This window comes from Diabrotica virgifera, chromosome 9 (assembly GCF_917563875.1).
Source record: "Diabrotica virgifera virgifera chromosome 9, PGI_DIABVI_V3a".
NCBI lineage: Eukaryota > Metazoa > Arthropoda > Insecta > Coleoptera > Chrysomelidae > Diabrotica > Diabrotica virgifera.
In genome coordinates this window covers 83804255-83948433 of record NC_065451.1, presented here as the reverse complement: position 1 = coordinate 83948433, position 144179 = coordinate 83804255, and positions in this window count along the sequence as shown.

Genomic DNA, 144179 nt, shown 5'->3' with positions numbered 1-144179 from the left:
TTGACCGATCAAATTTTTATGACCAATTTAAGATACTGTGATTTTGTAGTATGGAGCCCAAACTTCATTTATATTGAAAGAATATCACCAAACACTAAATTTTGGAATGAAAGTTTACCTAAAGCTCTAAATTTTCATTTAAAAGTTGTTATTCCACAACTTCTAGGGCGTTATTGTACCTCAAAAGTGCCCGGGGGTAACTACTAAATGGTGCTTTTGCAATAAAATTGACGATAGACAACCAATGATTAAGTGCAGCAATGAAACTTGTATAATTAGATTTTTTCATTGCGCCTGTGTTCATTTAACAGAATATTCCAATATATAATGGACATAAAAGCCTATATCGCTCATTGAATGCAGAACTAAATCCATTTTTATCGAAAATTGATTTTAACGCTATCTCCTTTAATCCAGACTGCCGAATATGCGTGCAGAACTAGCCGATCGGCCTTCACTCGTTCCCCACCTAATCTAACTCTCAGTGCAGAATTAACTTTTAGAGGTGATCTATGACTTTCAGAACTCAGAAGATAATGCTGTCTCTCAACAAAAAAACTAAAGATACTCTAAAGACAGGTAAGAGGAAAAATTATATTCCAAAACGTACTTATAATTGAAGAGTTAATTGGAAGCAGGCAAATATGTAACTTGAACCCTTCTTCGGTAAATCATTCCAATATGTACAGTTTTTTATATAGTTGCATTGTGTCTGACTTTCATTGCTCTACGACTAAAATTAAGGAAAATATCAAGTGCAAGAAGGACACAAGTTGCTAGGTTTACACGTTTTCAGTTGTAAAACAGGGTCTTTAATTTTTGAATCTTCTAAAAGTCAAGTTTAAGGAGGTTATTTTTCAACTATCTGGTGGAAAAAGAATTCATGTCAGTTTGAAACCTTCATACACAAATAAAGAAAAAAATATTAATGAAATAATTTAAACATAAAAGAACTCAAACATGTTAGTAGCCTTCTTCACTTTAAAAATGCCTAAAAGCTGGTCATTGTTTTTCATGGATGAAGGATTCAATATGTTTTATGCCCATTTTTCTGCATTGTTAATATAATTTTTATTTATAGAATGTCGTTTGATGAAAGACACTTACGATATTAACCCATTCCTACAACAAATTTGTTATCCTAAAAGAAATGACCTTCATTCAAAAGGAGTCTTTTTGATTTTTAAACGCAGGTAGTCACAATTTCTCTCTCACTCTGTTCGTGCATTCTGGCGTAAAACGTTGTAGATTTGTGGTTATGTTTTGATGCTAATCGTGTTGTTGATACAAAAGGTGCAGTTTTTGTATTAGAAAGTGGTTTTTTTTTCATTCTTCAGCGAAAATGAGTAAAACTAGAGCAAAAAAAATTCTTGAATTAGTGACTAGAGCAGAATCCAACAGGAATAATGACACTGAATTATTTGAGCAAAAAATTACTAGTTCTGCAGCCAATGATGAATATGGTTAGTATTTTTTTGTTTGTTATTGTAAAAGGTACGGTAATAATACAATACAATGATAGTATATATGTTTAAAGTTAATCTCTCATAAAAATAATCTTTTTCATGTCATGTAAAAAGCTGCTTTTGCTTTTGCAATAATATTCTTCAAAACAAAGTTACCTATCATTGTTATAATATTCGGAATGTACAGGGTGTTACTAAGGTTTTCGTTGGCAAAGTTTTATTTTTTAAATGTAATACCTATCCATAGTAATATCCATAGTAAAATATCTTTATATTTCTCTCAAAAAAAATAGTTTTTATATTGCGACTTACATACTTCTCAATAAGTTCAAACAAAATTTGATCTACTGTATCAAGTACCGATTTATCTAGTTCTCAATCTCACATAAATACAGAAAAACATAAATTTGATGATACTTAACGTAGGGTCAAAGTCATACTTATGTAGAACCACATTTTGTAAAGCTATGAGAACAGGAACCATGTACCAAATATTTTCCTTTCCTTTTCAGATAGTACTTCTTCATCGACAAGTGAACCATTTTCTGCAGGTTCGTCAGATAATTACATCCCAGACAGTAGTGATGACAGTGATGAAAGTCTAATGAATGAAGGAAATGAGCTGCAGACTTTGAGCTCTGTTCAGAACAAAGACTATCCATCAGAAGAAGTATATGCTACTGCTAGTAATATTAATCAACAATTATTATTTAATTCTGATCTGGTTCAAGAATTGGCAATACCAGGTAACATGACAAGTTTGGACCATATTAGCGATGAAAATAATATTAAATATGAATCCGAAATACCTACCAATATCAATCAACAGTCAACTCAACCAACATTAATAGAACCACTGGATACAACACGAAAACGTAAACACGACTATCCTGCTAAAGAAAAATTAACAAGAAAACGACAGTGCCATCCAGAAACGTGGAAACGAAAGATCAATTACATAAATAGAGAAAAAGGTCTTGAGTATAAAAATTACAAAGGACAGTTAGTTCCCGCAAAAAAAAATGTGCGAAACTCCTATATGTTCCTGTAAAAAGAAATGTAACGAAAATTTCACAATAGAAGACAAGATACGTATTATGAATACTTACTACACACTTGATGTAAATAACAAAAATATATACTTGTTTCAAAGTATAAAACGCCAACCATGCAAGTTTGGTAAGAGAAACCCGAAAATAAAGAGAGATTACACATATACCTATTTCATCCAATCAGAATCTGGTACTGTACAAATTTGTAAGAAGGCATTTATGAACCTTCATCAAATTAGTGCCAAGAAACTAAATGTAATTCAAAAAAAATTGTGCGAAGGATTCAGTGCCCCTACTCCTGATAGGAGAGGAAAACATAGCAATAGGCCTCATAAAACTAAAGAAGAAGTACTTGAATATATACGTCAACATATAGGATCCTTTCCAGCAGAGGAATCTCATTATTCGAGAACAAAAAATCCCCACAAAAAGTTTCTATCACCGACTTTATCCCTTCGTAAGATGTATGAGTTGTATAAAAAAACATGTAAAGAGGAATCTAAAGACAACTCATTTTTAATAAAAGAAACTCAATATAGAAAAATATTCTGTACAGAATTCAATTTTTCTTTTGGTCTTCCAAGGAGCGACACTTGTTCAAAATGTGATTTAGTCAATGAAGATACTGAGTTAATAACTCACAAAGAGAACGCTGCTCTCGGTTACAGCCTTATCAGGTCTGATCGGCAAAAATGTGAAGAGAATGAACAAATGTGCTTTCTTACCATGGATCTTCAACAGCTAATGCCCCTGCCAAAACTTTCAGTTTCTCTATCATTCTATCTCAGACAAATTTGGTTTTTTAATTTTGGTATACATTTTGTAACAAAGAATGGAGATGAAGTTAATCACAGCACAGTTATGCTTAACTGGACTGAAGACTTTGGTACTAAAGGGAGTAACGAGATTATGAGTTGTCTGTATTATTTTACAATTATGTGTGAAAATATGATTGCAGGTAAAGATCACCTCATAGTATGGTCTGATTCATGCGGAGGGCAGAATAAAAACAGTAACCTTATACTGCTGTATCAGTACCTTATACTAAAATCAAAGTTTAAAATAATAGATCATAAATTCCCAGAAGTGGGTCACACTTATTTGAATTCAGATCGTGACTTTGGTAGAGTGGAAAAGGTCTTAAGAAAGCACCAAAATATTTATAGTCCTGATGAATATAGGAAAATAATACAAGGAAGCATTAAAAAATCCCAAATAATAGATATGCAGCAACATTTCTACGATTTCGATCAATTGAAAACTGACATGAATTTGGTAATAAGGACTGAAAATACATTGAAACAAAAGGTAAACTACATGGATGAAGTAAGGTGGATAAGGACTGTTGAATTCGGTAGTTATCTATACAAGTCTTCTTTTGACTGCTATACACCTTTTCTAATGGTTGACCTCAAAAGAAAAACTGGTTGGTCTCCACAAGAAAATATTTTCATTAAGAGAAGAAACCAGGAAAATAAAATTTCAGTAGAAAAGATTGCTGATTTAATAGAGTATATTCCCGAGCAACACAAGTGGTTTTACGAAAATATTCTCCAGAAAACTAACGTCTAAAAATTGGGTTGTAAGGCCATTTTTTGTAATGTGCATTTTGTAATGATAAGCTGTTTTATTTTGATTTGTATTTTGAATAATGTTTTAACAAATTACGAAGTTTTTTACTACTTGTATCTAAAATTGAAATTTTTCTAATACAATGAAACAAGTGATTCAAGAATTTCATTTCAAATGCCCTACGAATATCCCTAGGTATATTTTTTCAATGGAAAATAAAAAAAAAAGTAATTAATCTGGCAGGCAAGAAGGGTACATGTACTCTTTAACGCCATTTAATATACAGAAAGTAACACTAACAAATGTACTTGGTGTATGGAAGAAGGGCACAAATATAATTTTTTAATAAAAAACTGTATTTGATATCATCAAAAATCCGAATAGTTATATTTCATATATAATGACTTTAATGCCTACTACTTACCATCAAAATACATTTAAGAAGTAATGTAACTCAAAAGTTATAAGCCACCTCAATTGTGAAACTTTAACTGCGATTATCTCAAAACTAAGATTTTTAACTTGTACCCTTCTTCCAATTAACTCTTCAATTTATATATCGTTTTTATTGTGGACATCCAAAATCTAGATCAAAGAAGTGCGGCTGAAAGATCTAAGTTACAATCGTTTCCTACTTTGATGCGTAATAATAAAAATGAAGAAACTTCCAGAACAGGTAAGGCACATACAACTCTTTTTAATTCAGTCACCCTTCTAATTTGTGGATTTTACTTTAGAATTTCCCCATGAAAAAATAAATGGAAGTGGCACTCAGCTGGTGAATACAAATGTCCTCTATTGGCCGCACATAGAATTCCAGATGAAAACACAGAATTAGTTAATATTTAGAAAATTTAATTTTTGGTAAAATCTATATACAGTGGAACCCCGATAAGTCGGCCCCGATAACCCGGAAGTCCGGCTAACCCGGACCGATTTTCATCAGACAAACATTTCAACAATAAAAATGTACTATCCGTTGCAAGATAATTCGGATGGAATTCCCCAGATTATTTTGTGCTTGATATCGGCCCAGTCTCTTAATCTGAGGAATTTCATCCGAATGATCTTGCAAGGGATAGTATGTAATATAATATTTGAGAGATAATGTGTATTTGTGTAATTTGAACTATGTATACGATAGTAAAAATGACTCATGACACACGGCGGCGGCGGAGTGACGGTCATTGTCTCGGATTTATCGGAAACAACAGGCACGTGTTATTCCTTTATTTATTTCAAACTGTTCTAGCATTGTTTAAAAAAGACTAAAAGACTGTTTAAAAAATTATTTTTTAAACAATGGTCTTAGTTTTCACTGTTCATAACATCGTTCCGATTGTGACTGTTTTGTGTGTAGTACAGTCTTGTATTGTTTGCTTCCGTTTGCTTAGGTATGTGTTTGCGTGTTTTTAATAATTTAGATGTGTAGGTACTGTGCATACCTATATATGTTTCATGTTATTTCAATTATAACGGAGTTTATCTGTAAGTATACCGTATTTTATTAATTTTTACCATATTCTCCGGCCAACCCGGATTTTCGATAACCCGGATCGGCCGCGGTCCCGATTAATCCGAGTTATCGAGGTTCCACTGTACTATACAATATATTGTAGATGTTTAAAAAATGTCTTCAGATGAAGAGGTAGCTCGATTAATGCAAGAAAGTGTTAATTTAAGTCCCGCTACTTTCTTAGTTCCTTGGGAAACATGCAATATACTTTTGCCACAGTAATACTGTTAAGCCAATATATCCGTCTGGTAATATACTGGATAATATTCTTAACCCTTTCAGTTCCACTTATATTAAAAAAAGAACCCTCGTAGTATATTAGTCCCTCCACAGGGACACCTTTTTCTATAATATTAAATGAACGGATTGTGTTTTTTGAACGCTGAAAACACATTTTACCTTGCAACCGACAACCTTTCCAAATCATTTACAAGACTGCGTACGCCTATGGGCGTGGTTCAAACGATTTCCGATTGACATAAGTCAGCGGTTTCAATTATATTTGCTGTGCTGTGAAACTTGTGCATAAATAATTACGTAAAAATCTAGTTTTTTGACAAATAACAACTGTAATATTGTCAAGTTGGTAAGTATAAGAGTTTTTGCTATACCTATCAACAGTTTTGCATTTAAAGATAGTGTGGTGTTTATAGAGGGGGTATTTTTGTTATGTCCCTGTCCAGGGACAAACGGACTTTATGGTTAAATAAATAATGCATCAGTGCTATTCTTTTTATGAAGTTTTTAAAACCTGTATGTAATTTTTATGATTTGGACCTTTTGACTTGGGTACTCGTTACTATACCTACTAAATTTACATTCAAGATGCAGTAGAAATAAACAAACCAAGACACGTTAAATGCTACTAGGAGCACTCCCGAATCATAATTTACAATGTATATACATTGTAAATCCCAAATCATGATTTCCAAAGTTTATACATTGTAAATTATGATTCGAGAGTGCTCCGAGTAGCATTTAATGTGTCTTGGTTTGTTTATTTCTACTGCATTTTGAATGTAAATTTAGACAGTTATGGTATCCTTTTTATTTTAGGAAATGTCGAAAAACAGAAAGCCCCTTACTGAACAGGAACTTTTGTACTATTTAGAAAATGATGACGACTCAGACATTCCGTTGTTGTCTGACGAGAAGTCTGACAATGAAGAAGACATAACTGTCAAAGATAACATGTTTTCAGTCCCGGTTACAGATGATGTAGAAAATAGAGAAGTAAACAAAACGTGCTCAGAAGTACCAAATGAAAATGAAACGGAACTATAAGAAAATGTTGATGATCTAAAACAAGAAATAGAAGACTTTCACAAAACGTGACCTCACTGAAAAATCTAAAATTAAATGGATGAATAATGTTACATATGAAACAAGACATATTATGTGGTATAAACCTATTCCAGACCCTGTTTATGAAATACGTCCTCCTATTGTTTTTTTCATGAGATATATTCCAGAAGAAATAATGCAGCAGATGGTGAACATGACTAATTTGTATATAACTCAAAAGAATATACCACGAATGTGTCCAACCACATTGGAAGAAATAAAAAAGTTTATTGGTGTCCATATCGCAATAGGCAATTTGCAGTTTCCGAGAGTTCGGACGTATTGGAGTCCCCTCTATGGAATTTCTCTAATAAAAGATTCCATTAGCGTACACCGGTTTTTCAAGCTGAGACAAGCATTACATTTAGTGGATATTTCTAACCGTCCCGAAAACACAGATCTAATTTGGAAAGTCCGGGACCTATATGACTGTATTAGAAGATGTCAGGAGCTTCCTCTAGAAACTAATCTCTGTGTTGACGAACAAATAGTTCCATTTAAAGGCCAACTGAACATCAAACAGTACGTCAAAAATAAGCCGAAAAAGTGGGGAATTAAAATTTATGTTTTGGCAGGACAAAGTGGTATAATGTATGACTTTTTAATATATCAAGGTAGCACTACTGAAATAAAGCCGGTCTACAAACATTTTGGCTGTGCCGCTGGGGTTGTCATGCAATTAAAAGAAAGAATAAGTGAAGAAAATCATGGTCTTTACTTTGACAATTATTTCGGAAATTACCATCTCTTCCAATTTTTGCTATAAAAATCAATTTTTAAACCGCTTTTTAAATCCACAACTTCCCACTGATAAAGAATTAAAGAAAAAAGGACGTGGCTCTTCTATTGCACTTAGTAAAGACGGAATTGTAATAACCAAATGGTACGATAACACATCGGTTATCACAGCGTCCAATTTCATTGGAATCGGAAAAGAGGACTACTGTACTAGATGGGACAAAAAAACAAATAGTTACCTCCAAGTCCAAAGACCAAAAGCAATAAAAATGTACAATGAAAATATGGGAGGGGTGGATAAGGTTGACTTTTTGTTAAGCATTTATCGTTCATTCGTCCGATCTAGAAAATGGACGATAAGGATGATATTTCATGCAATTGATCAGGCTTTAGTGAATTCATGGCTGGAATACAAACGTCAAGCTCTTGCTTTAGGAATCAACAAAAACAAGATAATTGATCTTCTGGCATTTCTCGAAAGTGTATCAGAGCATCTAATACTGTTTAAAAATCCTCCTAAGAGAGGAAGGCCAAGTGACACAGATTCGCCAGTTCAAGCGAAAAAAAAGTGTGAAGCAAGACCATTTGTAGAAATGAGATATGACGGCTACAATCATATTCCCAATGTAGACGAAAAAAAAGATAATTCTAGATGCAAATTGGAGGGGTGCAAAAATAAGACTCACATATTTTGTTCCAAATGTCCATCTGTGTCTGATGAAGGGAAGGAACTGTTTTTCAAAATTTCATTCAAAATAATGTTTGTTTTAATATTTTTATGTGAATAAATATTTCTAGCGTAAATAGAATTTTTTATTATTTTAATTCACCAAGACACAATGTCCCTTCAGAGGGACATTACAAAAAACCAACAAAAATTGTAAAAATGGTACTTTTACAAATAATAACCTTAGAACTATGACAAATAAAGCAAGTAAAATAAATAATATAATTTTTTCCTCAAAAAGTAACGGATGTATACTTCAAGGGTACTTATCATTATGTCCCTCTGGAGGGACAAATTCATTGAAAGGGTTAATTCCAATATAAAAGATAGATGAAATTTCCGAACAATTCGAAGTAGCCATATGCCCCGAAATGAATGCAATTATTTTAGAGAATGATTTACTCCTTTCCGAATCTGAAGAAGATCCATTTGCTTCTGATAATGATATTAATGATCCTGATTACAGCCCAATAAAAGACACGTACTATTTTCAAAATCAAGATCTAGTAGATAACGAAAGTTCATTAGATGGTGATAGTCAAGGCCAATCGATGACATATAAGCAGTTAAATACACGCAAAAGACAAAGGAACCCAAATCAATGGAAGAGAAATAAAATTAAAGCATCCCGTAATCGTGGTGAAGAGTATGCCGATTGGAAGGAAAATATATGTGCAAAGAAATAGCAGAAAAATGCTTGCACTAATTGTAGAAATAAATGCAGTGAACAGATTTAGAAGAAAGAAGGCAGATTTTGAAATATATTGGCAACTAGGAGACATTAACAGGCAACGTGACTTCATTGCAAACAACGTAGATGTGACAGGGAAGATGAGAACACGCTTGAAAGAAATTAACGAAAAGAAGGGGAGCGATGAGGAAAAGAAAATTGAAAATGAAGGCAATAAAGAAAAACTAGAGAAAGAGAACCGGTATTTTCTTAAAAATTATTGTTTTATATTCGTGGACAGAAAACTGTTGTGTGTAAATCCATTTTTTTTACACATTAGGAGTAAGTGCCCAAGTTATTAAAACAGTTGTAAAAGAATGGGAAGTACATGTACAGTTTCAGAAGATCGTAGAGGTAAAATATGTAAAAACTCTAAACTAGATGACTCTGTCAAGCAGTCAATAAGAGACCCCATTAATCTATTTGAAACTGTCGAAAGCCACTACTATCGAAAAATAAATCTAAACGTTTTTTCCTTCGGCAATTAACATAGCCAATATGTATGGTCTCTATGTGGAATATTGTGACGAAAAGCATATAAAACTTTCGGCTGAAAGTATGTACAGAATAATATTTAATTATGAATACAATATATCGTTTATCATCCCTAAAAAAGATATGTGTGATATTAGTCTCCAGTTTTACCTGAAATGGAATTGTTTTCTTGGCCGTTCGCACTAATGTATACCACTGATCAGGGGAAAATATGGCAGCATGCTTAGATGCTCTCTATTACACCAACTGCCTTTTCTTCTCGTACTTGGCCAACAAAAGGTTCAGGGTTCGAATAGGTCTATCCTGTCCGAAATTGAAACCATGGTGACTGGAGTACCACAGGGAGCCGTGCTGTCGCCTTATCTGTACACAATTTACACGGCAGACACCCCGAACGAACCTAGAACTATGCTCAGCTTATATGCCAATGACTGCAACTGCTAGCAGCGGCAGTCCCGATTTGGCTACCAGATACTTGCGAACGGCGCTATACTGTCTGCAATCCTGGTGTGTTAAGTGGAAAACTGCCGTAAATCCGGATAAAATACAGGATGTCATGTGCAAACCCTGACATATTCCTCAGCGGCATGGGGGCATACATGTAAAACGAATCGTCTTCTTCTTCTTCTTCTTGTAGTGCCTATCCGTTTCGGATGTTGGCGACCATCATCAAACGAATCGTAAAAACATTCAAACAGTCCAGAACTACATGATTAGGGAAGTTCTTAAAATTCGTAGATATGTGCCTTTAAGGTAAGTATATAGGGATTCGCAGCAAAAGAGAGTCCTGAACATGATGGATGAGCATGCATATCTTTAGTAACCTTAAGATAACATCCTAACCGAACGCTTAGAGAACTGACTGAATACCTAAATGTAAGGACTGTACATAGACAGCGTAAACAACAGCTTTCTGGATATAGGGAGGACACTGAAAGACCACAAAGATGAGATGGCTACATAGCACCCCGACGACACGATAACAGATAGGCCCCAAAAAACACAAAAAAAAAATCAAAAAACTAGCCTAGCTCACCAAAAAAATATATACCCATAAATCCTACCCAACAAGTATTCTTATTTCTTTATTTTAGTTATTTTCATTTTATTTACTAACCGGTTACACTTATTAAAAAACAAAACCTCAAAACATATACACGAGGTGTGTGAGAACTGTATACACTTGGGAATGCACACTCCACCCATTACTTCCTTCCTTCTATTATGATGTGACGGGCAGCTCTTTCAGGACGACAGACTCAGTAAAAAACAGGTTAAACCCAAAATAAATATATTTAGGATATTTATATACAGTCCAAAATAAATAAAATAAAATATAATTCTATCTTCTGCAAAGGAAAATTAACATTATACTTATTACTGTCATCAAAACAATAACAATATTAGAATAATACAATACACAACACAATATATACAACAGCAAACATGCTACAGGGAATCAATCTATCTACACATTCAGACTCGGAGCTTATCACATTTCAATCCAATGCGATAATAATCAATCAGCGACACACAGTCGCCCATCCATCGTTTTCCGATCGGAGATGGCCACTGGCCTCTACCGCTCAATGCGGATACGGTTGCGGCGAAATGACTCTTCAGTACGGAGGCGTTCACCTTGGCAAAGTCCCAATTCAATCCATTGCATCTCTGCCGTTTTGGGTTCTTTTTTATTCAATACGTCAAGAACTAATTTTATGATTCTCCTTGCTCGTCTTAAATACGCTCTCGGTAGTCATCGCCGGAGTGGTGGTACGTAGAGAAGATGCGCCAACATGAAAACTCCTTCGATCCTCTACGGTTGATCTGCTAAACGCCGGCTGTAGCCATAATATCATTACAATGATATTAACTATACCTCATCCTACCGGTTATGGAACAAAGACACCTTAGATGGAATAGATGCTGATATCGGTTACATATCCACACACAATGTGCCCCTCAAGCCAAGGCTCTTCAGGCAAAGTGCCCTTCACGCGCCTCGGACACCCAGCCGGCGAGGAGACCATAACTTGTTTTTGCCAAATCGGCGGCTGAGTGACCGAGCACACATTTTCCGAACAGAGAGACATCGACTCAGGTTGATGGCTCTCTGTTTGGGACACATTTTTTCGGGACACAGATCCCAAAGTAATTGTCCAAAAATTAACTTCAGTCATTCTTAAAGAGAAAAGCTCGTCTAGCTACCCCTAAAATCAGGTGGCCTAACCACAACAAAGATAAACAGGATGTCTCTTTTCCCAAGACATCCAACGTAACTTTCAGTACATAGCCTCCCCATTCGTTATTCATGCGATGGGGAGGGGTGGTGGCATAGCTTGGGGGTCAGATAGGTACCGATCCACAACAGAGTTCTGGACCGAGACCGATTTAATATTCGGACATGTGGGTCCCAAAAGGACATGACTGGTTACTCATTGTCCGAAGCAAAACAACACGCACAGGAGATAAAGAATTGGACAGAAATAGTTAAACAAATTACATGACGCCACTACATCCTTACGAAGGAGAAAAGATACAGGAGGAGGAGAGGAAGTATCGAGATTGTTCTATTAATCTATCAATCTACATTTGTAATTGCAGGATAAATAATTGTCACATATCCACTCTTATTTGAAATTAATATTAAAGGTTTTACATAATCTTTTAGGAAAGTTAGCTGAAGGTGTACCAGTTAAAAGAATTCTACAGGATGTAACAGATTATTCTATTCTGCGTTAGCAGAATAGAACAGGAAGGGTCTAGCTGGTTAGCATATTTAGACATGCTCATATACGGCGGCACCAGGGTGCTGAAATCTATTAGCATTTGATACACACTATTACGCAACAAACGCACACATGAAGGTGGCTGCAAGCAAATTTGGCGGTATTGAGTTAGTGATAGTATAAAAAAAAGTCTGACTAATAGTCTGAGTTTGAGTAATAAGATTTAAAATGAACCAATAAAACCAGGATAAAAAAGGACAACGGAGAAGAGAGCCTACAGCAATTCTACTACGCCGAGGCGTCGTGGGACCGTTGGAAGGCGTTGCACCAGTACTATGAAAAGAAGAAAGAGGAGTTGAAAAAGTTCCATTTAAAAAAACTCCCATCTGCTATCTTTTAAAGATCGTATTTAGCAAAAATAAGTGAGGTTAGAGAATTAACGAATCATTTTTTCAGAATATGAACGAGTTCAGCAGTTTCACAAATGAACTCTCAAGTACTTAGCATACAGTACAGAAACAGACAGATGAACAGTTGACAGATGACAGAAATTCAGCCGTCTTCTGTCGATGAAAACTAATGAGGAAATTGTGAAGTTAAAGAACATTACAAACTCATTAATAAATACGGTTAAGAATAATCTCAGCAAACATAATGGGAAAAATGCTAAGCATATTCAATAAAAAGATGGAGTAACACCTTCAGCATTTTTCGACTTTTGTCGATTGTTGTCAAAAACAAAATATACCTAGTGGGAGGAAAATACATGTACAGCCAACTTCCATTAGTAGAAAAAATAGCCAAAGATTACTAAGTTCCTTGTAGAATTTAGTCTGGGAGACCCTCAAAAGAGGAATTGAATGACAAAAGAATGAAACGATCTAGAAATTTATCCAAAAACATAAGCCTTAATCAACCTAATGCTAAAGGCCATGGTACAAACCACATGAGTGTTTCGCCGCAGGAAGATTTTTTCCATCCATGACGTCCTTATTTGACGTTGACCGTTGACGTACATGACATTAACCCAACTTTCACTTATATCTAACGACTTAGGTTATTGTTGTTTGCATTTGCAACGTATTTGTTTTTGTTAGCCTGTTAACATCGTCAGCTTGTTTTTGTATTTTTATTAATCTTTTTTGGGTATTTCGTACCATTATCACGATTATTTACACATACAGTGGAACCCCGATAAGTCGGCCCCCGATAACCCGGAAGTCCGGCTAAACCGGACCGATTTTTATCAGACAAACATTACAACAATAAAAATGTATGTCCTTTATGCTGGATTTTCCAATTTCTTTTCAACATCTTAAAATATTTTCTTTTATCTTTCCTTATAAACATATTGTTCGAATACTATAATATCTTATATTTTTCAGGCTAATTTTATTTATCATAATAAACTTCGTAAAAATTTGTCGTTTTAGCGAATTCCTATGTAGTTCATTCGTTTCAATTTTCAATGTCAAACACATTATACAATGAGAGATAATGCGTATTTGTGTAATTTGATACATAATATAACTGGCATGACAGACAACGCTCATTCTCGTGTTATCGAAACCAATAGGCATCTGTAGTATCCTTTATTTACTTGAAACTGTCTAGCATTGTTTAGAAAAGACTATTAAAAAATTATTTTTCAAACAATGGCCTTAGTCTTCACTCTTATTAAATAACATAAGTTCGTTCTCGTTGCGAGACGGTATTGTGTGTGTGTAGTAAAGTCTCATTGTTCGTTCCGCGTAAATATATTCAGATTTTGTGTTTGGATTTTTTGTCTACGTAATGGCAATAAAACTTAAAATATTGTTTTTGTTTCAAAATGATAACAAAAGACAGTTTGGACAATCGGTGCAAAGCTAAGAAAGCTAAAAATGAGACTCTCGACGACGCTTTGTATGTGTGGAACGCGAACGTGGTTTACAAGTGTCTGTGTGCCAATTATAACGGAGTTTATCTGTAAGCATACCATATTTTAATAATTTTTACCATTTTCTCCGGCTAACCCGAATTTTCGATAACCCGGATCGGCCGCGGTCCCGATTAATCCGAGTTAACGGGGTTCCACTGTATTGCAGAAGTGTACTAGCATCGTGATGCGTTATTAAAACATATTCGCCAAAAGCATAACATTTCGACTACTAAAAAATGTTGTTTTCACAGTTCTGAGGTATTTCCGTCGAAAACCAAACTGATTAGTAATTTAAAAACTCATAAAAGTGATCTACATACAAGAAAATACCAGCTTAAATGTCTTTTATGTTCAAATGTTAGCAAAAACTACAAGTCTCTACGAAAACATATATATATATATATATATATATATATATATATATATATATATATATATATATATATAAAATAGATGAAATAGAGAATGTGGAAAAATCCCCTTACGAACAATTCACACATCCACCATTTCGGGCTGGGAAAAATTTTTTCGAATAGAATCAAAGATCCAAACACCAGTTCTCAGAAATGTTTTCTTATATTTATTTAATAATATATATATATATATATATATAGGCAAGAAGGGGTTGAAGTTATTGGGTATGCAGCTGATTGAAAGCCAAGTGATACTCTGTTCAACAAATCATTATATTTCGACAATTTTCATTGTCATCATCAGATGAGAGCTACAAATATTTAAACATGGTACATTTTTTTATAATACAATTTCTTTGTTAATTATGTCTTACTTGATTGAGGTTAGTGGCAATGATCTTCAACATCAAGTACTTTGCAGTATGAGACCGTGTGGGTTACAGCTTTAGTTGGTACTATATCCATTGAATTATTATAAATATTGTATAATTTACTATCACAATAATAAAAGGACGAACACCGTGATTTTAAAGTGTATTGTGTTCGTCCTTTTATTATTGTGATAGTAAATTATACAATATTTATAATAATTCAATGGATATAGTACCAACTAAAGCTGTAACCCACACGGTCTCATACTGCAAAGTACTTGATGTTGAAGATCATTGCCACTAACCTCAATCAAGTAAGACATAATTAACAAAGAAATTGTATTATAAAAAAATGTACCATGTTTAAATATTTGTAGCTCTCATCTGATGATGACAATGAAAATTGTCGAAATATAATGATTTGTTGAACAGAGTATCACTTGGCTTTCAATCAGCTGCATACCCAATAACTTCAACCCCTTCTTGCCTACCAGATCAGCTGTTACCTTAGAGGATATATATATATATATATATATATATATATATATTTAGTTTATATCTTGTGGGCCAAAATAGACTGCATCCTCAAGAATCACTGCTTGATATTTGAATATACAGTCAAGAATACCATAATCTTATACCATATATATATATATATATATATATATATATATATAAAAACCATATATATATATATATATATTGTTGTGTTCTTATTTATTTATATGTGATGATATTCTTATATGTAATTTAATTTAATTAATGCATTAATGATAATCTAATTAATCAAACAGATCACATATCAATATGTTTTCAATCTCAGGGCGAATTATAAAATTACTTACTTACTTTCGTGGCTTCTAAATATTTCTCAGTGGTTCCTAATCGGGATAGGAAAAAAATAAAATAATACACACATATGGATTACAATTATAAATCAAATTTTGTTTATTTTATATAAATGGCAATCATTGCTTAATATTTGTTAGATCTTATATTTATTTAACACAAACATTTAAAAATGGGAATCTTATTTCCTTTTGGTTTCCAATTTAAAATTTTTATTAATAATGAACTATTAGGATTTATTAGCAACAAAATGATTTAAGTTTGATGAAAATCTTCTGATATTAGCGATTATGTTCTTCAATTTTTAATGTGGTAGTTAATACAAAAACCCATACATTCATGTCCTGACAAATGAGACTGACCTTTATCTGGTGAGCTGCGAATGTCCTCACACAAGACCCGTTTCCTCCTACCCTTGGCTGCGATAAAAAAACTCGTCCTGGCCTCCAGTAATGATCTCCTTTGAAACTACCTCGTATAGCTCTCGTTCCTGCTTTTCTCGTGATACCGTGTTCTACCTTTTTCGAACCACTTCAATCAGCTACCGGGAAACTCTTTGCTCAAGGAGATTCTTTTCTCTCGACTCGGCCTACCTCTCGTTCCGATGGGCACTCAACACTCACGGAACTACACCGGCTTTTTCACTCTTCGTACACTACCGTCTACCACTGGACTTCACCTCTCGACTTCTCAAAACATTCTGATCTCTCATCCTCATTCATTCCCCTACTTTCTAAATATCCCTTCCAGATTCAAAAATCAACATTCCACCACAAATTTTAATTCGCCGTATTTCTCAATACCAACTTTTAATCTTTCTAAATATGTTTAATGGATTTCAAGAAAAAATAATCATTTCCCAATTTAAACTTACTTTCTACTTTTTACAAAACTTAATGACCTATTTTCTATTTCACTGAGTCTTATTTAGCGTAGGCTAATGATCGAATCTTCCGCGAACACTATAATGGTCCGCGTCACTCAAACTTGTTGATCTTAGGCGCATTGTTACCGAGTTTCGTCCGCTTCTTCGAATCACTTTCTTAAAAACTAAGTATAATAATTTGTTGTATACAGGTTGTTCTAAATTTACATGCCCGTGGTTGAAAAAATTGAAGATCTTTTATATTAATTTGAATTTTGCTTATAATTATAAAATTTTAATTCTCATATCAAATAGGAATATAACAAATCCCCGCCTTTGTATTCGATAAAATTTATCTGCATTTTTACATAAATTTTCTCGAGGCAGAACCAACTCCCTGTATATTTCCTTACTTTAATCTACGTCTTATACCCTAACTTACTATCTACTTTATGTAATTCTGTCTTTTATTCGTGATATTTGTATACATCGTGAATATTATAAATTCCTCGGATCTTTTCCGAGTTCCTATGCCTCAACTCATAACTATTTATCCCATTTTCATTATTCAAGATGTACGGGCCTTCGAAAACAGGCATCAACTTTGCGCAAATGCCCCCAGGAAGATTTGATACTCGTAATGCCCTCACGAGTACTTTTTCGCCCTTTTGGAAAGTCACTGGTCTTCTTTTTCTATTGTGTTCCTGTCTTTGGATATACTTTTCGTTGCTTCGCCGTAATCTTCTCTGTACTGTTTCAATCACCTGTTGATATTCCTTTGGCTCTGGGTCTTCCCATGGCCTTATCGGCAGTACACCCTTCATGATGTATTCTGGGGTCTCTTTTGTTACTGTGCTCGGAATTGTATTTAGATACATTTCTATTTCCGCCATTTTCCTGTCCCAGTGGCGATGTTGACCATCTGTTGCAATGCGAAGAAATTTCGTCACTTCCTGTATGAATCGTTCCGAAGGATTACTCTGTGGATGCCTGATGCTGACAAAATTTGTCTCTATTCCGCGTTCTCGAAGTTGTCCCTTGAAACGATCATTTCGGAAATAACGAGCGATCCACAATTATTGGGATCAAAGCTATCTGTGCAAAAAATTACGTAGGTCTTGCTTTAATCTGAAAATCCGCCGCAGTGTGACGTCACGCCCAACTGCGGCTATCTTCAGTGTTGTTATGGTCTCTTTCCAAACAAATAGTAAAGATTGAAAACACGTTGAAAAGATTCACGCTTTTGTTCATCCGTGAAAACCATATTTATTAATAATAATTTTGTTTATTAAAACTTGAAAAGTCAATGTTGATGTACGTACACTGACAAGTATCTGTCACTGTCAAAGTTGACGTAAACTGGAAAGTATATCTGAATTAATAATAGACATGCACTGTATAGCTATTTCTGTCGTTCAGAGCCACCTATGGTGACAATAATTTTGGATCACACGTTACGTTGCATTGTCCAGTAGAATCTTTTTTGGTGTTCCTACTGTGGCTATAAAATTGTCGATTTTTCTTAATATTTCTTCCCCCTTTGTGGTGCGGCAACTATATAATTTTACGTATTTTGAAAACACATCCACCAACACTAGAATATGTTTGTTCCTTTTAGTGGTCATAATTAGATCGCTTAACATATCTATTGCTACAATGTCTAGTTTGTTTCGGGCTTCAATATTTTTGGCAATATTTTCGTTTTTGAAATTCCTACTCTTATATTTTTGACACACATCGCACTTCTGGGTAATTTCCTTTGCAATGTGGTAATCCTGTCGGCTGATGTAATTTTCCCTAAAAACGAGCCAAACCTTTCTGCTACCGATATGCCCATTGTCCTCATGTAATTTCTTTATTATCTTTTCTGCCAATGTCTGTGTCACTAAATATAGTTCCTTTCCGTCTATTCTCTTAAAATATATGTTATTTTCTACCTCCGCTCTTCTTTTCTTTCTTTCCTCTAGGTCTTCCTGGTTTGTCCTTATCTCATTTAACGAATATATCCCTTCTTCTTGTATTAATCTATTTAGTCCCACCTGTAGAGTAATTGTTTCCTTTTTTCCGGTGTCCTCATCCCGTGTTAGAGCGTCGGCTATTATGTTGTCTTTTCCTTTTATATATCGGAACTCAAATTCATACTCCTGTAATAATAGAATGCCTCTATGTATTCTATTATTTACTAATCGATTCTTCATGATATGTACTAAAGCTGCATGGTCTGTTTCGATTGTGAATTTTTCTCCCAATAAGTAAAACCTCAATTTGTTTACGTAATATAGTACACTGGCAAACTCCAATTCTGTAACACTATATTTTCTCTCATGTGTTTTAGTCACTCGAGATATACAACATATCGGCACTTCTTGGTCGTTTTGTATTTGAGACAGAACTCCTGCAAATTTTTGTATGGACGCATCAGTTCGGAGTATAAAAGGTAAATTGTAAATGGGGTGGTATATTTTCGTTCCTTTTGCGAATTCTCGTTTTAATGTTTCGAAAGCTTCCTCCTGTTCTTCTTTCCAATTCCATTTTATTCCTTTTTTAAGCAATTTTATCAGAGGGATTTCCTTTTGGCTCAAATCGGGAATCAGTTTTTTAAAATAATTAATCGTGCCAAGAAAACCTCTCAATGTTTTCAAATTCGTTGGTCTTGGGTATTCATCTATGAGCTTGACTCTGTCTTCGGCTAATCTGACTGTTTTGGTGTCCAATTGAAAACCCAAATAAATTACTTCTTTTTGAAAAAATTGACATTTTTCAATGTTTAATTTCAATCCCGCTGTGTCCAATTCTTCCAGAATTATTTTTATGTGTTCCAGATGACTCTGAGTATCTTGTGAAAAAATTAATAAATCATCGATATAATGAACTATGAAATCTTCATGGCGATTTAAAATGGTATGTAGAGCTCGGACGAGTGCAGCACAAGCACTCTGCAATCCAAATGGCACTACCTTAAACCGGTAGACAATACCATCAATTGAGAAAGCGGTGTAGTTTCTACACTTTTCAGCTAAAGGTATCAACCAAAAACTGTGTTTAAGTCAATTTTAGAAAATATGTGTGATCCCGTAATTCTTCCAAAAATGGCCTCGATGTTTAGAGGTGATTCATATTGTGATACAGTGTGCTGGTTGATATTCCTGGCATCTAAACATAATCTCAATTCTCCATTGCTTTTCTTTACTATCACAATCGGGTTAACATACGGTGAATCACATCTTTCGATGATTTGATCTTCCAACATTTTATTAATTTCTTCTTTCACCTCTTGTCGATACTTGTATGGAATCGGGTAAGTCTTTGATCGAAAATTTCCCAAGTTTTTCACCTCAAATGAATGTTCGTACTTTTTCGCCACTCTGTTTTCCTCATTTATCAAATTTTCGTAGTTTCTTAACATCAACCGCAATTCTTTTTCTTTCCCTTCTCCGCATATCAATTTTCTGTCTTTTTCCTCAGATTCTTCACATATGTTTACCGTGCATTCTGCATCCTCGTTTGCATATACCTCCTCTTCAAATACCACTGTTTCAATCATATTCCTTTCACTTTCATTTGTTAGCTTTATTTCTTCTTCTCCTGAGCTCGTCTCTTCTTTTGAGGAATCCCAGGTTTCTTTTGCTTTTGATACTCTCAATTTTTCTTCTTCTGGGCTCAACTCTTCTTTTGAGGAGCCACAGGTTTCATTTTCTTTTATCTTTTTCTGACTTTTTCTCCCTTTTCTTCTTTGTCCTTGCTTCGTTGCCAAATTCATTTCCACTGTTTGTTCTTTACCTGATTCGTCCGTATTTTGTTTCTCCTGTTCCTTGTCCTGTTCTTTTTCTTTTTCTTCTGTTAGTTTCATCGTATTATTTTTAAAATCTATTTTTTGATCCACTTTATCCATTTTCTTTGATGTTTCTTCCTGATTTTTATCCAGTTTTTGTTGTGATTCATCCATTTTTCGATCCACTTTATCCATTTTTTTTGACTGAAGTTGCATTAGTTGTAATATCTTTTCTAATTCTGATAATTCTTGCTGTTCTGATGCCATGATTGTCGTGTCTAAAATATCTTCTTGGTCTGAATGTTCTTTTTGTTTTTTGTTGTCTTTGCTTTGGCTTCTTGTCACAGACATTTGTTTTCAAGAAGTACTATCCCCGCCAAATATGAAATTTTACTAGTATGTTACCAAGACGACTTTTTCTCACACAAATATTATAAATTGTCCACAAATATATCAAATGTAAATATCGTAAAAATAAAGTATTAAATCAGTTATGTAAAATTTGTACCTAAAGAGATCTAAATTTTTATGTTATCAACTGTAAGTATCTCACTTTTTACCACAGGCATATAAATTTCCAACTACCGGCTTTTCTCTTTCTATCCTTCAAATTTGCAACTAGAAATACTTTTCAATGCTTACCACGTTGGACGACATTTGTTGTGATCTTATTTATTTATATGTGATGATATTCTTATATGTAATTTAATTTAATTAATGCATTAATGATAATCTAATTAATCAACCAGATCACATATCAATATGTTTTCAATCTCAGGGCGAATTATAAAATTACTTACTTACTTTCGTGGCTTCTAAATATTTCTCAGTGGTTCCTAATCGGGATAGGAAAAAAATAAAATAATACACACATATGGATTACAATTATAAATCAAATTTTGTTTATTTTATATAAATGGCAATCATTGCTTAATATTTGTTAGATCTTATATTTATTTAACACAAACATTTAAAAATGGGAATCTTATTTCCTTTTGGTTCCCAATTTAAAATTTTTATTAATAATGAACTATTAGGATTTATTAGCAACAAATTGATTTAAGTTTGATGAAAATCTTCTGATATTAGCGATTATGTTCTTCAATTTTTAATGTGGTATTTAATACAAAAACCCATACATTCATGTCCTGACAAATTAGACTGACCTTTATCTGGTGAGCTGCGAATGTCCTCACACAAGACCCGTTTCCTCCTACCCTTGGCTGCGATAAAAAAACTCGCCCTGGCCTCCAGTAATGTTCTCCTTTGAAACTACCTCGTATAGCTCTCGTTCCTGCTTTTCTCGTGATGCCGTGTTCTACCTTTTTCGAACCACTTCAATCAGCTACCGGGAAACTCTTTGCTCAAGGAGATTCTTTTCTCTCGACTCGGCCTACCTCTCGTTCCGATGGGTACTCAACACTCACGGAACTACACCGGCTTTTTCACTCTTCGTACACTACCGTCTACCACTGGACTTCACCTCTCGACTTCTCAAAACATTCTGATCTCTCATCCTCATTCATTCCCCTACTTTCTAAATATCCCTTCCAGATTCAAAAATCAACATTCCACCACAAATTTTAATTCGCCGTATTCCTCAATACCAACTTTTAATCTTTCTAAATATGTTTAATGGATTTCAAGAAAAAATAATCATTTCCCAATTTAAGCTTACTTTCTACTTTTTACAAAACTTAATGACCTATTTTCTATTTCACTGAGTCTTATTTAGCGTAGGCTAATGATCGAATCTTCCGCGAACACTATAATGGTCCGCGTCACTCAAACTTGTTTATCTTAGGCGCATTGTTACCGAGTTTCGTCCGCTTCTTCGAATCACTTTCTTAAAAACTAAGTATAATAATTTGTTGTATACAGGTTGTTCTAAATTTACATGCCCGTGGTTGAGAAAATTGAAGATCTTTTCTATTAATTTGAATTTTGCTTATAATTATAAAATTTTAAGTCTCATATCAAATAGGAATATAACAATATATATGCTAGTAAAAGTAAAAGTAAATAACGTAAAAAATAGGTATGCAAAAAGCCACGACCAACGTGGAGGTGTTCGCAACTGCAAGTGCCTGTAACAGAAAGCAGAAAAAGAAACACAAAGGTAATTGGTTGGAGTTCAGTCCAACCGCAAAAATAAGGCTAAAGCCAATTTTACTTTCTTACACTAAAAAGGTAAATCAGGAACAAGGCGAGTTCAGGGCTCTAAGCCTGAACTCCAAAGGCACGAAAAGGAGAATTAGATAAACAAGTTTTCTGGTTGAGTATTGCTCACACCAGAAGGTCTGATCGCTAAGATCTCGGACTCGGTAAGATGCCATCTAGCAAGCAAGCAATTTGATTCAACCCGACCTGTGGGAGATGCCCACCCTATCGAAAAAGTACATTCGGGTGTAACAATTCATTGGGGCGAGGTGTTTTGACCCGAGTAAAAACAGGGATCACCCCATCTCGCTCCAATGCCCCAGGCCATCCCTTCCCCCCCATAGCACGCTGATGCGCGATGGGGGCACAACTATCGTAGCCAAATGCTCTTCACAATGGAATCCTAGGTAATAAGATTCCATGTGGTACCCTAATCGAATGCAAAAAAACTAGGCCAGCGTGAAGCGCTCTATGCCTTTATCTTCTTAATTACTTATCCGCGGAACTAAAATTGCTTGCTTGGGCCCCAAGTCATTGTACCGAGCCCCACTGAGCTCTGTCTAACGACTTGTTGCTCGAGTTTTTATGGGTGTTTTTTTTTGTTTTTTATATTTTTTTGGGGGCTTACGCCTTTTTATATATTTTTTTATGATTGAACTTACCGTGAGGTGATCGTGGTATTGGACCTACGTGTATTACGTTTTCTTCGGCACTTGTTGTTTTCGAGCTACGAACCGTTCACTGTTTACACTATTTTATTTATTTATCCCACTTTACAATATTTGTTGTTTTGGACGTTTGTGTTTCCACCGGTGGAAAGCTTCGTACCTTAGCATCTCTCGCAGTATTGGGCTTGGATGGTGCTCCAGATCTGCAAAATTTACCTTGGCCTTGTCTGTCTTCATCTCCGTGACTCTTACTTGCTGTTTTTCTCTGAAGAGGAATCGTTCGGCTACGTATTTTGGGACTTTAGCTGCTTCTCTTAGGCTGTTGTTGTGGACCGCCTATATCTTCTGTTTTGTTGTATTACACACGTGTCCCCATGCGAGAGATGCGTACGTTAGTATCGAAAGTATTATACTATTTATGAGCCTTATTTTAGTTTTCAGTCTTAGTTTACTTCTCTTTCCTGTTAGTCCTCTTAGTGTTGCTCTTGCCATCTTGGTTTTTTGGACTGTGGCTTCTGCATGTTTCTTGAAGGTTAATCCTTTGTCCATGATGACTCCTAGGTATTTGGCTTCGTCTTTCCACTCGATGGGGGTGTTCTGCACCGTCAGTTGTTTTTCTGGCTGTTGTCTACCTTTCTTGTATAGTACCGCTTGCGTTTGCTCAGAGTTGTTTTCAAAATTATATTTTTGTTTTACCGTTTTTTTATTAAGAATATATCTCTTGTCTTTCTGGGAGTTTCCTTACTTGGAAATTTTCCGTCGCGATTAATCCCAGAAGATTTTTAAGGAACATTGCCATCCTTTCTTCTTCTTTTTGTTGTTGTAGCTTCAACCTGTGGTTGGAAAGTTTCAATTGCTGGTTGGGAGTTGATATTTTTTTTGCGATTAGCTTACCTGTTGGCCACCCGCCTTTGCTGAGCTGGAAGCATAACTCTTTTCCGTTTCCAGAAATTTCAGCACTGGTCTGTTCCACCCTTTTGGTTAGGTTAGAGCCATTTTATAGAACCTAATGTTATGTATGCACCCAAAGCGACTGCAAATTTATTATCAATAAGTTAATTAGCATCTAAAGGTCATATAATTATGTTTAGTCAAAAAGGTTTTGATGTGTATGACCAGGACAAAGTTAGTATTAAGGGTACTGTAAAATTTACAGGTTCTGAATTTGGGGGAATTTATAAGTTGGAACTATTTCTGATACAGAAAAGTCTGAAAATGAGAAATTCCCTAGTACATCTAAAGAAACAGTTAATACTTGTAACAATATTGTTGAAGACAATTTAATGTCTGTTAGTAATAAGAGTAATAATAATGTTTCCCTGTGGCATAAGCGCTTAGGACACTTGTGCACAAAGAGTTTGAATTTGTTAACTAGTATGGCTAGTGGTATTGATTACCAAAATACTAAAATGCTTCCCTGTACTACATGTATAGAAGCAAAGCAGACCAGAAAGAGTTTTCCAAAGGGTCAAGCTAGACATGCTACCTCCAAGCTAGAGTTAGTGCATGGAGACTTGGTAGGTCCCATGTCAGAAAAAAGCTGGGGAAGGGCAAGATTTGCTTTTATGTTGACTGATTATATTCGTAAAACTTTTGGATATTTACTCAAGTCTAAAAGTTAAACTTTTTCCAAGTTTCAAGAATTTAAAAGACTCGTTGAAAATAAAACGGGGCTTAAAATAAAACGCTATAGGAGCGAGAACGGTTTAGAATTTTGTAATGCTCAGTTTAGAGCTCTATTTAAGGATTCAGGAATAATACATGAAACTACAGTGCCATACACTCCTGAACAAAATGGTGTACAGGAGCGTGCCAACGCACGGTCGTAGAAAAAACTAGGGCTTTGCTCACTGATTCTGGTTTACCTAAAGCTTATTGGGGAGAAGCAGTGGCTACTGCAATATATTTGAAAAACCGTAGCCCTACTACAGCTGTTAATGGTACACTTCCTGAAGAATTATGGACTGGTTCCAAGGTTGATTTGAGTCACTTAAGAGTATTTGGATGTAAAGCTTATGCTCATATACCTAAGAATTTTAGAGGTAAATTTGATGTTATATCTAAACCCATGATTATGGTAGGGTATTGCGAACATACTAAAGGCTATAGATTAGCTGACCCCAATTGTAGAAGAAAAGTAGAAAAATGCAGAGATGTTGTATTTTTTGAACACGTAATGTATGGAAAGAATTCTGTTTCAACCAGTGATGTGGGAGGGAGGGGATGTGACATGTGCTGAGGTATATGGGATCGGTTCCGCCATGTTACCTTTCTCATTGACACTATTGACAGGTCGTGTTGTTTGGTGAATTTGTGCATTTAAAGAATTTATTTAATAAATTATTTTGAACTTATTTTTGTTGTGTGTTTCAGTGATTTTATAGTGACAATAATATGCCGTCGTGTGCGTTCCCATTGTGTGATTATAACGGTCGAAATAAGAAAAAACCTCCACCAAAATCACTTTACATGGGTTAGTATGTAAGCGTAAACAGTGTACAGGGCGGTATTACTTCCATTTTAGTGATAATGCATGTAAAAAGAACAGGTAATTTTTTAAACTTGGTTTATATGGTTGTAGTTTTCCTAAAGATGTTAAAAGGAGAGAGGCCTGGATACAGTTCGTAAATAAAGAGAACTGGGCACCAAGAAAAGGTAGCAAATTATGTATAAGACATTTTGCAGAGAGGGATGTAGATAGGACTTCCTTAGCTCATCCTATTAATAGCAACCTGAAAATTTGTTAATAGCTTAAGGGTGTCTAGTCGGACAAACTTTGATATATGGGAACACTGGAACAGACCACGAAAACGCCACATGTATTTTGTCCGACAGGACTTCCAATTGATTTGTTACCCTTTCATTAAGAGGAAACAGTAGCGATCAACAGGTAGCAACAAACGCGTTCCAAGATTACGGCTCTAATTTTGAATATTTTGTCTAGATATTGGGCACACATATTCGTAATATAATAAAGAATGGCGGTACAGAGCCCAATTTCAGAATATGTTAGTATGTGGAAATTACTCTACAACTAAATAAAATATTGAGAAAAGGAGCCTGTACCGCCATTAAGAAAGACAAAAAAATACACTTTCTTCAAATAAAATTTTTTATCCCATGCCTAGATTTTGTGTAATCTTGGAACTACTAAAAATCGATTTTTTTATAAAAAGAAATCGAACGTCACTGACTTGGCAACATTTCGCGCCTGTGTGTATAAAAATTATTGTTTTTGATAGTATAAACGTCACTGTCAGTGTCGAATTACCGACGCACTGTTGCCTCACTTTTGAAAGTTCGCAGAACTTTCGCAATATTGGACCGCGTTTGTTGCCACCTGTTTTTCGCTACTGTATCACCAAACTCTCATGCAAAAATCAGACTGCTATTTATCACCTGTCATAATTCCTGTCATTTGACATCTTCTACGAGTTAAACTCATTATAATTCCCATTTGGTGATAAATAGCAGCCTGATTTTTGCATGAGAGTTTAATGAAAGGGTAACAAATCAATTGGAAGTTCGGATAAAATACATGTGACGTTGTCGTGGTCTGACCGTTCCAAATTTTTAACCCGTTCCAAAATTAAAACTTCCGGTGTTCCTATATATCAAAGTTTGTCCGACTAGACACTCTTAAGCTATTAACAAATTTTCAGCTTGCTATTAATCAACTTTTTTTTCATACGTGGGATCCAGACCTATGTCACTTGCTTTCATTAACAAATAAGGTTGTATAGGTAATAGGTGTGTACGGGCAGATTTTTATAATTTTGTATATTATGTACTAAGTTAATTATAAAATACTAATTAATTAAATTAAGGTCTCCTATCAAGGTTCAAATTTTTATAATATTTTGTACGAATAACTCATTTATGAATTCTTTATTAAGCACTTATACCATCTAAACTTACCTTTAGCCTTTTAGGATGGTGTGGAATACGGAATAATTACTTGCATTCTATAAACATTATTGAGAAGTGGCTAAATAGAATTATTTTTGAGATAAATTTAAGATATTCCAGCAAGCTGTTATATAACGAAACTCAATTTTTAACTGTACGTCAATTGGTCTGTCACAAAGCTCTTATACTCTATATAATATATAGAAAAAAATAATATTATACTTTAGCAATAATGCCCATCAAACCAGGTACACAAGGACTATTGCAATTTTACCTAAATGTAATAAATCCATACTCCAGAGATATGTTGGTTACATAGGGTCCAGAATATAAATATCTAATTGTCTACAGGAGAATTTAAAACAAATTAAAAATTATAAAAAACATAGACATAAATATGAAATTAAACAATGGATTGGAAACAAAATAACACAATTCTATGAAGAACCTATTAATGGACAACCGCAGTAAATAATAAATATCTAAAATATTACCAACTACAAAATTTCTTCAATTTATTGTAATTAATGTCTAAGACACATTTATGTCACATGCTGTATTAAAATTAATGTATTTGTATAAGTGCGCATACAGTCGGAAAAATAAAAGAATAGGGCTTTTCATCGATTGTCATTTGTTTCGAGCTCCTGTCATGTGTCACATAATATTAATATATCTACGTCATACGTCTTTGGTTTGTATCATTGTAAATACCAATAACATAATATGACGTAGATATATTAATATTATGTGACACATGACAGAAGCTCGAAACAAATGACTGTGAATGAAAAGCCCTATACCCATAAACGATCATATCAATCACTTATTTTTTATTTGCTATCTTTTTCTATAACAAACGTTTGTTATTTATAGAAAAAGACAGCAAATACAAAATAAGTGATTGATGTTATCGTTCATGGGTATTCTTTGATTTTTCCGACTGTATGTTACTGTTTATTTATATTTCTTTTATATTTATAATATTATACAGTGAGGATGTTTGAGTTTGCATAAATTCATTATCTCGAGAATGGGCAAATTTGAAGAGAAATCCTCAAACAGGTCGATTTTTATTTTTAAATTAGGACTTTTTGGCTTATATATAATACTAGTGACGTCATCCATCTGGACGTGATGATAGCTAATTTGAAAGGGTATTTAATTCTCTATGCAGTAATATAAACAATAACCTAATTAATTATTCATACATGGTAGCAAAAAAAATGTTTTTTGAATTAAATTAATTGAGACAAAAAGAAGAATGTACCTATGTAATTTATTTAATTCAAAATACATTTTACTGTTGTCCGAAAACAGGAAAACATGTTTATTTAATACATAAATATTGTTTTTCGCTTAAATTGTCTGCCTCTTAGCAGTTTGAACATTTAATTTAAGAGAAAAGCAATGTTTATTTTCGAAATTAACATTTTTTTTTCTGTTTTCTGACAGCAGTAAAATGTATTTTGCATTAAATAAAGTACATACATTCTTCTTTTTGTCTCAATTAATTTAATTCAAATATTTTTTTGGCCCCCTGTATAAATAATTAGGTTATTGTTTATATTACTGAATAGAGAATTAATTAACCTTTCAAATGAGCTGTCACACAACCCCTACTCCCATTTAAAAAATCATTGATTCCGTCATCCAAAATGGATGACGTCACTAGTATATATATGCCAAAAAGTCCTAATTTAAAAATAAAAATCGACCTGTCAAGATTTTTCTTCAAATTTGCCCATTCTCGAGATAATGAATTTATGCAAACTCAAACGTCCTTCACTACATATTCATATATATTGGTTTTATGTTTATTTAATACTTATTCAGTATGCTTTTTTATTGCTTGTAAATCTATATTACATATTTTATTATTATCTCTTTGATATTGTGATATTTAGCGTTTGTTTTTTTCTTTTAGGTGCTACAAATGCAGGAGAATACAAAAGTGAGGATATTATCCAATGTCAGTATAATGTCAGTAAAGAACGTAACTTCCAATGTATCTCAAGATATTCCTAGTACATCATGTGAGTTAACTCCTAGGAAGTGGAAGATATCTAAAGAATTAGGTCGTTCGCAGAAAATTAGTAGTGAACGAAAACGAAGATTAAGGAATGTTCGTCGAAGACTACAAAGAAGTGAGAAACAAGTAGCTAACATGAAGAATGTAATTGAGAAACTCAAGAAAACAAGGTTGATTCAAGAAGAAACATTGAATCTTTTTGAAAAATTAGGAGCACCTAAAGAAGTTCTTCTGCGGCAGTTAAAAAAAGTTGAAAAAAAAAGCGCTACCTAAGCAATATTCAGAGCAATTGCGAACATTTGCTCTGACACTACATTATTACTCACCTGCGGCGTATAAATATGTTAGGCGAACATTTGATACATGTTTATCTCATCCTAGAACTCTAAGTAGATGGTATACAGCCATTGATGGTGAACCTGGTTTTACGAAGGAATCCTTTGAAGCCTTAAGACTGAAAGTCAACTCATGTAATGACAAAGTAATATGTGGTCTAATATTTGATGAAATGTCTATCCGGCAACAGGAAGAATGGGTTCCAGGCAAAAAAATGTTATGGGTATGTTGACATAGGTACTGGTGTACAGGAACTGGTGTTAGCCAAAAACGTCCTTGTATTTATGGTTAATTGTATTAATGGTGCCTGGAAAATGCCTGTAGGATATTTTTTGATAGCTGGCTGCACTGGAGAACAGAAAAAAGGTTTGGTTCTGGAGTGTCTGCGAAAGTGCCATGAAGTAGGTGTAGATGTTGTAAGTGTTACTTTTGATGGGGCTCCTGTTAATCTTACGATGGCTAAGGTATTAGGATGTAATTTAAATCATTCATCCCTACAAACTTATTTTAAACATCCTTGTACAGACAAAGATCCTATAGTTTTAGATCCTAGTCATATGATTAAGTTAGTTCGTAACACTTTAGGTAATAAATCTAGTTTTGTAGATGACAAGAATAGATTTATTGAATGGAGGTATTTTAAGGAGTTGCATCATCTCCAACAGAGTGAATCTTTTCATTTAGCCAATAAATTAAAGGCCCAACATGTTTATTTTCGTAGACAAAAAATGAAAGTGTCACTGGCTACTCAGGTATTAAGCGAAAGTGTTGCAGTAGCTTTAGACTTTTGCAAAAAAGAGTTAGGGTTGTCACAATTTTCTGGAGTTGAAGCAACTGTTAGATTTGTAATAATCATGAACAAATTGTTTGATATACTTAATTCCAGAAGTTTGTTGCAGCATGGCTTTAAAAAGCCTTTAAGTTTAAATAACTATGATAACACTGTCAATTTTTTAAATGAAGCAGACAAATATATTAGTGAGTTAAAAGCAGCTCCAGGTCAGGACCTACTAATGTTAGATACAGATTGTTTTACTGGATTTCTTGGATTAAAAGTATGCATATCCAGTATAAAAGTTCTTTTTAACCAGTTAGTTCTTCCTTCTACTTTAAAGTATTTACCATTTTATAAGGTATCACAAGACCATATAGAATTATTTTTCAGTTCAGTTCGAGCACAAGGCGGTTATAATAATAACCCAAGTGCTAGACATTTTCAGTCAGCTTATAAAAACATTTTGGTACATGTTGAACTAAAAAATAAATTTAGTGGTAACTGCTTTCCTTTGGAAGATTTAACTATTTTAAAATGCAATCCCACCGATCACATTAATATCACTTCCAGAGATTATAGGTTGAGTGGTAGTTGTACTACTGACGTGCCAGTAGATCTTGTTAATAGATAAAATAGCTAAAATCCTAATATAAATAAAATAGTAACAAAGCACTAACACTGTATACTACAACATACACTAGACTCACCCTAACATACACACCAACAATTATAAGTGATCACAGACAAACTTAAATTTTCATTAAAATAAAAATATATATTGTGTGTATATATAATTTATTAGTATAAAACTTTTGAGTAATTTAAAACACAACACAACACAACATATAGTTACATAGAATGACTTAGTTGCACAGCCATCACATATTTTTGATTTTATAAATCTAAAAATTGCCTAAAGTGTTCTGAAATTGCAAACTCATAAAACATAGAGACTGCACAAGGTACCATCTGTCAAATGCCAATTGTCCTTTGTTAATTACTTCTGACTGGAAAAAAGTTTTTCTATAATTTTACAAAATAATTAAAAGGATTTTCCTCCTTACAAATTAACAATTGGCTATTTAGATGTAGTTTTTTACAAGTTAATATATGTGTTGTTTGTCAATTTTTGTTTGTGCAGTCAAGTAACATCGTTGTTTTTTGTCATATATTTTTTGTAAGTTCCAATGAACACTGCACAAATTTAACTACAAGTATCTCATACATACAATAGAATTGAGGGAGATACAATTTAGAACACCTAGGCAACTGGAAAACATATTGAAGACCAAATGAGTTTGAAATCTGAAAAGACACAAGGGCATTTTTGTCACTATTCCAACAACAAATTGTACACTGTATACTTCTTGTACTGATATGTAAGTACCAATAATTGTAATTATTAATACTTTTTATGTATCATATACTGACTACAACAGTTAACATCAGATCAGCACTGGTCTATTCGAACACCTTTGTGACACCTTCAGTGTTTTATTACCTATTGTTAAACCTAACACCTAAAACTTAACCTAGGGCAAACTGTATTCTGACATAGCTTCATTTATTTTTAGCTTTTTTTCTGAGGGCCTGATGATGGCATACAAAATGTAAATGCCGAAACCGGTCGCCCACATACTGTAGTTAATAAAACCTTTAAAAGATTATGAGCATTAGACTCCTTATTTCGTAGCATTTCACAATGTGCTCATACCAGCAGCCATTTCATCATTTATTATGAATTATTTGACTTGCAAAAAACCCATCCTCTTCCCAAACTACCCACTGGTATCGTTTACTACAAGAGGCAATTGAACTTCTATAATTTGGGAATTGCTATAGGAAGTACAGGAAAAGGGATGTTTAATGTATGGTTAGAGCATGAAGCTGGCCGAGGAACCCAGGAAGTCGGGTCTTGTCTCCGTAAGTATATAATTGAAAATGTTAAACCTCCAGTTACTACATTAAATTTGTGGTCAGATTCGTGCGGCGCACAGTGTTCAAAATTGGTCAAAACGTGATCGAATCTAAATTTGTTTAAACTGTAAAAGTTATCTCGCTGAAAACTTAGAATATTTGAGGTATTATACCGTATAACTAGTATAATATATAATAGGGGTCGTTTTTTTTTTAGTTTTCATCCCTTCATTAGGGGGTATTTTACTTAAAAAATATCGTTATACAGGGTATTTCATTAAGAATGTCCAATCTATGAGTTGTAGATTCTAGACCTCAAAATATTAGGATTTAACCCAAATCACTTAAATAAAATATGGCTCCTTACAGAGTTACAGGGTGTTTTATTTAAAAATTTAAAAACTGTTTTTGCTCAGTGGTTTAAAACTTTTCGACGTATACTTTTCATACTTGTTAAAAAGTGTAGGTACTGTACACCCTATAAAATTATGTTAAAAAAACGTTTCTGGCTATTACCAGAGGCGTACGACAGGGGAGAGTGAATGGTTGACCCTTCCCAAATTTTACGCTACTGGCGGAATGCCATTTTAGCGCAATTTTTCGATTCTCCAATACTTTCTATGTAAATAACATGCACTTCATTCGCAACGATAAAGTCATTAGTTTTCGAGATATTTGAAGTTAAACATGTAACGGCACAGATATTTGATTAATGTATTGTGCCGCTTAATTTTAAACTTCAAATATCTCTAAAATCAATGATTTTATCGTTAAGACTGAAGAGGTAATAATTAGGTTATTGTTTATATTACTGAATAGAGAATTAAATAACCTTTCAAATGAGCTGCCACACAACCCCTACTCCCATTTAAAAAATCATTGATTCCGTCATCCAAAATGGATGACGTCACTAGTATATATATGCCAAAAAGTCCTAATTTAAAAATAAAAATCGACCTGTCAAGATTTTTCTTCAAATTTGCCCATTCTCGAGATAATGAATTTATGCAAACTCAAACGTCCTTCACTACATATTCATATATATTGGTTTTATGTTTATTTAATACTTATTCAGTATGCTTTTTTATTGCTTGTAAATCTATATTACATATTTTATTATTATCTCTTTGATATTGTGATATTTAGCGTTTGTTTTTTTCTTTTAGGTGCTACAAATGCAGGAGAATACAAAAGTGAGGATATTATCCAATGTCAGTATAATGTCAGTAAAGAACGTAACTTCCAATGTATCTCAAGATATTCCTAGTACATCATGTGAGTTAACTCCTAGGAAGTGGAAGATATCTAAAGAATTAGGTCGTTCGCAGAAAATTAGTAGTGAACGAAAACGAAGATTAAGGAATGTTCGTCGAAGACTACAAAGAAGTGAGAAACAAGTAGCTAACATGAAGAATGTAATTGAGAAACTCAAGAAAACAAGGTTGATTCAAGAAGAAACATTGAATCTTTTTGAAAAATTAGGAGCACCTAAAGAAGTTCTTCTGCGGCAGTTAAAAAAAGTTGAAAAAAAAAGCGCTACCTAAGCAATATTCAGAGCAATTGCGAACATTTGCTCTGACACTACATTATTACTCACCTGCGGCGTATAAATATGTTAGGCGAACATTTGATACATGTTTATCTCATCCTAGAACTCTAAGTAGATGGTATACAGCCATTGATGGTGAACCTGGTTTTACGAAGGAATCCTTTGAAGCCTTAAGACTGAAAGTCAACTCATGTAATGACAAAGTAATATGTGGTCTAATATTTGATGAAATGTCTATCCGGCAACAGGAAGAATGGGTTCCAGGCAAAAAAATGTTATGGGTATGTTGACATAGGTACTGGTGTACAGGAACTGGTGTTAGCCAAAAACGTCCTTGTATTTATGGTTAATTGTATTAATGGTGCCTGGAAAATGCCTGTAGGATATTTTTTGATAGCTGGCTGCACTGGAGAACAGAAAAAAGGTTTGGTTCTGGAGTGTCTGCGAAAGTGCCATGAAGTAGGTGTAGATGTTGTAAGTGTTACTTTTGATGGGGCTCCTGTTAATCTTACGATGGCTAAGGTATTAGGATGTAATTTAAATCATTCATCCCTACAAACTTATTTTAAACATCCTTGTACAGACAAAGATCCTATAGTTTTAGATCCTAGTCATATGATTAAGTTAGTTCGTAACACTTTAGGTAATAAATCTAGTTTTGTAGATGACAAGAATAGATTTATTGAATGGAGGTATTTTAAGGAGTTGCATCATCTCCAACAGAGTGAATCTTTTCATTTAGCCAATAAATTAAAGGCCCAACATGTTTATTTTCCTAGACAAAAAATGAAAGTGTCACTGGCTACTCAGATATTAAGCGAAAGTGTTGCAGTAGCTTTAGACTTTTGCAATAAAGAGTTAGGGTTGTCACAATTTTCTGGAGTTGAAGCAACTGTTAGATTTGTAATAATCATGAACAAATTGTTTGATATACTTAATTCCAGAAGTTTGTTGCAGCATGGCTTTAAAAAGCCTTTAAGTTTAAATAACTATGATAACACTGTCAATTTTTTAAATGAAGCAGACAAATATATTAGTGAGTTAAAAGCAGCTCCAGGTCAGGACCTACTAATGTTAGATACAGATTGTTTTACTGGATTTCTTGGATTAAAAGTATGCATATCCAGTATAAAAGTTCTTTTTAACCAGTTAGTTCTTCCTTCTACTTTAAAGTATTTACCATTTTATAAGGTATCACAAGACCATATAGAATTATTTTTCAGTTCAGTTCGAGCACAAGGCGGTTATAATAATAACCCAAGTGCTAGACATTTTCAGTCAGCTTATAAAAACATTTTGGTACATGTTGAACTAAAAAATAAATTTAGTGGTAACTGCTTTCCTTTGGAAGATTTAACTATTTTAAAATGCAATCCCACCGATCACATTAATATCACTTCCAGAGATTATAGGTTGAGTGGTAGTTGTACTACTGACGTGCCAGTAGATCTTGTTAATAGATAAAATAGCTAAAATCCTAATATAAATAAAATAGTAACAAAGCACTAACACTGTATACTACAACATACACTAGACTCACCCTAACATACACACCAACAATTATAAGTGATCACAGACAAACTTAAATTTTCATTAAAATAAAAATATATATTGTGTGTATATATAATTTATTAGTATAAAACTTTTGAGTAATTTAAAACACAACACAACACAACATATAGTTACATAGAATGACTTAGTTGCACAGCCATCACATATTTTTGATTTTATAAATCTAAAAATTGCCTAAAGTGTTCTGAAATTGCAAACTCATAAAACATAGAGACTGCACAAGGTACCATCTGTCAAATGCCAATTGTCCTTTGTTAATTACTTCTGACTGGAAAAAAGTTTTCCTATAATTTTACAACATAATTAAAAGGATTTTCCTCCTTACAAATTAACAATTGGCTATTTAGATGTAGTTTTTTACAAGTTAATATATGTGTTGTTTGTCAATTTTTGTTTGTGGAGTCAAGTAACATCGTTGTTTTTTGTCATATATTTTTTGTAAGTTCCAATGAACACTGCACAAATTTAACTACAAGTATCTCATACATACAATAGAATTGAGGGAGATACAATTTAGAACACCTAGGCAACTGGAAAACATATTGAAGACCAAATGAGTTTGAAATCTGAAAAGACACAAGGGCATTTTTGTCACTATTCCAACAACAAATTGTACACTGTATACTTCTTGTACTGATATGTAAGTACCAATAATTGTAATTATTAATACTTTTTATGTATCATATACTGACTACAACAGTTAACATCAGATCAGCACTGGTCTATTCGAACACCTTTGTGACACCTTCAGTGTTTTATTACCTATTGTTAAACCTAACACCTAAAACTTAACCTAGGGCAAACTGTATTCTGACATAGCTTCATTTATTTTTAGCTTTTTTTCTGAGGGCCTGATGATGGCATACAAAATGTAAATGACGAAACCGGTCGCCCACATACTGTAGTTAATAAAACCTTTAAAAGATTATGAGCATTAGACTCCTTATTTCGTAGCATTTCACAATGTGCTCATACCAGCAGCCATTTCATCATTTATTATGAATTATTTGACTTGCAAAAAACCCATCCTCTTCCCAAACTACCCACTGGTATCGTTTACTACAAGAGGCAATTGAACTTCTATAATTTGGGAATTGCTATAGGAAGTACAGGAAAAGGGATGTTTAATGTATGGTTAGAGCATGAAGCTGGCCGAGGAACCCAGGAAGTCGGGTCTTGTCTCCGTAAGTATATAATTGAAAATGTTAAACCTCCAGTTACTACATTAAATTTGTGGTCAGATTCGTGCGGCGCACAGTGTTCAAAATTGGTCAAAACGTGATCGAATCTAAATTTGTTTAAACTGTAAAAGTTATCTCGCTGAAAACTTAGAATATTTGAGGTATTATACCGTATAACTAGTATAATATATAATAGGGGTCGTTTTTTTTTTAGTTTTCATCCCTTCATTAGGGGGTATTTTACTTAAAAAATATCGTTATACAGGGTATTTCATTAAGAATGTCCAATCTATGAGTTGTAGATTCTAGACCTCAAAATATTAGGATTTAACCCAAATCACTTAAATAAAATATGGCTCCTTACAGAGTTACAGGGTGTTTTATTTAAAAATTTAAAAACTGTTTTTGCTCAGTGGTTTAAAACTTTTCGACGTATACTTTTCATACTTGGTAAAAAGTGTAGGTACTGTACACCCTATAAAATTATGTTAAAAAAACGTTTCTGGCTATTACCAGAGGCGTACGACAGGGGAGAGTGAATGGTTGACCCTTCCCAAATTTTACGCTACTGGCGGAATGCCATTTTAGCGCAATTTTTCGATTCTCCAATACTTTCTATGTAAATAACATGCACTTCATTCGCAACGATAAAGTCATTAGTTTTCGAGATATTTGAAGTTAAACATGTAACGGCACAGATATTTGATTAATGTATTGTGCCGCTTAATTTTAAACTTCAAATATCTCTAAAATCAATGATTTTATCGTTAAGACTGAAGAGTATATTTTTCATTCATAATGAGAAAATCATTGGTTTTCAAGATATTTGAAATTAAAGATTAAGCAGCACAATACATTATTCAAAATATCTGTGCCGTTACTTGTTTAAGTTCAAATATTTCGAAAACTAATAATTTTATCGTTAGGAGTGAGGAGTATGTTATGTATATAGAGAGTATATTCTCTATTGAAGAATAACACTACTTCATCAAAACTAAAATCTCTTTTCGTAACCCTAACAAATAACATGCGTTTGACATACTTGTAAATAATACGTATGAGTGCAATTATTAATTCAGACAAATGCGCGCGGCGCTCGATGCAAATTTATGCGCATGTACTTAGTTGCGCATCTTTGCACAGTTTGTCTTATATATTTTTTATTCCTTACATTGTAGTGAAGGATTTAATTTGGCACAAGATGGCACAATAAACGTAATACGCTGTCAAACATTAATTTTATCAAAAATTGGATAGGTTTTTAGACAGACGATTATATCAAAATCACCTTTCAGTGAAGCTAACTATGCTATTTTAATCTTTAAAGTATGTACTTTTATCTCAAATAATTACTTTTATATTAGCTATCCACATAAATGAAGTAATAATTAAAGTAAAAGGCAGCCTCTGAGGATTTAAATTTGATGTATAAAATTATATTGAATTTTGTACTTTTGATCATTAAGACATCTGGCCCTAACAAACATAAAAAACCATTTTTGCTGAGAAGTTGCATCATGAGTAGTACAAACAAACCCCTTAATTTCGGCATTCTCAGATTTATTTTTTTTGTACTTACGATCACGTTTCCTTCCATTTTGAACACTGTGCGGCGGCCAGAACAGAAGTATAAAATTGGTACTAATGTTAATGCAAGTTTTGCAAAATCATCCCTCATTGGAAGTTATTCAATTAAAATTTTTATTGTCGGGTCATTCCTTTTTACCCAATGATTCCCATTTCGGAGACGTTGAATGTGCATTAAAAACCAACGAAAGAATATACACAGATACAGATCAAGACTATATCAACGTTATGAAAGGCTGTAGAAACAGAAATAAATTTATTGTTAATAGAATGACAAAAGAGGATATGGTATCAGCGGTAAACTTAATAAACGCAGTTACAAACAGAAAGGTTGATATCAATAAACAAAATATTAGTTGGTTAAAAACACATGAAATTCTACTAAGAAAAGGTCAACCAAAGACCTTGTTCATGAAATATAATATTAAAGCGGAAGAGTATATTGAAGTTAATATTGAAAAACATGGAAAAGGCCGCAAATTTAATATACGGGAATTACACCTACCATTGTTGTGGCCAAGCGGTAAACCTTTATCTAAAGAAAAAATAAAAGATTTAAAAGATATTTTAAAAGTAATTCCTCAAGATGCCAGAGCATTTTACAACTTTTTAAGATTAACCCCAAGTTCCAACTTTGAACAGGATATAGAACGACTCGGAAGCGAGTTAGATTTTGACATTGACGAAAGTTTTCTTGAGGACTAGATCAAAAAACATATTTAAATTAAATGATGATTAACAAAGTTTAGTGTTTAGATCAGTTTGCTTGTTTTTATTAAGGCATTGAAACGAGTAAGCGATGGACTACCCAGCTAATTGAAACAATATTCGAAAATATTACCTCAACTAATAGTCTAAGATCCGAACCTAAATCGACCTTCACCGGGCTGATAATAGAATGAAATATATTTTATAATCAATTAAGTATATTAGAAAATATATTAAAAATAGGTTCGTTAAAAAAATCCTGGACCGACTATTTTTAATTATTTTTTGAAAAATGATTTTTATTAAAATATTGCAATATCAAGATAATAAGAAAATTTTGTCCTGACTGAAAGTGTGAAACGTATAGAATGTGCAGCTATTGGATTGTCCATTATTTACCTGGCCGAACTACTGGGTTGGCAGGTATAAACAGGTATGTCGATGCCAGTTACTTTCACTTGATTCGATAATAGAAAAAATTTTATATCACCATAAGCGCTGTTTTATTGCGAACACGTTGATATAGGGTTGTCTGCAAAAAATTCGGTCCTACTAGAGGTTTGCGAATTTTAAAGATTTGAATTTTATCACGCGTGTAAATGTATGACAGAGGTAAAGATCCGAGGTAAATATACAATGTAATAATAAAGGACCCAACATCGCAGTCGCCTGTGATGGGACCCTGAATATAAGAAAGTGCGCATGCTCGGTATGTAAACTGTAGAGGGGAGAGGTACCTCGACTACCCTCCATATAGTAAACAGTGCGCATTATTTTGGAGTAACTATAATATTGGATTGCATCGAAAACACGTGTTATTCTGTATTATTGTGATAAAAAATGGCTAAAAAGTGTTTTTTGTGTGGCTCGGACGAGTCTTTAAGTGATTTTACTGATGAAACTTATAAAAATTGTTCGTTAAAGCTAGCTTTTCGTAAAAAAAAAAAAACAATTTAAATATCATGAAGTTGAACTAACCAAAGCAGTACTCGGTTCTGTTGGTTACCACACCACGTGTTACAAAAAAGTTACTGTTTTAGGAAATAAATACAATAAAGAATTTGGAATTTTTTGTACAGAGTATTCAGTAAGTATACAATATATGATTCTTTCAATTATTATCTAGTAGAATTTGAAATAGCAAAAATTGAACGTTCGTTTGAATTTGTTTCTATCAAACAAATTATTTAAACAACTATTTTTGTGAAAGACCTTTCGCCTTTTTTTTAGTTTCTATCTTCTTTCAATTTTTATTTTTTTTTAATTTTCCCGAAGAAAATTAAAGAAAAAAAAATATTATTGATGTAAATGAAGCTTTTCATAAAAATAAAATATCCAACATTAACATTAAATACAAAAAATTGCTTCTAGGAACATGTCGATACTTCTATTGCTGATGACGGTACAGAATGCCTAGATTCTAATGTCCATTCCAATGAAGCAGTTCCTGAGAGTGAAGAAAGTCATGCTGACAGCACATCTCACACTTCTACGGATTTTGATGAGGTAGGGAAATGTTTTGGTATTTTTTAAATAGGGGCGAACAAAAGAAAGGAATATTTAAAAAAAAAGATGATAAATGATTCATGAACAGTTTTTTTTAACATGATAAAAATTAAAGAAATATTTAATAAATTCTTGGTCACTTTATTGTTTACGGTCGAAACCATTTTTTTCAGTGAATTTCTATTTATAAAATGGATTTTATTGTTTCAGGGAGCGTCAACATCAACGGCATCGTCATCCAACAGAAGTACATGCTTGTTTTGCAACTGCGTAAGAAAAACTTCCGGGAAGAAAAAACAGAATCTTACATTCCCTCAGAGTGACCATGTGAATCAACAAATAAAACGAATAGCTACAAAGCTTGACGATTCTGAAATATTGTCAAAGCTTGAAAAGCAAGCTGTTGTTTATCATCACTCGTGCTACGCATTTTATTTGACCAAAGAAAGACGGTCCACCCAAGAACATACAGATTCAAGTAACCAACAATATCGTCATATACATAAATTAGCTTTTGAATCGCTAAAAACCTTTATTGCAGAAGAAGTGATTAACAATAACAAAGTGATGTATTTCGCTCAACTATTCCGAAGATACCAGGCTTTGTTATTGGAGTTCGGCGATTGTGAAATTGATGTTAATGACATCAAAGATTATCGAGCTGAAATGTTGCAGAAAAAAATTTAAAAAGTTTTTGGTGATCGTGTTACAATTGAAGCATCTACTGGGCCGCGTCATCAAAAAATAATATATAAAACCGACATTGACATCTCTATTATGGCAAATAATACAAAATTCTTGGAAAGCAAAGAAGCCAACAAATTTGAAGATGTCGCATACGATTTGAGAAGTTGCATCAAAAGCATTGATTCCCATCCCATCCCTAGATGCTTAACTGCTGATGATATACGAGGAGAATGCGAAATTCCTGAGGAGCTATTCAATTTTATACGGAATCTTGTTCATGGGCCTAACGTTTGCGAAGAAAATGATAGCTTTATTACAACTAAAATAACATCAATATGCAGTGACATAATATACGCTGTTACCAAGGGAAGATGTAAGCCGGCGAAAAACTTAACTCTTGGACTGGCTATGAAGCCTTTAACTCTCGGCAAGTTATTACTATGCTTAATAGATATGGCCATTCAATTGGTTACAATTTAGCTGAAGAACTTGAAACTGAAATGACATACACGTCAATCCAAAATAACGCTGTAATACCAACAGGCATCATAGCAACAAATGGACTCAGTACTCATGTTGCTTTCGATAATTTTGACCGTTTTGTCGACACTACTTCCGGGAAAGATACCATGCACGATACCGTTGGTATTATATATCAATTTACTAGTGCTGACAATTTATATAGTCTTGACGCTACAACTTCATCAGAACCAGACATTAGTGTCAATGAACAAGGTCCGTTACGTAAAAGACGACGTTTTAATGAGATAACACGGGAGATCAGACCATACTATTCAAAACCAAAAACAAATTTACAGCTGCTTCCTGTAGATTCGTTTACAAACGTAATTGATGTATGTCAAGGTGCTACAGAAGTTGCAATGGATAAAGATTTATTATGGATAATGTCGTTATCAAATTTGGATTCTGTTCCTATGTGGTTGGGTTACAATTGCTTGATATCAACTGATCACAGTGAAAAACAGAAGATCGAGTATTTGCCTCCAATTAATTCTTCCCCAACGTCTTATGCGATAGTAAATGAAACACTAATCATGGCCACTGAAAAATGCCAACAAGAGCAAATAATTGTCACATATGATTTAGCCATAGCTAAAATGGCTATGCTGATCCAAGATAAAGAAAAGCCTAAATTTGATAAAGTTTTTATAAATTTAGGAGCATTTCACATGGAGATGGTATTTTTCAGAGCAGTCGGAAAACATATAGATTGTAGTGGATTGGTAGAAATACTGGTTCAAGCCGAAGTTTTAGCCAACGGCTCGATGAACAGCTTTTTAGACAGCAAGCATTTCAATCGTTGCAAACGTTTACACCCACTAATTGCTGCTGCATTGCAAGTATTGCACTTTGAGCAATATTTAAGCACAACAAATATGACTCCAGACATGTTGAATGATTTATTACAAACGCAAATGCAAAATACAACGAATGAAAATTCCCGTGACATCAACGAGGTCATCGAATTACCCGATTCATTAAGTCGTCTTATGAATGGGTACAAAGAATTCAGTCGCCAGACTTTGATGGGTGAAAAAGGCAAAACTGCTCAATTTTACTATCAGTATTGTGAGCTAATTTATTATTTCGGTTTTCAAGGAGCATCCGTAGCAGTAATTTGGAATTATATATGGACTCAATTTATAACATGACTGATTTCTTTTTTTCGCTTAACCAGCCCAACTATGCCCGATGGGCCCTATTCTACTTAAGTAATTTGATCGACTTGTATAATAAAAATTCGTCTTTGGTAGATGAATTTCGTCGAGGCGCCTTTGGAATCAAAAGAACCTCCGCTAAATTTGCTCGATCGCCGGTCGACTTGACACTTGAACAGACCATCAACGCTGATGCTAGCAATCAATTAACGGATAACCTTGCCGTAGACTCAATATCTGCGCGTCAAAGATGGGCGCTCAGCCACAGTATGAGGACGAAAATACTAACAACAATCAAAGAAAATATTAGACTCACAAAAAAAGATGATACCTCACACTCTTTGCAGAGAAGCAAAATAAAAAAAGACAAAGAAAGCTTAGATAGTATAATAAAGGCAATCAAAGAAGCGATGAATCCATTCGACGATGCCATCGATAAAAAATTGTTGTTTAACATTTCGACTGGTAAAGCTACATCGGCAGAAGTTGCTGATTTTCTCCTGAACGTCAAAACTGCCGGCAATCAACAAAAGCTTGATTTTATTTCCGAATGTTCTTCAACTCCCGATAGATTCGAAAAACCAATTAAACGCAACAAAATCATAAATTTTGCTTCTCAATGCTCGACTAAAGTTCTCATGACTAAAGACAAAAATAAGAAAGTTTTGCTAAAAATGGAACGAGACATCGACTCCTGGCTATTAGTTTAAAAAAGAAAATTAATCTAGAACATTGTTTGACTTTTCCACTGGCACCAATGCCACCTGCACTTTTCTCATACACTGATGAAATGTTAAAAACTCCTAAATCAACATTTGCGAACAGTTTAAAATCTCAAATCGAAATGGTTGAGCCCACGAATATTAACGTTGAAATTATAGATGGTTTTTATTATTTGTACTCAATTGGAAACTCACTGCCACAAACATTTGAGAAAGTTGCAGAGTCAATACTCATGAAAATTTGTGCTTCACATGCTACAGAAATCCATTTAATATTCGACCGATATTTGTCACCTTCAATCAAAGATTCCGAACGCCAAAGTCGAAAAGAGTTTGATATCCCATATAAAATTACAGGACCTCAACAAATCAGACCCAAAGATTTTATACAAAGCCTTAAAAATTATCGTTTTAAAGATGCTTTGGTACACTTTTTGTCTGATTATTGGGAAAACAAAAATTTGCTGCCAATAATCCAAAACAAAAAAATATTTTTAACTGTTGACCATCTGTGTTACTCATACCAAGCTCAGGATAATTGTATTAAAAAATTCGAAGAAGTTGATTATACATGCTATCATGAAGAGGAGGATACGAGGATTGTTTTTCACGCTCACAAAGTAACACCAGGCTCCAGAATTCTAATAAAAGCTTTAGATACTGATGTTCTCGTCATTTTACTCGGAAATATGCACAAACTGTCGGAGTCTACAATTTTTCTAGCTACTTCAGCGACTAAGAAGCAATCGAACCACCTCGATTGCATCAACTGCATTGATTTAGCATTAAAGTTAGGACCCAAATTATGTAAAAGTCTACCTGCTTTTCATGCATTCACAGGTTGTGATTACACTGCGGCATTTTATAATAAAGGAAAAATCAGACCATTTAAAATATTTTCTAAAAATGAGAAATTTCAAACTATTTTTACGTCATTAACTGATGAAGCTGATATTTTCATCAATCAAAAAATGAATGCTGTTCAAGAGTTTACTGCAAAAATGTATGGCGTGAATCCCTGCCAGTCAGTTAATGATGCGAGAATTCGAATTTTTATGAAGAAGTATGGCGCAAAAGAAGACAGCGAACAATTTTTAAAGAAAGTAAAAAGTTTTGACTCCAACTTTATACCGCCATGTTAGATTTCCCTACTACAAAAAAATTTAAGAACAATATACGTAAATTCTATGTGGCTTAATGCAACTGACCCAATATGTGCGAAGTCACACCCTGAAAACTATGGTTGGCATGTAGATGATTTTTTAAAACCAACAGGTTTTATCGGAGATCAAACTCCTTTGAAAATCCAGGACATTGTCGAAATGGAAGAAAATGAGGAAGAATCTAATGAATCAGAAGAACTCGAGAGTAACAATGATACTTCTGATGAATCAGATATTGAATAAAAAATATTTATTATAATTTACTTCTCATCAATATTATTTTTGTATTTATGCTGTTCTGTAATAAAATTTTTAAATGTACTACTAGATGTTTTGTCTATTTTATTTGTTATTTTTTAATGTGAATTTTCGGCTGTCTACTTTGTTTCTCTTTAATTTCTTCGAGAAACAGCACAAAAATTTCAAAGTAAGTAATTGATATTTTTATTATTTACGATATCATATTTTGAGTTACAAAAACTCGTCTATTATTGATATACAGTGGAAACTCTAGTGAAATTCAAGAGACCAGATACTTTTTTACGTTATATCGAGTTTTTCGTTATAAAGAGTTTCCACTGTATTATCATGGCAATAAGTTAATATATATATATATATATATATATATATATATATATATATATATATATATATATATATATAAAGAAGGTTGGTATTATTGACTGACAATATGTAGACTTTAGTTTTTTATTGAGGTTGCAGTCATTTATTTCTAAGGGGCAGGGTAAGAGAAACTCTGTGTTATAATCAAGCTTTCGCAAAATTTATTTGCTTCGTCAGGATTAGCTAAAATTATTATATAGTTATAAATAAATACAACGAAATGAAAGAACATTGCATAAAAATTAGTACAAAAACTTACAACGTGAGGTTTGTTCCTTAATTTGACATTTCTACAAAACATAACGGTTAAAGAAAAAATCTTTATCCTAATGGTTTTCAAGTTCCAATGTTTTAATTTTTACAATTCATGATAAAAAATATGATTTAATAATTTAGTTCTAAATTTGACTAATGCCAGAAAGACACTTAAATAATGTCAAAAAGACACTCGTAGGTATTTGTTTATTTGATTTTAAGTTGTTAAGAACTAGATTTTTGATTTACCCCATTCGACAGATCACTGTCAGACGTGTTTTTCAGCTTTTAGCCACCAGGGAGCAGATGTGTCATATTTGAAAAATCAGTCGACCTCGGAGAAACAATGACATAATGTACAGTTGTGCTTCGATAGGTCGAGTGTGTGCTTGTAACTACGGTGCTACATTGACGCAATTGTATTTTGTTATTGAAACCTTGACGTAACTGTATTCTGTGTCATTTTTCATCTGAATTTCTCCTTATTGTGAGGCAACATTGACGTAAGTGCATTTTATGTAAGTACTATTTTTATATTATTACATACATTTAAATGCATGATAAATGTTCCAGTGACGACTATCATCCTTCCACTACTGAGATATCATTATCATCAGAAGAAGAAGAAGCAGACATAAATATACACCAAGATCCCCAAACACCAACACTTGGTAATGCTCTCTTAGTCAAGAAGGAATTCATTAGTAATGCTAAAAAAACAGGAGCTCCTTTAACGGTTAAAGAAATGGATTTCACTTTACGATGTTTACGAGTTTTACGATGTAAAAGCGCTGTACAATGAAATTGACTGAATGTTAACTTAATGATAACTGAAGTAATGTTACTTTTAATCTTAAAAGAGAAAGGTTACTTCCTGTATAAAGAAAGTTATAAACAACCAACGTGGACGTAAGTTGATGTTTGCCAAAAAAGAAGGAGTCGGAGTTCGTCCGAATAGTTTTCACCGAAATGCCAGCTGCGTAGGGCTTACTCTTCAAAAATTCCTTTAGGTGAAAACAAACTAAAAGATGGCTTTCAAAGCATATAATTCCTGGATACTGTAAAGCCTTTTACAATTTTATTTTAAGTTCCTTTTTATTAAAAATGTTTGCGTTTAATACAATTTTTCATTTTTCAATGACTTTTTGTCATTATATCCACGCCACCTTTCACCATGTCTGTGGAAATTATTTAGAATATTATATGAACATTTAGAATTTAGTTTTAAAGATATTATCTTTTAAAACTAAATTCAAAATTTTTCTTTCTAAAACTAACTTCTAAATTCTTAATTTTTCATCCATTTTGATTCCCAATTGCAATTAATTACGTCATTGTTGCCACAAAATAACTGTGGCAACAATAACGTAATTGCAATTGGGGATCAAATTTAGGGATGAAAAATTAAGAATTCATTTCGAATGTGTAGTAGAGTTACAGTATATCACTTGATATTACGGTGGCCAAATATAACTGCAATACTAATCCAGTATCTCCATTATGCTTCATTGCATGAGGTATTAAGTAAAATAATTTTATATTTTTGGCTCTCCTGAAAAGTTACACTTTTGTAGTTGCGTCATTGTTCCACCGGGACAGCGATATGCTGATCGTTACAAAATGTGGACCTATTGCTTTCGATTACACCTTTTTGTCAATACCAACATTTATTTGGAATCACTGCATAAAACAATAAAGCACGAGTATATTGAAGGCAAACAATGTAAATGCCTTGGCAAAACTATTAATGCCTCAATGAATTTGTTAAAGAGATAAAATGTTTCAAAAAATAATAAAAGTGGAAAAGGAAAGACAACAACAAAAGTAACTCGAATTCAGGAAAGTCACATGAAACTGAAGACAATTACATCAATTAAATTTATGTCGGAAGAAAAGTGTTGGCAGGTTTTATCTTCAAGTAAGTTTGAACATACATATTTTGCACAAAATTAAAATAATACTTGTTCTCAAGATAGTTGTGCTTAAAGATGAATGGATTGCAATATTTGTATTCATTCTTACAAGTGTTCATGTATAGATTATGTTATTTATTTTAATGTATGTAATCACATTCATGCAATGCATTCTTCTCAACAAAAGTGGCATTCAGAGCATAAGTACGTTCAATCAGTATATACTGGAAAAGGTATTTCTAGGGATGTTTTAGAAATTGAAATTCCCTTAGTTGCTAGCCAATCAGCTATTAATGAAGATCAAAAAGTGCAGTCAAAATGACAGTTGCTATTAGGCATATCTAAAAAAGTAAAGTTATTACCAGAGGAAGAACAAAAAATAATTAAACATTTGGATGTAGCCATAACCAGTATGAATCAAAATATTCATCATGACAGAAAAAACAGTTTGAATATAAACAAAAATTTCGAAAAACAAGTAAGACATTTTTCTACTAAAAAGAAAAATACTAGTTACATCGGAACAAATCCAGATTTCTAATGATGAAAGCAACAGTATTAAGGAGTACTTAAGATCTTCACAGGTAAAACCTCTTATAATGCATTATGGATTTGATCACACTTATACCTAATTTTTTATATCAATAAAATAGGGTATACCTATTTTTTCAGTATGTCTTCAGCTATAATGGCTTTCATATCTTGGAAACCAATCTACGTATATAATTTAAGAGTTTATCTTTTCCGGTGTAGTTTTTGTTACTGGTGAATTTCTGCTTCAATTTTCAGTAGTACAAGTTGTTTGACCTGAATTCTTGAGCATTTTATTAACTTGAACATTTAAAACGCCCTTCTGTGCTATGGGCCATTCCACGAATATAGGTCTGTTCCAGACCATCGCGACAACGAATATTTTAGTGTGCAACATAAGAAGTACGAAACTAAATTGCAAATTACATTCTTGTTTATTGGAATAATTTTTAGAGCCATTTACTTTCGTACTTCTTTCTAGACGGTTGCAATTCTTTTTATGGTAGGGGAGCCCACGCGGAGATTTTAGCAGTTACTCGAGCGCGTCAGATTATCAGATGGGGAGAAAATTTGTACCCTGTAAATGTACCTCTACCATATATTGACTCTTAATACAGGGGGGTTCTTTAAGGGGGCTTCTTAAAGGGGGGTCCGAAACAAAATATATCCTTAGAAAAACTCTAAATTGTCAGATTAAGATAAAGTAAGTTAAGTACATGCGAAACAGTGTATATTTAAAAAATCTGACGATTTGAGCGGGGCGCAAGGAACTGGGTGAGTCACAAAAGTTTCACAAAAAAGCGAATATTTCGCGAAATGAACGTCAGATCAAAAAACTAAAAAATACTTTTTTAATATTTTTCAAATATCTATCGAATGATAACAAACTCGACCTTCCACGGAGAAGGGTGGGGGGTAAATTTTAAATACGAACCCGTGATATTTCGCGAAATGAACATCAGATCGAAAAATTGCAAAATACACTTATTTAATATTTTTGAAAAATCTATCGAATGGCACCAAACAGAACCCCCTACGGAGATGGGTGGGGGGTTACTTTAAAATCTTTAAAAAATGCAGATGTATTGCGATTATTTAATAGATAATTACATATCTGAGGAGTCACTATTCCCTCCTACAGTTTGGGCTGAAAACTCAGCAGAATTTACAAGGACTACCAATACTTGTGAATCTTTTCATAGACACTTGAACGATTCGTTTTACAAGTCTCATCCAAACATTTTTGTTTTTGTTGATAAACTTTGAGTTTCAGATTGAAACATATGTAAAAATACAGAGTGTACATTTGAATGCAACAATTATTAACAGCAAAGTTAGAAATCGTAAAAAATTTCTTACAAAAATGATCGATTCATATGTTAAAAACGAAATAAGTCGTTTGCATTTCATTAAATGTGTCTCATTTCACTGTGCGGTTTCATTATGATTTGTTTGTGTCTTTTGAGAATGTGGAGATGTTATAGTCTGTTTAGCATGTAGGAATTAAGTAATGTAATAATTTTTATGTACAGATACACTAATTTTAACTTTATGTAATATATCAGAAATTAGTCAATACCTAACAAGATGTTATTATTTACTGAACCCCAATAAAATAATTTACTGGGACCGAATTTACATATGCAGTGTCAGGTAGAAACAAAGTTTGGGACCCAATTTACTCGTTATTTTGGGCGTAATCTTTCTTGGGACCGAGTTTACGTACTCCCATATTTTTTCATAAAACAGTAATTATTTTAGTTTCAAAGTGTAACAATATTCTAGTTGTTACCCTGTTTTCTCATAAATAATGATTTTTTACATTTTGGAACTGGTGTATCGAGTATTTATGTACAAACCAATTATTGCAAGTTAAATGTTTATTTACTTTGTTGAATTTATTTATCTGCACATATTATTTTATTATTATTTTTTAGCTGTCCCAACATTATTTTTACCGTTTTGTGGTAATAATGCAATTTCTGAAAGAGTTCAGCGACGGAGTCTAAAAGAAAAAAAGACATTATAAGAAGATTATATAAAAAACAATAGAAGAAGAATACAGTACCTCCAGTAATGTTTCTGATAATGCTAATGTTGTGGAGATAGATTCTCCAGCTCCACTAGAAATATTAGATTCCAATCAAGATGTAGAACATTACATTAGATAACGAAAATTTGCATTATTAGAGCAAGAAAATAAAGATTTAAAAAAGAAACTGGCATTATATGACAAGAATGAAGAACATTTAAAACTTGAAATATGTAATTTAGAAGGGAAATAATGAAATATAAAAGTCAGCTGGAAGAAGAAATAAAAGTGGCTTTACAAGATGTGTTATCATCAAATCAGCTGGATATTATCTTATAAAAGAAAAAGAAAGCTAGGTGTACACAGGATGAACTTTCTAAAGAGTTTACCTTAAGATATTTTGGTAAAAGGTCATATGTATACTTAAGACCAACCTTGCATTGTCCATTAGCTGGTATCACAAAAATGGACTGCAAATGTTAGTTTAAGGGATGGAAAATATCCCTTGGGTGACATTTTGAAAATCATGGAAATAGTTGGTAAAACTAAATCCAACATTTTTAAAATAACAGCATTATGTTACAATGAACTAAAAGTATCCTCCATATATGAGTATAGCCAGAAAGATGATGAAATTGTTTAACCACATAATTATATGCAAGTAATAATGGCACATGGTTTGTTTGAGAACTAGAAACAACCCATCTATATAGGTTTTTACCAGAAAGTAACTAGAGTTGCTGGAAAATTTAATAATTCGTCTACATGAAATCCAGTAAACGTTGTTGCTTGCATTTCCGACTGTGGTGGTGGAAACCAAGGTTTATGGAAGGACATAGGAATCACAATGGATATTACATGTTCTACCCACCCCATAACAAAAAAGCCAATCTATTTTTTTGCTGATGCTCCCCACCTGTTGAAGCTGCCACGCAATTTGTTCTTGGATACAGGATTTTTATTAAGCAATTGTGCTCAAATTCGAAAGGACTGTATTAAAGAATTATTTGACTACAAAAACTGAAATTAGTTCTTGCCTCAAACTATCATCACTACATATAATTGTTGAGAAAACTCATGAGGCAAAATGTAAAACTGGCTGCACAACTGTTTTCTAACACCACAGCAGCAGCTTTAAAAAGCTACCTACCAGGTGTTAATAAAAAGAATACTGCTATGGTTGCAGAGCTTTTGAAATGGTGAATATGTGGTTTGACATATTAATTTCATACTCACTACTAGCACCAATGCCTTCAAGAGAACCTATGGCCAGGGGGTACATTTAGAAATGGATACAGTTCTGGAAAAGATGGAGTCTACCATTCGAGGAATGACCTGTTGTGATAAGAAGAGTTTCAAATTTTCCAAAAAGGCATTCTAATGACAACAAAATCATTGCAAGGATTCAATGATTCTCTTAAAGATGAATTTGGGATAAAATATCTGTTAGCACACAGATTAAACCAAGACTGTTTGGAAAACTTTTTTTCTCAGGTAATGAGACTATCTATAAAATATCTTATTAAACAATCATAAAGCTTGTCATTCACTTGTATCTCATTTATCACATGGAAAGCTATCATCTACACATATTCAACATAATGGAGTACCACAAGGTTCTGTTATAAGCACAACTTTGTTCAGTTTAGCATTTAATGATGTAGGCAAAAGCATTCATCTCCCTGTTAAATACGCACTATATGCCGATGACCTCTTTTGTAGAGGAAACAATATTGAAACAACCTGTCGACTAATGTAAACAGTCATTGATAATATAGAACGATGGTCCAGACACATCGGGCTTTCCTTTTCAACTCAAAAAACTAAAATTATGAAATTAAGTAGAAAAATGACAAAAGATAACCCAACTGTGACATACAGCGGAATATTACTAGATGTTATTAACCATCATAAAGTCTTAGGACTGACATTCGACTACAGACTTACTTGGAATACACACATACAGGAAACAAAAAGCAACTGCTTAAAGAATATTAATATTTTCAAAAGTCTAGCACATTTTCAATGGGGAGCTGACGAAGAGGTACTGTTAACAGTTTACAGATCCATTATTCGCTCCAAAATATACTATGGTAGTTTTGTCGACCAAATACATTTTTTTTGTATTTGTAGTTGTGATGGATCCAGCATTAAAGCCAAGCGCCTATTTGCAAGATTTGCAGCCGATAGGTATTTGGAGAAATTAATGCCCTATAATGTGCGATCACGACACTCTAAGTAATTTGGATGTAGAGTTTGGAAAAAAATATTGACCTATCACCAATTTGGATATCGTAAACTATCTGGTAATAACACATAGTTATTATTTGGGCTACCAGATGAAAGCATACAAGAGCCTTCTAGCATACAAATACTTTCAGGTAGGATTTGTAGAAAAAGTTGGTGGGCAGAATAATTGCATATGAGAAATCGTTTATAAGCAAAAAATAAATAAAACATAATAATGTCACTTTTAAAAAACAAAATATGGATGCTAACATAATTTGTTAAAGAATATTGTCCTGGCTATAATACTATTTACCTATGGCAGTAAAGATTTGACTAGACTGTAATAGCTATTTATATAACAAGGGAGGAAAGTGCTACTTTTCCTCCCGAGAATGAAGTTTACTGCCCGACGCGTAGCGGAGGGCAGTAATGATTCAAGGGAGGAAATGGCACTTTACTCCCATGTTATACATATGGTTTTTCCATCTTCCTCAAATAACACGTCATTTTTTCATTTTTACTTAATTTATTGTAACTAATCTGTTGTAACTTATATGTATGTAACTAACCAACAAAATTTATTAAAACTAAAACTAAGAAGTAGGTAGAATATAACTGTCAACTGTCAAATATAAGTCAAATTATTAATGTAAACATTGTTAAATCAAAATAACAATTTACTGTTTTTTACCATTCTGCAAAATACAGAGTGTTTTATAAATAAACGTTAATATGTATAGATACTTACGTAAAAATGTAAGATATTGTACAGGGCGTCAATAAGTTATATTTCATGAATGAAATACCATGACGTCACTATTACTTTTCCTCCCTAGGGAGGAAAAGTACAACTTTGCTCCCTACAATCTGGACCGGAAAAGTATACTTTCGGTAGAGGTAGGTGCAAAAATATTTTATTTGAATTAAATTATCTTCTAGAATATCTAGAGAGTGGCAATTGCTTGTAAATGAATAAAATTTTACTATCTAAAGATTTGTAACCAATCAGTAGATGTTAATAGTTTCTCTAATCTACGAGGTATGAGAAATATATTTTTATACAGTACCTAGTCCACACATTAACTCTTAGAAACTGGGTTTTAATTAAGCTTTAGTGTATTTAATCAATATCAGGTTGTGGCATTTGTGAAAGGTACAAAGAAACATTAGCAACGCCCTAGGATAAATAAATCAATATAGTGTATTTCGTTGTTTTAGGTACAACATTCAAAGAAAGCAAGGGAACCAACACTGAAAGTGTGGACCATTACAGAAAAAGATGGTCCAATGTGTACTTCTCATTATACTTGTATGGCAGGGCTTGGTGAAGTATGTAGTCATATCGCTGCTATTCTGTGTGCTGCTGAGTATGCCTCAACTACAACGACCAATCTTGCATGCACATACATTAAAGCTGCTTGGCCAGTACCTTCTCAGAGTAGTTTGCCACCAACACCTATTGCGTCAATGGATTGGGGGCAAATACCTCAAAGAAAAACCTCTAGTGCAATCGAAACCATGGAAAATAAAGAAATGATCGATTTTTTAAATGAAATTAGCAATACAAATTGTGAATCTGTGCTAATGCGAATTTTGGAGCCTTTTGTATCAATATACAACCCACAAAGAGCTCCGTTACCTTCTTTATTTGATTTGTACAAAAAAGAGCATCAAAAAAGACCCTGGGGAAGCTTACGTCTCTAAGATATGCAATGCAATTTCAAGTTTCAAATGAAGAAGCCCTAGAGATAGAAACACTTATACAAGAGCAGAGCGCAAGTCTTGAGTGGTATAACCAAAGAAGAGGAAGAGTAACTGCTTCAATTTTTAAAGATGTTTGTCGAACATCTATTCATAATCCTTCCCTATCAATTGTAAAATCTATTTGTTATCCTCAGAAAGTATCATTTTTGACAGCTGCAATTAAGTGGGAAATGGTACATGAAGATGTAACGGTTGAGGCATACAAGTCAAAAATGATAGTTGAACATCAACAATTTATTGTGAGTCAGGTTGGATTGGTTGTCGGTCTTGGCCCCAGTTTGGAGCTTCACCTGATCGGCTTACATATTGTGATTGTTGTGCCGGAGGATGTTTAAAGGTAAAGTGCCCATACAATGCTCGCTTCATTACCTTGCAGGAGTTTGCCAAAATGAAAGATTCTTAAAAATAGTAGCTAATACAGACATTCAATTGGATCTAAACCATAAGTATTACTATCAAGCGCAGGCTCAAATTTTTATATTAAGAGGACGTAAGTTTTCACTCATTTTTTTTATATGGAAAAAATCTTATCTTAAATATGTCCTTTTAGGAAGCTCTGATGATGGCACGTTATGTGTTGAAAGTACTTAGCTGATATAAAATATATTTTTTACACACTATCAAAAGTTTTTTGAAAACATACACCTGTTTGCCGTTTTGACCGATCAAATTTTTATGACCAATTTAAGATACTGTGATTTTGTAGTATGGAGCCCAAACTTCATTTATATTGAAAGAATATCACCAAACACTAAATTTTGGAATGAAAGTTTACCTAAAGCTCTAAATTTTCATTTAAAAGTTGTTATTCCAGAACTTCTAGGGCGTTATTGTACCTCAAAAGTGCCCGGGGGTAACTACTAAATGGTGCTTTTGCAATAAAATTGACGATAGACAACCAATGATTAAGTGCAGCAATGAAACTTGTATAATTAGATTTTTTCATTGCGCCTGTGTTCATTTAACAGAATATTCCAATATACAATGGACATAAAAGCCTATATCGCTCATTGAATGCAGAACTAAACTAAATCCATTTTTATCGAAAATTGATTTTAACGCTATCTCCTTTAATCCAGACTGCCGAATATGCGTGCAGAACTAGCCGATCGCCCTCCACTCGTTCCCCACCTAACCTAACTCTCAGTGCAGAATTAACTTTTAGAGGTGATCTATGACTTTCAGAACTCAGAAGATAATGCTGTCTCTCAACAAAAAAACTAAAGATACTCTAAAGACAGGTAAGAGGAAAAATTATATTCCAAAACGTACTTATAATTTATATATCGTTTTTATTGTGGACATCCAAAATCTAGATCAAAGAAGTGCGGCTGAAAGATCTAAGTTACAATCGTTTCCTACTTTGATGCGTAATAAGAAAAATGAAGAAACTTCCAGAACAGGTAAGGCACATACAACTCTTTGTAATTCAGTCACCCTTCTAATTTGTGGATTTTACTTTAGAATTTCCCCATGAAAAAATAAATGGAAGTGGCACTCAGCTGGTGAATACAAATGTCCTCTATTGGCCGCACATAGAATTCCAGATGAAAACACAGAATTAGTTAATATTTAGAAAATTTAATTTTTGGTAAAATCTATATACTATACAATATATTGTAGATGTTTAAAAAATGTCTTCAGATGAAGAGGTAGCTCGATTAATGCAAGAAAGTGTTAATTTAAGTCCCGCTACTTTCTTAGTTCCTTGGGAAACATGCAATATACTTTTGCCACAGTAATACTGTTAAGCCAATATATCCGTCTGGTAATATACTGGATAATATTCTTAACCCTTTCAGTTCCACTTATATTAAAAAAAGAACCCTCGTAGTATATTTGTCCCTCCACAGGGACACCTTTTTCTATAATATTAAATGAACGGATTGTGTTTTTTGAACGCTGAAAACACATTTTACCTTGCAACCGACAACCTTTCCAAATCATTTAAAAGACTGCGTACGCCTATGGGCGTGGTTCAAACGATTTCCGATTGACATAAGTCAGCGGTTTCAATTATATTTGCTGTGCTGTGAAACTTGTGCATAAATAATTACGTAAAAATCTAGTTTTTTGACAAATAACAACTGTAATATTGTCAAGTTGGTAAGTATAAGAGTTTTTGCTATACCTATCAACAGTTTTGCATTTAAAGATAGTGTGGTGTTTATAGAGGGGGTATTTTTGTTATGTCCCTGTCCAGGGAAAACGGACTTTATGGTTAAATAAATAATGCATCAGTGCTATTCTTTTTATGCAGTTTTTAAAACCTGTATGTAATTTTTATGATTTGGACCTTTTGACTTGGGTACTCGTTACTATACCTACTAAATTTACATTCAAGAGCAGTAGAAATAAACAAACCAAGACACGTTAAATGCTACTAGGAGCACTCCCGAATCATAATTTACAATGTATATACATTGTAAATCCCAAATCATGATTTCCAAAGTTTATACATTGTAAATTATGATTCGGGAGTGCTCCGAGTAGCATTTAATGTGTCTTGGTTTGTTTATTTCTACTGCATTTTTAATGTAAATTTAGACAGTTATGGTATCCTTTTTATTTTAGGAAATGTCGAAAAACAGAAAGCCCCTTACTGAACAGGAACTTTTGTACTATTTAGAAAATGATGACGACTCAGACATTCCGTTGTTGTCTGACGAGGAGTCTGACAATGAAGAAGACATAACTGTCAAAGATAACATGTTTTCAGTCCCGGTTACAGATGATGTAGAAAATAGAGAAGTAAACAAAACGTGCTCAGAAGTACCAAATGAAAATGAAACGGAACTATAAGAAAATGTTGATGATCTAAAACAAGAAATAGAAGACTTTCACAAAACATGACCTCACTGAAAAATCTAAAATTAAATGGATGAATAATGTTACATATGAAACAAGACATATTAAGTGGTATAAACCTATTCCAGACCCTGTTTATGAAATACCTCCTCCTATTGTTTTTTTCATGAGATATATTCCAGAAGAAATAATGCAGCAGATGGTGAACATGACTAATTTGTATATAACTCAAAAGAATATACCACGAATGTGTCCAACCACATTGGAAGATATAAAAAAGTTTATTGGTGTCCATATCGCAATAGGCAATTTGCAGTTTCCGAGAGTTCGGACGTATTGGAGTCCCCTCTATGGAATTTCTCTAATAAAAGATTCCATTAGCCTACACCGGTTTTTCAAGCTGAGACAAGCATTACATTTAGTGGATATTTCTAGCCGTCCCGAAAACACAGATCTAATTTGGAAAGTCCGGGACCTATATGACTGTATTAGAAGATGTCAGGAGCTTCCTCTAGAAACTAATCTCTGTGTTGACGAACAAATAGTTCCATTTAAAGGCCAACTGAACATCAAACAGTACGTCAAAAATAAGCCGAAAAAGTGGGGAATTAAAATTTATGTTTTGGCAGGACAAAGTGGTATAATGTATGACTTTTTAATATATCAAGGTAGCACTACTGAAATAAAGCCGGTCTACAAACATTTTGGCTGTGCCGCTGGGGTTGTCATGCAATTAACAGAAAGAATAAGTGAAGAAAATCATGGTCTTTACTTTGACAATTATTTCGGAAATTACCATCTCTTCCAATTTTTGCTATCAAAATCAATTTTTAAACCGCTTTTTAAATCCACAACTTCCCACTGATAAAGAATTAAAGAAAAAAGGACGTGGCTCTTCTATTGCACTTAGTAAAGACGGAATTGTAATAACCAAATGGTACGATAACACATCGGTTATCACAGCGTCCAATTTCATTGGAATCGGAAAAGAGGACTATTGTACTAGATGGGACAAAAAAACAAATAGTTACCTCCAAGTCCAAAGACCAAAAGCAATAAAAATGTACAATGAAAATATGGGAGGGGTGGATAAGGTTGACTTTTTGTTAAGCATTTATCGTTCATCCGTCCGATCTAGAAAATGGACGATAAGGATGATATTTCATGCAATTGATCAGGCTTTAGTGAATTCATGGCTGGAATACAAACGTCAAGCTCTTGCTTTAGGAATCAACAAAAACAAGATAATTGATCTTCTGGCATTTCTCGAAAGTGTATCAGAGCATCTAATACTGTTTAAAAATCCTCCTAAGAGAGGAAGGCCAAGTGACAGATTCGCCAGTTCAAGCGAAAAAAAAGTGTGAAGCAAGACCATTTGTAGAAATGAGATATGACGGCTACAATCATATTCCCAATGTAGACGAAAAAAAAGATAATTCTAGATGCAAATTGGAGGGGTGCAAAAATAAGACTCACATATTTTGTTCCAAATGTGAAGTCCATCTGTGTCTGATGAAGGGAAGGAACTGTTTTTCAAAATTTCATTCAAAATAATGTTTGTTTTAATATTTTTATGTGAATAAATATTTCTAGCGTAAATAGAATTTTTTATTATTTTAATTCACCAAGACACAATGTCCCTTCAGAGGGACATTACAAAAAACCAACAAAAATTGTAAAAATGGTACTTTTACAAATAATAACCTTAGAACTATGACAAATAAAGCAAGTAAAATAAATAATATAATTTTTTCCTCAAAAAATAACGGATGTATACTTCAAGGGTACTTATCATTATGTCCCTCTGGAGGGACAAATTCATTGAAAGGGTTAATTCCAATGTAAAAGATAGATGAAATTTCCGAACAATTCGAAGTAGCCATATGCCCCGAAATGAATGCAATTATTTTAGAGAATGATTTACTCCTTTCCGAATCTGAAGAAGATCCATTTGCTTCTGATAATGATATTAATGATCCTGATTACGGCCCAATAAAAGACACGTACTATTTTCAAAATCAAGATCTAGTAGATAACGAAAGTTCATTAGATGGTGATAGTCAAGGCCAATCGATGACATATAAGCAGTTAAATACACGCAAAAGACAAAGGAACCCAAATCAATGGAAGAGAAATAAAATTAAAGCATCCCGTAATCGTGGTGAAGAGTATGCCGATTGGAAGGAAAATATATGTGCAAAGAAATAGCAGAAAAATGCTTGCACTAATTGTAGAAATAAATGCAGTGAAAAGATTTAGAAGAAAGAAGGCAGATTTTTGAAATATATTGGCAACTAGGAGACATTAACAGGCAACGTGACTTCATTGCAAACAACGTAGATGTGACAGGGAAGATGAGAACACGCTTGAAAGAAATTAACGAAAAGAAGGAGAGCGATGAGGAAAAGAAAATTGAAAATGAAGGCAATAAAGAAAAACTAGAGAAAGAGAACCGGTATTTTCTTAAAAATTATTGTTTTATATTCGTGGACAGAAAACTGTTGTGTGTAAATCCATTTTTTTTACACATTAGGAGTAAGTGCCCAAGTTATTAAAACAGTTATAAAAGAATGGGAAGTACATGTACAGTTTCAGAAGATCGTAGAGGTAAAATATGTAAAAACTCTAAACTAGATGACTCTGTCAAGCAGTCAATAAGAGACCCCATTAATCTATTTGAAACTGTCGAAAGCCACTACTATCGAAAAATAAATCTAAACGTTTTTTCCTTCGGCAATTAACATAGCCAATATGTATGGTCTCTATGTGGAATATTGTGACGAAAAGCATATAAAACTTTCGGCTGAAAGTATGTACAGAATAATATTTAATTCTGAATACAATATATCGTTTATCATCCCTAAAAAAGATATGTGTGATATTAGTCTCCAGTTTTACCTGAAATAGAATTGTTTTCTTGGCCGTTCGCACTAATGTATACCACTGATCAGGGGAAAATATGGCAGCATGCTTAGATGCTCTCTATTACACCAACTGCCTTTTCTTCTCGTACTTGGCCAACAAAACGTTCAGGGTTCGAATAGGTCTATCCTGTCCGAAATTGAAACCATGGTGACTGGAGTACCACAAGGAGCAGTGCTGTCGCCTTATCTGTACACAATTTACACGGCAGACACCCCGAACGAACCTAGAACTATGCTCAGCTTATATGCCAATGACTGCAACTGCTAGCAGCGGCAGTCCCGATTTGGCTACCAGATACTTGCGAACGGCGCTATACTGTCTGCAATCCTGGTGTGTTAAGTGGAAAACTGCCGTAAATCCGGACAAAACACAGGATGTCATGTGCAAACCCTGACATATGTCTCAGCGGCATGGGGGCATACATGTAAAACGAATCGTCTTCTTCTTCTTCTTGTAGTGCCTATCCGTTTCGGATGTTGGCGACCATCATCAAACGAATCGTAAAAACATTCAAACAGTCCAGAACTACATGATTAGGGAAGTTCTTAAAATTCGTAGATATGTGCCTTTAAGGTAAGTATATAGGGATTCGCAGCAAAAGAGAGTCCTGAACATGATGGATGAGCATGCATATCTTTAGTAACCTTAAGATAACATCCTAACCGAACGCTTAGAGAACTGACTGAATACCTAAATGTAAGGACTGTACATAGACAGCGTAAACAACAGCTTTCTGGATATAGGGAGGACACTGAAAGACCACAAAGATGAGATGGCTACATAGCACCCCGACGACACGATAACAGATAGGCCCCAAAAAACACAAAAAAAAAAATCAAAAAACTAGCCTAGCTCACCAAAAAAATATATACCCATAAATCCTACCCAACAAGTATTCTTATTTCTTTATTTTAGTTATTTTCATTTTAATTACTAACCGGTTACACTTATTAAAAAACAAAACCTCAAAACATATACACGAGATGTGTGAGAACTGTATACACTTGGGAATGCACACTCCACCCATTACTTCCTTCCTTCTATTATGATGTGACGGGCAGCTCTTTCAGGACGACAGACTCAGTAAAAAACAGGTTAAACCCAAAATAAATATATTTAGGATATTTATATACAGTCCAAAATAAATAAAATAAAATATAATTCTACCTTCTGCAAAGGAAAAATAACATTATACTTATTACTGTCATCAAAACAATAACAATATCAGAATAATACAATACACAACACAATATATACAACAGCAAACATGCTACACGGAATCAACATATCTACATATTCAGACTCGGAGCTTATCACATTTCAATCCAATGCGATAATAATCAAACAGCGACACACAGCCGCCCATCCATCGTTTTCCGATCGGAGATGGCCACTGGCCTCTACCGCTCACTGCGGATACGGTTGCGGCGAAACGACTCTTCAGTACGGAGGCGTCCACCTCGGCAAAGTCCCAATTCAATCCATTGCATCTCTGCCGTTTTGGGTTCTTTTTTATTCAATACGTCAAGAACTAATTTTATGATTCTCCTTGCTCGTCTTAAATACGCTCTCGGTAGTCATCGCCGGAGTAATGGTACGTAGAGAAGATGCGCCAACATGAAAACTCCTTCGATCCTCTACGGTTGATCTGCTAAACGCCGGCTGTAGCCATAATATCATTACAATGATATTAACTATACCTCATCCTACCGGTTATGGAACAAATACACCTTAGATCGAATAGATGCTGATATCGGTTACATATCCACACACAATGTGCCCCGTGCCCCTCAAGCCAAGGCCCTTCAGGCAAAGTGCCCTTCACGCGCCTCGGACACCCAGCCGGCGAGGAGACCATAACTTGTTTTTGCCAAACCGGCGGCTGAGTGGCCGAGCACACATTTTCCGAACAGAGAGACATCGACTCAGGTTGATGGCTCTCTGTTTGGGACACATTTTTTCGGGACACAGATCCCAAAGTAATTGTCCAAAAATTAACTTCAGTCATTCTTAAAGAGAAAAGCTCGTCTAGCTACCCCTAAAATCAGGTGGCCTAACCACAACAAAGATAAACAGGATGTCTCTTTTCCCAAGACATCCAACGTAACTTTCAGTACATAGCCTCCCCATTCGTTATTCATGCGATGGGGAGGGGTGGTGGCATAGCTTGGGGGTCAGATAGGTACCGATCCACAACAGAGTTCTGGACCGAGACCGATTTAATATTCGGACATGTGGGTCCCAAAAGGACATGACTGGTTACTCATTGTCCGAAGCAAAACAACACGCACAGGAGATAAAGAATTGGACAGAAATAGTTAAACAAATTACATGACGCCACTACATCCTTACGAAGGAGAAAAGATACAGGAGGAGGAGAGGAAGTATCGAGATTGTTCTATTAATCTATCAATCTACATTTGTAATTGCAGGATAAATAATTGTCACATATCCACTCTTATTTGAAATTAATATTAAAGGTTTTACATAATCTTTTAGGAAAGTTAGCTGAAGGTGTACCAGTTAAAAGAATTCTACAGGATGTAACAGATTATTCTATTCTGCGTTAGCAGAATAGAACAGGAAGGGTCTAGCTGGTTAGCATATTTAGACATGCTCATATACGGCGGCACCAGGGTGCTGAAATCTATTAGCATTTGATACACACTATTACGCAACAAACGCAGACATGAAGGTGGCTGCAAGCAAATTTGGCGGTATTGAGTTAGTGATAGTATAACAAAAAGTCTGACTAATAGTCTGAGTTTGAGTAATAAGATTTAAAATGAACCAATAAAACCAGGATAAAAAAGGACAACGGAGAAGAGAACCTACAGCAATTCTACTACGCCGAGGCGTCGTGGGACCGTTGGAAGGCGTTGCACCAGTACTATGAAAAGAAGAAAGAGGAGTTGAAAAAGTTCCATTTAAAAAAACTCCCATCTGCTATCTTTTAAAGATCGTATTTAGCAAAAATAAGTGAGGTTAGAGAATTAACGAATCATTTTTTCAGAATATGAACGAGTTCAGCAGTTTCACAAATGAACTCTCAAGTACTTAGCATACAGTACAGAAACAGACAGATGAACAGTTGACAGATGACAGAAATTCAGCCGTCTTCTGTCGATGAAAACTAATGAGGAAATTGTGAAGTTAAAGAACATTACAAACTCATTAATAAATACGGTTAAGAATAATCTCAGCAAACATAATGGGAAAAATGCTAAGCATATTCAATAAAAAGATGGAGTAACACCTTCAGCATTTTTCGACTTTTGTCGATTGTTGTCAAAAACAAAATATACCTAGTGGGAGGAAAATACATGTACAGCCAACTTCCATTAGTAGAAAAAATAGCCAAAGATTACTAAGTTCCTTGTAGAATTTAGTCTGGGAGACCCTCAAAAGAGGAATTGAATGACAAAAGAATGAAACGATCTCGAAATTTATCCAAAAACATAAGCCTTAATCAACCTAATGCTAAAGGCCATGGTACAAACCACATGAGTGTTTCGCCGCAGGAAGATTTTTTCCATCCATGACGTCCTTATTTGACGTTGACCGTTGACGTACATGACATTAACCCAACTTTCACTTATATCTAACGACTTAGGTTATTGTTGTTTGCATTTGCAACGTATTTGTTTTTGTTAGCCTGTTAACATCGTCAGCTTGTTTTTGTATTTTTGTTAATCTTTTTTGGGTATTTCGTACCATTATCACGATTATTTACACATATTGCAGAAGTGTACCAGCATCGTGATGCGTTATTAAAACATATTCGCCAAAAGCATAACATTTCGACTACTAAAAAATGTTGTTTTCACAGTTCTGAGGTATTTCCGTCGAAAACCAAACTGATTAGTCATTTAAAAACTCATAAAAGTGATCTACATACAAGAAAATACCCGCTTAAATGTCTTTTATGTTCAAATGTTAGCAAAAACTACAAGTCTCTACGAAAACATTTGGAAGATATCCATCAAGAATCAATTGAATGCCAAGCGCTCCAATTTGATAATAGCGTACATTGTAAGTACCTTAATTAAATCTAATTTACAAAGTACAGTAAATAGAAATTTGCATGAGTGTTTTAGTTTTAAGGGTATGTGTAATTTGCTGGTCAACCAATTATATTTCAGTTTTATTTTGATTTTATAATTTGAACATTCGAAAACACAAATTGAAAATGAACAGCAGTCAATGTATGTACAAAATTCTTCTGAAAAAGCTTTAAAAGATGGTAAAAGGGTTTACTATACGTGTTACAGGACATATATTCACCTAAGTTGGTAGATAAATCTAAGAGAAATTCTAAAACCCCCGATACCAATAAAATTAATAGTGCATGTCCTTCAACACTTACAATTACCAAAAGAGAAATGGGTGTATTTGCAACATTTTATCCTGAGCATCTTGGACATGTTTGTGAAATAGGGCGTAAGAGGTTACATTGACAAGACATAAGTATTTTAATATATAATTATAGCAGGTAACTCATGTTTATAAAAGCAACTGGCGACCATTCAAAAATGAATCAATACAGTTTGTTAAAATTTGGGATTTCAGCACAGGCAAAGTAAAAAAATATATATTTTTGATTCCCTTAAAAACTTGAAAATACTGCACTTTTAGAAGTAGTTTTTAAATGTTTTCCTTAACACATTGCGTGCGGATGTATGATGCTAAGACTAATACTCTGAACGAACAAAAAAACACATTAAAATATGTATAAGCAACAGCATACATGTGCAGCTTACGCACATTGGTGAGGGCATCATGTGGCTCACATGTATGCCATCCGCACTCCGCACGGAAAGTGTTAATTTTTTCTGTTTTTCTTCAGTTTCTAGCTAAAGTGACTGGATATTTTTTATGACTAATGCTCGATCGTTAATATTGACAAGTATCCAATGTAATATGTAAACCTAGCTAGCAAACGTTTGCTACATTTGTAATTGCAGGATAAATAATTGTCACATATCCACCCTTATTTGAAATTAATATTAAAGGTTTTACATAATCTTTTAGGAAAGTTAGCTGAAGGTGTACCAGTTAAAAGAATTCTACAGGATGTAACAGATTCAGCTTCAATATTTAACTTTAATAGGATTCATCTTCTGGAGCTGAAATATCTTCATAATATAAAAAGAGATTTTTCCATTGGATATCCTATGAGAACACGAAAATGATGCCGTAAGTGTAAAACTTTGGGTAAACGAAATGAAAAAGAACACTGTTGAGAATCTAGTGCTATATTTTAAACAGCAACGGTAAAAACATGTCTGATTAAATAAAGAAGATTTATTACTTATAATAATGACTAAGTTCCAGAAAACAGAATTATTAAAATTTGGTCATGAGAAAGTATGTATTGATGGAACACATGGATTAAATCAATATGACTTTCAACTTTTTACTCTTATCATTGTTGATGAATTTGGTTCAGGTGTTCCTGTTTAATTTTGTTTTTCCAATAGAGGTGATACAGAGATTTTTTAAATATTATTTGAGTGCATCAAAAGTAAAGTATATATATATATATATATATATATATATATATATATATATATATATATATATATATATATATATATATATATATATATACATATAGTGGTTTGAAGTTTCAGCAATTCGGTCATGTGAAATAAAAGTCGAAAATATTTGTACAAATATATACATATATATATATATATATATATATATATATATATATATATATATATATATATATATATATATATATATTTTTTGTAAATATATATATTTATATAACATTCTAAATAATAAATAACCTTTAAAATATTTTCAAAAATTGTAAAAATTCAAACAAATTACTCAATTATTCACCTAATAATTAATCCATCTTAATTTTTATTTAATTTCGAAAAATATCAGCCTTATACTAACTCACTATGTACCATCACTTACATTTTATAGATCAATTTAATATACTCTAGTCCCTTTCTAAAATTTTTCTACTATTAATCATACCTTTCCACCTTAAAATTCCGTTAATATTTTCTTTGGTTTACTTTGACCTATTTATTATTAAAAAAAGAATTTTAAATATCAGACAATATTCTATGAATATAAAATTTATTGCAGTTACCATAACTCCGAAATAATAAATGTCAAAATCAAAATTAAGTCAATGTCCCTTACGATATGTTAAAAAAATCTAAATTAATACTCTTATAGTTGTAAGTAATTAAATATTTAGCTTTTGTTAATTTCTAATCTTAATAAATTTACAGTTTTCTCCTGAAGAAGTCACAAAAGTGTGACGAAATATTGAGAAATAACAAATAGACTTTTATTTCACATGACCGAATTGCTGAAACTTCAAACCACTATATATATATATATATATATATATATATATATATATATATATATATATATATATATATATATAAAGAAGGTTGGTATTATTGACTGACAATATGTAGACTTTAGTTTTTTATTGAGGTTGCAGTCATTTATTTCTAAGGGGCAGGGTAAGAGAAACTCTGTGTTATAATCAAGCTTTCGCAAAATTTATTTGCTTCGTCAGGATTAGCTAAAATTATTATATAGTTATAAATAAATACAACGAAATGAAAGAACATTGCATAAAAATTAGTACAAAAACTTACAACGTGAGGTTTGTTCCTTAATTTGACATTTCTACAAAACATAAAATATCTAAAAAATCTTTATCCTAATGGTTTTCAAGTTCCAATGTTTTAATTTTTACAATTCATGATAAAAAATATGATTTAATAATTTAGTTCTAAATTTGACTAATGCCAGAAAGACACTTAAATAATGTCAAAAAGACACTCGTAGGTATTTGTTTATTTGATTTTAAGTTGTTAAGAACTAGATTTTTGATTTACCCCATTCGACAGATCACTGTCAGACGTGTTTTTCAGCTTTTAGCCACCAGGGAGCAGATGTGTCATATTTGAAAAATCAGTCGACCTCGGAGAAACAATGACATAATGTACAGTTGTGCTTCGATAGGTCGAGTGTGTGCTTGTAACTACGGTGCTACATTGACGCAATTGTATTTTGTTATTGAAACCTTGACGTAACTGTATTCTGTGTCATTTTTCATCTGAATTTCTCCTTATTGTGAGGCAACATTGACGTAAGTGCATTTTATGTAAGTACTATTTTTATATTATTACATACATTTAAATGCATGATAAATGTTCCAGTGACGACTATCATCCTTCCACTACTGAGATATCATTATCATCAGAAGAAGAAGAAGCAGACATAAATATACACCAAGATCCCCAAACACCAACACTTGGTAATGCTCTCTTAGTCAAGAAGGAATTCATTAGTAATGCTAAAAAAACAGGAGCTCCTTTAACGGTTAAAGAAATGGATTTCACTTTACGATGTTTACGAGTTTTACGATGTAAAAGCGCTGTACAATGAAATTGACTGAATGTTAACTTAATGATAACTGAAGTAATGTTACTTTTAATCTTAAAAGAGAAAGGTTACTTCCTGTATAAAGAAAGTTATAAACAACCAACGTGGACGTAAGTTGATGTTTGCCAAGAAAGAAGGAGTCGGAGTTCGTCCGAATAGTTTTCACCGAAATGCCAGCTGCATAGGGCTTACTATTCAAAAATTCCTTTAGGTGAAAACAAACTAAAAGATGGCTTTCAAAGCATATAATTCCTGGATACTGTAAAGCCTTTTACAATTTTATTTTAAGTTCCTTTTTATTAAAAATGTTTGCGTTTAATATAATTTTTCATCTTTCAATGACTTTTTGTCATTATATCCACGCCACCTTTCACCATGTCTGTGGAAATTATTTAGAATATTACATGAACATTTAGAATTTAGTTTTAAAGATATTATCTTTTAAAACTAAATTCAAAATTTTTCTTTCTAAAACTAAATTCTAAATTCTTAATTTTTCATCCATTTTGATTCCCAATTGCAATTAATTACGTCATTGTTGCCACAAAATAACTGTGGCAACAATAACGTAATTGCAATTGGGGATCAAATTTAGGGATGAAAAATTAAGAATTCATTTCGAATGTGTAGTAGAGTTACAGTATATCACTTGATATTACGGTGGCCAAATATAACTGCAATACTAATCCAGTATCTCCATTATGCTTCATTGCATGAGGTATTAAGTAAAATAATTTTATATTTTTGGCTCTCCTGAAAAGTTACACTTTTGTAGTTGCGTCATTGTTCCACCGGGACAGCGATATGCTGATCGTTACAAAATGTGGACCTATTGCTTTCGATTACACCTTTTTGTCAATACCAACATTTATTTGGAATCACTGCATAAAACAATAAAGCACGAGTATATTGAAGGCAAACAATGTAAATGCCTTGGCAAAACTATTAATGCCTCAATGAATTTGTTAAAGAGATAAAATGTTTCAAAAAATAATAAAAGTGGAAAAGGAAAGACAACAAAGTAACTCGAATTCAGGAAAGTCACATGAAACTGAAGACAATTACATCAATTAAATTTATGTCGGAAGAAAAGTGTTGGCAGGTTTTATCTTCAAGTAAGTTTGAACATACATATTTTGCACAAAATTAAAATAACACTTGTTCTCAAGATAGTTGTGCTTAAAGATGAATGGATTGCAATATTTGTATTCATTCTTACAAGTGTTCATGTATAGATTATGTTATTTATTTTAATGTATGTAATCACATTCATGCAATGCATTCTTCTCAACAAAAGTGGCATTCAGAGCATAAGTACGTTCAATCAGTATATACTGGAAAAGGTATTTCTAGGGATGTTTTAGAAATTGAAATTCCCTTAGTTGCTAGCCAATCAGCTATTAATGAAGATCAAAAAGTGCAGTCAAAATGACAGTTGCTATTAGGCATATCTAAAAAAGTAAAGTTATTACCAGAGGAAGAACAAAAAATAATTAAACATTTGGATGTAGCCATAACCAGTATGAATCAAAATATTCATCATGACAGAAAAAACAGTTTGAATATAAACAAAAATTTCGAAAAACAAGTAAGACATTTTTCTACTAAAAAGAAAAATACTAGTTACATCGGAACAAATCCAGATTTCTAATGATGAAAGCAACAGTATTAAGGAGTACTTAAGATCTTCACAGGTAAAACCTCTTACAATGCATTATGGATTTGATCACACTTGTACCTAATTTTTTATATCAATAAAATAGGGTATACCTATTTTTTCAGTATGTCTTCAGCTATAATGGCTTTCATATCTTGGAAACCAATCTATGTATATAATTTAAGAGTTTATCTTTTCCGGTGTAGTTTTTGTTACTGGTGAATTTCTGCTTCAATTTTCAGTAGTACAAGTTGTTTGACCTGAATTCTTGAGCATTTTATTAACTTGAACATTTAAAACGCCCTTCTGTGCTATGGGCCATTCCACGAATATAGGTCTGTTCCAGACCATCGCGACAACGAATATTTTAGTGTGCAACATAAGAAGTACGAAACTAAATTGCAAATTACATTCTTGTTTATTGGAATAATTTTTAGAGCCATTTACTTTCGTACTTCTTTCTAGACGGTTGCAATTCTTTTTATGGTAGGGGAGCCCACGCGGAGATTTTAGCAGTTACTCGAGCGCGTCAGATTATCAGATGGGGAGAAAATTTGTACCCTGTAAATGTACCTCTACCATATATTGACTCTTAATACAGGGGGGTTCTTTAAGGGGGCTTCTTAAAGGGGGGTCCGAAACAAAATATATCCTTAGAAAAACTCTAAATTGTCAGATTAAGATAAAGTAAGTTAAGTACATGCGAAACAGTGTATATTTAAAAAATCTGACGATTTGAGCGGGGCGCAAGGAACTGGGTGAGTCACAAAAGTTTCACAAAAAAGCGAATATTTCGCGAAATGAACGTCAGATCAAAAAACTAAAAAATACTTTTTTAATATTTTTCAAATATCTATCGAATGATAACAAACTCGACCTTCCACGGAGAAGGGTGGGGGGTAAATTTTAAATACGAACCCGTGATATTTCGCGAAATGAACATCAGATCGAAAAATTGCAAAATACACTTATTTAATATTTTTGAAAAATCTATCGAATGGCACCAAACAGAACCCCCTACGGAGATGGGTGGGGGGTTACTTTAAAATCTTAAATAGGAGCCCCCAATTTTTATTGCAGATTTGGATTCTTTACGTAAAAATAAGCAACTTTTATTTGAGACATTTTTTAGAATTATGGATAGATGGCGCTATAATCGGAAAACACGATTGTTGGAAATGAAAAATTAAATTAAAAAATGGAAAGTCCCACTAAAATGAAAAGCTTTACTTAACTTTTTTGAGTCTTATAGCCCGGCTACACGCACCGTCTTGCCTAAAAGCATGCCTGCACAGTCTGGTTTGTGCAGGTAAGAGCGTGCGTATGGTCGGCAAGACTGTATCGCGCACAGGCCTCCAAGCGCGGACTGTATCCTCCTCGACATGCTGAAGATTTTACCTGTGTAGTTTTTGGTTCTACAGTTTTACTTGTACGTGTGGACGGTAGTTCAGTCCGTTCTTCAGTCCCGCAAAAGTTTTCGAGGTGGATAGACCAAGATGAGAGACATAAGAAGTGTTACGAAACAGTTTTTAACTGAATTTATCGAGTTATACAAATCTTTGCCAGCATTATGGAAGGTGAAGAGTAGAGAATATTCCGACAGGAATAAGAAAAATGAAGCATACGCTTTTATTTAATACGTAATATTTTATTTTTTTATTTTTAATTGATTCCATAAATAGGGAATTCTTTAAAATCATATAATTTTTTTACCTTTTTTTAAAGATTAACTTTTTTTTTCAATATTGGTATACTACCGCTGAAAAAAGTTTATATACTTATATAATATACTGAAACTGTTCTCTTGTTTCATGTTTAACGTAGTATTATCATTGTTTAACTGTTTAGTTATACAATGGTATTATGTTTGTATGGGATTGGGCCATAATAATAATTGTAGGTGTAATGAAAATTACATTTCTTAATTAACTACTGTTTGACGTTTCGATTTCCACTCTGGAAATCGTCCTCAGAAAAAATTAAAAGAAAATTAAATATGAGAAATTTTCCTAGAATTTTCAAACCTAATTTTCTTTTAATTTTTTCTGCGGACAATTTCCAGAGTGCAAATCGACACGTCAAACAGTAGTTAATTAAGAAATTCTCCGCAGGAGCCACTTTTTACTCCACTTAATTCTACAGCGTCGTTGCTTGTTTGTTTGTTGCTTTTTTATTAATAAACAATACAATAACGCTTCCATTAAAAAACCTCTTCCGTGCTGCTCATCGTGTCGCATTCTCTGAAAGACTGAATTTTGCGCAGTCCAATTTTTTACGTGGCCTGCACGTGTGGACAACGTACGGTGTACAGTTATTTTGTTCCGTCATGCCTGCACAGTTTTGGACTACACAGGTAAGACGGTGCTTGTAACCGGGCTATTAGGACCTACTCTTCACAAGCCAATAGGTCCCCCAAAGCGCCCGAGTAACTGCAAACTCAGTATACTTTCCTCCCCTACTATTAGATCACCAATGGATACATTGTCACAAATACAGACAGGAGAGTTAAGTGTTCCAATTTTATATAAGTGAGATGAAAAGCGACCATGGTTCAACTTTAAACGAGTCAATACTGACAGTTGTGCTCTGTTATTAATTAAAGGTGAAATAATCAATGCTTTTTGGAAGTGTAGAGTGAATACTGAAATAATGTTTTATAGATTTATTTGCAATTCTTTTGTAATCAGTTTCCCATCACCATCTGATATTAGGTTTGACAGCATTATTCAAATCTTTTAAATTAAATACTTTGTCAATAAGGTGGCAACTATGAGTACCTTTTGCGGCTATATCCACACTTTCCTTACCTTTCACACCGCAATGTCCTTTCGTCCAAATAAAAGAAACCGTTACATAATATTGCTTAAGATCAATAATTAATTTTTTTATATTCAAAATGAAGGCATTTCGGAACTGGTTTATTGGGTGATGTCTATTAAGCTAGAATGACCATTTCATAAGTGAGACACACCCCATATTTTTTTGCTATTTTATTGCTAATTTATTAAGCAAATTAAAATTTTATTGCTTCATCCCCTTCAGAGAAACAGGTGGCCATTCCAGCTTAATAATGTATTAAGCTAGAATGGCCAACATTCATATATCCGGAACGAAAGTAGATAGAGAGCTGCTTCCGGTGGCCTATTTTATTGCTAATTAATTGCTAATTTATTACGCAAAACAAAAATTTATTGCTTCATCCCCTTCAGAGAAAGAGGTGGCCATTCCAGCTTAATATTAAGCTAGAATGGCCAACACTCATATATCCGGAACGAAAGTAGATAGAGAGTTGCTTCCGGTGGCCTATTTTATTGCTAATTAATTGCTAATTTATTACGCAAAAGAAAAATTTATTGCTTCCTGCCCTTCAGAGAAACAGGTGGCCATTCCAGCTTAATATTAAGCTAGAATATCCAACATTCATATATCCGGAACGAAAGTAGATAGAGAGTTGCTTCCGGTGGCCTATTTTATTGCTAATTTATTATGCAAAACAAAAATTAATTGTTTTAACCCCTTCAGAGAAACAGGTGGCCATTCCAGCTTAATATTAAGCTAGAATAGCCAACATTCTTATTTCCGGAACGAAAGTAGATATAGGGTAGCTTCCGGCGGCATATTTTATTGCAAATTAATCGCTAAAAGATTGAGTATACAAGAATTTACAAACTCACCCCCTCCAACACCTACCGTTATCATCGTTCCACGGATTTCACAAAGAGTGAAAATAATCAGTTTACAAACTTAAAACCAAGTGGGTATTTTTTTCTAATTAACTGCTGCAGGTCTACGTCAAAAACCAATTTTTTGCTTCATCCCCTAACGAGAAACAATGGCTACTGCGGTTTAATTCTTAAGCTACAATACCCAACACTCCTATTTCAGGAACAAAAGCAGATAGAGGGTCGTTTCCAGAGGCATATTTTATTACTAATTAATTTCTGAAAGATATGGTACATAACAATTTACAAACTCACCCCCTCCAACCCCCACCGTTGTCATAATTCCCCGGATTTCATAGAAAGTCAAAATTACTAGTTTAAAAACCTATGACCAAGTGGGTATTTTTTTCCTAAGCAACTGCTGCAGGTCTACGCAAAAAACGATTGTATTGCTTCATCCCCTAACGAGCAACAATGGCTACTGCGGTTGAATACTTAAACTACAACACTCAATTCTACTGATTCAGTAACGAAAGCAGATAGAGGGTCGCTTCCGGCGGCCTATTTTATTGTTAATTAATTGCTTATTTATTACGCAAATTACAAATTTATAGCTTCAACCCCTTCAGAGAAACAGGTAGCTATTCCATCTTAATATTAAGCTAGAAGAGCTAACATTCATATTTCTGGAACGAAAGTAGATAGAGAGTAGCTTCCGGCGGTATATTTTATTGCTAATTAATGGCTGAAAGATTGGGTATACCAGAATTTACAAACTCACCCCTTCCAACCCCTACCATTATCATCGCTCAACGGATTACACAGAAAGTGAAAATTACCAGTTTAAAAACCTAAGACCAAGTGGGTATTTTTTTCCTAAGCAACTGTTGCAGGTCTAGGCCAAAATCGATTTTATCGCTTCATCCCCTAACCAGCAACAATGGCTACTGCGGTTGAATACTTAAGCTACAACAATCAATTCTCCTATTTCAGCAACGAAAGCAGATAAAGGGTCGCTTCCAGCGGCCTATTTTATTGCTAATTAATTGCTAATTTATTATGCAAATTACAAATTTATAGCTTCAACCCCTTCAGAGAAACATTTGGCTATGCCAGCTTAATATTAAGCTAGAATAGCCAACATTCTTATTTCCGGAACGAAAGTAGATATAGGGTAGCTTCCGGCGGCATATTTTATTGCAAATTAATCGCTAAAAGATTGAGTATACAAGAATTTACAAACTCACCCCCTCCAACACCTACCGTTATCATCGTTCCACGGATTTCACAAAGAGTGAAAATAATCAGTTTACAAACTTAAAACCAAGTGGGTATTTTTTTCTAATTAACTGCTGCAGGTCTACGTCAAAAACCAATTTTTTGCTTCATCCCCTAACGAGAAACAATGGCTACTGCGGTTTAATTCTTAAGCTACAATACCCAACACTCCTATTTCAGGAACAAAAGCAGATAGAGGGTCGTTTCCAGAGGCATATTTTATTACTAATTAATTTCTGAAAGATATGGTACATAACAATTTACAAACTCACCCCCTCCAACCCCCACCGTTGTCATAATTCCCCGGATTTCATAGAAAGTCAAAATTACTAGTTTAAAAACCTATGACCAAGTGGGTATTTTTTTCCTAAGCAACTGCTGCAGGTCTACGCAAAAAACGATTGTATTGCTTCATCCCCTAACGAGCAACAATGGCTACTGCGGTTGAATACTTAAACTACAACACTCAATTCTACTGATTCAGTAACGAAAGCAGATAGAGGGTCGCTTCCGGCGGCCTATTTTATTGTTAATTGCTTATTTATTACGCAAATTACAAATTTATAGCTTCAACCCCTTCAGAGAAACAGGTAGCTATTCCATCTTAATATTAAGCTAGAAGAGCTAACATTCATATTTCTGGAACGAAAGTAGATAGAGAGTAGCTTCCGGCGGTATATTTTATTGCTAATTAATGGCTGAAAGATTGGGTATACCAGAATTTACAAACTCACCCCTTCCAACCCCTACCATTATCATCGCTCAACGGATTTCACAGAAAGTGAAAATTACCAGTTTAAAAACCTAAGACCAAGTGGGTATTTTTTTCCTAAGCAACTGTTGCAGATCTACGCCAAAATCGATTTTATCGCTTCATCCCCTAACCAGCAACAATGGCTACTGCGGTTGAATACTTAAGCTACAACAATCAATTCTCCTATTTCAGCAACGAAAGCAGATAAAGGGTCGCTTCCAGCGGCCTATTTTATTGCTAATTAATTGCTAATTTATTATGCAAATTACAAATTTATAGCTTCAACCCCTTCAGAGAAACATTTGGCTATGCCAGCTTAATATTAAGCTAGAATAGCCAACATTCACACTTCCGGAACCAAAGTAGATAGAGGGTAGCTTCGGGTGGTATATTTTATTGCTAGTTAATTGCTAAAAGATTGGGTATATTAAAAGATGCTTGTCATTAGTTGTCAACTTGACATTACGTTACGGTTAAAATCTTTGTCATTATGGTTCTTTCTACCGAAGAAACTTTTTTTAGTAGAACATTATTTCCGCTCATACGGAATTGATCGAAATAAGGAATAATGGCATATGTTTCAAATAAATGTCGGTAAGATATCAACAACAATTTAACAAGGCGGTACAGACATAAAATTGTGATACTTCTTGTTAGATATTTAAAGACCTTTTTTTGTGCGCGTAATTTAAGAATCTGTAGGCCATGGTTTCAACAAGATAGCGCAACAAGCCATACAGCTGAACGCTTCATAAATTTGCTTCGTGAACATTTTTGTAACAGAATAATATTTCTTGTCGCACAGATCTCGAGTATCCACCTCATATATCAGACTTAACACCACCTGATGCCTACACTTGGGGTATGATGAAGAATTTCATATTTCGCTCAGAAAATCCTCCAGAAACTGTTGGAGAACTATGGAAAAGAATAATAACTTATTTTTAACATTTGCAGGAACCATTTTTCTCAAATACGTTTGATGATCTTCGGGAACGTTATAAAGCTTATTTGCAACGCCATAATACACATTTTGAACGCCATGATGCAACATGTATTAGAAAATTCTTGTATACCCAATCTTTCAGAAATTAATTAGCAATAAAATATGCCGCCGGAAGCTACCCTCTATCTACTTTCGTTCCGGAAATATGAATGTTGGCTGTTCTAGCTGAATATTAATCTGGAATAGCCACCTATTTCTCTGAAGGGGTTGAAGCAATAAATTTTTATTTTGCGTAATAAATTATCAATAAAATATGCCGCCAGAAGCGACCCTCTATCTGCTTTCATCCCTGAAATAAGAATGTTGAGTGTTGTGGCTTAAATATTCAACCGCAGTAGCCATTGCTGCTCTTCAGCAGTTACTTAGGAAAAAATACCCACTTGGTCTTAGGTTTTTAAACTGGTAATTTTCACTTTATGTGGAATTCGGGGAATAGTAACGGTAGGGGCGGGGAGTGAGTTTGTGAATTGTTGTATACCATATCTTTCAGCAATTAGCTAGCAATATAATATGCCGCTGGAAGCGAATCTCTATCTGCTTTCGTTCCTGAAATAGGTGTAGGGTATTGTAGCTTAAGTATTAAACCGCAGTAGCCATTGTTGCTCGTTAGGGGATGAAGTAAAAAGTTCGTTTTTGGCGTAGACCTGCAAAAGTTAAATAGAAAAAAATATTCACTTGGTTTTAAGTCTTTAAACTGGTTATTTTCACAATTTGTGAAATCCGGGGAACGATGATAACGGTAGGGGTTGGAGGGGGTGAGTTTGTAAATTCTGGTATACCCCATCTTTCAGCAATTAATTAGAAATAAAATATGCCGCCAGAAGCGACCCTCTATCTGCTTGCTTTCCTGAAATAATACTGTTGGGTATTATAACCTTAAGTCTTAAACCGCAGTAGCCATTGTGGCTCGTTAGGGGATGAAGCAAAACATTCATTTTTGGCTTAGACCTGTAACAATTAAAGCAAAAAATACCCACTTGGTTTTAGGTCCTTAAACTGGTTATTTTCACTTTTTGTGGATTCCGGGGAATGATGATAACGGTAGGGGTTGAAGGGGTTGAGTTTGTAAATTATTGTATACCCAATTTTTAGCAATTAACTAGCAATAAAATATACCGCCGGAAGCTACCCTCTATCTATTTTCGTTCCGGAAATGTGAATTTTGGCTATTCTAGCTTAATTTTAAGCTGGAATAGCCACCTATTTCTCTGAAAGGGTTGAAGCTATAAATTTGTAATTTGCATAATAAATTAACAATTAATTAGCAATAAAATAGGCCGTTGGAAGCGACCCTCTATCTGCTTTCGTTACTGAAATAGAAGAATTGATTGTTGTAGCTTAAGTATTCAACCGCAGTAGCCATTGTTGCTGGTTAGGGGATGAAGCGATAAAATCGATTTTGGCGTAGACCTGCAGCAGTTGCTTAGGAAAAAAATACCCACTTGGTCTTAGGTTTTTAAACTGGTAATTTTCACTTTCTGTGAAATCCGTTGAGCGATGATAATGGTAGGGGTTGGAGGGGGTGAGTTTGTAAATTCTTGTATACTCAATCTTTCAGCAATTAATTAGCAATAAAATATGCCGCCGGAAGCTACCCTATATCTACTTTCGTTCCGGAAATATGAATGTTGGCTATTCTAGCTTAATATTAAGCTGGAATGGCCACCTGTTTCTCTGGAGGGGTTGAAGCAATAAATTTTTGTTTTGCGTAATAAATTAGCAATTAATTATCAAATAAAATAGGCCACCGGAAGCAACTCTCTATCTGCTTTCGTTCCGGATATATGAATGTTGGCCATTCTAGCTTAATATTAAGCTGGAATGGCCACCTGTTTCTCTGAAGGGGATGAAGCAATAAATTTTTAATTTGCGTAATAAATTAGCAATAAAATAGCAAAAAAAAATATGGGGTGTGTCTCATGGCTCCCTTATGAAATGGTAATTCTAGCTTAATAGACATTATTGGGTGACCACTAATAGCTTGTAATGTTGATTTTAAGTCTGAAATTATTGCCACATCCGTGCATGTTTGAGTTGCACACCATGTTAATGCCCTTTCTATGGCAAAGGACTCGGCAGTAAAAATGGACCAATAATTTTGGATTCTGTACTCTTCAATATAATTTATGTTTGAAACAAAAAATGCCGAACCTGTATTTAGCTCCGTTTTTGACCCATCTGTATATATTTTAATTAAGGTGATACAGTAGCGATCAACAGGTAGCCAAAACGCGTTCCAAGATTGCGGCTGTAATTTTGAATATTTTTCGAGATTTTTGGCACACGTATTCGTAATAATGGCGGTACAGAGCCCAATTTGAAAAATATATTAATATGTGGAAATTACTCTGTAATTAAATACAATAGTAAAAAAACGAGCCTGTACCGCCATTAAGAAGAACAAAAAAAATCACTTTCTTCAAATAAACTTTTTTATCCGATGCCTAGATTTTGTGTCATTTTGGAACTACTAATGAAATAAAAACATTTAGTAGTTCCAAAATGACACAAAATCTAGGCATCGGATAAAAAAGTTTATTTGAAGAAAGTGTATTTTTTTGTTCTTCTTAATGGCGGTAGAGGCTCGTTTTTTTAATATTGTATTTAATTACAGAGTAATTTCTACATATTAATATATTTTTCAAATTGGGCTCTGTACCGCCATTCTTTATTATATTACGAATACGTGTGCCAAATATCTCGAAAAAATATTCAAAATTACAGCCTCAATCTTGGAACGCGTTTTCGCTACCTGTTGATCGCTACTATTTCCTCTTAAGCTCGACCCGTTAAGCCATTCAGAGATTGCCGAGGAATCACACTATTCAACATAGCCTATAAAATGCTAAAATCGTTAATTTATAAACGATTAACAAAGGTTACAAGAGAAATAGTCGGGCAATATCAGCGTGAAACACTGATATTGTGTTGTGATATAACACAAAATAGAACTAGAAATGTTTTTTTATCGATTTTCAACAGGCGTTTGACTCAATTGGCACTAAAAAACCCGGAAAACGTATAAGGCTTATAATAATTATGAAGCGAACTACGGTTAGTATAAGAACACAAAAAGGCGAAACAGAAGAAATAATTGTAAATAAAGGACTAAAACAAAGAGACGCGTTATCAACTACATTATTTAACTTAGCATTAGAGAACTTTTTACTATGAGAAAAGTAAATAGTATAGGAAATCTAAGGACAGGTGGTGGTCAAGTTATTGTATACGCGGATGACAGTACTAATTAAAAACAAGAAAAATAACGGAAAACATTGTAGCGCCATTGATGATGATGATGGGGAAAGACAGGAGATAGAAAGAAATGGAGAAGCATAGTCAATGGTATCGAGTATCACCTAGGGTATTTCGCCATTTCATCAGATTTGGCCATACGGCTCACACTCCCTCTAAGGGGAAAATTAACTCATCCCAGATACCTACGGTATCAAAAGGATTGAGCTCTCGTGGGACTCTTTCCGTGTTATCGAGCCCTAGGTGACTTGGTATGCAGGTGTATCTCCCAAAAATTTTCGTACACATCTGGCCGTTGCGAGTAGTACAGCTTTCTGCATAGTCTTGTAAATATGTTCATTTAGACCCAGCCTTTTTATGCTTTCGATGAGGTTCTTCGGAATGACTGCAGTAGTAGACATAATAATAGGTATCGTCTGGGTACTTTGCATTCTCCATTGTCTTCGTAATTGAATTTCCAGATCTCTGTACTTGGCGATCTTTTCAGTAAATTTACTACGTAGATTATTGTTGTTAGGTATCGCCACATCAATTAGTGTTGTTTGTCTTGTTAATTTATTAACTAGTACGAGATCTGGTCTATTATGTGCCACTGTTTGGTCTGTGAGTACAATGCAGTCCCAGTATAGCTTGTAGTTGCCATCCTCAAGCATACTCTCAGGGACGTATTGATAATATGGGAGATGGTCCGTTTGGAGAAGTCCCAGCTTGATAGCTATCTCTTGATGAAGGATTTTTCCCACTGCGTCATGCCGTTCCTTGTATTCAGTTGCAGCAAATGCCTGACAGCCCCCTGTAAGATGTTGGATGGTTTCTTGGGCTTGACATCCATATCGGCATCTGTCGTTTTGAACATGAGGGTTTTTGATGATATATTTCAGGTAATTTCTGGTTGGTATAATTTGATCCTAAATGGCTAGTAATGAATCTTTATGACATCTTTCCCGATGTCAACCAATAGTTCGACGCTATATTGTCGACATAGTCTTGGCTGATCTCATTCGGATGTCGCCCGTGCAAAGGTTTGCCCATCCAGGCGCGCAGTTTTTCGTCCTTAGTAAGGTGGTTTATGCGCATTTCTGATTCCCTCAGTTTAATCGGTGTTGTGTCATCTACTGCGCAAATAGCGCGGTGTAGAGTAGATGTCTCGGCCTGCATCTGAAAATAAGTTCTTAAATTAGCAATCTGTTTATCTAATTGCTCACCTATATCCATAGTCCTTCTCCTCCTAAATACCGCGGTAATGTCGTTCGTTCTACTGCACTTTTAGGGTGGTATTTTTGTACTTTTGTGAGGTGTGTTTGTACTTTTCGCTGAAGATTTTCTATATCTGTTTTTGTCCACTTAACAATACCAAATGAATAACTAAGCGCGGAACAAGCGTAGGTGTTTATTGCCTTAAACAAATTTTTACTGTTAAGCTGTGAACGAAGCAGCTGTTTTACCCTTCGTATAAACTCAGTAGTTATCTCAGTTTTCATTTGCTTATGGTCAACTTTCCGCGCCTGCTTTACTCCAAGATATTTGTACATATCGTTTTTTTTTCCATGGCCTCGATGTTCTGGCCATTTTGCATATCGAATCCACCGTGCTGTACCTTTCCTCTGACTATATTCAAAACACGGCACTGTCTAGGCCGAACTGCATACTAATATCATTAGAGAATGTTTCTACAGTTTTTAGCATCTGTTGTAGGTCTTCTCGACTGAGAAAAAAAAAGAATAGAGAACATAACCATGAAATTTCAAAAAGTCAAAATATTACCAATGAAATGAATTTACAGATTCATAATCAAAACAACAGTCATGTTATGAACGAAAACATGAGTGATAACCACATTATAACAAGCAGTCAGGTGAGTAAAGCTGTTAGTAATGCAATAGCAGGCACAATTTTACCTAAGATCATTGAGCCACCCAAAAATAAACAACAAACTACTAGTACTTTTACCAAATTAGTTACTAAAGGATCTGCCAGTAGCACTGGAATTTTGTTTAAAGGCGTTCCTGGGAAAAAAATGGGTATTCATAGGCCGAATTGATGCCAATGCCACTGAACAAATAATTTTTGACTATATTAAACAAAATGCACAAATATCCTATGTAAACCAATTAGTTGTCAAAGAATTACCATCCAAAGCAAGTTCCAAGAGCTTCAAGATAGGAATTTGTGAAACATTGTATAATACAATTAATATTAGATTTTTGGCCAGAAAATGTAATTTTTAGACCATTCAATTTTCGAGAACATCATAGAACGCAAACGAAACCTGCAAATTTTCAGAATACACCAAGAAATGCAATAAATATTTAAAATTTTATTACCAAAATGTAAGGGGTATTAAAACAAAACTACAGTAGGAAAAATGAAAGAATACCCATGACCGAACATATAAAACACGCTTTATTTTACTGTCACCGTGTCACACAAAAAATTGGCCAGCGCAAGTACATGCAATAATTATTGTTACATGTACTTGCACTGGACAATTTTCTTTGTGACACGGTGACAGGAAAATACAGCGTGTTTTATATGTTCGTTCATGGGTATTCTTTCATTTTTCCGACTGTACATACCCTTATGTGCAATGTACTTGTTGAAAACTTTGATATTGTCTTGCTGACAGAAACATTTTTAGACAAAAGTATATTGACTAGCGAGTTGGGTCTTGATGGGTATCAAATTTTTAGATGTGATAGATCTGAGAAAACCAGTAGATGTGTAACACAAGGTGGGGTGCTTATTGCAGTTAAAAACACATTGTCTTGTCGTATACTTAATACTACAGTTGACACTATTGAACATTTGTTTGTGTTGATAAGTATTGGTTGTCATAAAATACTTATCGGAAATGCCTACATACCTGGTGATTCAAATATAGAAACTTATGAGACATATTGTTTATCTGTCATGAATGTTGTTGAGCAAATGGAAATTACTGACATTCTATTATGGGGTGATTTTAATTTACCTAAGATAAAGTGGATAAGTTGTGAAAATAGTTCGATCCCTTGTGGAATAATAACTAAACAAGCTAATTTTATATCTGATTGTGATGCTTACCTTGGATTATATCAAAATATAGACATTCCAAACAGGTATAACAACTATTTGGATCTACTTTTCTCCAACCATAAGGATGTACATGTTGTCATAAGTGATAAACCTGTTTTAAAATTGGATGACCCTCACCCAGCTTTTGAGTTAGATTTTGTTCTATCTGATGCTTCAATACCATTGCTTAGTGATTATTATTATTATAACTTCAAATGTGCTGATTTTAGACAAATAAATTATCATCTGTCTTGTGTGGATTGGAGTTTCATTTCTGAGGAAGCAGATGTCGATATTGTTGTATCTCAATTTTATGACATAGTATTCTATATTATTGATACCTTTACACTTAGATCTAGATACAAATCCCCAAAATTTTCAAGATGGATGAATAACGAATTAAAACATCTTATTATTGAAAAGAAAAAAGCTCATATAACATACAAAAGCACAAGTTCCTAAGAAGATTACTTAAAATTCTCTTACATAAGATCTCAATGTAGAGAATTATCAAAAACATCATATAAGAACTATCTAAAAAATTTAGAGTCCCAACTATCTAACAAAAAAGAATTTTGGCGGTTTGTAAATTCAAAAAAGGGTTCTCTGGAGTATCTACAGTGTATGTTCTTTTCTGAAAGAGAGACAACTGATCCCCAAGAAATAACTGAGTTGTTTTCTGAACATTTTGCATCTGTTTTCTCGGAATATGAAGATACACACATGTCTTTTAGATATGAAAAATTTTTAGATGTTGGTGGTATGGAACTTTCTGTGTTGGATGTTTTTGATAGAATAAGCAAATTGAAACCATAACTAAGTAAGGGTCCGGATGATCTGCCAGTATTGTTTTTAGAGAACTGTAAATATGTCCTTTCAGAAGTTTTGTGTAAAATCTTTAACCTATCCTTGAAAACTGAAAAATTTCCAGCTGTTTGGAAACAATCTTTTGTTACACCCGTTTATAAGGATGGAGATAAGTCAAATATTAAAAATTATAGAGCTATATCTAAGACCTCACTTATTCCAAAGGTTTTCGAAGCAATGGTGGCAGATAAATTAAATCCACTTTTTAGAGAAATTATTGTTGAACAGCACGGTTTCACCAAAGGTAGGTCAACAGTTTCTAATCTTTTAAGTTATGAGCATATCTTGTTAGGTGCCTTGGAGAATGGGTACCCGGTTGATGTAACTTATACCGATTTCTCTAAGGCATTCGACAAAATTGATCAGAATATCTTACTTGGAAACATGTCTGCCTTGGGCATTCATGGATCAATGTTTGATTGGTTTCAAAGTAACCTTAAAGAAAGAAAACAAGTTGTGAAAATGAAGAACTTTATCTCATCTGAAATCATTGTTACTTCTGGAATTCCACAGGGTGGTCACTTATCAAGTTTATTATTCAATGTATTTATTAATGATATCAAGAATGTTTTTAATAACTGTTTATTCAAGGCCTTCGCAGATGATGTCAAAATACTGAACATTATCAAGTCTCCAAATGATTGTCTAGACTTACAAAGAGAACTCAATATCTTCTCAAATTGGTGTAATACTAATAATCTAACATTAAATATAAATAAATGTAAAATCATTACATTTAGCAGAATAAAAAAACCTATTCTTTTCAATTACACTCTGAATTCGGTAGGCCTTGAAAGATGTTACCTAATAAAAGATCTTGGTGTATGGTTTGATAGTGAATTAAATTTCTCAAACCATATTGATCTGATTACAAATAAAGCAATGAGGTTGTTAGGGTTTGTTTTTAGAACATTAAAATGTTTTGACAATATATTTGTTTTAAAGGAAGTTTACTGTTCCTTAGTACGATCAATTCTAGAATATGCAGCACCTATATGGCATCCATATTACACTGTGCACAAAGAAAAACTTGAACGAGTTCAGAGAAAGTTTTTGAGACGAATAGGTCACAAACTAAAAATACCTTATGAAGAGATAAATGTCAATGACATCATGAGGCTTTTGAATTTAACCCCTTTGGAAACCAGAAGGAACTATTTAGATATTTGTACAATATATAAAATCATAAATAATATTATTGATGACCCAGATCTCCTGGCAGCTGTTGGCCTGCGTGTTCCATCTATTAATTCCAGAAATAACCAACTACTTAACATTGAGTTTCATAGAACCAATTATGGCATTAACTCGCCTATTTGTCGAATGAGCAAATTAACAAATGAAATGTTACAAAAGTGTGATTTAATGATGGTTTTAATAAATTTAGTGGTAAAATAAAAAAGTTTCTATCAAATTAATGTTAAAATTATTATGGTAAAATGTGTCTTATTTATTAAATATGTAATCTGATTTCAAATTTGTTACCTCCAAACTTTTTGTTATATATATGTTTCAGTGTTTTTATAATTATTGAAAAAAAATCTAGTCACAACGACATCTTGTTATTGTTATAGTAATCTTTTGATATATTTTGACTTGTATGTATATTCTAATGATTTAACTTTGTAAGACTATATAGGTTATACTTATAACTATCCTTTGTACTTTTATAATTATTGTTGTTTTATACCTACTTACTCTGTAAATGCTATATGCGTAAATAAAATTTTGACTTTGACTTTTGTGGAAGCCATTAATTTCAAATCATCCACATACAACAGATGATTGAGCTTCGCTATCACAGTATTATTGTTTTTAATGCTAAAACCTGAGTCAGTAGAGTTTAATAGCTGGGAAAGGGGGTTTAAAGCTAAACATAACCACAATGGACTCAATGAGTCTCCTTGAAACAGGTCCCGGTTGATTGCGATATTTTCCGTTTCGATATTGTTTTCACCAGGTATTTGGAGGTGAATTTTAGTCTTCCAATCTGTCATTATATACCTTAAAAATGTCACTATGTTATCATCGACTTTGTATATTCTCAATATATCTATAAACCATTCATGCGGTACTGAATCAAAGCCCTTTTTTAGAAAGTTTCCTTATTTTAGTGAATGCCTGGTTAGAAATGACTGAGTCGATGATAAGTTGTTCTTTGCAACCCATGGAACCCTTAGCGCATCCTTTCTGTTGAGGCTCTATGATATTGTTTAGAGCACAGTGTTGGTAGATACGCCGGGTTACACAGGATGTGACCAATTTATACAAAGTTGGAAAACATGTAATTGGGCGGTACTTGGATGGATCTTGGGTGTTATTTTGATCCTTTGGTATTAAATAAGTAGTTCCTTGAGTTAGAAATGACATGATTAATTAATGCTGATAAGCACTCACGAATACTCCAAAACTTTTTAAACCAGAACTTCTGAACTCCGTCTGGTCCAGGAGCTTTCCAGTTATGAAGCTCTTTGATGACATTTGAGACCTCTTCAGTCGTGAATGGTTCGTAGTTAGCAGTAACGTAGTGGTGACATTTGTGTGTCGTATCTTCTATCCAGCCAGCATTGTTGTTAAAATCAGCTGGTGTGGAAAGTTGATTTACCCAAAACTCATGAATTTCTTCTTGGCTTGCGTAAGAATTGTCAGCACTTTCTACGGTGGAATTGAGTTTTCGGTAGAACGTCTTCTCGGAATTTTCAAAAAGTGCATTGTCAGTTTTTCGGTTGTTACTAACTTTGTACCTCCTTAGTCGCCCTGAATAGACGGAGAGTTTTTGCTTTAATGTATCCAAACACTGTTGGGCTGTGTTATTGTCTGGATCGTATCTCGAGTGTCTTGCAGTGCTCCGCATTATTTCTTCAGCTCTCCTAATGACTTTTCTACTTGGTACTCCTCGCAAATATTCTGTGACTTGGCCAATATCCCTACGCAGTAATTCAATCTTCCCTAGCAGTCTTTTTTCCCAGGGTGCAATCCTGTTACCAGTTCTTCCGTTATTAGTACCCCGTCGCGTGCTGATCTTAATGCCCATTACATTAGCAATTGCTGTTGCTGCACAGTAGATGAGCATATGCAAATATTCCAATGTGTGAGCTTCTACGACGTAATTGGGTAGGATTTTAGTGTTCACAATTTGTAACAGCGCACCTAGTTTCTTACAAGAGTTTATTCTTGGTAGCGGTGGTCTGCTAAGTGGGTTTGTTCCATTAAACTCTTGTACGGCGCGAGCCATTTCGTTTACTAGGCTATCACGTAACTCGTTGTTTTCCTGCGGTGTGTTATCAGGTTGAGTTTCTGGTGTGAGAAGCTCAGGAATCTGCCCATCAGGGATTTCATTAGGGACTTGATCTAATAATAGCCCTTGGTTGTTAATCTCCCGTTCGACTTCGCTTTTGATGGTATCGCGTCTAGTCTCTGGGATAAGATTATTTCTTATGATTACCCGATATTGATCTGATACTCGTTGCTCCGATACTTGATTATCTGGGTACTCTCTGCAAAATTCGGCATACAGCTGTTGTCGGTAGCCGATCGTTTCTTGACCGAGGTTTGTCACCTTATAGTAGAAGCGCAAAATGTTTCCATTAATGGACACAGTCCATTTCATGCGTTGCCTCGGTCGTCCCGCTTGAGTGAGCGCCGGCTGATGTTCCAGCGCGGCACCTTCACCGGGTGGAGCTCTTTCTATTGTTTGGCTCGCTTGTGGTTGTTGTTGTTGGGCTGTAGCTGATTGTGTGACAGGGGCGCGCCTCCTCAACACCCTGCCACCGACGTCCCGCATGCTTCTACTTCCAGCGTCGGCTCCAGACGTGCCCTGGCGATCCCCAGGCAGCGGCCCTAAACTTATGATTATCCACCATTTTCATGGGTATGCATTTTATACCTACTGCCAGGTGTCAGTTTTTGTTCCATGGCAAGTATCCCTGCTACTCTCAGCCATTTCATTATCATTTCTAACCAGGCATTCACTAAAAAAAAGGAACCTTTTTACTGCTTTTATTGACTATAGAATTCGTCGGCTCCAGACGTGCCCTGGCGATCCCCAGGCAGCGGCCCTAAACTTATGATTATCCACCATTTTCATGGGTATGCATTTTATACCTACTGCCAGGTGTCAGTTTTTGTTCCATGGCAAGTATCCCTGCTACTCTCAGCCATTTCATTATTATTATTATTATTATTATTATTATTGTTATTATATATGTACTTACAAATATTCGTTTTTTTTTTTCATTGGCGATTTTTTTTATAAATTTTGTTTTATTTGTTTGGTAGATTAGGGTCAAAAAATACTAAATGATCCCGATTTTAATCGTTGATAAAGCAAGGAGAACAAAATAGTAACTACTGTAAAGCTTACAGGAAAAATATATTATCAAAACAATATTAGGGAAAGTCACAAAAAAAGTTAAAATCTGTAAAAGGTCAGCAAACACTAGCATCTCTCAAAAATTTCAGCAATATAGAGAAAACTAAAAAATCTGAAATGCGTAGCGTTTGTCTCGGAGCATAATTTATCTTACAACGAAATGAACCATTTTGTACAACTTCTTCCCAAACTATGCCTCATTTCAGAAGTAGCAAAAAAATTGGCGTGCACCGGAACAATAATTTATGTTACATGTTGCCAATATGTAACATAAATCATTGTTCCGGTGCACAACATAGTAAACAACATTTACTACCTCAAAAAGAAATTTGAGTCTTCAGGAATTTATCCCACTGGCAGAAACAAGGCATTACTAAAACTTCCGTTATATGCTCGACCAAAGGGTAAAATAAATGCAGATGTTGGAAAAGAATTACTATACGTAGAAAATTTTAAAGAAATTTTTTTTAGAAAAAAACGTTACATACGGCAAAAAAATTCTGTCTTCCAATAACTGCTGGCAAGCGTTTCAGTCGAAGAAGCCAATCAGTATTATCAAAACAGGAGTTCAAGTACTAACAATATGTACTAAAAAATCTATAACAAGAGGTTAACCGAACCCACGAAGTATAATAAAACCACGAGGTGGACTGAAAACACGATGTGGACTAAAAATACGATATGGACCAAACCCACGAGTTGGACCAAATATACGAGGGGGGTATCCCGTCAAAATAGCCCCATCAAAAAAGCTCCGACAAAATAGCCCCGACATAATATCCCGCACACAAAATAGCCCCGACAAAATAGCCTGCAGACAAAATAGCCGCGGAATAATAGCCCGTCGACAAAATAGCTCCGACAAAAAAGCTCCCTTCAGAATTCATCATGAAATAATTCCTTAAAAATACATTTTTTCGGAAATAGTAATTATCCTCTATTCAGATGTTTATCTTAACCACATTAAATAAAAATGGTCTTTTCAGAGAACTCGAGTCCGGTCTTCCCTGCCTCTTGGAAGTTTGAACATTTAAGTTAAGCGAAAATCAATGTTTATTTATGATATAAACATTTTTTCTGTTTTCGGGCAACAGTAAAATGCATTTTAAATTAAATAAATTAAATACATTCTTCCTTTTTGTCAAATAATTTAAATTAAAAAAAGTTTTTGGACACCTTGTATAAATAATTATGTAATTGTTTATGAGAGGCTGTTTTAGACGGGGCTATTTTAGCCGGGGCTGTTTTGACCGGGGCTATTTTGTGTGCGATCTATTTTGTCGGGGCTATTTTGTTTGCGGGCTATTTTGTCTAGTTTATTTTGTGTTCGGGCTATTTTGACGGGGCTTTTTGACCGGGCTATTTTGACGGGTCACGACGAGCGGGTCATAGATCGCAAGGATCTTTACGGCAAACAGAACTGTTAAATAAGCAGAATACATACCTGCAGTTGAGAACAATGCTCAAGAAAATGAAGAGTTGAGAAGTTGACGTTGAGGTAAATCAAGAACAGATGCTGTATTATGGAGATCTGCACGGTCAGCAAATTTTGGAAGAAACCAATATGACTGAAATTATAAACGAGGACTCAATTGGCTACAATTTCGACATTGACAATATGCCAGTACATATTGTACTAGCAGAAAGGAAAGAACAGGATCAAATCGTCAGTAACAATGAAGAACACATAGTAAGTAGAATGAAGGAACATAAAGTTAAAAAATGCAGTAAAGGAAACAAGGAAAACAACACAGAACAGAACAAACTGGAAAATCAGCAGAAAAGGATTTATCATTTCCCTCAATCATTCCCCTTGGTGAAATTCAACGCAAGAAGGATCTGGATCATTAGGTATAAAATGTAATAAGTGCATAAGAATATTCCATTTGAGGTGCATTGAAAATAACAAATTTCACAAATCAAATTCCAATATGTTTATTTGTGCCACTTGTTAAAAGAAACTGTGATTCGCCTATTTAGTGAAAAATTTAATATTTCTGTTGGTCAATTAACGAAGAATCTTTAATTGGTATTGTTTTGTCGAAATTTAGTTTCCTAATATTTTTAAATTAGTTTTAGAGTGTTGTAGAATCAACCCATGAACAGTCATATAAAACAGAAGGGTATCCAGGCCTGGACTAAACATTTTGTGCTGTGTAACAACTGTGTAATTTTTGTAGATCCGAAGTAACTTAGTGCACTCTTGCAAAGGTGTCCTGATAGTTTAATACAACAAATACACACATGTCCAAAAGTTTGGAATACGTACAAATAATATATCTACGCCTATGGTGGTTTCAAAACTGTTGTTGATATTCATTTTAGAGCGTTTTTACATGAAAATGATAAAAAACTTCAAAAGTGTTTGTATCATTTTGCCCATTTTTGTCACATTCAACTGATTAGCGTATTTACACATTATTTCAGTCTCTGCTTAAATTTGAATTGAGCCGTTTAAAAATGCCTAGAAACATGATATCTCGCTTTGACAGATCTAGGATAATTGCTTTGTTACAACAGGGCTTTAGTCAAAGTGATATCGCGAATATTGTTGATGTTACTCAGAGTGCTGTATCTAAAATTAAAAAAAAAATTCCAAGAGACAAATGACGTCAAGGATCATCCCAGAAGTGGTAGAAGTCGATGTACAACAGCAGCACAAGATCGGCAGATAACATTGATAGCTCGAAGAAATCGTCTGGAATCCACAAGTGGTATATCCAGAGACATTTCTAGGCTGCAAGGACTGAATATTTCACGGCAAACAATAACACGCCGACTAAATGCGGTAAATTTGTATCGTAGAAGGCCCTTACATGTTCCTAAACTAACCTACCAACACAAAATAGTAAGGTTGCAATGGGCTAGAGAAATGGTGCAACATGGTCCTAATTGGAATAACGTGATGTTCTCTGATGAGTCAAAAATTGGCTTGGTATCTGATGCGCGAAGAACATTGGTTTGGAGGGCACCAGGACAAGCCCGACTAGAAACAGCCCAACCGCATGTCCCGTTTGAAGGTGGCAGTATTATGCTTTGGGGTGGTATTATGAGTAGTACACAGACGCCACTGCTGGTTCTGGAGAGAAGTGTCACTGGTGCTGTGTACATCCAGGAAGTTTTAAATCGTGACGTACGTCTATTCCGAGGGGCAGTAGGTGATGAATTTGTGTTTATGCATGACAACGCACCTCCTCATCGAACAGCAGCAGTACATCATTTTCTGGAAGTAGAAGGAATATCTACATTACAGTGGCCCTCGAATTCCCACGATATGAACGTTATTGAACATGCTTGGGACATTCTCAAAACACGCATTAAAAAGCGAAACAATCCCCTTATTACACTTCGCGAACTAAAAGATGCTGCTCGTGAAGAATTTGAGAGAATTCCGCAAGCCCAGCTCGACCAGTTAATCGGCAGCATGCCAAATCGCCTACAGGCATGCATACATACTAATGGAGGAAATACTAATTATTAGTTTTATTGAAAATTATTTTTTTCTTTACTAATTTATTTGTAAATGTAAGTTGTACTTTCTAAGTTTTTCGCTCCAAGAGAATAAATAATTTTTTTTGCATATTGTTTATCTGGTTTTGAGATTTATTTAGTATTGTTAAGAATTGAAACAAAATGATGTTGAACTATTAAGAAAAGTTTATATATAAAAATCAATAAAAAGACTAAATATTCCAATATTCCAAACTTTTGGACATATGTGTATATAGGATTTTTCTTATAATTGTATATATGCTCCAAAGTTACACCCATAGCGGGTCTAACTTCCAACCATGCTAAAAATTTTTTTATTGAATTATACTTGGTACTGTGACATATTTTTAAGCTTGCAAGACATTATCGAACTACCCACAATCATAATATAATATAAAAGAACAATTAAGGAGGTAAGTGTAAAAATAAATCAAAAAAATATTTAAAAAGTGGATCAAAGTTACCCCGAATGACTGTAGTTGGATAGGGCGGTGTTGTGAGCGGTGGTCGAAGAGTCTTCGGAAGTAGATGGACAGAATTCATTTCATGACTGAAGAACTCATTCGTTCGCCAGCATTGGAAGCGAACGGTTGTGTGTTTTGATTTGTTTCTTGTGTTTTGTTATTTGTTTTGATTGTTTTGTTGTGAATACTAGCTGTAAGTGTTTACATTTTATTACTTTCGTCACATCGACTAACTTTCAACGACCTAGTTAAAATTTTGTATATTCAACCTACCTTGACACCATGGCGTACAATAATAATTGTGAAATTTGCTTAGCTGAATTTTCCCAAAACGAAAAATATATTTTACGTTGCCATGGGGATTGCAAACGGTATTTTTGCCTCAAATGTTCTACTCTCAACAAAACAACGGCAAAAACTCTACTGGACCCAAAAAATTGTCATTTAAGATTCTTCTGTTCTTTATGTGAGTCTCCTAGCCTCAGATATTTAAATGAAAAAATAAACGATTTATCAAAAAATCAAATACCACAAGAGAATTTTGACGCCTTAATTCATGTGACAAAAAAACTCAATGATAATTTGCCAATTTTCATCGAGACATATGATTTATTAACCAAAAATGACGGCAAATTAGACTATCTGACAAAAAAAATTGACGAGATCCATAAATTAAATAACCTGCTAAATCCTGAATATCTTTTAAAATCGATGAGGCAGATGGAACAAGATATCTTCAATATATCGTCAGTTTTTTTCGGCTGTTCCACTGACACAATTAAAGTCCAAGTCCAAGATTCAAATTCATCTGAGATCAAATTGGGATTAGAGAGGCTCTCTTCAAACATAAGTGAAATATCAAATCAAATGAGTAACCTTTCAAACAAACTACCTGCTATAACAACGAAGAAAGAGGTAGTGAAGAGAAACATAGTATATGCCACTACAGGTACCCAAACTGAAGACACTCATTTCGAAGCAGGTCCAGTCAAAAAATCAAAAATTGCAGAAGATAGATGTCACTTTGTCGTTATTAGCAACTTAACCCCAATTTACACCCCTAATTAAGAAGTTCACTACATTAAAGAGAAGCTAGATATTAAGGAATATATTCGATGTTACGCCCTACTTCAAGACGCCAACACAGCAACTGGTTCCTCATTCAGTATAGGCATAAAATCAAAAACGTCCATCGACTTATTATTTAATAAGGAAATTTGGCCACCTGGTGTCAACATTAAATGGTCCACAGAATCATCATACTCTGAATCAAAGACTTCATCTGAACAAAATATACATCCGAAGTACATCAGAAGCCCGGTTAGCTTGGAAAATCCAATTACCATTCCAAGCAACAACAAAAATGAAGTTGAAAACACAAATATATTTACAGACAAGCAGGCCATCACAGTTTGCAAATCCAAAGAGCCTTTCCGTTCCCATATCAATTTTATTAAGAAAGATACTTTGGAACCATCCATAAATTTGGATCCTTTAACACCACCAAGAGTTAGACTAACTAATAACTCGAACAGTCGATACCTTCTTGCAAGATTAAGGGAACCGGATATCTTAAAAGCAATTAAACTACATCTTGCTTTTCTTCACGACCAGCCTTCTTCTGTATTTTATGATGGATACACCAACACCAGCGTGAAACTCTTTTTGGCTTCCGAAGGACTACCTACTACGACCGAAGAACTACGAAAAGTTCTTCTAGAATTTAACCATGCCTACGGAATTGGTCCAGAGTGGAAGCTGATCTTGCCGCTTATAGGTCCTACCTCAGTTCGGAAAGAATTATACACCTACAAAAGTCAAGGGAATGCCACCGAAGCTATTATTCCACTGGCTCTCCAAAGCGAAATTTTTAAACATCACGACGTGTTCTGAGGGACTAGAAACCTCAAATTATTTTAGTGATGACAACTTTGGCATGGTTCTGATTAATATTCGTTCTATAAGAAATAAAACTGATGAATTATTTTTGTTTCTGGAGGAATTAGGATTTCCCCCGATGGTTGCGGTTACAGAGCACTGGCTTGAAGTCAACGAGCCTTTTTTTGTAGAAAAATATACCACAATTGCCAGGTATGATCGCCCAAGTTCGGCTCATGGAGGCACCCTAATTCTCTCTAGAAATAATGATTTTTCTCCGGTAACAAAATACGACTTTTTGTTAAGTGAATCCGTCTTTGAGTTTTCCTTAGTTTATAATAAAAATCTTAGTCTTTACATTATTTGCATTTATAGATCACCTGACTCTGCCGTGGAACTATTTTTTCAGAACCTGCTAAATTTGTTAGATGACCTGCCTCATAAAAGCAGAAAAATTCTATGCGGTGACTTTAACATTAATTATGCTGCTGCTTGTGCTACCCAAGTATCCCTGGTCAACATATTTGAATCGTATGGTCTCTCAATGCACGTTACTTCTACTACAAGGATTACAAAAACTACATCTACCACAATCGATTATATTGTCTCAGATTTCTCATCCCTTGATGTCTGCTCTAAAGTTATTAATGCGGGACTATCTGATCATGAAGCAGTGTATACGAAGTTTAACATCTTCAACAAACCCTCCTCAAAACCCAGACGTTTAGGTAGGATTTTTTCCGCCAAGAATTTTCGTAAATTTCAAAATTTATGCTTAACTTCTGAGTGGCAGTTTCCTTCTATGGACGTGGACTATAATTTCAGTGTTTTTCTAGATAAGCTTATCCGCATATTCAATAAAGCTTTTCCTTTAATTCCTATTAAGCCAAAACATCGAAATCCTTGGGTTACGAAAGGTATCCGCATATCAGCCAAGAATATGCGTTCACTTCTATACATCAAGAAATTTACTACCAATGTTTCTGTCACTGAATATATCACGAAGTACAGGACAACTTATCTAAAACTTGTCAAATCAGCTAAAAAAGCCTATTATCAAAATCGTCTGGGAAGCTCTAAAAGTGTTGCAAAAGAAACCTGGTCTATAATAAACGATCTTCGAAATAAAACACAGCTCAATCATTTTCCCTTCCAAATCCTGAGAGTCTAAACGATTACTTCGTTAATGTCAGTAAAAATATAACATCAACTATTTTGCCGCAAAAAGATCCCATTTCCTATCTCCCTAATTCAAGAATGGTCTCGAATTCATTCTTTTTAAAACCAGTCGATAACTCTGAACTGACCCAAACAATCAATAGTATCAAAAGCAAATCATCCTGTAGTACTGATGGACTATCTATAAAAATTTTCTCTAATCTCACAGAAAATGTGTTGGAAATCCTCGTCTCACTAATTAATGATTCCTTCGAAAAAGGTCAATTTCCAGAGTGCCTAAAGACAGCCATTATTATTCCTCTTCATAAGGGTGGCGAAAAATCTAATGCCTGCAACTATAGACCTATTGCCTTACTACCGGTACTCTCCAAAATTATTGAGAGACTCATTAAAACTCGACTTATGTCTTTTATCGTTGATAACAACATTTTATCTCAAAATCAATTCGGCTTTTTAACTAATAAATGTACCACTGATGCCATGTTTTCTGTACTACATGAGGTTTATCAAGCACTAAACAATAATTTTTATACTGCCACTGTTTTCTGTGACTATGCCAAAGCTTTTGATTGTGTAAATCACGACATCTTGATTAAAAAACTAAATTTCTATGGAATTAGAGGTATTTCTTAGAATTGGTTCCAATCCTACTTGAATAATAGGAAACAACTAGTTAGAGCAAATGATACTGACTCTAGTCTCAAAAACATTGTATGTGGAGTACCGCAAGGTTCAGTATTGGGTCCTCTTCTGTTCCTTATCTTTATAAATGACATCACTAATTTAAAAATCGATGGGAAAATTTTTCTTTTTGCTGATGATACCAGTATCACTTGGAGCAACTCAACTATAGCATCTCTTCATGAAACTATAACTTCGGATCTACTGACGATAAAGACCTGGTCTGACTCTAATTTACTCTCTTTTAATGTAGATAAAACAGTAGCATTATCCTATAAAGGAGCTCTTCAACCTTTGCCTCTTAATAACAGTCAGATCAGTACCGTTGATTCTGTAAAATTTCTTGGTATTTTTTTAGACAGCAACCTCAAATGGTCCCTTCATATCGATTCGTTAAGTAAGAAACTCGCCTCAGCTTGCTTTGCAATAAGTTCTGTCTCAAGGGAACTCAATTTAGCATCTTCTAAAATAACATATTTTTCATTATTCGAGTCTCATCTTCGGTATGGTCTTCCTTTTTGGGGTTCTAGTCCAGCTGCTCAATTTGATGTTATTTTTAAATTGCAAAAAAGAGCAATAAGGTATTTGTTTGGCCTCAGAAGATCTACGCATTGCAGAAGTTACTTCAGGAATCACGGAATTTTAACACTTCCATCTTTATATATTCTTGAAACGGTTTGTTTAATTCGTAAACACCTTCATGCCTTTCCAGCAAGGCCCAATCATCTTTACTCCACAAGAAATTCAATCTTTGATATTTATTTACCGATCCCATGCACTGAGTTAGTAAAGAAATCTATATTATATTTCGCAAAAAAACTTTACAACCATCTGCCTTTACAACTTAAATCTGCAACATCTTTCCCAAAATTCCGTAAACTGACAAAAGCCTATCTATCTGAAAGACCATATTATTCAATAGAAGAATTTCTTAATGAATAACTAAGAAAATTGGGTTTCATACGCAGTAGCTTAAACTGTCAATTCCTAATGTTGTATTTTAGTTGTTGTAAGTATGTTCAACTTTCAATTTGCAATGTATATAAATTTTGCAATTAATTGTTTTTGTCTTTGGTTTTATATCTTATTTACTGTATATTGACGATTTATCTAATTTTATTGAATTGTAGTTGTTATTTGTTATTTCTTGTTGATATTATTTTTCTTTTGACTGTATGTAAGCTTTGTCCATAAAATTGTAAAAATTTTCAGTGACAATAAAGCATATTTCTATTCTATTCTAACTGGTACCCAGGTAAGTCAAAATCTTTATTCTTTATTCCATTTGGTTAAAAGTTGAACAGTTTGCTGATATTTTTGAATTTATGGAATTTAATTATTTACGTTGCGTTAATTTATATTTAGTGATTTCTTTGGTTGATTTTTGTTTAGTAATTTTTTATATACATCTAGGGAATTTTAAGATTGCTTCTTGTGACTTAGTATTTTTTTGGTCGGCACCTTGTCGAAATTTGACAAGATTTAGCTGTTTTACTAACCATCTATTTACTGAATTAATTTCTTTTAATGTACACGGCACTTGATCGGAAAGTCGATTGTTAATTTTGCGCTAAGCGTACTCGACTTTACCATTCCCAGAGCTCTACAATTGCGTCTCGAGGTCCTAAATTTTACATTTTTTTATAAAAGATATTTTTTTGTTGCCACCCATATTTAATTTACCCAGTGATCAGGGGTCGTTATTTGGCTCACTTTGATTCGTTAGTGCAATTTTATGAAGTGTCCAATCAATGTGTTACCACTTAAATTTTCTTTTACTAATTAAAAGAGCTGTAAATAATATGAAATCGGATGTGACACTAAAATGCACTTTAGTCTAAGTAAAAATAAGTTAAAGTGCACTTTAGGTTGTCATTGTGAAATCACGGATAAGCATTATTAGTTGGAAATAAAAGAACTCATTTCATTTTAGGAGAGAACATGAATCAGAATCTAACGATTCTGGCAGCGAAAGACCCTCAGGAAGCAAAAAAAAATAAGTATTCCCAGAAATTTAGCAAAAAGTGGCTACATGATCCTGATTTCTAAAAATTGATTGGAGGAAGGGGAAGAAAATAGCTGATACTGTAAAGCTTGTAGGAAAAATGTATCCGTTAAAACTACTGAAAAGCAAGCCCTTATAAGGCATAATGTTAGTGACATGCACAAAAGTTGAAATCTATGAAAGGCCAAAAAACACTAGCATCCTTCACCAAAAATTTGAGCAATTTAGAAAAAAACTGCAAAACAAACAGAAATGAATCTAGCAGCGTTTATCTCGAGAACACAATTTGTCGTACAATATAATGAACCATTTTGTGCAACTTCTTCTCAAACTATCCCCAGGTTCAGAAGTAGCAAAATAAGTTACGTGCAAACCAACAAAATGGTCGGCATAGTAAACAATGTAATTGGGAAAAAACAGTTATATAACATATGTACTGTTTTAAAAGACACGAAATTTTCATTGATTGTGGATGAATCTACTGAAAGAGGCTGCACAAGAGCACTTATGTTTAATTGCTAGATATAGCCAAGGTGACAAGTAAGTTTACAAAAATTATAATGTCAATTATATTTCATATACATAGTTCCTCCACTGTATCTTTGCACAAGTATGACATCATTCACGAACTATTTTTTATATTACACCTCTTTCCTACCCACAGAAACTGGAATGATTAATTTACTTCGCCAGTCCATACACATCACCATACATTAAACAAAGACAGTCATAGAACGAGGGTAGGTGATTGATTTATCTATTGACAATTGTAAATTTTGTTTTGAAAGTGTTCAATTTATTAGGTTAATAATATATTTATTAGCTAATTATAAATAATTTATTTTTTTAACCTCTAAATGGACATTTCGTTGTTTCTTCTTCTCCTTCAGCCTGTTTGCATCCACTCTTGGAAAAAACCTCCCCATGAGTTATCCATTCTTCACGCAAATAGAAAACTTGTTTACATTGAAATACATATGCCATTATGCAGTTTTAGTTTATGTGCATTAAATGCGTGCTCAAAATTGCCTAGGCGTGTTAAAGACTTAGTTCGCAATTTATATATTTTTTTCAAACAGCCCAAAACCTATTGATACCCTCAAAGAGCTTCAAACATTTACAAACACCCCTATACAGAAGATCTTGCAACCTTCTCAAACAAGGTGACTAAGTCTAGAGTCTAGAGAGTGCCCTCAATAGAACTCTGGAACAATGTAATGTTCTAGTTTTATTTTTCATGTTGATGCAGCTACATCTGAAGGAGTTTTAGCTGCTCAAAATATTTTAAATGATTCGCAAGATCCACTGACAAAACAATTTTTCCAGTTTTTACAATTTATTTTGCCCCTTTTTAACAACCTAAATAAGGAAATGCAGTCTGAAACGCCCAAAATATATAATTTATAGAGTTCTATTAGCTCAAGTTACAAGGTTTTACTAGAATACTTTATAAAAAGAGAACATATCGAGACACAACTCTTAAAAGCGATTAATTATAGAGACCCTGGAAACTTCTTAGCACTGGAATGTTTTGATGTTAATAATAGAATTTCCCTGGCAAACCAATTTAATCGGTTTTGTCCCTGATGGTGACAGTTTGATGGTCGGTAGATTCAATTCATTAACAACAAAACTTCATCACAAACACAACACTTGTTCACACTCAAATGTATATGCCACAGTTTTAGTATATGTGCATTAAATGTGTGCTCAAATTAATATAATTATACAATTTATAATAATTTCTCAAACAGCCCAAAACTTACTGATACCCTCAAAGAGTTTCAAACATTTACAGACACCCTTACACATAAAATCTTACAAGCTTCTCAAACAAGGTGGCTAAGTCTAGAGAGTGCAGTCAACAGAATTCTGGAACAATATAATGCCCTTGTTTTATTTTTCACTGATTTACAAGATCCTCTGACAAAACTAATTTTACAGTTTTTACAATATATTTTGACCCTGTGTAGCGATAACGCTACTGAATCTTTAAATTAATTACATTCACCGACCTCTAACGAATTCCCTTTTGGAGACGCCTATGGAAATCGTCCATCGTCGCCTACAGTCACAGCGCAGCGAGTAAGAACCGCCGCGCATGGGCGTTATTGGATCAATGAACGAGTCGATTCAAAAAGTCAGTCGGTCACAGAAACTCAAATTAAGAGGTATGCAAATTTAAATATTTCCCTTGGGACGAAATCTGAGAAGAAAATTGAGTACAATCAAATAGAAAACATATAATTAACAACTGAATCAGTTCAAGAACACATGGAAACTCCTGGATACTCAATTTAAAACGAAAATATCAAAGAATTCAAACATTTATATAAAGCGTTGGGCTATTCATTATGGCGGCTTGAAGTTTTGCATAACCTCTTCTTCCAGGTAAGTCTCTAAACTATTTATGTAATAAAACCCGTTCTCTGATATTCATCCATAAGTATATACATAAATCGTTATTTTCTTTGTCGAAATCCAACATTTGAATCCAAAGTTTCCTTATCATTAGATCCATTTTTTTATGACAGTGAGTAGTTTTTGTGTCATTTTTATAAGTAATATAAAAAGTTCTAGCCATAGATAAGGTATATATAATTAGGATATATGGTTCTAGCCTTGTGGAAATTTTATTTAATGCGCAGAGGCGACAATGTTTCAATTTGACAGTAAAGATGTCATAAGTTTGACAACCAACATGCTGTCTAGATAATGCTTGCTTGTTTAGTAACAGTAATACCGATCGTTGACCCGATGTAAAAATGTGTGCTGTTACAATCATTTTGGGAAACTGTACCTTTTCTGAAAGCTATTTTGATTGTAGATTTCGTCCTATACCTATAAATAGAAGCAGTATTTACATTGTTCTGTTGGAACATTACTTTGAAGACCAGTACCTAGTTTTTGGATCCTTGCTTTTGATACCAGTAGTTGAGACAACACCACCATTACCTAATTTCCACCGCAACTAATACAACAACAGTTTCTTGCTTTTCCCAACAGATGTGAACAAGTTTTAGATTTTTGTCGTGCCTGGAAGGATCAACCTTTAGGACTTTCTCCTGGAAACAGCTGTGGGATAAGTTAAGCTTTTATTTTTATATATACATTGATCAAGGTCTTGATTTTAATTCTCACTTTATTTACCACCAGTGTAAACTGTTTTATATGCATATAAGTCAGGTTATATATCTATTTTCTTTTCCTTGTAATAAATAGGAGTTTTCAACCATAAATAGGACTATGAAATATAGATAAATTAGGTAATGGTCAATAATAAAACAAGTTTTTTTAATAATAAATCAGTTCAAATCATAAATAAGTAAATTCAGTTAGTTTAAAATTTAATAAGATAGAGAAATAAAATTTAACAGTTTTGAATAAGAGAAAGACATTAAAATTTATACAGGTTTTTTTTATAGCATTTAAGTAAAGAGTTTTGACCGACTCAGATCTAGTGTTTTGTATATCTCCCAGTATCTGTGGTCAAGCATATTACGTGCACCCAGATCTGGAACGTTAAGTAGTTGGACAACTGACAGTCCCAGGATTATTATATTATTAACCGTAGGTTACGACTTGTGCTTTGTCCCGGACTTTGACTGTTTACCTCTTTGATATTTTGTTATTCGGCCCAATAGTGGTGTATATTTTTATTAGTGTCCATAAAGGTCCTGTTATATCATTTATTCCTCACACACCACTATTGTTAAACTATTTATTGTCTGTATACTTACTAAATTATTAAATTGTATTTATAGAAATATTTATTAATAATAATAATATATTTGTTGTTACTATTTTTGCTTTTATTTCAGTTCCTACTTAACAGTATATCATATATCAATACAAGGTAATTATTGAGTTTTTTTTATTTCAGGTCACGGTATCAACTGTCGTTTATTTCCTGTCTTCTTTATTTCAAAAATCTCGAACCTTTCAAATTCTCGGTTCAGAAATCTGAGCTGTTCGTTCGAGTTGGCGCCCTTCTTCTTCTTTCCTTGTTGTATCGCCCAGCGTGCTTATCTAGTGCGTTCCCTTCTCATATTAACCGGTCTCATTTTCTTCCTTGTTTCTACCATTTCGTAATCCCATCTCTCTGTTTGTATATTTAAAAGCCAATATTCAGTGTATTGAAGCTAGCCCGAATCCTCACTTAAGATATAGTGTCTCTCTGCCTATTTGATTTGGTCGTCTGAGCTAAGCCACTCTTCATTAGTGTCATAAATCGCTTCTTTAGGGTATAAATAATACCCAGAGTAGTGTCATAAATACCCAGAGTATAGAATTACACCTGTTTAACAATTTAGATAAGGAAATGCAGTCTGAAACACCCAAAATATATAATTTATGCAGTTCTATAATAATCAAAAATGAATAACAATTTTTATTTCACTTTTTTCCCAGAGAAGGCTCCCATTCTTTTCAATCTGGTGGGATGTAGAGTAATATTTTTAATGTTATTTTATGTGCTATTATATTGAAAACTTAGTCTTTAGTTCCATAATACTTTATAAAAAGGGGTTATCCAGACACAACTCTTAAAAGCGATTAATTATAGAGACCCTGGAAACTTGACCCTGGCTCACCACTTGAAGAACCTTATTTAGGGGCTAAGATATCTTTGTTAATGTTAGATCGAGCTTCTAATTTAATTTTAAGAAAAATGTGTTTGAATTTTTTTATAGAAAATGCAAATGAGATATGCAAGAGGTTTGATTTTAATGATGAGGTGTTAGTTAAACCTTAACTACAGAGATCCGGTATTTTTTACCGGCGGGCATTCCCAAAATGTGGATTTCATGGTAACCTCCCGACTTACAAGTGCATGTGTCTCTGTACCTCTCGGGTAGTTTGTGTAACAATGCTAGTCAAAGCGTGTAGTGTGTATTGTCCATATTTTCTTTTCTAGCACACATCAAAAATCTTAACCGGTAAAAATTACCGGATGTCTGTGTTAAGTAAGTATTTTTATATGAGTACTATATTTGCAAATCTGAAATGTTCATATTATTTTTTTATGTTTTTAGGAAAAAAGTAAAGAAATGGACTGCGGAAGTCATCCTGAACCTTCAATGAAGGTTAAATTTGACGATAAAAATTTTGAGGCCACTTTGCAAAAATGGAATTGCCGTTTAATTCTGTGATAATTTTACCCCTTGCAGATTTTTTTTCATGGATGTAAAAATTTTTGTAAATGCTATTTTATGTTTCCTTTGTGATTCTATGTTACGTTTATTTGTTAAAAAGAAGTCTAAATTTTTGTTCATAGCATTTATGGCCGTTTGTTTCAATAGACCAAAAATGTTACCAAAATTCTGGTTTAATATAGTATTCTTCAAAAATCTTGTATTATATTATTAAAATCACTCATTTTACCATGTTTTCCCATATCTAGAGACTCCAGAAAAACTCATAATGCAAATTTTTTTGTTTTTTATTATTATCTTTAAATTTTGACCCTATTTTATAATGGCCGGTAAAAAATACCGGGGATCTGTAATTACGTGCTAATATTGGGATGTCTGTAGTTAAGGGTTAATATGAAATTATTTTATCCTGCAAAAATCATTAATGAAAAATCACCTACTGTTCTTCCCTTGGCAAAACATTTTCTGAATGTAGTTAATGAAAATCAAATCGAACCATTAAGTAATAAATGACGAACGCTTAGAGAATAATGATATTTTAAAACAGTTTTGTGGCGATGTAAATGCAGAAGAATTTTGGGCAAAAATCAGCAAAATTCAATATAACTTCTTTATGTTTCCCCTACTCTCTACGTTTTCTGTTAATATACTGTCGTTACCACATTCATCTGCGAATGTGGAACGCACATTTTCACAAGTAAATCTCATGAAAACCAGCCATCGAAATCGCTTTTCGAGTGTATCAATAGTGGGTAAGTTGCACATTAAGAAATTTGAAAAATCAAACATGCTTTTCTGTGGATTTTGGACAAGATATTTTAAAATATCACAATTTGATAGATCGATCTACTTTATATAGATATGTGAAGGATATAAAACACACGTCTTTGGGAACATAAGAATTTTTCTTTTCCAAGTTCCACATTGAACACAACTTACAATATAAGAGACTAAAGGTTGTCTGATCGATCAACTATCCTTATGGGAGCTGGTGACTGCATGTACATCTTTAGCTGTGGAACAGTTTCAATGGCTGTTATGTAAGTACATACCAATTACTAATAACTTTATATTATGTCTTTTGATCGCATACTATCTTGTCAGAACTCCATCATCCCTTAACTAGTTGAGGAATGATGGTAGTATATATATTAAAATTATATACCAAGCAATTTTCGTCAGATTGGTCGCTCCCAATGACAATAGGTCTCATTTTTTACATACTATGGAAGGTTGAGTTCAATACTACACAGTTGCTTGGCTTCATGGTGTGTGATTAAAACCAAGACAAAGTTGTTTTTAAGTTTTATATATATATATATATATATATATATATATATATATATATATATATATATATATATATATATATATATATATATATATATGTGTACATGTCTCTCGTTTTGTGTTTTTTAGCTTGTAGTTTGTATTGAGAAGACTTTTTTCTACTGGGCCTGATGATGAGTCATATATTATAAGACTCGAAACCGGTTGCCCCACGATTATGTAACAACTAATAAAAATACAAACTAAAGATTGCGAGTATTGACTCAATTACCATATCCAATTTATATAGATACTTTGATAGATCGATCAAAGCAGCGGGAGATTTGACAGTACGACCTCCAAAATGAAAGAAAGGGTTTAAAAAAGTCTTCCCCGGCAACCTCTAATTTTTAAAATTGTGTTCGTGATTTATGTGGGTGTTGTTATTTTTACATTATTTATTAAACAAAATAAATGAACTATAAGCAACAACCTGGACAAAAAACAATTGTAACCAATAGAACCAATAGAAGACAGAAAAGAAAATTTGAGTACATATATAAAAAAAATTATATTTTTCTAATATACAGAGTGGACCAAAGAAAAGTGTCCACCTCGATATTTGGCAGTATTTATTAGATTTTAAGGAGATGACGAAACATGTCGATTTTTGATCTAAAGGGGACACATTTTTACGGTACATACATCTGTCATTTGTCAACTCCCTCCCTTCCACATCCCCACCTGTAACGATCCCGTTGCTTCGTAACATGACAATTGTTATTTTAGCTTAATGCATGCCTATGACGGTCTAGTGTTCGCTTTTATAGTTTAATTCATGATGCTATTTTGGCATCTGTTGATAGGAACTTATGGTCTAGCGGTTTAGATAGAGGAAGATATTAAATATCATAAATAAATTGTACTTACGTGTGATATGTGAATATTTGTTGTTTATGTCGAGTTGGTTATGTTTGGGATTAGTGTCTCGATAGATTTGGGATCCTGTGTGGATAGTAAGATGTATTTCTGTTGAACAATATTAAAAGCCTTGGATGATTTAGTAGGAGAAATAGCTTCTCATTATTTTCCGAATACTCAGTAGAGTTCCTGTTTATCGGATGGCTGGTGTACACTGCACTTACGATAATTACACTCGGGACAATTGTTACAATTATTGCAACAATTAGGATTAAATATCAAATGAACAAAATATTAAAATGTTTACATTTGAAAAACATCTGACAATCGTAGGTTATGTATGACTTGAAGTTTGTCCTCTTCTCTTTTCTAAACTGGTATTGACAGTAGTCGTTGATATTTCGTTTTTGGGTAAAAAGGTGACGTTATTGGGTGGATATTCTGGTAATGTGTTATTTTCTCGGCTATAAAGGGGGTTGCGGGTGATGGAAGGTCGTACAGGGTGTACATATGCGGAAAGGCCATCATGCTGTAATATATAATCGGATTCGACAAGGTTGTTGGTTGTTGGGAGTACCTGGTGTACTCTAAGAGTACTGTCAACGATGACTGATAACGGAAGTATGCCTCTCGAACGGAGTCTCTTTTTGGAGAGAAAGGCGGAAGCGGCTTCGCATCCATCTTAAAAAGGTCGCTCGAAAGAAGATGTCTCACGGTTGGTTCTGCTAAGTTTTTTTCGGGGTTTTAGGACATCCCATTGGGGATAATATGTGAGAACTATCATTTTAAGGTTCAGAAGAAATTGGGGAATTTGGATGATCATATTTTCTTCTTGAGCTGCACGTATGTGGATAATAAAGAGGTGATCAATTTTTTTTGGAAGCTGAATGTCGGCATGTCTTCTTTTGTTCACGGAGACAGAAGTTTTATAAGGAGACCCTTGGTGAACAAGGGTGCTTGTACCGGACGATAGTGCTTGTACCGGATGCTAATTGTAGCAGAATTTAGATGATGGTAGAGCAGTCATGTCAAAGATACGGCCCGCGGGCCGCATCCGGCCCCCGGGCCATACCAATACGGCCCGCGATCGCAATGTGTCACAGAAAGAAGAATCATGTTTTTTAGAGCTTTTAGACTTCACTCGATTGCTCTACGGAAGTTTTAAAATGCGTACACTACACTACATTTATAAGTCATTTCAAAGGCAGCGCGTGCCTAGACAAACGAGAGAGATAGACAGTAACACCATCTCTTAGCGGAAACACCCTATTATTTTTGTTGAGAACAATAGAATCTTCCATGCGCTTCGAGTCTAGACTAGAACCTTCCTTATCGATATAAAAGAAGTGCGTCGACGTGTCACGTGAGTCAGTTGCGAAGTAGTGGTTGAGAAGGTATTGTACATTTGTTTGTGTCGTGCGTGTGCGATATCCATAATTGTGTCGAGTTCCATATTTGTTACGATTTCGGCATAATGTCACAAAAACGTAAAGTTGATAGTGAACGTAGAGTTTTTCAGTCTAAATGGGAAAATGCATATTTTTTCATAGAATGGAAAGGTAAACCACTGTGTTTGATTTGCAATCAAACAGTTGCTGTTTGTAAGGAGTTTAACTTGAAGAGACACTATGATACGAATCATAGATCAAAATTCGATTGTTACACTGAAAAAATAAGAATGGACAGATTGTCATCTTTAAAATCTAAACTTCAAGGTCAACAATCGATGTTTACTAAAGCTAATACTGAGAGCGAAGATGCCCTGAAATCAAGTTTTATTATTGCATTAGAAATCGCGAAGAGATCAAAACCTTTCACTGATGGTGATTTTATTAAAGACTGTATGTTGAAAGTTGCCGATGTTTCATTTCCATTTCAAAAGTCAATAATTCAAAATATTTCGCTGTCAAGAAACACTGTTGCTTCAAGAATAAATGATTTATCTCAAAATTTGGTTCTTCAACTGAAGGAGAAAATTAAGGAATTTACAAACTTTTCACTGGATGTTGATGAGAGCACTGATATTGTTGATACAGCTCAACTTGCTGTTTTTATACGAGGTATTAACAGTAACTTTGAAATAACTGAAGAACTATTAAAGTGCGTTCCATTGACAGGTACTACAACAGCAAATGATATTTATTCTGCATTGGAGCATTTGATGGCAGAATATGGACTCGATTGGAATATACTTAGCAGCACAACTACGGATGGCGCTCCTGCCATGGTTGGCCAACATTCGGGCGTTGTAACTAAATTAAAACAGAAAACATCAGGAAATTTTGTGGGATTTCACTGTATAATTCACCAGGAATCATTGGCATCCAAACATTTAAAAATGGACCATGTCATGCAACCTATAATTAAAATAGTAAATTTTATAAGGAGCAGAGGACTAAATCACCGACAGTTCAGGCAGTTTTTACAAGATTTGGACGAAAAGTTTTCTGATGTCCCTTATTTCACCGAAGTTCGTTGGCTCAGTCGAGGAGTAGTTTTAGAAAGATTTTTTGCATTACGTGACCCTATTCAAGCTTTCATGTTAGAAAAAGGCAACCCAATTGATTATGACAATGACTGGTGGGTTGATTGTGCCTTTTTGGTAGATATGAATAAACACTTGACTGATCTGAATGTAAAGTTACAGGGTAAAAATCTGATTGTCACTCAAATGTACTCATGTATTCAAGCCTTTGAAATAAAGTTGAGGCTGTGGGAAAATCAGGTAAAAAATCAAACTTTGGATCATTTCCCTCATTTAAAATCATTTGGCACAGTGGATCAAAAAAAATTGGATCAATATTCTCAACTTCTGCAAAATCTTATCACGGAATTCAACAATCGTTTTGAAGACTTCCACAAAATGAATGAAATGGAATTCCCAATTTTCAACAATCCATTCAATTTTGAAGCTTCACAGGCACCAGTTCATTTGCAAATGGAGTTGATAGATCTTCAATCGGACAGTATTTTGAAAGAAAAATTTAAAGAGGTTAACGCACTTACATTTTATACACAATATTTCAAGAGTTTGGATAACTACCCGGAATTAAAAAAGCATGCAGCACGCATTCTGTGCATGTTTGGTAGCACCTATTTATGTGAGCAGATGTTTTCCGTCATAAAAATAAATAAGAACAAACATCGCACAAGACTTACAAATGAACATCTCCAATCAATTCTTAAAATAAATACAACGAATATGATACCTGACATCAATGAGCTTGTCAAAAACAAGAGAAGTCAGGTATCTGGATCCTCGAGCTCAAAATAATTACCCTCTTTTATAACTTTGATATGATTTTTAACAACCGTATATTATAAGTATACTATTAAATAAAATGTTATAATAATTCAGTACATTTTTTTTTATTTGAATCTGGCCCGCCGACACATTCTGAATTTAATATATGGCCCTCTGCAAAATTGAGTTTGACACCCCTGTGGTAGAGGTTTCCATACCTGCCGGACGTTGGTCTATTTTCTTGTTTTTGGATGGAAGGCAGCGAAGAAGTCCTAGTGATGGAGTAACTTCAGCTGGACGATGAGTATTATTATTTTGTGGTTTTAATTATATATATTTTTTTATTAACTTCTCATTGCCTTCTTTTATATTAACTTCTTTTAGTCATAGTCATGACAGTGTAAAGGTATAGGAATTAATGCCTTAAAAATTCGTTTCTTTCGCGTCGCTCGCCTTGGTACCAACGCTAACGACCACGGGGTTGATTCATTATTAGTTTATTTTTTTATATAATAACAGTTAATTTCTTACCTATCATATTTTAGCATTCGGGGGGGAGATAGTGAATTGACAATTTTTGGGGAGAGACGGATTAGCGGATTTTACTAGAGCCAAGTGGCCTAAATATTGTAACGGAGGGAATATTTGTGGATTTTACTAGTTTATAAGGTAACCTAGAGCCAGATGGCTTAAATATTGTAACGGGGGGAATATTATCGGATTTTACATATTGATGTCTGTCAAGATAAACACCTGTCAATTTCTTTTTTTTGTGACAAACAATAAATGTTGTGAGTTTGAGGCTTGTCTTGTTATTCGTTCTCTTGCTGGGTTAGGGAATTGGGAATCGTGATTGGCCTGTGGAGCAAACCAGCTGGCGCCCTGTAAGATCAGATATAGAGTTGTAGAACTCCGGGAATACTAAGTTTGACCCACGACCGTCTCCACTTGAGTGAAGCCGAAGGCCGTAAAGGTTGAAGACCCGGGACAACCGAAGAACGACGACTACTTTGTAGCAGGTAGGTTATCTAGTGACTGCGAGTTGTCGCGTTATACAGCCCTTATTTTTAAATAGGGAATAGGGGTCGTGGGCTAGCTCATTTGAAAGGTTATTCAATTCTTTATTCAGTAATAATAACATTGACGTAATTATTTATACAGGGTGTCCAAGAGCACTCGTTAAGAGCATCAGCAGTGTTACCTAAAATAAGTATAATCGTATTAATAATTAAGACAAAAATGTTTAAAGTTAAAATGATGACCAAGGTAAAAAACAAAGTTTGGTTATACTTACAAGAACATGCTGAGCCACCCAAAAATACGAAGGTTAAAACCTTTTAAAAATAGACTAAATGTCATAAAAGTGTATACATAATTAAATCCAAAGGATGGATATAATTCCTATGGATATGGCCTTAGGGCAACATATCGTCACCTGAGAATTATGTTGAACCAAGTCCACTTTTTTGAAAATGTGAGTTTCCATCACAACACACTTTAGGGTATTAAAGTGTACCACGCCCAGCTCTCAGATGTACCCAATGAAGCTCTTTCATTGATAAAATCGAACAATAATATTAAACCAAGTCTCAAAGTGTACTACTTTTGAGAATTATTCTGTATCAAGTCCATAGCCAATGATAAAGGGCTATTTTAACACGTGTCATAGGACATGGTACACAATAATAATAATAATCGAATATTGCATTCCAGCACGATTCCAACGTAGTCAAAATTTAAACAAAACAACGGACGTGTTCGTTAGTGAATGTTATTTTAATCTACATTTTAAAGGTGCTTAAAGGTTTTAAAAATTGTGAAAAACTGTTCTTAATATGAATCCATCACAGTTGACGTAAGTATAATGATTAAATAGTAGTTGTTAGTGTTGTTTGATTTTAGAAATGATGTTGATTGAGTATTAAAAATACAACACAACCTTTATTTTTTAGTCTACTTGAAGAGTTAAGTGATCTAAGCGATATAGAGGATCCAACTTATAGGCCAGACGTTCATAAACTTCTGTTTAATTTAGATCAGCACATTCATGACGATGATATGCTGTCAGATAATTTGTTACAGGATGATAATGCAGATGCCGAAAGCAATCAGAGGTAAGTGTTTTTTTGTTTTTTTGCGGGAAACGAGTTTAGTTAGCGCATATCACACACATTATTACACATTCGATACGTAATAGTGTGTTTTTGTTATAGTGCGAAGCCTAACAGAATAAATAAAGAGCGTTCTCGAAAGCGAAAAAAGGATATTAATGAATGGAAACAAAATGTAAGAAAAAGGCGTAGATAAGCTGGGTTGGATTATGTTAGTACCAAAGGAGAACATGTGTAAATAAAATCAGTGAAGGGACAGTGTGATTGTCGTTTAAAATGTAAACTTAAAATAAGCATTGAAGACCAGACATGTATACATAAACATTTTTGGCAACTAGAAGAAACCACATTTTTACAGTAAGTTTGTACAAAAAACTGAAAAAAAATAGAAGCAAACCGAGAGTATTTCCACAGCCACAGTCAGACGCCTACAAAAAGTATACTCTGAAATATTTTTTCGAATTAAATGATAACAGAGTACAAGTTTGCAAAACTTTTTTTAAATACCCTGAATATTAGCTCTCGGCGGATTGCCTATTTTTTTTGAAAATAAGTACCAAATAACAGGCACGCCGAAAAGCAACGTACATGGAAAACATGTGAAAAGAGTAACCAGTGGGGATCAAATTAACAAAATTAAAGATCATATTAATTCGTTTCCGAGAATGGAAAGTCATTACTGCTGAGCAAATACAAGTAAAGAATATTTAGAACAAGATTTAACCCTACAAAAAAATGTTAGACCTCTATAAGGAAAAACACCCCGATTCTGAGACCAAAATAAATGTATATCAAAATGTTTTAATACATCTTTCAACATTTCGTTCTTTAAACCTAAAAAATATAGATGTGATTTCTGCGAAGAAATAAAAAATTCTACTGATGTGATAGATAAAAGGCGTGAAGAATTACAGAACCATGTGAAAGGAAAAGAAGAAAGCAAAATGGAAAAGAACCGGGATAGGGAAAGAGTAGAAGAAAACACTGCGTTCATATCATTTGATTTGCAGAATGTGTATTCACTACCAAAAGCAAATGTATGTCTGTTCGCTAAACTCAGACCCAACTGGCTAGTGATTTTAGTAGGTAATTTTTTGTTTTTGGCCAATTTTGCTAAAATTAGCAAAATTACTAACTATTTAATAATTATTAACTATTTAGTAATTATTTTTTTGTCAATTTTAAAAAATAGGCAAAATTTCTTACTAAAATCACTAGCCAGTTGTGTCTGAGTTTAGCGAACCGACATTATCAATTTTTTTTATAAACGTAAATTCAGTGTGTACAACTTAACGGGATATTGTTCAAAGAATAAGAAGACATACTGCGAAGTATGGCATGAACTGATATCCGGAAGAACTGGAAATCACATTTGCAGCAGTCTTCTAAAAATTTTGGATTGAGTTGTGTCAGATTTCCATGAGTTAACAAAATTGTAAATTTGGTCGGATTCCTAATAGGACAAAATAGGAATAGCATCATGACTTTTGGATTGCAGCATTTCATCAAGAAACATCCTCAAATACAGTTGATCCAACAAAAATTTTCCAATGATCCAAATTGCAAAAAAAACTAAGAGTCAGACCATTTCGTGTTGGTAAATTCGTTCCACCCTTATACTCTATTTAAGTCAGGCAACACGAGCCTATGGGTCATTAGTTTATTTTGATTGTGTATGCATTTATAGTTAATTTTTGATATCTTGCTAGTTTTAAGATATCCTTTCTGAAATAAAAACCGAAGTCATGAATCACTACTGTTGTGTTGTTTCTCGTGGGCGAAGAAAGACCCGGAAATTAGCTTTCCATACGTTTCCTACTGTGGGAAAATCTAGAGTGACTGTGGAACCTAAGCTGAGAAACAAGCAATTAGTGGATCGACGCCAAATTTGGATAACAAATTTACAAAATTGGAAATTAGGTTTCTCCTCACATGAGACACTGTTCTCTACACTTTACCGCCGGGGACTATTTCCACGAAGGTATGTAATACATAATTCAATTTTGTAGATTAAGTTGTTTTGTATGTTGATTTCATATTAAGCACTAGTTTTTTTATTTCAGGTCGAATAAAAAGGCGTGTTTTGAAATTAAATGCCGTTCCTACTCAAAATCTTCCATGGGAATCTGAACCTACACCTGGAAGAAAGAGCCAAAAAAGCACCAGCAAGAAGAAGCTCCAAAACCTTCATGTTCTGGTGAGTGTGAAGATGTTGATGAAGATAATATTAATGATTCAGATAATTCAGCTGCCAAGGGCTTGTTACTTTTAATGAAAGGAGGTCATCTATTTATACCTCTGATAAAGTGTCTTCTTCCAACCATGATGCAGCAGTACAAGTGAATATACCAAAAGTTGTCTGTGAACTTAAGTAATGACGAAAAATTAAAAAACTTCACAGGTGTAAACAATTTTTAAATATTCAATTGCATAGTAAATGTGTTTGAAAAGAACCACAAAGACAAAAAAGTGCATAGGCTTAATTGTAAACAAACATCAATGTTTGTTCTAGTGAAACTGAAGACTAGTCTATCCTATGTTACATTAGCTTCTTTATTTAATATTTCCCCAGTGCTGTGTAAAACATACATTTGTGACACTATTCCAATTTTATCGGACATTTTAAAACCGCTTATATATTTTCCTCCAAAAGAGAAAATAATTCAAAATATGCCAATTTGCTTTACCAATTTCCAAAATGTTACGAGTAGTACTAGACTGCACTGAAATATACATTCAGTCACCAAAATGTGTATGCTGTAGGATACGCTTTTATTCCCAGTACAAATCTCATATGACTATAAAGTTTATGACAGGGGTCATGCAGGATTAATAACTTTTGTCAGTAAACTTTATTGTAGAAGAACATCTAATAAAGTAATTTTTGAAGATAGTAAGGTTATTAATTTATTAGAGCCTCATAGAGATGCAATAATGGTGGATAAAGGCTTTCGTATTAACAATATTTGTGATTTACACAATATTAAATTTTATTAATTTTATGACCGTTTTCCAGTTTATCTGTCTAAGAAAATATATTATAGGTAGTTTAGTAAAAGACTAAGTTTTCACTCTAATGGCATATAAAGCAACATAATGTTACTCTACATCCCACCAGACCGAAAACAATAGGAACCTTCTCTGGTTACACCTCCGAGGCTTCTACAATTTGCAAGCCATACGGATGCTGAGACTAAGGAAGATGAGGGAATTTTACAATTTATAATTCACGTCCCATCTGCTCAGCGCGGTAAAGTTCCAACGAGAATGGTTCCCTTCGTACTCCAATCGGAGTAAACATATAAATCAAAAATGAGTAACCATTTTTAATTTCGGTGCAAAACGAAAATACAGCCGCAACATATTACAGTCCAATCAGAGAGTGCAGCACCTCTACCGGTTTCGAAACTTATTAGTCTCTCATCAGGAGGCACATATGCTGCTCTCTCTGATCCAACCAAAACAAACCCCGGCGTGCAGTCCCGGATTGCAACGAACTAAATGGCATAGATGCCCTAGCGGCAACTGCTACCAAAAGACTAAGTTTTCACTCTAATGGCATATAAAGCAACATAATGTTACTCTACATCCCACCAGACCGAAAACAATGGGAACCTTCTCTGGTTACACCTCCGAGGCTTCTACAATTTGCAAGCCATACGGATGCTGAGACTAAGGAAGATGAGGGAATTTTACAATTTATAATTCACGTCCCATCTGCTCAGCGCGGTAAAGTTCCAACGAGAATGGTTCCCTTCGTACTCCAATCGGAGTAAACATATAAATAAAAAATGAATAACCATTTTCAATTTCGTTGCAAAACGAAAATACAGCCGCAACATATTCCAGTCCAATCAGAGAGTGCAGCAAGCACCTCTACCTTCCGGGACTGCACGCCGGGGTTTGTTTTGGTTGGATCAGAGAGAGCAGCATATGTGCCTCCTGATGAGAGACTAATAAGTTTCTAAACCGGTAGAGGTGCTTGCTGCACTCTCTGATTGGACTGGAATATGTTGCGGCTGTATTTTCGTTTTGCAACGAAATTGAAAATGGTTATTCATTTTTGATTTATATGTTTACTCCGAGACTTTTACAACATCTATATTGGAATCAAGAAGCTTCTATTCTGGTAGACGGCAAAGAAACAGACAAAATTTGCATTCAAAGAGGTGTCAGACAGGGTTGTGTGTTATCCCCAACTTTGTTTAACGTATAATCAGAAATAATTTTTAATGAAGCCTTGGAAGGACAATGTGGAGTTCGAATCGGGGGAGAAACTATTAACAACATCAGATATGCAGACGACACCGCGATCATGGCTGAAAATATCGAAGATCTTCAATTCCTTATAGATCGAGTCACTAGAGAATGCTCCAATAACGGACTTAACATAAATGCAACAAAGACAAAGTTACTTGTGGTCAGTAAACAAGACATCGGCCCTATGCAACTAATTGTCAATGATGAATCAATAACAAAAGTTAACCATTTTAAATACCTAGGATGTTGGATAAACGAGACACTAAATCCGGATGAAGAAATTAAAACTCGTATAGAAATTGCAAGAGGAGCATTTATGAAACTTAGATCTATTCTGAGCAACTCTCAGCTGAACTTACAACTAAGAATCAAGTTCCTAAAATGTTATGTGTATCCTGTATTACTATATGGATGTGAAACCTGGATCATGAAGGTTAACATGATGAACAAATTAGAAGCCTTTGAGATGTGGTCGTATCGTAGAATGCTCAGAATATCTTGGGTTCAACGCATTTCAAACAGAGAAGTCTTAAACAGAGTAGGTCAAGGCGAAGGTGACTTGATGAAGATGATAAAAAAGAGAAAACTTGAATATTTGGGGCACATAATGAGAGGTAGCAGATACAGGATGCTGCAGTTAATACTCAATGGAAAGATCGACGGAAAAAGAGGAATTGGTCGAAAGAAATATTCATGGCTCCGAAACCTTCGTCAATGGACTGGCTTATCAGCAGATCAATTGTTACATGCCGCACAAGATCGAGAACGATATCGGCAAATTGTTATGGAAGCTACCCACGCCTAAAAATTTGGGCACGGTACTTAAAGAAGAAGATGTTTACTCCGATTGGAGTACGAAGGGAACCATTCTCGTTGGAACTTTACCGCGCTGAGCAGATGGGACGTGAATTATAAATTCTAACATTCCCTCATCTTCCTTAGTCTCAGCATCCGTATGGCTTGCAAATTGTAGAAGCCTCGGAGGTGTAACCAGAGAAGGTTCTCATTGTTTTCGGTCTGGTGGGATGTAGAGTAACATTATGTTGCTTTATATGCCATTAGAGTGAAAACTTAGTCTTTTGGTAGCAGTTGCCGCTAGGGCATCTATGCCATTTCGTTCGTTGCAATCCGGGACTGCACGCCGGGGTTTGTTTTGGTTGGATCAGAGAGAGCAGCATATGTGCCTCCTGATGAGAGACTAATAAGTTTCGAAACCGGTAGAGGTGCTTGCTGCACTCTCTGATTGGACTGGAATATGTTGCGGCTGTATTTTCGTTTTGCAACGAAATTGAAAATGGTTATTCATTTTTGATAGTTTAGTAAATTTTATTAAACATATTTAAATATTTCATATTTATATTGAGTTTGGTGACGTTCACATAACATTTATTTTGCATGATAGTGTGAGATAGCTGAAACCTCGAGTATCAGAATATTGTACAAAGGGTTTCTGAAGGATAAAAAATATTCAATTTCATATAGTTTACATAAAATTCTGTAAGGTTAGTATCATAATCAAGATTTATACATATTATTTCTGTATTTACGACTAATATTATTTAGTCTGTTCAGAACAGGCAACATGAAAGTGGTATTTCTAATTATTTTTGCTTTGCTTTTGGCTGTTGCCTCGGTATCAGAACCAATCAGATTAATGTGTCGAGATGAGATAAATATGCTAAAGAGATTTAAAAAACAGCCCTCTGCAAGAATGATGAAAACCTTTGGAAGGAGCTAGGAGAAAATTTAAAAAAAAGACATCGAAGATGATGTTATAAGGTAAGCTAGTTAATTTTTTAACAGAAGTAAACATATTTAATCATATGTGGATTTATTTATCGATTATACTTGTCTAAATCATACGAGAAAGTAGAATATTCTTTATAAAACTATAACATTTTTTGAAATTTTTCTTTCTCTCTTTTTAATTTTCAAATAGATATTTTTATTTAAATTAGGACATTATTTCAAGAAGAGCTAATGCAGTTAAGGTTGATTTGAACCAACCAAAAATAAACTACACATTCAAGAAATTTGAAAAAAAATTGAGGTGTACAGTGACTCACAGCTTAAATGATGCAGTCTCTACTCAATAAAACTAGCTTTTGTCAGTAGCTCAATATTTATTAGAAAAAAATTACATACCAAAATTAAATAACTATTAGTCTTATAAAATAGCATAAGTTATATTTTGGGTTTCAAATATACCATACTTAAATAACAAAAAAAATTAATTATTTTATTTATGATTTTAATGTCACAGCTAAAATGATGCAGACACGATAAATCATTACACAACTAATCAATTTGAAATTTGCGAAGTAGGCGCTAGATTAAATTCATAGTGCAGTTATTTCTGTATTTAATTGTCAAATAACAAAATTATTTAAAAATAGACCGCCGAACTACGATTAGTGAAAGAAATTTAATTATTACTCACTATAGAAATGGATATAGCCAAAGAAACATATCCAAAATGGTAAAGAAATGTTTATCAACAGTTCAGCACATTATTGAACGTTATCGAAATGAAAATAGAGTTGAAAATAAATCAAGGCTAGCGCCTAATCAAATTTTTACCGAGCGCGAGGAAAGATGGATTCTCGGAGAAATAGCAAATAATCCTAAAAAAGTGCACCAAAATTGCAAGATGAGGTGGAAACGCAGTTTGGAAAAAGATGTAACCCCGAAACAATTAGACGAATATTACAAAAAAATAATCTGCACGTCCGAACTGCTAGAAATAAACCTTTTATTAGTCAAAGAAATAGGCTATTAGATTTTTGTTCGCCAGGGAGCATGTTAATAAAGATTTGGACTTTTGGAATTCAGTAATATTTGCCGATGAAACCAAAATAAACTTGTTTGGATCCGATGGAAAAATATCAGTGTGGAGAGGGCCGAATGAAGAACTAAAATTAAAAAATATGAAAGCTACAGTAAAGCACGGTGGAGGTGGAGTGATGATGTGGGGGTGTATGTCATCTACAGGAGTAGGTATCATGCTTTTATTGAAGGGAATATGAATCAATACATGTATTTGGATATACTAAGGCAGCATCTCGTCGCTAGTGCTAAAAAATTAGGTATCAATAACAATTATCGGTTTTATCAGGACAACGATCCAAAACACACATCGTATCTGGTTCGTACTTGGTTGCTTTATAATTGCCGAAATGTCATTGAAACACAAGCCCAGTTGCCAGATTTAAATGTTATTGAGAATTTGTGGTTGAGATTAAAAAAATAAAGTAAATAGTGCCCCAATATCAAATCGAAATGAATTAAAAGTCAAAATTACTGAAACTTGGGACACAATTTTCCCAGAGTACACTAGAAATTTGGTGGAATCCATGCCTAGACGACTACAGGCTGTAATTGATAGTGAAGGAGGACCTACAAAATATTAGCAATCATTTTTCAATGCGCTAAGTTTGTTTTCTTTATTAATTTTCTTCTTTTAAAATGTGCATCATTTTAGCTGTGACATCAGAATCATACATAAAATAATTAAATACTTATTGTTATTTAAGTAAGGTATATTTGAAACCCAAAAAATGGCTCATGCTATTTTAGAAAACATAGTAACTTAATTTTGGTATGTAATTTTTTTCTAATAACTATTGAGCCACTGACACAAGCTAGTTTTATTGAGTAGGGACTGCATCATTTAAACTGAATCACTGTATGTGATCACTAGAAGTATTTTGACAAATTTTGAGCAAACTTATGTTTTCGTTTTCGAAAAAACTCTAAAAACTCCTGTTTTCGCGGGATCAAGCGGGAAAAGCAAACATACAATTTTGTTAATTTTACAGCATAAAGATATAATCCTAGTAAATACTTATGATTTTTTTTTATTTTTGAATATACAGTTTTGCCACAGTAGGAAAAAATAATATGTTTTGGCTTATAATAAAGCTACCGGTAAGAAATTGGATAAAATTTTAATAAAATATATAAAACTGTAACACTGAAAAATATTTCCAATAAAATGTTGAATATTTTTCCTAAACATGAAAAATCTCGTTAACCTTCCGATGACAAACCTTTTTTGTTACACGGATGACCAAGGGGGGTAAAAAATGACCCCAGGTCAAAAATGGCAAAAATGACATTTAACAAAAAAATTAAATGGCATGGACTTTATGTCATTCAGTAAATCACAACATGAGTATTAGTGTTATGTGTAATGTGTATGTTGAGTAAGCGTCTTGTTACTTTGCAAAGTCGACGTCATTAGCATAAAACTACTTGGAATTCCACATAATAGACGGTATTTTACTAAACATCAACTTCAGAATATATTCTTTATTCGTAAGGTTTATAGGGATAGTTATAGGGATTTTTTTTATTTCAAAATATGAGAATATCTAGATTGATATTAAAGTCAAATAAAAAAAAATAATGAGTTAAAAATTGAAAATACTTTTGAATTTATTAAAGAAAAACATACCAAATTTCCCCCGCTTCGTCATCCGAAGGTTAAACAAGAATTATATCTTGAATTGCCGCTATCAAATTGTGCCACCATGAAATGGCTACCTCTAGAACATCGGTAATATTTATCTCCGATAGATAGCAGTAATTTCTACTTAGAATCGCCTCAAACAGAACTGTATCCTAGCAGCGTTGCCATATCAATTATTTGTACAACAATTTGGCAGATTATAACACAATTAATAACTTTTGTTTTGAAAATACGATGTAATAAAATCTACAATCTACAAATAATATATTTATAAGAAAACCTAAGGGTAAAAAGGAGGTTTTTTCAATTTTCCCAGTTTTTAGTTTTTGATCAGTGATGTGTTCTTAGAAACCTCTCAATTACCTCAAGAAACCTCTCTAAGTGTTCAGATATCTTGAAATGAGTCTTTCAATAAAGAACTCAACATCATTAAACATAGCTGTCAACAATAGTTATGATCCCCTTATAATGGACAAACTCATCCGTAAACGAGAACCTAGATTGCTACATAACTGCTTATCGTCAGACTTCTTCTTCTTCCCCAATTTATAGGTCACTACCATTTCACAACCCCACCTTATATGAAAAGATCAAAAGCATTATTTCCAACTATTCTGATAACATACACATTTCTTTTAAAGTTGGAAATACTTTCAACCACTTTTTTACAAATACTAAAGATACAGTACATTATATAAACCGTAGTGGAGTTTACAGATTGACTTGTTCTGACTGCAACGCTTCCTACATAGGCAGGACTTACAGATCACTTTCAACCAGATCGGCTGAACATTCCAAAAGATAATACATCAGCTTTCTCACGTCACCTTAAAAGTTAACAATCACCATCTTACCATCCCTGATGGCGTCAAATTAATTCACAACGTCCGGGATAAGAACTCTTTACGGTTGGATTTGTACGAGGACCTTGAGATTTCTAGAGACATGAGGACTAGCCCCAATGGCGTTAACCGGAAACTACTTTAAATCGACCTTTTACTCCTATCCACCGACAATTATTCCCTTAACATAAAATTAGACTCTATTTATAATTTATCCATTCTTTTTTCTTTTTTCTTTTCTTTACGGTGTTTCCCTTTTCCATTCACATTCACTACCTCCTTACTAATCACCCATTAACACATATTTCAATATAGCCCTGGTTTCTTATCTTTCTCATTCCCTCTTTCACTATCCCGTCCCTAACACATTTTACCTTCTTTCATTTCCAATCCTCCTTCATACTTTTTCCTAGTCACATATTTATATTGCCATCCCTAACACAGTTTACCTTCTTCCTTTCATTTCCAATCCTCTTTCATACAACTTCCCAATCACTTAGTTAATTTGCCATTCTTCATGTCTCTGACTTTTCAGGTCCCCTCACATCTCTTGCTCTGGTTGTTTTTCTTTTTCAGTTCCATTCATCAAAAAAATTTTTTCCTTCACAACACATCAATCTGTTTACTCCATTACTAACTACAAAATTCAAATTCTCAGTTTACCAATTCAGACAATAACCCTTAACTTTCAACATTAATTATTTAGCTATGCTTTTTCTCATGAGCATTTTTCAATGCGTCACAGTTTTTCGATTTCTTTCTAACGCATTAAATTGTATATGACAAAAAAAGGCACGGCGGTGATTACTTTGGTAATTATTACTATTGGTACTATACTAGGACTTTCCCATTGATTTTGTTTTAATGACAGTATGGTCAATTTAGCAATGACAGTATAGGCAAGGATATGCCCCATACATAAAAAAGGTGATAAAATGAGATGTGAAAATTATAGAGGTATCGCGTTGCTAGAAGTCGTGTACAAAATATTGACAAACATCTTAAGAAAAAAGCTGAATCAATACACGGAAAAGATATTGGGCGAATATCAGGCAGGATTCAGAAGTAATAGGTCGACGACAGACCAAATATTTGCGTTAAAAGAAATCCAAACTACGTGCTACGAACATAAAATAGCAGTATACGTCCTGTTCGTCGACTTTAAACAGGCCTATGATACGGTAAAGCGGCAACAGATGTACGCACTAATGAAAGAAATGGGCATACCAAGTAAAATCGTCAGGATGGTAAAGATGACTATGGATAACTCCACAAACGAAATAGCATGGAAGGGACATAAATCAAATAATTTTGAAACAAAGGAAGGATTAAGACAAGGAGACCCACTATCAACGATTTTTTTTAATGTAATACTGGAAGGAATAATCAGGAAAAGTAAAATAAGCACACAGGAAACGATTTTTAAAAATGGCCACCAATGTATTGCATTCGCAGATGATCTAACATTATTATCGACAAGTAAGAAAGAGCTAACAAAATTAATGAGCAATATAATAAAACAAGCCAAACCTTTTGGTCTTCTCATAAATAAGGAAAAGACAAAATACATGATAATGGGAGAAACAGATAAAGAAAATGAAGACAATTTCACATTGGAGATAGAAGGAGAAAATGTATGCGCATTTAAAAGAGTTTCAGAATTTACATACCTGGGTGTAAAAGTAGATGAAAAGGGACATGGGGAAGGGGAAATAAAAGCAAGAATAGCAAAAGCAAACAAAAAGTATGGAGCATTGCGTCCATTAATGAAATCCAAAGATGTGTCAAGAAAAACAAAAATAAGAATCTACAAAACAGTTATCAGACCTACAGCTACATATGCATGTGAAACATGGGTGCTTAAAAAATCAGAAATAGACCTTTTAGAAAGATGGGAGAGGAAAATACAATGAGCAATATATGGAGGCGTGAAAATAGACGGTCAATGGAGAAGAAGAAATAATAAGGAACTTGAAGAACTATATAATGAACCAAAAATAACGACGGCAATCAAAGCACAGAGAATCCGATACTTAGGACACATAGAAAGAATGGGAAAGGCGAGAATGCCAAAAATGGTTCTATTACGTAAGCCAATACAAAAAAGAAGAATAGGAAGACCAAGAAGGAGATGGAAGGACAGCGTATATGAAGACTTAAAACAAAGTAATATTGTAAACTGGAAAGAAAAAGCTTTGGACAGAAAACAATGGAAGGAAGTGGTGAAGAAATGTATGGAAAGACTATAATGTTAAGTGTAGTATTAAGTGTTTTATACAAACAAATGTAATATTGTATATATTATAGTAGTATAGGATATAGCATTATATATAAATATGTAATAGTAATTGTAAGGAAAAATTAAATCTTTCAGCCCTAGGCCTTCACGGCCTGTTGAGCTTAATAAATATGGTCAATTTAGCTCTTCAGTATTTGCGGCTAGCAACACAGAGAAACACCTTGAAAATAGATATGTATATGGTTTATAAAACAATGTCTCAAATTCAAAGTTTTCCCAACTTTTAGCATTGTCAGAAAATCTAAAAATGTACCACCTAACATCAGAACCTCGCTACAAACAAAACTTTTGAAGAAAGAGATATGTAAACACTATAGCAAGCTGAATTACATCAACTGTAAGCTTAAGGTAATGTATGATTCTTTGCTCGAAATCTCTGGCTTCGTTAACATTAATAACACTAGTTTACACTCAAAATGCGACTGGAATGCTACATGCTGTTTTTGGTTAATTTTTGCTCTCTGAACACGAATATGATGGTAAAAACTTCCTAACACGTAAAATTTTTGAATTATGATTAAAAAAAGATCAGTATTTTGATAATTTTTTTTTAAAAAGGTCATTATCAAATTCACGTTTTTTCTAAAAACTGTGCACAATTTGGCAACACTGGGATGTGTAATGTCTACGAATAACACATTAAATAAAAAATAAACCAAAGACAATCCTTAATCGGCAAACCTACCCATTTAAACCTATTTCCAAATGTCTTTATTCCTCTGAGCCGCATCTATTTTTATATGGGCCCCCATGTATAGAATTTCGCCGTGGTTTGTTGACCTTTGGGTTTCCAGAAAATGCTACAAGTATGGAACGACTATAAAAGCAGCTCGTTGGTAAATCACCCCCTCAGTATTGGTTTAGTGCGCATAGTGGTGTTATATGGAAAAGTGAAAGTATCCAAAGTGAAAAATGTCCAGAAACGTGGTTGTGTTAACCCTGCGGATAGTTTTTGTTACATATGTGGTCAGTTTACTCCTAAATCGCAGAAAAGGATAATTAATAAGAAGACAAAAGTAGCTTACTATAAGTATTTTGGATGTGTTATTGGCGATCAAGATCGGGACTGGGCTCCTCACATATGTTGCCAAACCTGAGTTGCAAATCTAAGTAATTGATTAAATGGCAAACGCTTTTCCATGCCGTTTGCAGTTCCGATGATTTGGCGGGAACCAACAAGTCATTTCAACGACTGTTACTTCTGCATGACAAAAGTTTCTGGATTTTCAAGGAAGCGCAAACATAAAATTGAATATCCAGATATTCCGTCAGCAATAAAACCGGTTGTGCATAGCGAAAATTTACCAGTTCCAGAACCCCCGGCAAATTGGGAGGAAGATTTAAAAATCTATGACGATAGAAGTGAACCCGATAATGCATCAGAAAGGGGCGATTCCTATTTACCCGAAAGCGACGAAAAAGAACCTCATATCATCCAACAAGCTGAATTAAATGATTTAGTTCGAGATCTTCACTTGTCCAAAGAACATGCTGAACTCTTAGGTTCTAGATTGAAACAATGGAATTTACTAGCCAGTGGAACCAAAGTTATAACATTTAGGAACCGTAACCAGGAGCTATCCTCGTTTTTCAATATGCAGGATACAATGTGTGTTTGTGTTAATCCAAATGGGGTTATGGAAAAATTAGGATTTGCACATAACCCAGAAGAATGGCGTTTGTTTATAGATTCTTCTAAATAAAGTCTAAAAGCAGTTCTGCTCCATAATGGTAACAGAAGACCATATATTTCTCTTGCACATGCAGTTGACATGAAAGAAACACACGAAAGTATGTCGCTTATCCTAAATTCAATAAGCTGTGCTACATACAAGTGGTAAATATATGGTGACCTAAAAGTCATCGGATTATTACTAGGTCTTCAGGGAGGATTTACAAAATTTTGCTGTTTTCTTTGTCTTTGGGACAGTAGAGCAACACAGAGCCATTACCAAGTTACAGAATGGTCTCCAAGAGATCAATTAATTCCAGGTCAAGCTAACATTAAGAATATACCTCTCGTTGATCCCCAAAACGTTCTGTTACCTCCGTTACATATTAAACTGGGATTGATTAAAAATTTCGTTAAAGCATAAAGAAGTACATGCGTTTAAACACCTTAAACAAATTTTTCCTAAATTAAGTGACGCGAAGCTGAAAGAAGGGGTATTTGTTGGACCACAAATCAGAAAACTACTAAGAGATCAACAGTTTTATGAAAAATTAAGTGATATTGAGTTAGCTGCGTGGAGATCTTTCAAAAGAATTGTTTGCGAGTTTTTGGGAAGCAAAAAAGTAGAAGATTACCAAAATGTAGAAGAACTACTTAAAAACTACTGCAAAATGGGCTGTCGTATGTCTCTGAAAATAAACTTTTTGCACTCACATTTAAAATTTTTCCCGGAAAATTAGGGTGCGGTCAGCGAAGAGCAAGGAGAAAGGTTCCACCAGGATATTCTCACAATGGAGCAACGCTACCAGGGAAGATGGGATTCAGCAATGATGGGAGATTACTGTTGGTTCCTCATCATGAGAGAAACTGATACAGAATATAAAAGGAAATCAGCGTTTGCAGAAAATTTGTGTACCAAAGACTTAACATAGTTTTTTATTCTAGTTCTAAAATTGTATATATCTGTGGTTCCAAGGAAAAGGGGCATGAGTCACATTTTTTCTTGAAATCGTCAAAACGGTTTAACGAAAATTATTTGAAATGTTCTATTTGGTAAAAGGCCACATGTCTGAAAAATGTAATGCATTTATTCATTAAGGCCATTCAAAAATTAGGCATGAGTCAATATTTTATCTACACTAATAAAGAACAGGGACTCGACTTAAATTACGCCTATTAAATGGCACGCAGCGCAGGGTTTTAGTTTTGGAATAAGGCATCTTGTCGACTTAGTTCTGGAATGCGCTACGGAACGGCTCATAACTCACAGGCGCTTCTTACGGTTAACGTTGTTTAAAGTGTTTTTATGTGTTTATTTTATACCTTTGTGTAAATAATACAGCTATTTAAGTGAAAATTTAATAAATAATATCGTTGAAAATGTCTCAGTCTAATAGAAGCAGACAGATATTACGTTTTGTTGTTGGAAAATGCATCACAATAAGCAGGTTAATACAACATAACTTTTGCCATATTTGGCCCTAGGCAATAACATAGTCTTTCGTTCTGCGTTTCAATGTTTCAAAAATACTTATTAGTTTTCTCAGGATGCAAAAAAATGAATATATTTAAAACACATTGAAAATTTTGACAGGCGACTTTTTGCGCCATTATTCCCCTTAAATGAAATAATAAAAGTTGTATTATGCTTTGTATAGGAAATTAAGGACTCTAATGTGGACCAGCGTACCTAATTATTAGCTATACTGTTAAAGTGTTTGGTTTACTTCTTTTCAGGCACTTCTTCAAGCAGTAACTTTCTTGTAGGAGAACAAATACCAACTGTTAATAAATCTAAAAGTATTGAAGATGGTAACTGGGTGCACATACATATTTTAACTATTTTAAATGTTCCTTCTTTGCCACACTTCATCTACACAAATCTACACACTTTTTATAGATGCTTAAGTATGTGTTCTTATTTCCTCTATTGTTAATATTTTTTCTAAAACCCTGTAACCATCTTCTTGATATCGTCCCATTAGAGGTAATTATCACAAAGTGCCCTTTTTTGAGATTTTGACATTTTCATCAATTTTATCTTTCAAACACTACATTATAATAGTGTATTATTTGTGTGGATTTAATTATCTGTTCGGCGATTGACTAAAGAAATGAGTTTAAATTTCTTTGTAATGGATAGCTGTAACATACCTAATCTATTTTGTGATTAAGCAGGCTGATTAAGCAGACGACTGGTATTATATTGCTTAACATGAGTATTATATTTTTGTTCCCTATCTTTTCGGCGATTGATTACAGAAACGAGTTTAAAATAAATTTCTTTGTATGTAACAGATAGCTTACGTAAAGGGTTTTCATAGTCTACTTTGCGACTTTTGTGGTTGTCAGTATTTTAGTGCCAAAAGTATTTTATTACATATTAATTTATTTTAGAAGAAGGACACATTGTTCATTTTTTAAATAGTAGACTATTATTTTTGATAGTTCCTTAGAAGTCAGCAAAATTTTATATACCTTTGTATAATATTTAAGTATAAAAATGAATCCCAAATTCACGTCTCAAAATCCAATAATTGTGTTCATGGAAAAACCACAACCACATGTGACTTTTTGAACTTTTCCAAACTTTTAAAAGGGCCACTTCAACTAAGACATTTTGAGATATAAATGGAAGCAAATTTGTGTGGCACGATATTAGTTTGATTTCATATGGCACTGATTGTTAAGTACAAAACATCCCTAAAACAAGGAGAACCATTTAAGTGCATTTCATTTTGCCAAAGGGAAAAATCGAAGGGTCCATTGCAACCCGAAAGGTGCAACACCGGACCCTTGAGCTCTTCAGCATAAGCAGAGAGAAAAAGAAAGATTTACTAAGTATTTTGAATTTAATAGATTCAGAATGCCATGCATTTTATGAAAATTAACCAGACGGCAACAATGTCAGTGATGCACATGATGTTTGTGATACGGACGATATGTTTCAATAATATCCTAAACAAAATTTCCAAATAAATAATTAAAAAAACCTCTCTTTTATTTACCCACTGACAATACAAAGGGGCTTAAGTATGGATAACAATAATGTGTTACCTGTTTTATAATTTGGAAAAGAGACATATGTCACAAAACTAATAAAAAATAATAATAATTCAAAAACTACAATATTACACAAATATCACAAAAGAAGATTAATTAATAAATCATCCTTACTCTGGTTAGAAAGGCTTTACATATATTGTTATTTTGAAATATTTAGTTCGCGCATAGCTTCTATTTACTCTTTTGCTAATATTGGCAAATCCTAAAAATGACTAACTAGGTGACTTATGCCCCTTTTCCTTTGAACCACAGATATAGTATATAAGTATTTTTATAATAAATATTAATATTTCTATAACTCAAAATATATACGTGATGGAAAATTTTGGTGTTTGAATTCGTAATTAGGATGCTTTAAACTTCCCGATACAGCTATTTTAACATCAGTCGCAACTTTTTTTTTCTTTTTTGTTGACTAGTGTAATTTTCTGACAGATGTGCATGACAAGGTAGATTCTTATAACTCAACTAAATTGAATAGAGTACATAATAAACTTATTAATCTTATTAGAGAAAAAACTGTGCATGATCAAGCCTCTCAGGACAGAAATAACAATAAAAAAATTCTCAGATTTTCCCTAGAATAAAAAACCTTACCGATATCAGCTTTACATAAGATGAGATTAAATTACTAAACTATGGTCTCAAATATTCCGTTGCAAAAGATTTATCTTTACACGATCTTGAGAATTTATCCATTGAGACTGATCTTTCATTATCTCTTTCCCAAAGGACGTCAACTAGAAATTCCTGTTACCGTTATATTAATAAATTTAAAAATAAGATTTCTGCTTCTTCCAATGCTTCAGCTTCTCTCAGCTCTTCTTTTCCTCGTAATCTTTCTTTCAAACAAGCTCAATATGATCTCAAGACTCAAATCAATTAAACTTAAAATCACTAGTCACACTCTAGTCTTTTCTAAGGCTGATAAAGGTAATTGTTTGGTCATTCTAGACTGTGATTCATACAACAATAAAGTCTCATCTTTTCTATATGATAATAACTTCACTCTTATACTAGCTGATCATTCTAAAAGATTCATAACCAAATTAAAAGATATTATCAAAAAACACTTAGATTTCTTGGCTAATCATGAAGCTCCTTACAGCAAACTCCCTAGTAACCCTCTTATTCCAAGACTATGCGGTTTACCTAAGATACATAAAGTTGGAATATTTTATCTAAATTCATACTTAAAAAATTTGATCAATTTCAGTCCTAAGTTGACTGTATTAAATTCATACCAATTAGTTGATCAATTTCAACTCATTAGTCACAATCCTGACATTACTATGCTTTCTTTTGACGTTAGCAACTTATTCACTTCGGTGCCCAAACTTTAAACTCAAGTCTGGTGAAAACACTCTTAGTCAACAAGTCTATTCAGCCCAACGTCACTTCTCCGATACTAGATATCCTTGAATTATGTCTATCTCAAGATTGCTTCCAATTTAATAACAAATTTTACAAACAACCCAATGGTTTAGCAATGGGCAATTACTTGTCCCCCTTCCTATCTGATGTCTTTATGGATCATTTAGAGTCCAATCACATCATGAAAAATCCAGAAATCTTACATTGGTTTCGTTATGTAGACGATTGTTTACTTTTCATTGCTGGTGATCATAACTCAGCTCAACAATTACTTCTTAAAATTAATCAAATTCACCCTAACATCAAATTTACCATGGAACTGGAATCTTCCCAGGCCATTAATGTTCTTGATTTATCTATTACCAGACTTAACGACCAATTCAACTTTGGTATCTTTCGTAAACCAACCCAAACCGATCACGTCATTCACTTTTCTTCCAATCACCCTCTATCATATAAATTAGCTGCTTTTAGAAGTTTCATACATAGACTATTTTCCATGCCTATGTCAAATTACTCTTTCAATAAAAAACTCAACATCATTAAACAAATAGCTGTCAATAATGGTTATGATCCCCTTATAATAGACAAACTCATCCGTAGACGAGAATCTAGATTGCTACATAACTCTGCTTATCGTCAGACTTCTTCTTCTTCCGCGTCTCACCATCAAATAATTTGATCAAACTGGGTTTGAGCAAACTAAAGTGACAGTTAGTGACGTCACATCCTGAGTTTGTTCAAATTCTCTAATTCAAGGTCAATTTGCTCAAACTGCAATTTTAATTGGTCGAAAAATATGTAATGACAAATGACAATCAGTAGTTGACATAACGTGATGGAATCAGAGTGGAATTCCTGAAATTGTAAAATTTGGAATTTTGGAATTCATCTTTCTTTTTGCTGTGGCTGTGCGCTGTGCCTGTCTTCGCTCTTCGGTATTGGTAACATGCACGTTTTGAGTTTTGTTTGTTTGAATTTTGTATTTCAAAATGTTCTGGAATCAAGAACAGGTGATAGCCCTGATTGATTTTTATAGGGAGAGGACCTGCCTTTACAATATTAAACACGAAAATTATTACAAAAAAACTTCACGCCGGCAAGCCTTACCAGAAATTGCTACCTTAATGGCTGATGTTCGGCCAAACACTGCAGGTAAACTGATAATTTAATTGTGTAAATGTAATTCTTAATAATTAACTATGTTGCAGTTGAGGAGGTCACAAAAAATGAATTCATTGAGGACGCAATTTAACAAAGAATTGTCAAAAGTTCGCAAAATACCCAGCGGTTCAGGCACTAAGTCTCTAGAAATAACGCTGTGGTGTTTTGAGCAGCGTTTGCTTATCAATGATCAGTTTATAGCCAGGGAAAGTGAAAACAATCTAATCAAAGGAACAAAGGGAAATGCAACTATAGTAATAACAACTACTGCAGATGTAAGTAAAGTTGTAGATAAATAATCACGTGTATTAAAGTTTATTATTATTACATTTTATCCCTTTTTGTACAAAAATATCAAAAGATTTTCCATATCTTAATAACTCATGAAAAAATATATCCTAGAATTCCACTGTTTTGCAAAAAATTACAGTATAACCTCTTATAAACATTAACAGTGTAATTCAAGTTTGAAAACTGTTTTTCTCATTTGTTGTATTTTGGGCTTAGGCCACTGTGCACCTCATAGTCTTATATACTTCGTCTAATTTACTAACCGTTGCACGTCATCCACGTCATAGCCTGTGACGTCGCATGATAACAACACGAAATATTTAGGCGGTAGGTGTGTTCTTTTTTAGAATCACTTTGCCGAGTACACTGGAATTACAGCCACTAGACATATTTTATTTTATACGCGTAGAAATAATATTTGAAGATTTCAATTAATGTTAACCTAAAGAAATACACAATAATATGTTTCATTTAATTTGTACAAATGCATTATAAAGCGTTTTTATGAAGCACATTTGTTCGGAATACACTGTAGCTGTAATCGAACGAAGGTGACATTTTAGAATAAAGTGACCATTCAATGAATCAAATTAATCAAAAAACAGAATGTTAAGAAAACCTGAGGCTAGAGTTGGGTTTTAATTTCAGTATTTTATAAATGCTAAGATATTTCACAGGGTGTTGCAAACTTTGAGAAAAAACAGAGTTTGATTCGTACACCCGGTATACAATGAAAATATACCTGTTTAGCAAAAATATTATTACAGGGATATTGACAAAGAATAAGGCTATAACATATTCAAAATTCACTTAAATCGGACAACCGTTTTAGGAGATACGCGACCTCAAAAATTACCCATCTTTTAGTGTGCCCGTTTTCTATGACGCGCAGTGTATAAGAGAGGCTAGAAGGGAAACAAATTGTCTATCAGCGTTCCTCGATATACAGCAAACATTTGATAGAGTGTTCAGCTAACTGACCAAATCTATCTCATCCTTAAATCATACTTGTCCAACAGATACTTCCAAGTTAAATACGAAGGTACTTTATCCAACTATCACCAAATAAAATCCGGAGCACCTCAAGGCAGTGTACTGTGTATTAGCGAAAATACACTAGTGGCAACATTTACGGATGACACTGGTATACTAGCATCAGACATCAACTAAATATTAAGTTTAACAAATTGCAAAATCATCTCAATGAACTAGAAGACTGGCTTAGATGCTGGAAAATAAACGTCAACACAAACAAGTCTTGTCAAGTGAATTTCACAAATCTAAGAATTAGATGTCCACAACTACACCTAAATAATTCACCTATACCAATAAAAACAGAAGTAAAGTACCTGGACCTTCATCTAGATGAAAAACTTACTTGGAAATCACATATTGCAGCCAAACGACGACACCTCGACCTAAAAGTTAAAAATATGAACTGGCTAATCAACAGAAGATCGCAACTTTCATTAGAAAACAAACTGACCATCTATAAAACAATACTCAAACGAGTGTGGACATACGGAATTGAGTTGTGGGGCTGTAGCAAACCATCCAACACCAAAATACTACAGACATTCCAGTCAAAAACCATTCGTATGTTAGCTAAAGCCCCATGGTACGTGTCAAACCAAACCCTTCATGCAGACCTCAACATCCCCTTCATCAATGATGTGATTGCTGACCACTCCAGAAGATACATGAATCGCAGCGCAGACCATCCAAACCATCTCATAGACGAACTATTCAACCCTCCACTGGTTGATAGACGCCTAAAAAGACTTTGGCCAGAAGACCTAGCTGCTAGGTAAATTCCAGAGAGTCGTCAATGGACGACACCTGCCACAAGCCAAGAACATACATCATATTTACTTATTACTGTATTGAAGTAAATCGTAAATTAGCAATAAATAAATAAATAAAAAACAAGTTTACACAGTACTACATCGGTACAAGTAGATTAGAACTAATAATTTCCAACTTAATAATATAGTTCATTTATAAAAAAATTATTAATGTCTGTTTTTTTCATCTACTTAAAAGAACTCCATTAAAATAATTATTTTCATGTTTCAATCATAGTCAGGCCCTACACCGAAAGGTGCAAATGGGTTAATAAAAGCTAATGCTGGACACGCTGGTGCAAGTACAAGCACACAAATAGAATTTGTAAATCCAAGCCATGCTATTCGAATAATGCGACAACCGTCAATAGTCAACACAATTAGACGAATTGAGTCATACAAAGATGGAGGCAGGCAAAACGAAAAAATAACACAAGCTATTCTTTACATGATTTGTAAAGACATGGTGCCATTCGCAATATATGAAAGGGTTGGTTTTAAAAAACAGATGAAGGATGCGTTACCTCACTATGTGTTACCAAGTCGCTTTACCCTCAAAAGGCAAGTGAAAAACAAATATGATGTAGTTTCTTCATCAATGCGAACATGGCTATCAAAAAAAAAAGGTTACATTAACCACAGATGTGTGGACGGACCTACAGATGAGAAGCTTCTCCAGCCTAACAGTTCACTTCGTAGATGAAGAAAATCAATTATTTTCAGGGACAGTGGGTATGATACCGTTAGAAGATCGACATACTTCTGAGTACCTTTGTGAGCAACTAAGGTCTGTATGTAGTGAGTGGAAAATTCAAGAACAGAATAGTGTTGCCATTGTAACAGATAATGGACTAATATAGTGAAGGCTATCAATCTTTTTGTAGGGTCCAAAAGACATCTTCCGTGCTATGCACATACACTTAATTTAGTCTGCCAGAAGTCTCTGCACAATTGTCCAGAACTTGTCGAGTTTCTGGATAAAGTGAAAAAAATTGTAAGTTGGTTCAAGCAAAGTGTAGTAGCAAGTGATGAACTAAGAAGTGCTTCACCAAATAAAAAGGTCATTCAATCTGTCCCAACTAGATGGAACTCAACGTTTAATACGATCGAAAGATTTTTAGAGCTGCGACCAATCATAAATTAATGAGATAGTTAATAGGCATTTTTCTGCGCCAATTATGGTAAATCAAATAATGAAAAGGATATTATGCAGCCCTGTACAGATATGGGAAATCAAAAAGAGTTAATAAATAATAAAGACTTCATTGAAGAACATAGGTGTAGACAGTGCTGTTTTTGTGACGGTACGCGCCGGTACGCCGTACCGGCACCTTTTGGGACAAAAATTAAAAAAAAAAACAACCAAATTATAGACGAATTCCTGAATTTTTTCCTTGCTCCCAAATAGCTTTAAAACGCCCTTATTGAGGCTAAATTTAAAAAGATTTCCCGGGGACAGACCCCACTTATGAACGCTCCCCAGACCCCCCGGAACGCATCTAAACATTCCGTATATGTATTTGGACCATAGGAGTTTTATATTGGTTCGTTGCAGCACGCGGTAATATTTTAACCAATAGACGGCGAGGTTCCAGATGCATATACGGAATGTCAGTCGGTCCCAAATTCATATACCGAATGTTAAATATCGTACACCGAAAAAGATAAGTTTTTTTAGAGTCTTTTAAAAGGAGATTGATTTTAAAATACTTGTTACTTATAAAACAATTATAGTATTTCGAATGTTATTTGGTGCGAAATTCATATGCGGAATGTTAATTATTCGTAGACCAAAAAATGGGACTTTTTATTAATCAGTTAAAGAGACTGATTTTAGAATACCTATTTTATTAATGTATTAAAGAAAAATAAAACAATGATTAGGTACCTATTTGGTGCGAAATTCATAAATGGGAGGGTATAGATTTGAGAGACATATTTCTTTATTTGACTAAGGTTTCGCTTTCTCAGAATTTTTAATGGCTTGCACGTGTTTCATTCACAGTCATTTGTTTCGAGTTTCTGTCATGTGTCACATAATATTAATATGTACGACATACGTTATTGGTATATACAATAATACAAAACAAAAACGTATGACGTAGATATATTAATATTATGTGACACATGACAGAAGCTCGAAACAAATGACAAACATTAAGATACAGATTTTTAACTAATAGGGCTTTTCATCGATTGTCATTTGTTTCGAGCTTCTGTCATATGTTTTATAATCTTTGTAATATAATAAATATACACGGATTATACGACATATGACAGAAGCTCGAAACAACTGACTGTGAATGAAAAGCCCTATAGAATCGCGATATGACATTCGCGATAAAGGTGGCACACGCGCAGTAACCAATGACTAGTCAAATACATACGCTTTGACAGTTCTCAATATGTAAACAAACTGTCAGACTGACAAACTACTTAATTTGTTTGCGTTACAAAATTAATAAATTTGAATATATTTTTTTTGTGAATGATCATAGAACAAAAATCGTGTATACAACTTGCATTTAATTATCATTATGACGCTCGTACTCTATACGAAACTCGTTTGGTATCCTTTATACTCGCTTCATAATGACCATCATTAAATGCTCGTTGCATAATATACTATTAAAAACCAGTCTCATTTTAACTGGGTTTAATAAAAATCGTCTTTTTGTTCTACGAATATTTAGCATACCGTATATGAATTTCGCACCAAATAACATTCGAAATACTATAATTGTTTTATTTTTATTTAATAATACAGTAACAAGTATTTTAAAATCAATCTCCTTTTAGAAGACTCTAAAAAAACTTATCTTTTTCGGTGTACAATATTTAACATTCCGTATATGAATTTGGGACCGACTGACATTCCGTATATGCATCTGGAACCTCGCCGTCTATTGGTTAAAATATTACCGCGTGCTGCAACGAACCAACAGAAAACTCCTATGGTCCAAATACATATACGGAATGTTTAGATGCTCCCGGAACATACCGTACCGGAACCTCTATTGCAGTGGTTCCCAACGGGGGCGGTACCGCCCACCGGTGGGCGTTGAAGAGAGATAAGGGGGCTTTTTGGGTCCAAGGAAAATTTGGGGGGCGTTGAGGAACAGCTGCCGCCCCCCTAAAGTAACTCATTGCTTCTTTGCTTCTAACAACTTTGCTTTTCGCTTCTCACACAGAAATAGAGAAGGTGAATCCGAAAATTTAAACGAAATGCACAAAATGCATTTTGGTTATGCACCGTGCAATTTTTTATTTATCACTCAGTCCAACACTGCAACAATTTCGACGTTGCAGTCGAACGTTTCAGTTTGGTTAGTATAATTCCACTTCCAGTAGAACCTTTCTGCTTTAAGTGAATTTTGGCTCCTCCTTCGCGCAGCGGCATGGTCAGGCATAACTTAATCATTCGAGATTGTTTCGCTAAAGCAGGGTGGTGAATTTTCTGTGTGTTATTTGCAGAAAGTTGCAGTGCATTTATTAGAAATATATTTTATTGTAATACATATTTGTCACAAAGGTAAGTATCTACGTGGCATTTATATCACTTACTATAATTCTTTATTATTTTTCCCTATCGAAATTTACGAGGTATTTGTAAAAATGTAATAAATCTAAATTTGTTTCTTTGCTAAAACCCCATACTATTGGCGAAGAATTAATACTGCCAGCTGTAAGTGAAGTTTTGCGGACTGTACTGCACCAGCCGGCATTTGATATTATTAAAAAAATTCCATTAAGCAATAATACGGTACAGAGACGAATTGACGAAATGTCTGAGGATGTGGAGCGTTCTCTAACTGATTATTTAAAGACTACTGAGTTTTCTTTACAGCTTAATGAATCAACTCTGCCAAACAATGAGTCTTTACTTCTTGCGTACGTTCGCTTCATAAAAAGTGAAAAAATCTGTCAAGAACTGTTATTTGTAAGAACACTGGAAACAGATACTAAAGGCAAATCGATATTTGATGTTCTGGAACACTATTTTACAGATAAAGGTATACCTCTGGAAAATGTCATAACTGTTGCTACAGATGGTGCTCCGGCAATGGTTGGACGACACCGCGGACTGATAGCATATTTGAAAAAAGCGGTACCAAATATACTCGCCGTGCATTGTGTAATTCACAGACAGCATTTAGTTGCAAAAAATTTTAGTGATCGCCTTCATTGTTCACTACAATATGTAATTACTGCAGTTAAACAGACCAGAAGCAGTGCTCTCAATGATAGATTGTTTAGAAAACTGTGTGATGAAAACGACGAGAATTTTAATCGTTTATTGTTTCACACAGAAGTTCGACGGCTTTCGAAGGGTACCTGTCTAAAAAGATTTTATGATCTCTTTGACTCAGTTTTAGAGTTTTTTGAAAGCAAAGATGATTCTTTGAGAGACAATTTATTAAAATTTAAGAGCGATATTGCTTATTTAACTGATTTATACGATAAATTTAATGAAACAAACCTACAGCTACAAGGTGATAATTTGAATTTGATCAAAGCAAAAGGAACTATTTCCTCGTTCGTGTCAAAACTTAATTTGTATAGGCAAAATTTGGGTCGGAGACAATTTCATCAGTTTCAAAATCTTTCCTCTGTGGAGACAAATGATGAAGACATTCTGGTATATTGCCAGCACTTGGAAGCACTTCAAGAAGATTTTAGGAATAGATTTCAGGATATCCTTGGTCTGATTATTCCAGATTGGGTGCTAGAACCGTTCTCAAGTTTAGAAACAGCAGAATTATCACTACAGGAGGAATTGATAGAATTGTCAACAAATGAAGAGTTAAAAGTGAAATTTAAAAATGGATATCAAGAATTTTGGCTGCAATGTCAAATTTCAGTATTATATCCAGCTTTATGAGCTGCATCAAAGAAGTTTTTCATTGCCTTTTCTTCATCGTATTTAGCCGAAAGAGGATTTAGCATAGTCAGCAATTTATTAACAAAGAAGAGAAATAGACTGTTCATAGTGGAGCGCGGTGATTTAAGATTGCTGATAAGTATGGAACCAAATATTGACAGATTACTATCATTACATCAAGCTCAGCCTTCTCATTAAAAATGTTATATTATTATTATATTGTTTTTTATGATATGTATTTAAGTTAAAGTTTGATTAATACATGAATACTGTATTTTTGAATAAAACATTTTTTTTAATGTGTTGTTGCTTGGATTAGTTAAGGGGCCGTCGAATCATATTTAAGATAGCCTTTGACCCCAAAAAGGTAAAACAATTGTGAATGAAAGTGCGTTACTAATTTCAAGAATGGAAGAGTTTTTTAAGGGGGGCGTTAAGTATTTTGTTTTTGGAAAAATGGGCGGTAGGCCGAAAAAGGTTGGGAACCACTGCTCTATTGTTACAAAAACAGCACTGGGTGTAGATCTATACCTAACGAGATTGGCCAGGAAATTATCGATGACCAAATTTTATTATCGTTGATGTTACTATCTGAAAATACGATGTTACCAAATAATACCTCAATTTCTGAAGGTAGTTTTGCACAAAATCATAATGTATTAAGACCTGATACTGCTTCATCAAAAAACAATACCCTTAACCAAGGCGAATGGCAGGAATGGGTCGTTAGTACCACTCATGGAATTCTATTCCCAGTTTCTTATACTGAAATGAGGTTAACAAGGGACCAGGGGTTCGAAAAGGAATTTGTTTCTACAAAACAGATGGAGGTTGCAGAAAACGAAGTAGTGGAAATGGGGGGTTGAAGAAAATGAAGTAATTGAAATGGAGGTTGCAGAAAATGAAGTAATTGAAATGGACATCGCAACAGAATTAGAAATAGTGGAACATGAAGATGAGAAATCGGAAGAAAAAGAAATGCAAGCAGCAAATAATGTGGAGCTAGAAGTTGCAAACGATATATCTGTTTTCACCCAGGAGATTGAAATAGAGCATGGAGGCGAGGAAATTGGTTTGGAAAAACAAGTCATAGAAGATAAATTGTAGCAAGAAGAAGGGACAGAAATTGGTGACCGTAAATCTGTCACCAGCTCTGACAGTGATGGCTCCCTAAATTTTTTTGATAAACCCATTTCACACATCAGTAAGAAACGACTTAAAGCCAAAAAGAGACGAGTTTCTGGTTTATCTTACACTGGCTACAAAAAGGTAGAAAATGGCAAAGTAGTGCAAGTCTGCAAAAAAAATTCCAGATCGGTTAAGCAGCGTTGTGGCCACACTACCACTAGAAAAAAATCAGATAGATCATTTCTTTGTAATTTAAGATCTGAAAATGAAAGGAAGTCAGCTTTTAAGACATTCTGGAATTTCAGTACTTGGTCCGAAAAGAAAGCGTTTGTGAAAGGTTTAGTAAGTACCAGACATATCCGCAGAAGACGAAAAAAGACAGAAAATAATGAGAAAGAGCTAAAGAAAAATGTAGGTCATGACATATTTTTGCCAAGATCTAATGGGAAAAAAGTGAAGGTTTGTAGGCTGTTCTTCATCAATACAATAAATATAGGGGAAGACACATTCAGAAGATGGGTGCAAAGAAGCAAGTTGATACTGCAACTAGTGAGGATTCAGAAGGAAGTATTGGCGATAAAGGTGTTTCATCTCCTCGATCGAAGAAAAAGCCCAGACTAGAAGGAAGAAAGGAGAATACTTATAAAGAAATAACTGAAAATGTTTCACGGTGGCTTGAATTACATCCTAAGATTCCAAGCCATTACTGCAGAAGCTCTAGTACAGTCATGTCAAAGATACGGCCCGCGGGCCGCATCCGGCCCCCGGGCCATACCAATACGGCCCGCGATCGCAATGTGTCACAGAAAGAAGAATCATGTTTTTTAGAGCTTTTAGACTTCACTCGATTGCTCTACGGAAGTTTTAAGATGCGTACACTACACTACATTTATAAGTCATTTCAAAGGCAGCGCGTGCCTAGACAAGCGAGAGAGATAGACAGTAACACCATCTCTTAGCGGAAACACCCTATTATTTTTGTTGAGAACAATAGAATCTTCCATGCGCTTCGAGTCTAGACTAGAACCTTCCTTATCGATATAAAAGAAGTGCGTCGACGTGTCACGTGAGTCAGTTGCGAAGTAGTGGTTGAGAAGGTATTGTACATTTGTTTGTGTCGTGCGTGTGCGATATCCATAATTGTGTCGAGTTCCATATTTGTTACGATTTCGGCATAATGTCACAAAAACGTAAAGTTGATAGTGAACGTAGAGTTTTTCAGTCTAAATGGGAAAATGCATATTTTTTCATAGAATGGAAAGGTAAACCACTGTGTTTGATTTGCAATCAAACAGTTGCTGTTTGTAAGGAGTTTAACTTGAAGAGACACTATGATACGAATCATAAATCAAAATTCGATTGTTACACTGAAAAAATAAGAATGGACAGATTGTCATCTTTAAAATCTAAACTTCAAGGTCAACAGTCGATGTTTACTAGAAGATGCCCTGAAATCAAGTTTTATTATTGCATTAGAAATCGCGAAGAGATCAAAACCTTTCACTGATGGTGATTTTATTAAAGACTGTATGTTGAAAGTTGCCGATGTTTCATTTCCATTTCAAAAGTCAATAATTCAAAATATTTCGCTGTCAAGAAACACTGTTGCTTCAAGAATAAATGATTTATCTCAAAATTTGGTTCTTCAACTGAAGGAGAAAATTAAGGAATTTACAAACTTTTCACTGGCTGTTGATGAGAGCACTGATACTGTTGATACAGCTCAACTTGCTGTTTTTATACGAGGTATTAACAGTAACTTTGAAATAACTGAAGAACTATTAAAGTGCGTTCCATTGACAGGTACTACAACAGCAAATGATATTTATTCTGCATTGGAGCATTTGATGGCAGAATATGGACTCGATTGGAATATACTTAGCAGCACAACTACGGATGGCGCTCCTGCCATGGTTGGCCAACATTCGGGCGTTGTAACTAAATTAAAACAGAAAACATCAGGAAATTTTGTGGGATTTCACTGTATAATTCACCAGGAATCATTGGCATCCAAACATTTAAAAATGGACCATGTCATGCAACCTATAATTAAAATAGTAAATTTTATAAGGAGCAGAGGACTAAATCACCGACAGTTCAGGCAGTTTTTACAAGATTTGGACGAAAAGTTTTCTGATGTCCCTTATTTCACCGAAGTTCGTTGGCTCAGTCGAGGAGTAGTTTTAGAAAGATATTTTGCATTACGTGACCCTATTCAAGCTTTCATGTTAGAAAAAGGCAACCCAATTGATTATGACAATGACTGGTGGGTTGATTGTGCCTTTTTGGTAGATATGAATAAACACTTGACTGATCTGAATGTAAAGTTACAGGGTAAAAATCTGATTGTCACTCAAATGTACTCATGTATTCAAGCCTTTGAAACAAAGTTGAGGCTGTGGGAAAATCAGGTAAAAAATCAAACTTTGGATCATTTCCCTCATTTAAAATCATTTGGCACAGTGGATCAAAAAAAATTGGATCAATATTCTCAACTTCTGCAAAATCTTATCACGGAATTCAACAATCGTTTTGAAGACTTCCACAAAATGAATGAAATGGAATTCCCAATTTTCAACAATCCATTCAATTTTGAAGCTTCACAGGCACCAGTTCATTTGCAAATGGAGTTGATAGATCTTCAATCGGACAGTATTTTGAAAGAAAAATTTAAAGAGGTTAACGCACTTACATTTTATACACAATATTTCAAGAGTTTGGATAACTACCCGGAATTAAAAAAGCATGCAGCACGCATTCTGTGCATGTTTGGTAGGGTCTAGGACATTTCGGCGTCGCCGTTTCGGCGTGGCCATTTCGGCGTGGCCGTTTGGGCGTAGAGCCGTTTCGGCGTAGGCCGTTTCGGCGTCGGCCATTTCGGCGTCAGAGATTTTATTTTAGTTGACTAAATACCTACATTGGAGTCTATTAGTAAGACATTATTTTGAAAAAAATCTTTTAATATAGTTATTTAAATAGATACATTGGAGTCCATTGATCACAAAATTTTAATATTAATGGTAGATTTGTATATGTCAATTTTATACTTATGTGTGTGTGCTTGTTATTTAGCTCATAGTTAATGTAATATCTGTAATTGGCTTCTAGCTGTAGATATTATATATAAATAAATGAATAAACAAGATTTTGGAAAAATGAATATTTTATTTTAGTTATTATTTACATGTTATAATTAGATATGTGCTAGTCCAATTAAAAATCCTGAAACATTTATATTTACATACAAAACATTTATATTTAACCTACAAAACTTAAAGAAATATATTTAGTTTATTTTTCTACTTGACCATTAATGTTAAAATTGTGTGACCAATGAACTCCAATGTATTTAAATAACTATATTAAAAGATTTTTTTCCAAAAAATTGCCTGACCAATAAACCTCAATGTAGGTATTTAGTCAACTAAAATAAAATTTCTGACGCCGAAATGGCCGACGCCGAAACGGCCTACGCCGAAACGGTCTACGCCGAAACGGCTCTACGCCCAAACGGCCACGCCGAAATGGCCACGCCGAAACGGCGACGCCGAAACGTCCCATTCCGTGTTTGGTAGCACCTATTTATGTGAGCAGATGTTTTCCGTCATGAAAATAAATAAGAACAAACATCGCACAAGACTTACAAATGAACATCTCCAATCAATTCTTAAAATAAATACAACGAATATGATACCTGACATCAATGAGCTTGTCAAAAACAAGAGAAGTCAGGTATCTGGATCCTCGAGCTCAAAATAATTACCCTCTTTTATAACTTTGATATGATTTTTAACAACCGTATATTATAAGTATACTATTAAATAAAATGTTATAATGGGCTCCTGTCATGTGACAGGAGGTGACAGTTGAGTGACTATGGCGCCGAATTTGCTCTGCGGAAAATGTGATAAAACGATATCAAAAAGTATTTTTAAAATACAGTGTGGAACTTGCAGCAAGTATTTTCACCTACCCTGTGTAGAAATGGAAGAAATCGACGCCAAAGTGTTGCACCGGCAAAAGAAAAGCTGGATTTGTGATGTGTGTGATCCTGATAAGGTTATGTTTGCAGGGTCTGGGTCAGCAGCGTTGCCAGGTGACAAGGACAAACCCAAAAACGAGGCTAATGGAAAAACAAACACGGAAAAGGCCACACTGCCAGTACCAAAAAAAGAAGACGCTGAACAACCTAACCTTATAATCGAATTAAAAACATTGGTGATGGATCTCCGAAAAGACGTATCTGAAATGAAAAATTCATTAAACTATCTTAACGAACTACTTGAGACAGAAAGAGTACGAGGCCAGGTACTATCTGAAACTGTTAAGGAATTAAAAAACGAAAACTGTTTCTTGAAAAAAGAACTAGGCTATGCATCATCTTTTATTAACACTATGGAATACCAAAAGATAAAAGACAACCTAGTTATATCAGGAGTCTCAAATCTCATTACAGAGAACCCAAACCAGGCAAAAGAGGTAGCTTTCTCTGTATTAAAAAATGTTGATCTGAGCCTTAAGCAACAAAATATTAGGGCTGTTAGAAATCACAAAACTAAAAATGGGAAAAACTTACTAATAGCCACCGTGGATACTGAAAATAAGGTAAAAATTTTAAAGAATAAGGTTTCCGCTGGTCCACTAACCGGTCAGAGATGTAACTTACTTTGTGATACTAGGATCTATGTGAATGAAGAACTCACCGTTCACACCCTTAACCTGCTAAGGGAGGCAAATAAACTCAAGGAGAATGGATATCGCTTTGTATGGAGTAAGAATGGTAATGTATATGCACGAGTAAAAGAGGGGGATCCCTCTATAAAAATACATAGCTCCTACCATGTGCAGGCAATCATGCAAACTGAAGGAAAATAAGTATCCACTCCCCATTTACGTAACCCGTACCTGAAGTAAGTACTGATATCTTTAAAACCTTTTATGGAACCAAACACTATCTGTGATGAAGTACAAATATATGAGACGGAAACTCTGGATAATTTAAATAATATAAATTACTTTGATTACTGTGATCGAGATTTAAACATAATTCACCTTAACATAAGAAGCTTGCCTAAAAACTTTGACAACCTGATCTCATACCTTAATAAAAGTTTCGACGTTATTGCATTGTCAGAGACAAATAAAGTTGTAAACAAAATACAAAATCTTAACATACCAGGATATCAGCTGTGTTACAATGAAAGTGTAATAAACAAATGTGACGGCTTTATTTTTTATGTCAAATGTGAACTCTTAAAATCATTGGAAGTGATTGAAATTGAAAATTGTAAATTTCTTAGAATAGTTTTAAGTAAAAATGGGTATTCAGTGGGTATTACTGGTTATTATAGATGTCATAATGTAGATCAATTTAATCTAATTAGTGGCCTTGAACTAATCCACACTCGTTATAGTAAAAAATGCCAGATTGAGGTCTTCTGTGGTGACACAAATGTAGATATTTCCCCAACAAAAAATGTTAATAATCCCAGGTCTAAAGAGCTTATTTGTAGGTATCTAAATGTATTTTCTGTGGAAGGGTATAAGAGTAAAATTAATTGTTCTACAAGAATTGATGGTAACTCGAGATCCTGTTTAGATCACTTTTTTGTGCGGTCAGTAAATAAGTGCAATGCTGTAGTCTTAAGAGGTAGTCACTCGGACCACTATCCCATACTCTTGAATATAACTCTAAATAATGAATTTAATAATAATAACAAAAAAGGAAGATATGGTAAAGTGTTAGATAAAAATAGATTGCTAACATTATTTCAAACTGAGAGTTGGGATGATGTTATGAGGGAGCAGGATCCGAATCTTGCCACCAATAGTTTAATAAGGATAATTACACAGTTTATTAATATAGCAACACAGGTAAAATATATTAAATGCAAAAATAGAGTGAAACAACCCTGGGTTACGCAGGGGCTGTTGAACTCTATTCGGCAACGAGACAATCTAAATAAACTTTGTGCTAAAAACCCATTTAATGAAAATTTCATAAAAGAATATATAGTATATAGAAATATTTTAAGCAAAACTTTAGGTAGGGCAAAAGAAAACTATTTTAAAAATCTATTTTATAAAAACTGTAAGAATGCTAAGGAAATCTGGAAAACTATAAAATATGCCACAAATGAAAACTGCAATAGACCTAGTATTTCTAATATAGTAAGTAAGGATGGGAGTTTGATTGAGGATGACAGGAAAATAGCAGAAAAATTCAATAGCTACTTTAGTTATGTGGGAGAGACGTTAGCCTCAAAAATAAAAAAACCACCAGATCACATTGTAAATTCTTTAATAGAGCAAGGAAATATAAATAATAGCCTGTTTTTAAAACCTTTTTCGAGTGGTGAAATGGAAAAAATTATAAACACATTAAAAAACAGTGATTCAAACATAGGTAATGGTATCTCAAATAATATAATTAAGTACTACAGTAAATTTCTCATTAAACCTTTATTATACTTAGTAAATCTTATCTTTGAGCAAGGCATCTTTCCGGACGCACTGAAAGAAACAATAATTGTCCCTATTCACAAAAGTGGTCCAAAAGATATAGTTAGCAATTATCGTCCAATTGCCCTCACAAACAACATAAGTAAAATCATAGAAAAATGCATTAAGTTAAGATTATGTAATTACCTGGAGAAGCATAGTTTATTATCATCAAACCAATATGGCTTTAAAGAAAACTATGGCACAGAAGATGCCTTAATTAAACTTTCAGATCAAATTATTAATAGTTTCAACAATAAAAAGAAATGTATGGTCATTTTTATTGATCTGGCCAAGGCCTTCGACACTGTGTCACACCGTATATTGCTGGAGCGACTTAAGAAAAAGGGAATAAGAGGTCTTCCTTATAATTTGTTCAAATCTTATTTGGAAAATCGCTCCCAGAAGGTCAAAATAAATGAAACTTTAAGTGAATCAGCTCCAGTAACGTACGGTGTGCCACAGGGGACGGTTTTGGGTCCAGTGCTTTTTGTGTTATACATGGACTTTTTATTTTCAGTTCTCAAAGAGGCTAATATTATATGCTATGCAGATGACACAGCCATTGTTGTTTGTGAGAGCACTTGGGAAAAAATTCTTACCATAGCAGAGGAAATCATGGCAAAAATTAAAAGTTGGTTTGATGTCAGTCTGCTTTCAATGAATATCGAGAAGTCCCACTTTATGTGCTTCACAATGAATGAAGCCACGTCACCAGAAATTTTAGCTCTTAAAGTACATAAATACACATGTAAGGATCACAAAAAATGTGATTGTCAAACTATTAAAGTTGTTGATAAAATTAAATACTTAGGAGTATTTTTTGACAAACACATGAAGTGGGAACCTCACATTGA